Raw genomic sequence first — 144,179 nt, forward strand, 5'->3', positions numbered from 1 at the left:
GAGAAGCTTGACAAAATATATCTACTAATTACCAAGTCTCATGTCGTGCAGAGATTGGAGTAAAAAGTCCCGGCTTAGCCTATCATAGGCCTTGTCAAAATCAACCTTGAGGAAGCATATATCTTGGTGTGTAACCCTAGCATATTCACATCCTTCCTAGATGTTGATGATAGCTTCAAGAAGATGTCTACCTTTGATAAAAACTTTTTGTTCTAGTCATATCCATTTTTCCATTCTATTTTGGAGTCTCAATGCTAAAGCCTTGTGGCTAGAATCTTGTAGCAACAATTTAGCATTATGAGAGGTCTCCAATTACTTAGCTCAGTTTTATCTCCCTCCTTAGGAATGAGTTTAATAACTCCACCATTCAGATGAAACGAAAGCTACTCCAAGGCCATGCTTTTATTCCAAACTTTCAAAAGCTGAGGGCCTATAATTTCCTAGAAGCATTTGTAAAATTCACAAGATAATCCATCCTCACCAAGTGTCTTACCATCTGCCATGGAGTAAACTGCATCCTTAAGTTCCTAGAGTGTTACATCGTTATCACGCTAGACTCTATAAAAAACTAGAACAGTAGGCTTTCTAGCACGGCTGTGCTATCTCCTTGCATCTGTGATATCCTCATTGATCTCAGTTGTTGTGCTTAGTAAGCCTTGGAAATGTTGCCTAATGATGTCTAAGTTTTCTTCATTTGAAAAGGCTACTAGACCATTTTCTTTGCTGAGTAAAGGGATTTCCTCTTGAGCCCTTTTTTTGCTAATAATGAGTTTAAAAGTTTCTTTGGTAGGTCTATCTATCTTTCCTTAGACAAGGTTTGATAAGACTCTCAGTCCCATTAGCAAACCTCTTCTTTGGCAGCACTTCACAACCAGTTCCATCTCCAAGCTTAGGGTACGAAGTTGGAGGTAGCCGTAGGCTGAGCTCCATCAGAGTCTATCTCCATCCTCTCCCTAAATGCAGAGTTTTTCCACTTCGATCAAAGTTAATCAATAGTTGACACAATTCTTGACTTTGAAGCTATTCTCAACTTTCAAAGGTATTCATTTGAAAAACAAGCAGATGTTCTAACCCCAACTCGATTCTTACTTTGATCAAAGTTAATCCAACTTAACCAATGTTAATCCAACTTAATCAACTTAAGCTAAACCAACTTAACCAAAGTTAATCCAACTTAATTAACTTAAGTTAAACCAAACTACCCATTGTCATTGAAGTTATCCATAGATAATTTATTCGATCGAACCAAAGGTAGGTTGGTCAAATTAATCTAACCTAACCAAAATTTAGTCACTAGGTTAGTTAGCTCAAGTCATCCTTATGTCAAAACCACTTCTTTGGTAGGGAATAATTCATATGTTCAAAGTCCAAATGAAACCCAAATTGAACCCAAGATTCACCCATTAAAAGAGCAATATTTTTACATTATTTTGAAATTAGCTTGCTATTTGGACATCACTAGTAAGTCTAATAATTGCACTGATTTTGGGAAATATTTTTTGAATATTTAATCATGAAATAAAAAATTGCATCCTTTACAAACTAAAGACATGTTTCTACAAGTTCAAAAGCTTTACATTCTTTTTCTTTTTTGGGGACAAAAAACTGATATGTATTTATATTAACATAAGATTTGTACAATGAAGCTCCATACAACCTGTATAACACACATGAGTCTCACAAGGAGAGATCTTTTAGACAAAACTCAGTACCAAATTAGGCAACTATTAGTGATAGATTGATCAAGTAAACAACAAAATGACTAGAATTTAGAGACTCTTTTACGTTCATTTTTCAACCTTAATATCTTTACAAGCCCCATCCCACATCCTAGAAATATATTTTAAAAGAATTTGTTGGATACTATCTTAGGAAAAGAGAAAAGAATACAACCATTTGAACAAAATAAAGAAGATCAAATCATGGTTAAGACAGATGAATGGGATGAAAAAGTGACTTTATCACTTCATTTGATTATTTTGATATCCCAAATGTAATCATTCCAAAAAATAGTCACAAACATGATCATTGCACTTTGTAAAATGGAAAAAAACTAGACAATAGGTTCAAAAACTAGTGAATAGGTTCAATGCAAAGAAATATCTAGAATTCTCAAGCTTAAAAATGAAAAAATGAAAATAAAATCAAGATAGAGCCAAGTCCAAATTACCTTGTCAAATTCAAAGGCATAGTAGATTAGGTAGCAGCCTCTATTGATTAAGTAATCAAGAATGAAATATTGATACAAATTGCATTGAATAGTCTAGGCAAAAAATATGGACATTTTGTGTTAATATTTGTCACTCAGGATGCTCCATGAATGTTTGGACAACAAAAATTTCTAGAATCCAAGAACAATAACTTTTTCCTAGAGGAAGAGGATCACAAAGAGAGGAAAAAGGAGAACAAAGTTTGCCTAAACTAGTATAATTTAGAACAACATAATAACCAAGCTAGAGGCAACTATTCTCATTATTCCTAGCAAACATTTTGACGATTATCCAACTTAACCATCTTCATCAAACAATCATCAAGGTTGATCCAAACAAAGAGGGTCAAAGGTGCCTATAGTAGAGGTATCTCTAATGGAGGAGGTATCTCTAATAGATAAGGTTTCTACAAAGAGGGTCAAAGGGTGCCTAAAGTAGAGCTATCTCTAATGGAGGAGGTATCTCTAATATAGGAATTTTCTTTTATACTTCTTGAAAAAGAAAAACAAGACTTCTAACTTTTTCCAACATCACACAGAGAGGAAAATTTAATCATACAAAGAGGGTCAAAGGGTGCTAAAAGTAGAGTTATCTCCAATGGATGAGGTATCTCTAATAGACGATTTTTCTTTAATACTTCTTGAAGCAGAAAAACAAGACGTTTTAACTTTTTCCAACACCACAAAGATGATTATCCAAATTAATCATCTTCATCAAACTATCATCAAGGTTGATCCAAACAAAGAGGGTCACAGGGTGCTAAAAGTAAAGTTATCTCTAATAGATGAGGTTTCTTGGATAGAGGTCTCTAATATAGGAATTTTCTTTAATACTTCTTGAAGAAGAAAAATAAGACGTTCTAACTTTTTCCAACATCACGAAAATTTATGGAATCCAAGAACAATAACTTTTTTCTGGAGGAGGAACATCACAAATAGAGTAAAAAGAGGAATAAATGCTTAAACTAGTATAATTAAGGCCAACATAATAATCAAGCTAGAGGCAACTATTCTCATTATTCCTAACAAACATTTTGACAATTATCCAACTTAATCATCTTCATCTCACTATCATCAAGATTAATCCAAACAAAGAGGGTCAAAGGATGCTAAAAGTAGAGGTATCTTTAATAGATGAGATTTCTTGGATAGAGGTATCTAGTATAGGATTTTTCTTTAATCCTTCTTGAAGAAGAAAAACAAGACGTTCTAACTTTTGCCAACATCACCATTAAAAGCCATGTCTATCCAAATTTACCAATTACATTGCTTGCAAGTTATGTTGTGTATAACTTAGGCTCACTACCTTTGTATCTTTATATGGCTTTATTTGCTCTATTGTCCTTTAGCCATGGCACAACGTGTCTTATGTGATGTGTCCCATTTATCTAACCTTAAAGAGGCATATCCCATGTCTACATACTTTATGCTTGGATGGTGGATATAGGGGATGGTCTTATTTTTCAACCCCTCTATCCCATGTCTACATACTTTATGCTTGGATGGTCTTATTTTTCAACCCCTCTCAAGCTTAAGTCCATTACACAATATAAAGCTAAGAAAAGGAACCTCCTTCCACTTTCTAGACATGATATAGAGTTGAGAGCTAGACAAGGGGAGATTAGATCACTCTAAAGACTGAACTAAAATAATCACTCTAAAGGATAGACTAAAAGCTAAACTAAACCAGAATGAATAAGAAGGGAAGAATGACCTTGAAGTTACTCTAAAGGATTAACTAAAACCATTGGTGGAATAATCACTCTAAAGGCTGAACTAAACTAGAATGAATAAGAAGGGGAAGAATGACCTTGAATTCACAAACAAACTCAAGTAGGCTAACAAAAAAATCTCAAAGATATAAGGATGCTAAAGGGACAAGATGTACTCAGCCCACACACGTTAAAATCCTAAAAATCAATGGTATAAGAAGGGACATATGGAGGTACTTTGGACTTTGGCAACAATTGGAGATTGTCAAAACTAAAACTTAAAATTTAGCTGATCCTGCTATTCAATGACAGGCTGCTTTTCTATTTCTCCTCTTGAGCTACTCATCAGCAAAGAGAATGTGTAACGGCATAACAAGGATATGCTAGATGGCACGATAACTCAAAAGAAAAGAGAGTTTGACTTACAAGCAACCTCCATATTTTGTCAATGCCAACCTAATAAATTATCAAGGAGTGCCACCCCTCCAAGGCTGACAAAATAGAGGGAAAACAATGGAATTGCATACCAAAGGGGAAAGGTTGTTCTCGAAACTCCAATCAAACCAACACACATAACATTCAACAAGACAACAGTGACCTGCACCAAATGTTAAAACTGTTTTAGTGTAAATCCATTTTCAGAAAGAAATTTAAACTTTAATCCCATTCCATGCTCATTTTCTTAATACCTCAATGTCAATTAATCATGCACCTATTTTACATATTAGCATCCCCTTAGGTGAGCACTATGTAACCTCATCATTTATGTTTATGTTCCATCGTCAGAGTCCAGCATAACTACTAAACACACCATACATAAAGTTTCAAAGTAGTTGACTTATAAAGGCATCACTTCTTTTTAAAAATCATTCCTTGAAGCACTATGATCAAAGGCCAAGGAACACCAGCAATTTGGACAATGATCCACTTGCACAACGTGCAAGAGCACACACTTTGTGTCATTAGACCTACTCACTTTTTCAGCAGACAGAAAAACACCCCAGGCGCATTCATTGGCACATGATATACCCATTCCATTGTATCAGAACTCTTGCAATCCCATTTCCTTAGATCAGAACTGAAGGTCAAAGCTTCTCAAGAAAGACCATCTATGCCAAATGCACTGTATAGAGACAGCGGAGTGCATTATCACATGACTACTAACTCCATGACAAGATGAACTGGATCTATCATAAGATCTTTAGGTGCCTTGTTCTCCACGTATATGAGATTACTTACCTCCCTGTTATGAGTACCAAAGATGGAACAGTAAATGTGGGGGCAAACTTTATATAAAAGACAGTTTACAATGGCAAATACACTTGCGCAGTCCCTCCTTTATAATTTCTACATTATGGTGATCCTATATTAAAGAACCCTAATGCCTTTTGGAGCTTTCTCCATCTGAAATTAGCCAGGGGAACCTGGGATATCAGGTTGCACGATCTGAGATATGATAGCTGGCCTCCTATCCATGATAGAGTTGCACAACCACCCACATTTACCCCACAGGGCGGGTGCTTCCACACAGTCCACCAAGCCAGCAAACATGCTTGGTTGAGAAAGAGATTGATGTATCCAAATTTCGCACCTTCGATCGGGCAGGCCTTTCAAGTTGGAATTTAAAGACAATGATATACAAAGCTTCATGGGCATCATGTATCAAATCTCCATTGGAAGATTACTTATGTCTCTTGCATTCAAATAGAGCTTGAACTTTGGTTTGCAACCCATTATTGCTTGTATTCTAATATTTCCTCCAATATCTCCCTGCCCACCCTCAATGTTGTACACTAACTTTAAGGGAGTTTAATGAACTCAAGAAGTCTGCTGCTTTTTCTTTTTGTGCAGAAAAGAGACTTCTATTAAGTATGAAAGAAACTCTGAGAGCAAAGCTGAGTGGAAAAATACATCATGTGAGATTTTTTCTTATTTATCTAGAATTCTAATGTCTTTCTAGTTAATGTGGTCTCATCAAAAGCCTTAGGAGAATTTCTTCACACCTCAACTTTGTTATTGAGACTCTTATGAAACTTGTATCTTTTGAATCACTCTATCTTCCAGTTTGAGTACAACGTCTCTATCATTTGCACTATACTAATTTAAGAGATTCAATCCTTTCTGCAGGGTCCCATGTCTCCCATGCTTGCTCAAGCTCATTCTCAGAAAGAAATTATTTCAAGAAAGATTTTTCAAACTCAGCCCATGTCCTAGGGGTTTTATCATTTTTTCTAAGGCTCATCCACCATTTACAAGCTTAATTGCCAAGAGATAGACTAGCCTTGAAGACTTGGTATCTAGTCGGGTATTTTTCCATCGATGTAGGTCTTGCCATTCTTGGGTTTTGTCCCCCGAATTCCCATTGTCATCAAGCCTGTTTGTTCTCTACACCGATGAGCAAGACACGAGGAGGCGGGGGCTCATCTCTGACTAGTTCCTTGATTCGGATTCTCCTCTAAGCAGATGACGTGGTCTTACTTTTCTCTTCCGTATCTAAGGGTCTCCAATGAAATATAGACATACTCCAGCCATTTTGTGAGACACATGATTTTTTATTTCCATGAAAGAGACTTCTATTAAGTATGAAAAAAACCTGCATCAGCAAGCTCGATGTGGAAATACATCATGCTGGGCATGAGAAAAAACACTCTAGAAGAGTAAAGAAAAACTCACATTATGCTTTCCACATTTCCATTCCGTTCCTAGCTAGCTCCTAGATCTCTTCATATGGTATGAGAGCTAGCTTTCCTCAAGGAATGAGGAGGCCTTGAAGCCCATCTCAGACCTATGGAGAGGTTAGCTCCTTCCATTCTAATTCCTTGAGCTCTTCTCCTCCACCCGAGCCTCACCGTTGAAAATCTTGAAGCAAGGACTTCACCAACATGAAGCTACCTTCTCTCCTCCTCTCCTCCTCTTCTTCCTTTGCTTCTCCACCTTGAGCCCGGACCTATGCCTCTCCATTGACCTGCAAACAGGCCGTACAGCCGTACGGACTGTACAAACTGTTGCGCCGCACAACAAGCCTGCTGCCCGTACACTTCTACAATACTGCCCATACAACCAGCCTCAAAATGTGCGCCATCTTCTGAAGGACAAATTGATGTAATGGGATCATACCTAGGGTACTAAGGTCTAAGGTTGTGAGTGTGTGAACACATGGTGTGCCTGGTGAGGTGTCAGTAGGTGTGATTGATTGAATCTAGGTGTGTGGTGTGTGATTGAGAGATTCATGGAGGTGGTAGCTTGATTATAGGATCTTGGTGGCTTCTGTTGTGACATCACATATGATGTACACTGGATACAACATGGTGCCATGGCCCTCTATTCATGAATACAATGCTTCTTGCCTTTGCTTCTATCTCATGTACTCTCTGCCTCTACCATGATCTCAATTATGCTACAACATGTGGTATCAGAGCCATATGATCCTCCTTGAGCTTCTACCCACATGTGCCACGTGTCATCACCTCCTTCATCTTCTCCATCTTCTTTCATATTTCACTTTCCTTCTCTCAAAAACTTGCAGAGCTTAGTTCTCCCACTACACGCGACCATTGTGGGAATCCTCTCAGCCGTAGACTCCTCTAGTAGGGGCGAACCTATAGCAGCAAGCAATTATCCAGGCATAGACTATATGCGCCGTGCCGCCACTATCTCTGTCCGCCGAACTTTCGTGCAATTCCATTGATAGAGAATACACTTCTCTAATTCCTTCAAGCCACAGTTGGGCGACGGTATAAGACATCTTGGGTGCAAGTCTGAGACCATTTGGTCCATTGACCCAGGAGAATTCTGCAAAAAGCCAATCGCTTTTCATCAGCGTTTCCCGAACGAAATCGCACACCATTTTGCCCATGCTTTGCTAAGTGCCTTCTCTGATGAACCAAACTCCTTCCTGCTGCAAAAGCCCCTTCATTGCTTCAGTTTCCACTTCAAATTTTGGCCTCCACTTCGAAACTGCCAAAATTGGGGGTAACTCAGAAATCTTGGTCAAAGTTTGACTTTTCCAAAAGTCTGTCATTTCAAAACTTTTCTTTTATATGTGTTTCAGTTGCTTGAAGTGATAGATCTTGAATTGACTGAGTATTGACTTCAATATGGACCGCGGAAGTATCATAGTATTTTTCATATAGAAGTGGTTTATAGTCAAAGATTTGACTATCTTTATGAAAACTATGCTTTGCATGATGAATGCTTGCTTCAACAAAGATAAAGCATGTATATTCTATGATGATGATATTGTGATGACATGGATGTTGGCTATGTGCGAGCTTCCATGTATAAGAGTAGACACTACCCTTGTTCCTCTTACAAGTGGTAAGACCCTCTTCATATTCAATCTATTTGAAGGCATATGGGATGCATGTGATCATAAAGTTGAAGTCAACTTGCTTGAGGCTACTCATTTGGTAACATACGTCATAAAGAGAGAAGGTATGAAGAAGAAGGATGTAAGAAAGATCAAAAAGCAAAAGAGGTACACAAAGAACTACACCAAGAACCTCTCCAATGACAATGTACCTCACATTATGGTAGCTTGGAAGAGAAGGAGAAAAAGGACAAGATATGCCATCAAAGGGGGGAATTTTCCCACATCTTCAATTTAGAATTTTTGTGTATGTGGTCAATAAGGGTTCTCTGCCTTGGGATGTCCCCCTCAAATGATTGTTAGTCTTATGTTTTACCTTGCTAGATCTAAGGGTTTTCCCATGCATAGTCATTGTCTATCTCCCAATTGTAAACCAATAGTCCTAGGAGTGAGTCACAGGTTGGGGCCATGTGTGTTGCCACATGATGGAGGGTAAGCCATGAAGCATCCCATGTACTACTGCTAAGGGATGAGGTCATCAATTTGTGGGGGGAAATGAAGGACAAATTGATGTAATGGGATCATACCTAGGGGCCTAAGGTCTAAGGTTGTGAGTGTGTGAACACATGGTGTGCTTGGTTAGGTGTCAGTAGGTGTGATTGAGTGAATCTAGGTGTGTGGTGTGTGATTGAGAGATTCATGGAGGTGGTAGCTTGATTATAGGATCTTGGTGGCTTCTATTGTGACATCACATATGATGTACACTGGATACAACATGGTGCCTATATAATGGCCCTCTATTCATGAATACAATGCTTCTTGCCTTTGCTTCTATCTCATGTACTCTCTGCCTCTACCATGATCTCAATTATGCTACAACATCTTCTGCTCGCCTCTCTACCCACCATTCTGCCCGCCATTCTTCTCTCCAAAAGTGCACCATTCTCTGCTACTCCTACTGCCCACGTAGCGCTGCTACCCACGCTGCTCCAAACAGAGCTCCTACTGCCCACGCTTGCTTCCACTCACTTCAGCTACCCACACAGCTCTAGCTCTAACAATTCCGCCATCAATAGAAGCCAGTCCCATTTGTTGAGCTCTCAGCTAGGGGCATCGCTTCTTCAATTCGACTTGCCCGTACGCAAGGTGAATCTCCACTTTCTACTATTGCATTGGAAGTGAAGATGCTTCCATCATGATATAAGTACTCCGACACTACACTATAGTAACTTCTCCGATTCATGCATTGCTTCAAGCTTGATGTGAGTCCCGGTTACACCTTGACTTCTTCGATCACCTGTCCAAGTGCTCGTGATGCCCGTGGTACACATTGGTTGGCTCCTCGAAGTGCTCGTGACACCTCCGGCCTCTACTTCGACATCGGTGACTCTCCCTTAGCCATTTTGAGAGTCACTATGTGAGTGCTCCATTTAGCTAACCCATGGACTTCACCGACATATTTTTGGGGGCATTCATATCTAGCGCTTCATCGACATCATCATCGACTCGCAGGGATGTGCACACATGTGCATTAGCTACTTATAGGACATCTCTTACTTAGAGATCTATTTTTATTATTCCTACAGCTTGATGTATTTTGGGATCCTCTACCCTGGGTAGTCCCCCTAAAATGATATGTATTGAGTGTTTTGTTTTCATTGAGTCTAAAGGTCCTCTGCCTTGGATAGTCCTCCTAAAAAGATGTAAAGCCACATGCCAATCAGCCCGCACATCAGCATAAAGCTGATTCAGGACAGCCCTCTTATAAGGCTAAGGATGCGGATAAGCAGAGAAAGAAGGGCATTTGTCACTACTACAAGAAGCCAGGTCATTATACTGGAGAATGCAAGAAGTGCATAGCTAAAGAGAAGAAAAGGAATTCAAGTATGGCTGTGTCAAATGCATCAGCTCCTCATTCTCATGATGGGGGAGATGTTACAGCCAACTTTGTGGAAGAGCACTATGCCTTTCTGACTTGCACTTCAGATTTTTCAATGGGTAGTTCAGATGCTACAACCACTAATGATGATGACCCTTATGCTTTTTTTGACTTGCAGCTATGATCCTTCAAAGGATGCATGCTCTCTCAGTGTCAATGAGACACTAAATACTTGGTATTTTGATAGCAGTGCTTCAAAGCACATCACTTCCAAGAAGAGTTTTTTTGGATCTCTGCATCCACCACCTACCAAAAAGAAGGTGACTTGTGAAAATAATTCTTCTTATTCAATGTGTGGAGTGGGAGACATTATTCTCACATCCACTGATGGCACATATTTCTGAATTTCAGATGTACTCTATGTGCCAGGCATAAAGAAAAATTTGCTTTCAGTGTCCTCTCTTAATAGAGTGTATTTGATGATGATAAGTGCGCAGTCAGAGACAAAGAGAATGACTATGCTTTGATGTTGTCTGGCACTTTGTATCGGGGTCTTTTTCAGCTTGATTTATATGAAAAAAGATCCGATCTTGCATTATCAGTGAGCACTCCCACTGCTGCGATGCAGAATACGGAGTTATGGCATGCTAGGTATGGGCACATGAGCTATGGCAGCTTAATGAAACTTCAGAGGCATGATATGGTTGATGCATTGCCTCCTTTAGAGTCACCTCCTCCTCATGCATGTGAGGGTTGCATCCTTGGTAAGATGCATAGATTCCCTTTCAAGAAGGATGGTGCATTGAAAGCTACATGCAAATTACAGCTTATTCACAGTGATGTTTGCAGTCCCATGAGGACACCTGCTTTTGGGGGTTATCTTTATTATGTTGCATTCATAGATGACTTCATCAACTACACTTCGGTCTATGGTCTCAATGCAAAATCAGAAGTGTTTATGCATTTCAAATACTTTGTGGCTATGGTTGAGAATGAGATAGGACTCAAGGTGCAGACACTTTGCACAAATCGAGGGAGGGAGTATATGTCTCATGAGTTTGAGGCATTCTTGAAGGAGAAAGGCATCACGCATCAGCTTACAGTGAGGCTTACACCTCAACAGAATGGCAAAGCTGAGCGGAAGAATCGCACTCTTATGGAGATGGATAGATGCATGCTTACAAGTAAAAAGTTGCCTCACAGGTTTTGGCTTGAAGGCCTCATGTGTGCCAACTATATTTTTAAAAAAAATATAAAGTGATATATTCCATTCAAAACAAATCATACAACAGGTGGGAGAGAAAGTACTCTATCCCTAGCCTGAACAATGTGGCAAAAAAGCCATGGTGGTGGTCTAAAATGCCACGACATCCCAAAAGGGGTCAAATGAAAAAACAAGGAGCAGTCCCATGTCCTCATGAAGGATATAAGTCTCCCACGAGCTGCCGAAGAGGTGCTTGTACACCGCTCCCACTGACTCCTGAGAGTGAAGATAATCTCCGTCCAAATGGAAGCGAGAGTGTCAGCCTCCGTGCATAAATGGCCCCCAAGGACAAAAGAACATCGCGAACACCATATCCGCCATAGGGTAATGCTGGAAATCACCTCCCACGCTGACCCTGCAGCTGAAGTAGGCAGGGAATCCTGAGTTGGTATAGGTACCAAAAGCAAATCCTGTGGCTCCATGATGCTGGCCTCTGTGGGACCCCGTCTCTGGCGACGCTGCATGAAGAAACCGTGGTCTCCTGGCTCTAACTCAAAGAGAGTAAAGGCTCCAGATCCTCTCGCAAACAATGCTTGCTAGATTCCTCTGCAAGCTGACAACGCATACACAAGGTTGTCTACCCATCTGTTGAAGCCAAGTACCCATAAGTATGCCTCTATGTATAGTGAGCCAAAGAAAGTAGGAGACTTTCCTGCCTCTACTGATGCCCCAAAAGTGAGTCCAGTAGCTCAGCAAGAGCTCTGCAGTAAGTCCCTATGCGTGCCAATGTTGGGAGGCAGATGGTAGGTGATGAGAGTCTCTCTGCTGAAGCTTGTAACCTGCCCTCGTCAAGTACTGGAAAAAGGAAAGAGGACGATCGCCTGCCACCAGATTAGGCCATGCCCACTCACCTGGGTCCCAGTCAAGCTCCACAAGAGGTCGACCCTGAAAAATCCAAAGTCTCCATCTAGTATCCTCTGCAATGGTCAACCTAGAAGGATCTGTGGCCCATTCCTTACCCAGGCAACTAATGACCCTGACTCTCTGCCAAAGGAGCTCCTGCCGATCCAGGGGCTGAGTCGGATACAATCTGTGAGAGGAGTCCACCTCAAAATAAATAAACGGTGCCGGTCCTAAACGAACTCCAATGCATAGCCCAGCCTCACTAAAACAACCTGACCAAGTAGAGATGGGGTGAACATAGGCTGGATCTATGAGTATATCCCTCCACTGCTGAGGAATAGCTCTCATGATCAGTAATCTGGTGGCAGCAATCTGTCCAAGTGGCCTGTGTCTATCTCTGATCACCTCCTCTGACATCTCCACACCTCCCCTGAACCAATCTCCAACTATCACAACCCCTTGAGCATGCCATCGGGCCAAGGGAGTCCTAAGTTCTGTACCAGGGGAAGATCCCTGATACCGAACCAGGGGGTTATGGTAAAGTGGCTGTCGGGCAATTTCCTCTCTGGAGGAGGGAATTGCTCTGATGAGGTGCTGTCAAAAATGATCCCAGATCTGAATAAGCTTTTTCACCAATGGTGAGGAAGGCTGAGAATGCTGGTCCGACAGAAAGATCCAACTGACTCTACCTGCCCACTGGCCTGCTGCTCTGGGGGTGCACTGGTGAATCCCATGCAGTAGGAATTGCTTCCACGGCTGATCTCCTGGAGTCAAACCTCTAACAAGAAGTTTGACTAAAAGGGCTCTGCTCTGCATCTCCGGATCAAGAACCCCAAGTCCTCCCTGCGAGGAGGGTAAAGTGATAGTATCCCATGAAACTCTGGCCCTAGTGTCCTAAGAACCATCACCACCACTCCACAGAAAGTTGTGAAGCAATCTCCTCACCTGGCGGATCGAGTCAGCATGAAAGCAACAACATGACGCAACGTACCACATAGTCGCTAGTAGAACCAAGTTGATTACCAGCGTCTTCCGGCCAAAGAAAGTCTAGCCGTACTCCAGTAGGCTAGCTTTCTCCGGATACTCTCAAGAACTGGGGCAAACTGTTGCGTCGGGGACACCTCAATGCCAACTTGGAAGCCTAGATATCTCGTGGAGGTGTCTGTGGGTATCCACACAAAGCCTCTGTCTCCTCCCCATGCTGGGATATCCTGCTGAGCTCCAGTCCAGATGCCTTTTGATTTGTTCCAATTGACAAGTCCCCTTGAGGCTAGGCAGAACTTGTCAATTGAATCCGCAGCAGTAGCAAGACTATATGCATCTCCTCTGACTGTCAGCGCCGTGTCATCAGCAAACTCAGTGTCCAGAAGCTCCTATTCCTATCGGATAGGCAGATGACGGCCCAAAGTGCCATGACTGGTAGCCTGCATAAAGTATCCCATAGCCTCCGCTACGAAAAGGAAAAGGTAAGGTGCAAGCGGGCATCCCTGTCGTACTCATCAGGATAGCTGAAAAGCCGGTCCTCAAAGGCTATGCACAAGAGAAGGGCATAGATTATGAGGAGACGTTTGCTCCTACATCCCGGATAACCACCATACGGTCAGTTATTGCAATGGCTGCAAATTTTGTGTGGAATGTCCATCAATTGGACATAAAAATAGCTTTCCTTAATGGGGACTTGTAGGAAGAGGTTTATGTCAAACAACCTCCTAGATTTAAACTTTTTGGCAATGCACTTCACGTTCGCAAGCTTAACAAAGCTTTATATGGGTTGAAACAAGCCCCACGTGCATGGTATGCCAAGATAGATGCATTCCTGTCAAGTAAGGGATCACACAATAGTCCCACGGAAAGCACCCTTCACATCAAGAAGGATGGGGGGGATATTTTAGTCATCATTCTTTATGTAGATGACATGCTGCTCACAGGGTCAAATGAGGATATAATTGCAGATTTTAAGGCTGAGTTGAAAGCTGAATTTGACATGACAGATTTGGGCATGTTAAATTTTTATTTGGAGATCTAGTTTATACAAGACAAGTGTGGCATCATTATGTCTCAATCTAAGTATGTGTAGAAGCTCTTGGATAGGTTCAACATGCATGATTGTAAGACTATTGCCACTCCCATGGAGCCGGGGCTGAAGCTTACTATGTATGATGCAGGTGAATCAGTGGATGTCACACTTTACAGCCAGGCTGTTGGATGCCTTATCTACTTGTGCAATACACGGCCCGATATTCAGTATGCAGTATCTCAGGTGAGCACATACATGCACAGCCCAAAGACAACACATTGGCAGGCTGTAAAACACATCTTTCGTTATTTTGCAAGGCACAAAGTCTTTTGGCTTGATGTTTCCAAGGGGGGGTGACTTGCAGATGCATGCTTACAGTGATTCAGATTGGGCTGGAGACTATGATACCAGGCAGTCCACTAGTGGCAATTGTTTCTTTTTGGGCAAAGCTTGCAAAAGTAAGGGTGGCATTGCTTGATCTAACGAGCTCTTGCGAGCCCTCCCCCTCCCTCCCGCAACCTCTACCCCCCCCCTAGCTCCCCCCCCGCCTCGCCCCCCCGCCTCGACCGCCCTCACCCCCCCTGCCTTTCCGCCCTCACCCCCTCGCCCTCCGCCTCACCCCCGCTGCTGCCGCCTGCAGCACCCCCTCGCCTCTCCGCTCTCACCCCCCCTCGCCACTCCGCTCTCACCCCCTCGCCTCTCCGTTCTCACCCCCTCGCCTCTCCGCGCTCACCCCCTCGCCCCCCCGCCTCACCCCACTACGCCCTCACCCGCCCCCCCTCGCCCTCACCCCTCGCCTCTCCGCCCTCATCCCCCTCGCCCCTCCGCCCCTCTCCTGTTATGCTCTAGCCGGGATAGCATGACCTCGGATACAAAAGTTGGTCATCTAAGAGAAAATGCCCACCGATCTATCCGAGGTCATGCTATCCCGGCGAGGCCACACACCTGTTTATTGAGGCAGTGGACAGATGGTGGATAAAGCAACAGAAGGATCAAGTTGCTCCAACCACCTGGGAAGGGTTTAAAGCTGAATTCAAGAAACACTTTCTCCCACCTGATGAAGAGTCCTGAGCTTGGGATGCTTATAGAAATCTTCGTCAGAGGAGCTTGTCAGTGGCAGAGTACACTGACAAATTCAGGGAATGTGTCATGAAAATAACAGACCCTCTCCCTATGTCGGTTCAGTTAAAGGACTATATCTATGGACTGAACGACAAGATCAAAATGGAAGTTCGAGCTAAATATGTGACTACACTAGATGAATCTATTGCAGCAGCCCTGAACTATGAGGATGCCAGAGGCAGGTCTGGTGGATTTGTGCAGGCAGGGACTCAGTATGAGTACCCGAAAAAAGGGGGATTTCTGAGGAAATGGGTTTCAAAGACAAGTGTCTCGTAGCCAAGTGGCCAAACCAAGCAAGTGAAGCCGGTTGAGGGACCAGTAAAAACAAGTACCACCGTTGGGGTGAAAAGGAAAATAACTCCAATGGCAGCCTGGGCTTGGTCAAAGTCCTCGTTGACCCCTGAACAAAAAGAGAAAATGCCCACCGATCTATCCGAGGTCATGCTATCCTGGCTAGAGCATAACATCTCTGCCCCCTCGCTGCGCCTCACCCCCCCTTCCTAGCCTATCCGCCTCACCCCCCCGCCCCCTCGCTTCGCCCATCCCCCGCCCCCCCGCTTCGCTCCCCCCCGCCCCCTCGCTACGCCTACCCCCCGCCCTCCCGCCCTTCTGCCCCGCCCCGCCCCCTCCCGCCCCGCCCTTCCGCCCCGCCCCCTCCCGCCCTCCCACCCCGCCCCGCACCCCACCCTCGCTCCCGCCCCCTCATCTCACTCACCCTCCATCCTCACCCCCCGCCACCTCCGCCTTCCGTCCTCCCGCCCTCGTTTCCACCGCCATCCGCCTCTCTCCGCCTCCGCTCTCGCATGCGCCTCCGCTTCCCCACCCGACTCACGTCGCCCCGGTTCGCCTCACCCATCTTCTTTACACCCAGGCTCCACCCCCCGCATCTATCCCCCCCTTTTTTGGGTGGCAGCCTCTTCTTCATCGGAGGTCTTGCAGTTTGTCTTGGCGGTATGGCGGCTCCCTGCCCGGAACCGGAGGCCCAGTCGGACCCCCCCTCTCCAGATGCCTACTGCGTTATCTTAACAGAGCAACAATCGTCTCGGGTTCAGGAGGTTGCCAATGACTTTGCCCTTACCTCTGTCTATGGCAGAGTCATTGGACATTCCCCCTCCAGATCAGCCATCAGGGACTGGCTCCAGTCCACTCTCATGCTAGAGGACGGCCATATTGAGGAGGTGGCCCTTATGGGAAGGGGCATCTTCTGGCTCAAACTCTCCAATGCGAAAGCTGCGAGCAACCTGATTGCTGGTTCCCCCACGTCTGTGGATGGAAAGATCATTATGATAGTCCCTTGGTACCGTGGAGTCAGTGCAGCGGATTTTGATGCTCGGTTCCGCATACCTCGCCATCCAGTGACGCTAGTTTTTCCAGGTCTTGCTGCTAAGCTGCGGCCGATTGTCAAGGACCTGGGCTCCCACTTTGGCTGGGTTATGCATGACACTTTCGCCGATGCGGTGACTACGGCAGGAGCCCCCTGAGTCCGTGTGGCTGTGGCAGACCCTGCGACTCTCCCTGCAGTGATCGAGATCGTGACAGATGCCGGCAGCATCACCCAGAGCATGGTAGTCACCGGACAGCCAGGCCAATGCCTGAGGTGTCACGCCTTTGGGCACTTGGCTGCAGTTTGTCCGCGATTCGCCAGTTCCTCTCGGCCCCCCTCGCCCCCTCCCCCTCCCCCTCCGCCCCCTCCCCCCCCCTCCGGGCAGCCACGCCAGGAGAAGCAGAGGCAGTCAGAGTCCGGTGGCGGTTGGACTGAGGTTAGAAGGAAAAGAGGAAAGAACAACAAGATCTCCGATAAAGGCAAGGAGGCAGAGGTTACCCAACCTGCAGCAGCACCTCAGAGACCTGACAGGCAGCCGCCCCAGGATCCTGGGAGAGCTTCGTCTTCGACGGTAGCCCGCCCTCCACAGCCTCAGGTCCCCCTCTCTTCCGCTCCCCAGCCCCTTTCCACTCAGTCCCAGCCCCTTCCCCAGTCGCACCCCACTCTTCCCGACCCGCAGCTTCAGCACCCGCCTCTTCCTCTTCAGTCTCCTCCTCCTCCTTCTCAGCCCCAGTCCCAGGTGCAGCCCCATCCCCCCCCCCCCGCCTGTCTCAGTTTCCCTGCAGTGTCAGCTGTACCGATGGTTCCTCAGCCGAGGGCAGCCCCCACTCCCCCTCCTCCACCCCCCCGGTTAGTCGCCTCCGTGGATTCTGAGTTGCCTACCCCCCAGCCACCTCCCCCTCCCCCTCCACAGGCAGGACACCCTGAGTCTACACCACCACTGGAGCAGGCTTCCCTGTCCGCTAGCCCTCAGTTGCAGACTCTGGTGGGCCTCAGCTTCAGGAGAGAGAGCTTCCTCGTGACTTTTACAGATCTGGCCCCTGGGACTACTTGGATGTGGCCGACCTTGGGACCTTCCCTGCGTGTCTCGACATCAGTATCTTCCTGCTCCGCAAAGGGGCGGATGGGAAGATCGCAGCCTTGGCCCCGAGGGATAGCCCTAGCTTTGCTTTTACGTTCCTCAGCGACGGCACCGAGACTTGGACAGACGACTCGGTCTGGGAGGCTCTCAGAGAGAGCAGACGCACGCTCAGGTTTGCTCCTGGATAGGCCCATCCGGTGGGCAGCTTCTCAAGACTCAGTGGTCCGAGGGTGACGTGCGCCTGCGGTGGCGTTGCGCCGCCAAACGCTTCAGATTGATTGTGATCCTCAGGCCCCCTCTGTCATGGCCCCTCCCCTAGGATGTCAGAGCCTGGACCCCTCACAAAATCCGAGCCTTTTACGGGATGACTACTTCAGAGATCTCGAGCTGGCTCGAGAAAGCATTTGCTCATGGCACCAAAGGCCTCTCACCTTTGCTAAAGGTGTTGAAGAACAGGCAGGACGACCCCGCCTCCCCCTCCAAACCTTCTCATAAGCGTCAGCGCCTCCACTCCGAAATGTCAGCTTCTTCATCGACATCGGCCACGAGCAGACAGTTATTCGCAGCCTCCCAGTCCTCACCATGAGCCTACACCTTGTCTCCTGGAATGTGAACGGGTTTCATTCTTCTGGCACCCCTGGTCCTAGGAAGCTCATTTTGAGACAGGAACTTCAGCCAGCAGTGATTGGTCGTTTGGATATACTTCTGCTCCAGGAGCACAAGCTTTCTGTGGCTCATTCCCGTAGCTGCGGGAAGATTCTCCCTGGACGTTCTCACACTTATTGGGAGCCCTCGATCGGCGCACAGGGGAGGAGTGGAGGTGTCTGCACTTCCGTGTGCGAGCAGTTAGCCCAGGGAGTTTTTGGTCATGGCACATTGATCCCAGGCCGTGCCCTCTCGGTAGGCCTGGAGTTGGAGGGTTCCAGAATAGGAATCCTCAACATTTATGCTCCCACAGATCTCCGGTGCAGAGCCACCTTCTGGAGGACACTCACAGGGATTCTCCCAGACATGGATTCCTGGATTGTTAGAGGTGACTTCAACAATCTAGAGACCTTGGAGGACCAGCAGGGCAGAGGACCAGAGTTTACAGGCATGTCTCAGGCAGAGCAGTCCGCTTGGGACTCTTTTATCTTCGCGACAGGAGGTAGGGACAGCTGGAGAGACCCGTCCTTCCGTCGTTGGCACGGGAGCTTGGACTTCTCGTGGGGCTTCCGCAGGGAAGGAGGCAGACTTCTGGAGAGGCTGGATAGATTTTATGTCAGTGACTGGGCCATCAGCAGAGGCGGTCAGGCGGGTATAGTTCCAGGGACGACACTTTCCGACCATGCGCCTGTGCTCTTATCATTAGACTCGGCAGTTCAGGCCCTTCCCCCCCGTTCGTGCCGGACTCCCGACTCCATCTTCTCGAGGGAGGACGTGCGCAGCAGTATCGGTAGCCTTTGGGACAGAGATTGGGGCGAGTGCGTGGACCTGGTTAATTCGGTGGCACAGGCTTTGTAGGAGTCCAGCCAGATTTGCTAGCTCGCAGCCCTACAGGTTCGACAGGAGTGGTGGGGCAGAGAGAGAGCTCTTCGGAGGGACCTCGCCTCCATTCAGCGACTCCAGCAGGCAACCCCGGGCTCGGAGGAGTTTCGGATCCAAGCCCTTCGAGCCAAAGCCCTTCTTGAGGAGACTCTCCAGCGCCGTTCAGAGTTTTCCTATCACGCCTCTCTCTCTTTCTGGGCTCGGAACGGCGACCGGATGTGCAGGGAGTTCTTCAAGACGCATGGCCAGAGAGCAGCAGGTGATCAGCTACGGAGTCTTAGGATAGCAGAGGGGCACATCGTTACTGATCCGGGTGAGGTCTTGGGGTTGGCTACCGACTTCTACAGGACTCTTTTCCAGCAGGAGCAGCTTGCTCCTCGCACTCGACGCTCCCGTGAGGAGGTGTGGAGGCACATTCCATCCCTCGTCCAGCCCAGCATGCAGGCGACATTGTTGGCACCATTCACTATGGACGAGATGTTGGAGGCCTTGATGGCCATCGACGGGCAGAAATGCCCTGGCGAGGATGGGCTATCCCGAGCTTTCTTTACCTCCTTCTGGGATCAGATCCATCAGCCCCTCCTAGCAGCTCTTTAGAGGATTTTCAGCAGCGGATATATGCCAGAGAGCCTCTCCTCGGGACTGATTTGCCTCATCCCGAAGGGAGGAGATCGACAGGAGATCCGTCAGTGGCGCCCGATCACCCTCCTCACCACTGCCTACAAAATCCTTGCCAAGATGATCAGCGCCAGAGTTCGGCCTCTACTTCCAGACCTCATTCATGACACTCAGACAGGCTTTGTCCAGGATCGCAGTATCCTGGATAATGTCTTCACCTTCTCAGAGGCGGCAGAGTGGGCTCAACACAGTGGGTCACATTTAGCCATCCTACTTCTCGACTTTGAGAAGGCCTATGATCGAGTGGACTGGTCCTTCCTGGAGGGGACTCTGGAGCGACTAGGTTTCCCAGCAGGATGGATTCAGGGTATTTCAGCGTTATACAGGACAGCTTCTAGCAGGGTCATCATTGGCGGCAGGATGGGAGAGCGTTTTCGCTTGGAGAGATCAGTGCATCAGGGCTGCCCCCTTGCTCCTTACCTGTTTCTCTTCTTCGCCGAGGCTATGAAATATTACCTTCGGGCGAGGTCTACCGGGATCCGGGGTGTTCGCCTTCCCCTCAGGGAGGACACGGAGCTCCAAGACTCGGAGTATGCTGATGACACAGCACTGTATGTCCAGGATGATGAGATGATGCTGGAGAGGGTGAGGATGGCCCTAGAGGTCTTCTGTTCGGCAGCCGGTGCGAAAATCAACTGGAACAAATCAGTTGGTTTTCTCACAAACCCCGGGGCGTGCTCTCAGTGGGGGAGGTTTTTGGGTTTCAGGTGGATCCCGCGGGGACAGACAGCTAGATATCTCGGCTTTCAGGTCGGCCTGGATATCACGCCAGCTCAGCAGTTTCTCCCGGTGCTAGATTCCATTCGACGGAAGCTGGCTTTCTGGAGCACTGCTAAGCTCTCTCTTGCAAGTCGCGCCCTGGTAGTCAACCAGGTCCTCCTAGCCACGGCTTGGTATGTGGCTTCCTGTTGGTGTTTCTCGAGATCCAGCGTGGCATAGCTTAGGAGGTTGGTTCGGAACTTCCTGTGGTCCGGGGGGGATGGTCTCAGAGATACCAGAGCTAGGGTTGCTTGGCAGACAGTCATTCTTCCGCAGGCTGAGGGTGGCCTGGGGGTCATCGATCCAGAGCTTCAGAGTCAGGCCCTGCTGGGCAAGCTAGTTATCCGCGGTTTGACCCCGGGGGGGCAAACGTGGAAGATGTTACTTCAGCAAGGGATCGGTTCTTGTGTCCCACGCCGAGGTGGAGAGTGGCTACCATCCCTCAGGTGGATCTTCACCTCCGCCCCGCTCACTCAGCCCCGCTCCCCACTCGTTCGTAGCCTCCTCCTGGTTTGGAGGCGGCTCCGCCTCAGTCTCATTCAGTCCCCTCCTAGCTGTCAGGAGGAGATCGATCGCCAGCCGCTTATCTGGAATGATCAGGTCAGAGATGCCGAGGGCCTTCAGCTGGGGGAGAGATCACACATCAGGTGGGACAGCTGGATGCGGGGGCCAGCCCGGTCCCTTCGAGTTTGGAGGGACACGTACAGACATTTGGAGACCGCTGATCTTGCAGACGCAACTGGAGGTGCCCGTGGAGCTCCGGCGAGACGTACGGAGATAGACGGAGAGATTCCAGCTGATTGGTTGGTTCCACCCGAGTTTCAGATCCTCATGCCTGGTGATGACCGTTGGCTGGGACAGTTCACCCCCCGTGGCATCCCACTGGTGGTTGCAGGTCGGATGGACGACTCCTCTGTTTCCTTCTTCGCGGTTATGGGGGACGGCCGTCTCAGGATAGAGGATGTGCTCATCGACCCCCTACTCCCATGGCAGAGGGTTCGGGTCGTAGGCCTCGTGGGGAAGGTTTGGCGGACCGATCCTAGCATAGAGCAGGATCAGCTGCAGCTTTGGCGACTCTGGCTCTGGGAGGGGCGGGCCTTGTCAGCTTGATTGGGACCCAGGAGAGTGGAGGTGGCCAGAGATTGTGACAGGTTAGGGGCCGACCTCTTTCTTTGCCTACAGCACGACATTGGGCAGGCGAGTTCTCGGGAGGATGCAAAGCCGCCCTCCCACCCAGCGGCCCAGTTGGTATGCTCAGGGTATTTCCAGATTATTTTTGCAGGCCTTCTGGAAGGCCTTGTGGGAGAGCTGGCGGCCGCGGAAGATCTCCTACTTCCTGTGGCTTCTCGCCCTTAAAGGTCTTCCAGTGGGGAGCTGGCTGCGGCAGATAGGTCAGGACGGACGTTGTCAGATCTGTCATGAGGACGAGGAGTCACCAAAACACTGCCTATGGAGCTGCACTCGTGCCCAAGAAGTGTGGAGGTGGACCTTCGGGATCCTTACTCGCGGAGCACCGAAGCTAGGTTTGATCACTTGGGGCGCGTTCTGCTGGTGCAGCACCGCACCTGGTTTTCATCACTTGTTTGAGGCATGTCAGCAGGACCCCACTTTCCTTATCACACAGGGGACGTGGGGGCCGCTCGAGAGCATTCCGCCGCACCTGGCAGAGGCTGGCACAGGATCTCAGGAGAGGCAGCCAGTCTGGGAGATTATTAGCAGCATCGCAGGATGGCACATTTGGACCTCGCGCTGCGCGCAGATCCTCGGTGGCACCTCCTTATCGACTGCCCAGATTATGACTGACATCTGGAGTGAGACTATACACACCCTCAGAGGCCAGTGGGACCAGATACAGGGAGACTCCCGGGCCGGCCGGGAGAAGCGGAGACGTTTCCTCCGGGTTTGGGACACACAGGGAAAAGCTTGCATTTCTTGGCTGAGCAAGAAGCAATCTACAGTGGCTACTTCCTCATGGGAACTGAGCTGTCGGGTGTCAGGCTCTGGGTCACGGTCATGTCGAGGCCTCGCCCCGTGGATGTCCATGTGATCTGGTTGGAAAAACTCCGTGATAGAGCTCTGAGAGGGATCAGCCAAGGAAGAAGTCTGCTCCTGTCGCTGTGCTCGAAGTATCCTCTTGCGGAGTCTAAGTGTCTCATGAATGAAACCTGCCAAACATCACTGGTCTAGGTAGGAGATGAATCGATCCAAAACCCCATAGCTATCTCTGAAGAGGTAGTAGAAACACCTGCGGATCTCCTAGAAAACAGGACACCTAAAGATGAATTGCTCCTCTGTCTCAACCTCCTGCATGTCACACAAAGTGCATATGCGCCTCTCCCTGGGTAGTCGCTCTTCTCTGCCTCTCTCAATACGAAGTCTATGTGAAGAGACCCAAAACTGCCCAAGAGAGATCCTCAGTAAGTGGGGTAAGTAAATCTGAGTGTACCCTGGTGGGTCAATGAAACCCTCCGCTATGATATGTAAGAAGTGATCTCTATAGAAGCACAACCTCACTGGAAGATCACTCAGGCCCAGCCAGGTCTGGAATGTGTGTAGCTATAATAGATCCTCACGGATAACTTGGTTGACCTCGTGTGATAGGAGGGGAGAAAACGGAGCATCCATGCTGTACTGGAATGGGGGTAGTCTGTCCATGTGGAGCCCCAGTCCCTCGAACCATCTCTCTGTGCATGCATATCAGCACCTCTGGTCTCCTCCTGCTGCAAGTGCCATAGAAGAGGATAGTTCTAGCCAAGGTAGCCTACTATGCCCAGAGGTGTAACCCCCATACTCCCTAACTGGGTACAAATACATGATGACCTGAAATGTAGCATCTAGTTGTAATGGGCGTGACCCAAACTCCGCTCGAATGATCTGGTGAAGAACGGATGACTTACCACGGATCATCCGTGATAACATGAGAACCTGTAGCCGCTCCACCTTGGCCCACTCTGTATTCGACAAGTCTGACCCCAGCATGGACTGCCATACATCCCTGCTGGATGGACCAAGGAGTCAAAAAGCAACCCTGTGATCCATGGATCTTGAAAGTGAGAACGGAAGCACTGCCGCTCTAGTCTAGCCAATGAAACATATCCTTTGCTCAAGCGTGCCTGCATCGCGGGTCTCACAGTGAGAGTCTTTGAGAAAAAGGGGGAGCCCCTCCATTCCATAAGGAATATAACCCTCCTGGCAAAGGCTGTCCTGGAGGACCCCTGTACGCTCACCCAATTGGCCATCAGAGTGTGAATGGTATTAGCCCAAATACTGGCCAAGGTATGAGAAGGATGGACCTGTGATCCATCTAAGGCCTCTATGCATCTGGCCCTCCAAATTTGCCAAGCAATAATACTAGCTAGTATCTCCCAAGTAGAATCCACATTAGCATGAACTGGTTTGTAGCGGGAGATAGGCACATCCTCTAGAGAGTAAGGCTCAACTATGTGTCGTCAACGAATAGAGATGGACCAGGAAGCATCCTGCCACTCATAGAAAATCTGAGGTCCTGACAAAGAGAGCCAAGCTGATGATTGGGATTTGGATAAAGGTGGTTCTATTTGCATTGCTTATGGGATCTCTACTTCAAACCAATTTCTAGTGGTGTTGATGACTTCCAAGCTCATAGAAGACATCACTCTACCAGTCTTAGGATTTCATATGCTTGTACGCAGAGGAGAATCTCACCGAGGCAGCCTTACAGATTTGGGTTTCCCATATGCAGTGTACAGTGTCATCCCCTTCACTTGTGGAGCAACCCTATCTGACATTAGTGACTTCTATCATTCCGTCATGCTAATGCCAGAAAGCAAGAGATACTCAGACAAGAACTTGGCCTTTGCCGTCAGTTGGCAGCCCTTCAAAGGCAAGAGTAGAAATGCCTACATATACTTGGATTTAGGAGTGCCTTGCTGTAGCAAGGGCTCTTCAGCAGTCATTGTTAGATCAGAGAACAGAGTATGCCTTTCATGCATAAGAGTCCTTTGGGACTCTAATGGGTGGTAGAGTCAACAAACACTTTTTCATAGCTCATGGTCCGAGACATAGCAGAGAGCGTGTCACTCAACTTATTGACTCAGATGGGATTTTACAGACCGATGCAGATGCTGTCAAGCGCATAGCCACCGATTTTTATGTCTCACTTCTTGCAGCAGATCCTGACACGATGGTGAGAGATGAGGCCGGGTAGTACATTCCACTATTGGTGAAAGAGGATAGGAGGATCTCGCTAGATGTTCCTTTCACCAATATAAAACTTGAGATTGCTTTACTTGCTCTTCATAAGGGCAAGTGCTTGGGTTCAAATGGGCTTTCCCCAGTATTCTCCATTGTCCATTGGGATGAGATTGGGGATCATATTACCTCAGACTTGTAGGTGGTTTAGGACTCTGGTACTATGCATGGATCACTTACAGAGGGTCTTATCTCTCATTCCAAAAGGGGCTGCAGAAATTTGGTGTTGCAATGGCAACCTCTCACTCTTTTGGGCACCTGGTAAATAGTTCTAGCAAAGGCAATTAGCTTGCAATTGTAGCCCTATCTTCCGGACCTCATCCATGCGCAGGGCTATAGCCAGGAGATCACAGTGGACCATACGTGTTGATAGTCGCCAATGGCGTATCACAAGCTATATGCCACTACATCAACCTCATACATTGACCCCCCGGTCCCAGAGTTGATGCTCCTACTTGTTCCCACTCCGAGAGCCCAGAGAGAACTCACTATGTATCGATGCTATTATGTTCAGGACTTTGGGTTTCCATTTGTACTCACCATGGGTGTTGATGCCCACTTAGTGGCTCCACCCTCAGCTCATTGTATCAGTTTATTTATTAGTCTCATAGATCCTTTGGTCTTTCGAAGACTTTCAATAACATCTCTTTCTTTCTTTTTTTCTCCTTCCATTGTGATTCAAGTTCCAGCTTCATCGTTAAGTTTTCCCTGTTATAACTAAGTTGTCAACCAGTATTCAAAATCGTTTTTGAAGTGCTAAGTGCTCAATTTGCTGCAAATTAAATATTGAAGCTGTGTTTTAGGTTTCAGTGTGACAAGGAGACTTTAGACACTGTTATCATCTAAGTTAAAGATTTCATGGGATGTGGTTTTCCCATGGCTTTACTAGTATTGTATACATCCAATGCAAATGGTAAGTAGTCTGCTGAATTGGTTTCAGATCCTGGAGTCCATTCTCTTCTAGCCAGGTTTACTGAGTGTTGATCACTAATCCTCTGCAGACAAGTCGAGTCATATTTCACAGAAATTGTTTCAATGGGACAATAAAGTTAAGCAGTTTTTCATTGGGTGGAGGCAATTTTCAAATGAAAAAGCAGTTTCGAATTCTTGTCTGAAAGGATCTGTTGAAGTGGATTTACGAGTAACCCACATGGTTGTAATTTTAAATTCTTGTGATTGGAATGTTCTTGTCAACCATTTCCCATATTGTGTTTGTCTTTGAAAGTACTATGTCATTTTTTCCAAAAAGAACAAAACGTAACGGCACTCAGAAGGTCCTCACAAGTTGCTCAGAAGCTTTGTTTGCCAAATCACAATAATCAAGTTTTGTTTCTAGCAGCAAAGTTTGTCTACAAATCTGCATTTGTTCCAATAAGGGCAAAACTTAATAGAGCATTATTTTGAGCATCTTGCATAAATTTATACAATATAGAGCATTGTAATAGTTCTTCAACAAAATATCATCCCACTTTTAAAAACTGTCAAATTCGCAAACCTAATTCCATTCATTTGTTTGAGTATTTCTGTATTTTGCTTATCAAGCACATACAACAGCATAAGATCAAAACAAGAGAAAAATTTGATTGTAGTACTCAAGGAAGAGTAAACTACAGTGAAAATATTGTTGTATTACGTAGAGGAAGAGAACAAACCTCGCTTGAAAAATCCCAAGTCAATCCCCTCGTCCAAACTAAGCATAAAAATACTCCAAGACATCTGGAAACAAAGTCAGCAACAAATCTTGATGAAAACAAATGAATCATCAGACCCAGCGTGCTATGATACCCCTTTCAAGAGGTATGAGTCTCAATGAATCTCTAGGAGACTAAATCCATGCACAATATCATAGAGCTATTGCAATAAAAGCCTCAGAATAACTCCTCGTCAAGGGATATTCTAATTTGGCACAAAACATAAGAGGTGGTTCAGATTTCTCTTTAAAAGATTTCTCTTATGCTATCGAACCCTCAAAATTCTCTACATCATTCACCTCAAGGAGAATAACTTTAAGGAGCTTCATAAGGTGGGTAAACGTTTTGCTCCATGTCCTCCTCACTTTTCTCAAATAGAAAATCCTCATAGGGACCGCATAAGGAAGCCAGCATTTGGGTTTTGAAAAGATTTTAAACGGTTAAATTTCTTGATGCACTTGTGTAACAACTAAAATCTCAAAGAGAGTAATGTGATTGACAAAACTTCAAATAAGATCGTTGCTCACAATGTATTGTTCATGGAGACAGCCCCATATATTTGAGAGAATGTCAAGGACGTGTTCCTCTTCCTCCTCCTTGCTGCAAATAAGATACTAGAGTAAAGCTCACCGGCATTAGAGGCAAATGGTACTACCACAAATGCCACAAAAAATGGTGATATCATCGATGCAGCTGAAAATCCTTCAATACTGTCTATCAAAGGGTCAGAAAAAATAGTTGCCAGAGCTGCTCCGGAAACCAGAAATAAGACCGCCTTTTGATAGAGTTTCAAGGAATCTATCACTGGAGTTTTGATGCCTTCATTTATAAAATCATCACTGACATTATCACCTTCACTTTCCAAAAGATTCAAAGTCTGCATCCAAATGCATGTGAATCACAACTTTATCAGCACTATAGTCAGGTTTCCAAATATTTGTGGTAATTAAAACAAGGTTCAAACAGTGAAAAGCCTGAGTTTGAACAGAACAGACTTCTCACGAGATAGGACCAGATCAAATGCAAGTAGACAAAATTTATATTTTTATCATTGTACAGGGCTTGTAGCTGCATGAATTAAGGGATGCTGGTAAAGATCCAAAGGACTTCTTATAATTGACAGTTTGCTTAACTAACATCCTCAAAGTTCATAATAGATACTCCTAGGCTGTCAAAGTTACCATCTTTGCTTCTTCAAGCTTTGTGCCCCAGAAGTTTGGATCACTCCCTGCAATGGAATTCTTCAGGCGCTGAAATTTCAAAATTTCCTTTTGTCTAGCAACCTGATGAGCCCATTTTTGAATACCCAAGAGAAACTCATTCTCAGTCAGCATGCCATCTGCATCTTTATCAAATTCGTTGAGCCATGTCTCCACTTGTTTTTCAGGAGGAATATACCTGCAAATGCCACAGCTCAAGACAATTTTAATAAAAGTGAATCGCAATCCATGTTTAGATAACTTAAATTGCATATTCAACCCCAAGCCATTAGCATCCCAAAATTTCTAATTGTCAGGGAGGAAAAGCTGAGACAAAAAATTCCAAGGCAATATGGTCCTAATCTCAATGACCTTGTAATATAGAAGTAGCCTTATATTGAGATCCTATAGGGAATATACACTACTAAAGGGAACTTCAAGCAGACACTAGAACACTTGGGACATTTTAATCTTAAGTTAACTTTGGTTGACTTTATGCCTTACTAGAACACTTAGGACCTGCCCAAACTATCCTGCAACTTGTGCAAACTTCTCCAACACTTTTGGACCTGCAACTAACATTACAGCTTCCTGCGCCAGTCTCTGGAGGAAGACCTTAGACCTGTGCAAACTTCTCTAGCACTTTTTGCCACCTGTGGGGTTGACATTGCAACTTCATGTGCTAGTCTCTAGAGGAAGACTTCAGCTTTCAGCCGCGACTATAAATGCCTTCATTCCATGTGTTTTGGTACAGGTGTAGCAGCTCTTTGCATCTTTTCAACCAGGACCAAATCTGTCCATATAGCTGTACGGAATCACTACTAGTTGCAGCCTTCATTTGTGCCATTCTCTAACAAACCCGCTTCAGTCTCTGCTGTCCATACAGCTTGCATGACCCGTTTTGCAAATCACTAGCTTCTACAGTTTGCCAAAACTGGTTTGCAGATATTTCAACCAATTTCACAACATTTGGTTTGGTTTTGGGTTACATTGGTTTTTATTTTCAGTGGCCTTGCCTGGTGCATTTAAAATTTGGGGCTTATCCTACATTCGACCTCTTTTGGCACATTTTCCCTCTTCAAAATTTGGGTCTTTTGCCAAAATTGAAGGCTTTGTCCTTCAATTTCTCACATTCAGCTTTATAGAAATTGGGCTTTTGCAAGAGTTGAAACGCATTAGCTCTTGTGCCTTGGGGACTTCAGATTCAGTACTTTGGAACCAGGTTTGTGCATACATTTGGGAAAAATTTGTGCAAACTTTTGCAGAATTGCAGGTAGATTTTATAGGACAACTTATTGCATTCACTCACTGTTTGAGTAACCCATTTCGCATTCACATTTGTAGGCACTTTCTGTTCTTGTCAAATAAAATTTAAAAAATGCATCACTCAACTTCTCTCAATAGAGTCAGAACTACAGTACTCAGCAAGCACAGCATGATAGCATGGAACGTAGCTTAGAATCTATGAGGAATAAGGCTCATATAGGTTACCCGTCTTCAATGTTTAGAGCTAAAATGAGTCCTCGAAGTTCATCCTCTTCAATCTTGCCATCTTTGTTTTTGTCAAAATACAGAAATATCTCCCGGAGAAGTCTTGGCAATGGCCCAAGCTCAACTTCCTGTGACCACAGAAAGCTAACGATGTTGAAGAAGATTTACAATTAATAAAAGTTTGCAAACTTTGAGACAGTCTGCATAAAATCAGAATACTTAGCTAAGTGTAATTTCAAGAAAATATTGTGCCAATAACTTCACAAACTCATCCACTGTTCAATAGTTTAGTTTACTATAGACTGTCAAATACATTTCAGGCATAGTAAATATTAAGTCTATGTATTAATCCATGTCTTTTCCATTTCAACAAAACATCTTACCCGATTTGCTTTAGATGTTTCTACACTATGCACCTCTACACAATTTCATGTACAATTTTATTGCGATATTAAACCTAGTTTTTTTGGGGGGGGCAAAAAATAGACTTCCATTAAGTATGATTAAAACCCGCAAGAGCAAAGCTCAAGGCGGTAATACATCATGTCGTGCATGAAAAGACTCCTCAAGAAGAGGTGCAAAATAACCAAGGTTGAGGCTGAAAATGCCACCTCAACACTGTGGAAGACTCAGAGAAGGGAGAGCCCCTCCAGTCCCTAAGAAAAGCAGCCCTCCTAGCAGAATCTGCCCAAGAGGATCCCTACATGCTCATCCAGATGCCAATCATTGTATGTATAGTGTCTTTTCATATACTAGCCATAGTGTGAGAGGGGTGAACCTGGCATCCATCCAAAGCCTTTGTGCACCTGGCTCTCCATATATGCCATGCCGAAAGGATCGCTAATATCTTCCAAGAAGAATCCACCGAGGCATGCATAACCCTGAAGGGTGAGGAAGGAACGTCATCCAGAGAACATGGCTCTACCAAGTTTCGTCTACTAGCTATAGCCCATGATTAGTCATGTTCTAAAAGAAGACCTAAGGTCCCGAAAGGGAAAGCCAAGCAACTGAGCCCCAAGTCATGAAGAACGGGAAAGGAGCAAAAGAGCTGAAAATCTTGGCAACTCCCTTCCATATAACCCCTGTATGTCTGCAATCCCATAAACAATGTTGAATAGTCTCCACAACAGCACGGCAATGGGGACAAGTAGGGTCAGCCCCAAACCTAGATCTCCACAGGTTCACTGCAATCCCATCATGAATAGAAAGCTAGAAAAAGAGAGTGATTTTTCTATTCTTGTAGGATTTCTAGAGTCTCCTCCAAAAGTTTTTATGCACATCAATGAAGAGATCTGGAGGGCCTCCAACCTCTACAACTGAGCTGGAATCTCATGGTCCTGCTAACCGTGTAACGAAAGAAGGGGAGGCTCTTCTCTCGGTGCCCTTCGTCAATCCACTCCTACTCTCTAGGGTCCCGCTACAAGCACTTTATGGGGACAACTCCATAAAACTATAATCTCCATGATCCTAGGGAAATGAGAAGAGGATCGAGATCCAGGTACCACTTTATAGGGACACCTCCATAAAACTATATTCTCCATGATCCTAGGGAAATGAGAAGAGGATCGGGATCCAAGTACCACTGAAAGTCAAAATCAATCTCCACATAGCCTACGATTTTGCCTGGCTGAAATACTCTCTCTAGCAAGATATGATATGAAGATCTAGACAGCAAGATATGATATGAAGATCTGGACAGCCTGCCCCCCGAATGCACATAAAACACTAAAGCATCCTCATATACACCTCGAATTTCAATAACCTAAAGTGGAATGCTTGTACAAGAGAATGCGGCCATCCAAGTGGGGCAAGTGATAGGCATGTCATCTGTCTCAACCCAATCCACAGGCAAGGCTGCATTGATTTGCTGAATTCTGCCTGCAATCCCTCTAAGATGACTAACCATCTGAGATTTCCTATCCTATGGAATCTTTTTGAAAGCTTCCAAACACCCATAGTGGAGGTAGGTCCCCTCTCCCAACTAGACCACTGCATGTAGTGAGAGGCACCCAATGGTCTACCATGCTCATCCAATATGTTTCCGTTCCACATGAGTGGCTGCCTATCAATCTCTTCACGAGACGAAGGGGGATCCCTCCGAACAGTACTCCTGAAGCTAGCATGCTTTTAGGATAGCAACCATGAGAGAGGAGGAAAGAGAGCTGAAATGGGCTGAAGTGAAGATCAATCTACTACTATCCATCCAGTCTCCTCTTGAAGTCAGTGTGCATGATTGTATGCTGCGAATAAAAAAATCCTTCCACGGCTCCTGCCCCCTCACCACCATCTTGCAGAGCAAAGGCCCCACACTATAAATCTAGATCAATTATATTAAGAATCCCTTCCAAAGTGGGAAGAATGAGTCTCCCAAGCCAATCTGGTTGTAACATCCTCTAATGCCATCAAGTCCACTCCATATAAAATTCCTTATCGGCCTCTTAAGCTGAGTGATGCAATCCCTTGATTGGCACCAACAAGAACAAATGAACCACGCCATGGCCAAAAGTACCGATTAACCACCACTACTTTGGAGGCAAGGTCAAGCTTGGCAAAACCCTTCCAAAGTGGGAAGAATGAGTCTCCCAAGCCAATCTAGCTGTAACATCCTCTGATGCCATCAAGTCCACTCCATATAGAATTCCTTATCGGCCTCTTAAGCTGAGTGATGCAATCCCTTGATTGGCACCAACAAGAACAAATGAACCACGCCATGGCCAAAAGTACCAATTAACCACCACTACTTTGGAGGCAAGGTCAAGCTTGGCAAAACCCCAAAAAAAACCTTTTTCCTTTTACTCTCCAACACCGGAGCAAACTGTTGTGTCATAGAAATGCCCAAACCAACCTGGCACCCCAAATATATGATAGAAACACCCTATCAATCCAAGTGAATCCTATGTCACTTCCCCAACCTGAAGTATCTTCATCACTGATCCAAAAACCATTGGATTCGTGCCCATCAATATGTGTCCCCGCCGTAACAGTGCAAAATAAATCCAATGCTGTCCTAAAATAAGTGAGTGTTTGTGGCTTCGGCATCCAAAAAAACAGCAGTTCATCTACCAACTCACTATCCAGAAGCTCTACTTCTCATCTCAAGGGAGTCTTAGCCTAAAAATACCAGATCGAGATCTAATATAGACACTCAGAGCTTCAGCCACAAATAAAAACAAAAAGGGAGGAAGGGAACATCCCTGGCGGACTGATCTGGAAATCTGAAAACTCTCCCCTTATCCCACCAATAAGCACCTGGCTGTGGGATGATCTATATAAAGAGGATATCCCTTTGATCCCTGCAGAAAGCCCAAATCTACTCTGTCATAAGCTTTCTCGAAACCTAGGAGTAGAATGGCCAGCCTCTGGCCGCTCTACATGGCCCACTCTAAAGCTTCCAAGAATGAGAAGATATTATAAAAAATACTTCCGCCATGCACAAAACCAATCTGTGTATCATGAATAAGATCAGGAAGTAAGGGCTACAAACACATGCTTATTGCTTTGGCCAAAATTTTGTAACATATGTTCAGTAGTGTGATAGGCCTCCAATGGGATACTAAATTTCTGCACCCCCCTTTGGGATGAGATAAATGAAACCCTTCGTAAGTGAGCCAAGCATCTCACCCAAGTTCCAACGCCCTGCAAGGATGAGGTAATGTGATCCCCATTCATATCCCAAAAAGCAATAAAGAACAAGGGATAAAGTCCATCTGAACCTGGGCATTTGCCCTTGTTAAGGACCAAGAGGGTAGTCTTGAACTCTGCATTGCTGAAGGGTGCATCCAGTTAGACTCGCATATTCAGTTTCATCAACAAGGAAATAATATGTCTAGCATCATCTCTAGTCTGAGTATCAGGATCTGCTGTGAGAAGGGAGCACTATTACACAAAAAGAAAATATACATGCTGAAATTTTGAGCACTAAACGGTTTATCATATCGAGAATGACATATCCTGTGCCCCTAAAGAATCCAAAGGACTAGCATCTAGTCCTCTTGCTAACAAGAACTAATATCTAGTCCTCTTTGAAGCTTAAATCTCATTTTAAAGAAAAAAATTAAGAGAATTGCAATAGCCAAGGTTTTAAAACTAGAAAGAAAGAAAGGAAGAAACATAGTAAGACCCAATGAGCTGAATGGGTGGAGCCTCTAACTGGGCATCACACCCAAGACAAATATAGCATAATCATAGAAACATGAGTACATAAAAATGTCTGAGCCCATGGAGAGGATGGAGAATTGAATGGACGGTTGCATGTCAAAGCAGCTGTGCCTAGGATTGTGAATGAGCGGTTGCTGATGATGATGATGGAGCAACTTATATCCATTACTCTAAAAGACATGCTATCATTACGATCAAATCAATAGATTTACAGACCAAGCTTCTTCGCCACCCCTACAAGTTGAAAGGGAACAAGCTATTGATAGCTGAGGAACTTACATGATCTGAATTGAATAATAAGGCAATAGAGTCAGCCAAGGTCAAAGGTGCTAGAAAAGATGGGAAATGGGCAGTATATCATGAAGGCATAGCACTCATTAGAGAGTTTAAATCTAAACCAAAAGACTCACAGTCTTAAACTGAGGCCAATCATGTCTTTCAGAATATTATGTAGGTACTCTAAATAACTGGAGCTGCTTTTGCACTCTTTGGAAGCTGCCATGCCCCCTCCCTAAGCCGATGTACTAGTTGCTTGGTAATGCTTTGTGACTGTTGTGAGACTTCTTGGTAGTGCTCTTGCAACTGCTTGGAAGTGCTTTGTGATTTCTATAATAGTGCTTTGTGACTATTATATGACTACTTGGTAGTGCTTTGTGTGACTACCAAGCAATCTCATAACAACGACAACTATGTGAGTGATTTGTGACTGCTCTGTGAGTGCCTTGTCAATGCATTGTGCCCATTATGAGACTGGTTGGTAGTGCTTTGTGACTACTTGGTATGTGTGACTGTTATACCTTTTCTGACATCCAAGCTATTACTCCTTTGTGGTCTACTCCCCTCTCATCAGTTCATTGATGACCTAAGGATTAGAGTGATGACGCCCTCGCTATCCACTGTCTTGGGAGGTCTATCTTGTCCAAAGTCCCATCAAGAAATCCCAATCCAACCTATCACATGCTTTCTCAAAATCAAGAAGCGAAACAAATGTCAATATTGTGGCCTCCAAAAAAGTAAAATGTTACCTAAAATGCTCTGGTCCTAAACAAAGACTATTTGGGTGGGCTGAATAACATATGGTAAGAAAAGGACAAAATCTAGGCAGATGGCCTTGGCTAAGATCTTGTAAGAAGATCCAACCAAGATAATGGGCCGCTACTAGGAAATCTAAGACCAGTCTTTACCACCCACTGCCATGAATCAGCAACTCTGAAGTGTCTGGGGCATATCCCCGGTCTCCATGACGTCTTGAAAGGCCGTGAGGATGCTTGAGCTCATAAGCACCCAATGAGACTGAAAAAGAATCAGTGGTAAACCATCCTCTCCTACACACTTGCCTTTTGACAAAGCTATAATCGCTTCTTGAGCTCATCGGTAGTGAGAGGGCTCATAAGACCAATACTCATCTCCTCCATGAGCACTCTCCTTGTACTCCTCCAAACCTCTTCCCTGGCTACCAAGTATTCGTGAGGTCCTGGAAGTACTGCCAAGCAGCGACCTATAAAAGTCTGTGGCCACATGTCCCAAATCGGATGGGCTAGCTGCAATGGTGGCATCAAGCCTCCTCAATCTCCTCATGACCTTCCTCGAATGTTTGGGGCATGTAGTCTCAAAGAAATATCAAGTAACTCGTCTCCACAATCTGAGTCCAGAATACATCGCTAGCATAGTCATCCTTCCTCAGTTGTATGCCCACTCATCCACATAGAACTAGCCTAGTCTCAAAACCAAGGGCATGCACCTGTTTGTCTCATTTACAGAAGAGGAGAGGGTGCGGCCAAACTCAGGTATATGTCAGGGATTATGTCCTCTTACATTGAAAAATGGGCTCCTCCCAACCACGCTCTTCTCCTCTAAGAATCTATGCCTCTCATCCTCCCCTTCACAGTCTAGAGTCAACAAATGACATTGTAACCCAAAGACCTCCGCCTGGCACAAGTATGGCCCAATTTTGAATGTCATTGTATCCCAAGCTCCACAAGGTGTATTCAAACAACTCCTTGTTGTGCTTCTTCTCCATTGCGGGAGCCCAGAAGGTCCTACTCTATCCTCAAAGAATGCTCACATATTTCTCTCTATGAAATTCTTGAAGATGGTGCTCTTGCAGGAATAAGATATCAATGTCTCTGCCCATCAAAGCTTTGTGTGGCTCCTGTCTCATGATTCTCCTACCCTAGTGAAAAATGAGCACCGCCTAGTCCTCGACATTACAAGAAACAATCCTCATGGACCAGGACTAAGTCTAACAGATCTCCATGGCTTAGGGGCCACTTCCTGCACCCGCTCTCAACAGCCATAAGTAACCCCAGTATAAGCCTTTGTCGGTGTCAATTTTGATCTTGTGGTATGAAAAAATACTTCGATCTCGATGGCCTGCTAGGACTTGTTGATGGATCAAAGTCTCCTAGTGCTATCTAATTTTCTTCAATCTCGTAGAAGGCAGTTCATTATCGGGATCCTTTACAAGAGACGACTATGCTCTTTGTTCCACTTCATTGCAGCTCAGCCATTGATGTGGCTCATCCATGTTGATATATCTCTTTGGTGGCCTGCTAGAAACAAATATTTCCTTCATTGAAGGCATAAGAGATGTCTCTGCTCTTTGTTCGACTTCATTCCATGTCAACCATTGCTGCAAATCAGCACATGTTGATATCTTTCTAGTGGCTTACTAGGGACAAAATTTGACATGGATTTCTTTGTTATTGGCCCTTTTTTCTTTATTTTCCCAGTAGCTCAAAAAAAAGAGTCAAAGGCAAATGGAGAATAGCCGTCTTGTTTTCCCATAGAAATGGACATGATATTTTCATTGTCAAATGAAAAAAATGTCAAAGGCAAATGGAGAATAGCCGTCTTGTTTTCCCATAGAAATGGACATGATATTTTCATTGTCAAATGAAAAATTGGTAAGATAACCTTTTCTTCATATTTTTAAGAAGGCAAGAAATTACATTATTATGCGATTTTGTGGGATAGTCTTGAAGAGCAGATGAATAGTCTTTTTTTCCCCCAAAAAGGAGACTTCTATTAAGTATGAACGAAACTCCAAGAGCGAATCTCAAGGGAGAGGGAGAAGTACATCATGCGATGCATGAAATAACAAAATAAAACCAAGCCTATGTAGTAAAAGAGCTGGAAAATAACCAAGGTTGAGGCTGATATTGCCACCCCAACCCCGTGGGAGTTTTTGAAAAGAAAGGGGGGCGGCACAATTCCTTAAGAAAACATTCCTCCTAGTAGAGGCTGATTGTGAAGGTCCCTGCATAGGTCCCCTAAATGGTTATCAAAGTACGTACCACGTGGGAGTTTTCAAGAAGAAAGGGGAGCCGCCCACTTCCTTAAGAAAACATTCCTCCTAGTAGAGGCTGCTCGTGAAGGTCCCTACATAGTCCGCCAAATGGCTATCAAAGTATGTATCGTGTCTGTCTAGATACTAGCCAAAGGTTGAGGTGGGTGGATCTAGGAACCATCCAAAACCTCTATACATCTGAATCTCCAAATATGCCATGCTACTATGCTCGCCAAATTCTCCCACGAAGTATCCACAGAAGCATACGCAGGTCTGTACAGAGAGCCATAAACATTGTCCAAAGAACATGACTTAACCACATGTCGTCGAATCGAAAGAGCCAAAGAAGAGTCATGTCTCTCGTAAAATACCTGAGGCACCGAAAGAGAGCCATGCTAACGAGCCCCAGGTCATAAACAAAGGAGATCGCATAAGTTGCTCAAAATTCTAGCGATTCCCTTCCAAATGATCCTTGCATGTTTGCAGTCCCATTGGCAATGCTGAATAGACTCATCAACAGAAAAGGCAACGAGCAGATCTGGAATATGCAACAAACCTTGACCTCCACATGTTCACTGCAATCCCTCCACAAATTCATGGAAATCCCTCCATAAATAGAGAGCCAAAATAAAAGTGTGATTTTCTATTCCTGAGGGATTTCTAGAGCCTCTTTCAAAAGGATTTCTGCAGATTAGCGAAATCTGAAAACTTGCACAATGAGGAGCTCTAGTGGGCTTCCAGCTTTTGAGACTGAGTTGAACCTCCTAGCATTACTGACCGTGTATCGAAAGAAGGGGAGGCTCTCCTCTTGGTGCCGTGCATCAATCCATTCCCATTCCCCACGATCCCACTACAAAAACTTTATGGGCACCCCTCCATGAAGCTAAAGTAAGTACCATCCCGACTCCAAAAAACACTGTTTCACACGACCTACGACCCTGATAGGCTGAAATACAATAGCAAAAGAGTATCATCTGTCGATCTAGAAAGCCTACTCCCAAAGTGAACATCAAAGCCCAAGGCATGCCCATATGATCCTTGTAGTCCCACAAGTTGAAGGGGGACCCCTGATCTCGAAAAGGCTCCTAGCCATGCGTCATTAGAGTGAGATTTGTCACCTGAAAGAACCCAATCCAAGGGTATGGCTGCATCAGTCTACTGGATTCTCCTTGCACTCCCTCTTAGTTACTAACTAGGCTCTGCGATCATCCGGATGAATAGGATTCCGGAATTCTCATATAGCCAAGTGATATTGTTGCTTTGTATCCTCATAGGTTTATATTCTTTATGGTACTTTATACTTATTCTTGGGATTTTCTTTTGAGTAACTACGCATTTCATTTAAGAGGGCATTGGAGCATATAACAATTGGATAAAACTTGCAGGCCAGACCACAATTTGGGCTAGCCTTTATCTATGGTGGATGAATACTTTATACAGATGCACTTTGAATAGGCCAAAAAAAAAAGAAAGCATGAAGCAGGCGTAGCCGGCAAAAAGGGGCAGAATGATACTTTGGAGACAAATCAGAAACGGACAGTCTATGAGACTAAAGAGTCCACTTTAACTGTTTTTTGCATTTATAACCATTGGTTCCATGTGGTCAGCACATCAAAACTTTGGAAGATTAGACTATGGAAAATATTTTTCCTAACTGACACACAAATATGTATAGAGAGGAGCTTGCGAGAAGTTAGAGGATATACACGTGAGTCACTAATTAGGAGTTTGAAGGTTGTTTGCCACATGAGAAGCATGCATAAGGCCTCACTAGAGGATTATATTGTGGTTTGGTTATTTTGCATCAACTTAGAGAGATTGTGGTAGTGGTGAATAAAAGATGAAGCTACGATTGCATGCAGGTTAGACAAAGAGACATGCCTCTACGTCCAGTCTTGTTTTTGCTCTTGTAAACTGCATAGTCAAAACTAGATAAGGGACAAGCCTGAAACATGTTAATTCTTCAAATCAAAATAATATATGTACACCGCCTTTCTGCACTTCTCTTCCAATCCTAACGCAGCTCTTCTTTTCTTAATATAACTTAATAGACTCGATGATTCAATACCCAAAAAAAAAAAAATGCATAGCAAACAAACATGGCATTACAAGTCTTGATTATGGTAGTTTGGCTGACGAATCCAAAGAAAAGATCTAAAATAAAGAGTGACAAGGAGATTATGAAAGAGCAGGAAGGTACTGGAAAACATCAAGATGAAGAACCTTTTGTATGACTGTGTATGTCTATACTGTTTCTATTTTTTTTCCAACAAATACCTTTTTTTGAAGTGCAGATGAAATCATAGAACTTGATGAGAAAGATGATATGCCCTGCAAAGCAGAGGACCTCAATAGCTGAACTCGAGCTTCTTCAATCTTCTTTTTCTGTAACCATGGCGATGCTATCTACCAAAAAAGGAAAAAAAGTTAGTTCATAGATGCCATCAGATCAGGCTTTAAGTGTGTGTCTAATTAGCATTCTATTTACTACAAGGTTACGGAAACACAGGGCAAGGAGTGGCAATGCTTGAAATCCATTCCAAAGTTAAGATTCTTGAGGTTCCATTATCAGCATGTTTACATTCCACACTGAAAAATCCATACGTCGAAGACAAATATGCAATGACATTAGATCTAGCCAATAACTTGTTTGTATCAGTGCAGCTTTCCATTAGGATTGGTTTTGTGCCCCAGTTTCCCTATGTTTGCCTTGAGAAGTATTTTCTGCTGGAATGGCCTCCTAAAAATTTCCCGTATGTACTTTTTCAGTCCTTTAATGGTAGCATGTACTTTTTAAGTCCTTTAATGGTCATGATGACAGTCTTCCCACACATTTTCCAAGAAGCTTTGTTGCCTTACTTGGTATGCACAGTAAGCAAGTAGACCATTTAAAGCAACAATGCAGCCTGCAAGCGCTGACACAGGGCCCTCTTCTGGATGCCCATCTAAAAGAGGCACTTGTGCACACACATATGGAATTGCCGAGATCATCATTATATATGCCCCCCATCTGCAAAATGTCAATGCGTTTGATTAGCTTCATCAACCAGTTATCTTCCTGTTCTAAGTTACAAAACAAGAAAAATATATGCTTAAGGAAAGGGGAAGTGGAGCCAATTCTAGAGCAAAACATTAAGCCAAAGGCCCTAAACAGAAACAGAAAGTAACTCCCTCATCAATTAATCACTATAAAATACCTTATTTACAAGAGACGGCATTTATCTCAATCACATTATAGAATTGACATGCAGATGACTCTTTAACTGTTTACACTACTGAACACTGCAAAGCTGTGGCAAATAAAGAATTGCACAGAAGAATCTATGAGGAGAACACAACTTTAGGAGTGAGGTACTATCATCAACTCTGTACAAAACAACTATGAGCACTGACACATACATGTGTTCTTCCTATCAAAAAAGTCTGAAGAAAAAATCATGCGCTTCATTGGAAAACAGCGAGGTCTGTGTATGCGTATGTGTATGTGTCTGTGTGTGGATTTACCAAAAAAAAAAAAGTATGTGTCTGTGTGTGTGCACATGTTCATGCGCAGGGGTGCGTGTAGGTGTGTGTTTCTAGTTGGGTGCATGCTTGCGTGAAAAGGGGAGGGAGACTAGAGTCACAAATGGCAGAGGAGGCAATGTAAGGGTAGGGGAGAGGGAAACACCAGGAAGGGGAAGGTAAAAACTGAAGCAGGGCCAGAGAGAGTTAGGGGGAAGCAGCATTCAGAGAAGGGTAAGAATGGGAGAGCACCCGAAGAGAAGGGCAGAGAAAAGCTCAGCAGAGGAGCTGGATAACATGGTAGGGAATGGAAAGGGGGCTCAAGAGCTGTTAAGGAGAAGCAGCCCATGAGGGAGGGAAGGCCAGGGAAGGCAGTAAAGGTCATGACAGGAGGCAATGAGGTGGGGTTGGAAAGGCAGCCATGTGAGGAGCAGGGGGACATGAGCGCAACAGCCACACGAGGCAGAGGGAGGGAGTGGCAGGGAACTAAAAGCTCACAGCAAAAGACAGTCAAGTGGCAACCTCAAAATTATACAGTTGTATTTGTACAGCGGTGAATATCTAGGAAAGAGTTGTCCTCCCAACACAAAAGCATACTAGGCACACATCGTTTTTTTCTCATGCCTGTGAGGGAGAGGGTGCCTACATCACTGTCATAGTATTATTTTGAGTGGCTCCACCACCATTTTCACTGTTCATGTGTGATCTCACCAAGAAGAAACATCAGCTGATAGCAACATACGAGCATAATGAAGCCAGACACTCAATTAGAATGGCATCTCTTCAAGTACTCACTGTGAGGAAACATTGACAAGCATAACAAAGATAGACACTCAAGTAGAATGGCATCTCTTCATCTACGTACTGTGAGACAACACATAAAGAGAATGAACTTGATGAAATCGTTAGAAAATAGTCAGACTAAGTGACAAGGTAGCTAGAAAGTACTTACTGAGAAATTCTTACTGAAAACACCCCAAAATAAAGAAAATAGCTGTGCATTGTATCTGAAAGAAAGGCTCCATATTACACTGCCTCTATAATACAAAAGGAATTAAGAGAAGCACCTTGTTTGCTCATCTACAGTAACTCCCGTATTGAAGAGATCATATCCACGAGTTAATGTCAGATCTTTTGCTGTTCCACCTGGCCCTGACAAATCACAACGACCTGCAACAAGGGATCCTGCCCATGCCACTGTCAATAACATACTGGTAGATCCTGCAAGCACTCCCACACCTACTAGAACCTCTTGCTGTGCCTGCAGAAATTACACATACATATGAACGTTAATGCATTTGAAAGCATCATCAGTAATTGCTGTGATCCTAGTGGATATCACATGGAGAGGGAAAGAGCTCTGTTTTATAGTATGTGACACCATTCAACAATGAAGGAGGGACATATAAGTTCACTACATTTTGTATGGTTGAAGGATGAGGTAATGATGCAGATCCTGATGCTTTCTACATAACAGATACAAAGGCAAACCCGAACCTCCCAAAATCAAAATTTGAAAGAAAGCATTTTGTTCAATTTGCTAGGCTCCCATCTTGCAACAAAAATCTTTAGTGCAAAAATCATATGATAATCACAAGGCACCCTTAGAAGTAAGGAATGCTGATCCATGGAATGAAAAGATGTACAACAAAAACGTTCAGGGAGTCCACGACCTTTGCCAAAGCTTCAAAAGTCATCAAGCCAAGAAGCTCCTTCTACTCACGATAAATACAAATCACAATTTATCTGGGCCTGATGAGGACTGCTCTAAAGTATACGACATGGAAGCATAACGTGTTCTTTTATTCTTTTTTTTTTGCAAAGAAAGGAACCTTCTATTAATGCTTGAAAAACCTTCATACAAAACAGCAGCCCCGAAGGTGCTGAGTATGGAAAAAACCGGGAAAAGGCTGAAAGAAAACTGGCCTATTCCAGAGCAACCCAGCTCACTGCCTAGGGCATCTCTAGTACTGGGGCTAACAGCCAGGTGGGGGAACTATACAACCAGCAAATCCCTCGCGGAGTGAAAATGGAAAAAACGCCTCCAAGCCAAGCCTTGCAGAAACGAGCATGCCTCGCTAGAGCCTAAGGTCCCACACTCCCAGGTGGAGCAGAGGGTGTAGATGATATCCTGCCAGATGGCGACCAAGGTAGCCGAGGGTGGAACCAGATGCTCACCCATCACTAGACTGCAGCAAGCAACCCAAATGTTCCATGCAGTGATACTGGCTACTACCTCCCAAACGCTATCCTCCGGAGGGGAAGGAGGAGCGAGGCTATCGGGGGGGACTGCCTCTATGTACAAAAAGGGAAAGCCTCTAGAATTGCTCCTGAACCGACTAGTCTGCGATAATAATGCATAAAAACTTGCTATTGCTCCATTACTAGCAAGGATGCAAATATGGTAACTATCAGCCCCTTAAACTGTGACAATGTGGTTGGTCTACTATGAGATCTGCTAACCAAGTTGCTGCCCCAATTTTAGAAACGTACCTTGAAGCATGGATGAGAACGTCTCAAGGAACTGTGCCTGCATATCCAAAGATGTAGGAAATATGGGTGAAGTAAAACATATGTGCCACTATGGGTTTACCCAATGTGTAAGGGGCTTGTTCAAGCTGATGAGCAGACTCAGATGGTGGATCACTACCACATAATGACTCCTCAAAACTAGGTACACGTTGCCATGGTGAACTGTCCCAGGAAAGTAGAAGTCTGAATGTGGCTGACCATTGTGCAATGAAGGAAAACAAATTCAATGAGATGTACCAATGAGGAAAATCTGCTATAATAAGCACCTGATATTGCGTGAAAAGACACCAAAAATGTCGATGGAAAGGCTTAAGAGAAAGGTCAATGAAGAAGCTTCACAATGATGCCCAAACGGGGCTCAAAACAGCCTTGTAAGAGCTTGCAAAGGCCTTCAAAAATGGGTTGTAAAGACCTGAAACTCTTTTTGTTTAAGGGGGGACACCTTACACTTAGGACTCTTAACCTAAGACCAATAATTAAGACAATTAGGACTTTTCCACCCAACCCAAGTTAAATGTACCTAACCCTAGCTACCCTAAGCTTAACTGCACCTACCCCAGCTAATGAAGATGCAAGACATGGAATGGAAAGCAAGACTAGGAAAGCATAATGGAAATGAAATAATGCGAGAAAGAAATATACAACTAAGCAAAGTACTTGCATGATCAAGAAAGGCATGAGGCTTGATAAAATGACAATGAAAGTACAATGCCTTTATAGGATAGACACACACACTCTAAGTGTCAAATGTATATGGGATAAGTCCCATTGTGACACATGACACTCTAGGATATAAAGTAGTACATTACTACTCTAGAACACACTAAAAGTCACTCAAATTGACTCCATTTCCTAACACCCCCCCATGGAGGAAAGGTGAGGGACTACTAGAATGGAACCAAGAACAAACCATGACAATGATGGTCATCAAAACTGTGCATGCCAGTCTAGAAGTAGACATGGCTCCCACACAATCTCAGAGGCAAGTGAGCATTTTTTTTTTTCAAAAAGTAGTGCTAGTTATATTACTTGAAAGCGAGAGTACAAGAAGGCCTGAAGGCCAGCGGGTTGTAATCACAAAACGGATTCAGCCCGAGAAGTCAAAATGCTAAATACAAGCCTCTTAGGGCATAATCATCGGAGAGTGGACAAACAGCCACAGTGGAGGGGCGTAATGCCACTGAAGACTCTGAGTGGAGTGCTGGAAGAATAATTCCCGGTGGTCCCAGTCGCGAAGGAAACGTCGTCTCTTTTCCTTCCCTGCCCGGGACTCTCCCTGAATCTGATCCCACTGACCCTTGAGCGTGTGAATGATCGTGCTCCAGATATCTGCTAGGGTCTGGGTAGTAGAAGTAGTCTGAGCTCCTACAGTCTGCGCGCATCTAGAAGTCCAGATATGCCAGCCTGTGATGCTCCCTATGATCTCCCAAACTGGGTGCCGAGGCATCGCTCCTGCATTTGTCTCTGTCAGATGCCATGGGAAGCTGTCCATGTATGCCCAAGTGGCCTGCGTGATGAAAAAGATGGGATCCTGTCTAGAGAACTCATAGGCCAAGTGATGTCCCGGCTCAATGCTGCACCAACAAACGGCTCCCCAAGTGATCGGTCCTAGCTCGGTTATAGCCCTAGCTAAGATCCCCATGATTCCCTTCCAAACCGTCTGCACATGCGTGCAGCTCCAAGGCAATGCTTCAGGGACTCCTCCTCCTGAAAACACATCTGGCAATGCCCCTCCTGCCCCATCTGTCTCAGCCAGCTGCCAACTAGAAGCCCCTTGTGTTGTGCCACCATCCAAAGGAAGTAGGAGATCTTCCTCGGACGCCAGCTAGCCCAAAGAGTCTTCCAGAAAGTGTGAAGAAAGACCAAGGATATCCCCTGGGCATACCACCTATGTGCCTGTGTGGGTAGCCCACGCTGGAGAGCCCCAAGAGCACGCCGACCCGTGCGTGCACTGTAAGAAAAGAAGGGGGTAGGATTCTCTGAGGTCTCTGATGGTGGCCAACGCCACTCCCCTGGGTCCCACTCCACCTCTGACAAGGAACGGCCCTCCCATATCCAGAGTCTCCAATCCTGGTCCTGCATAATCAGGGGGTCTACATGCCAAGTCTTCCCTTGCAGCCCTACAATGCGAAGGCGCTGCCAGGGAAGCTGGGGGTCGATCACGGCCTCTCTACTCTGTAGGCGACTGTCATCAGTGATGGAGAAGAAGTGTACCGAAGAGTCCGAGAAGAGGCCTGCCACCACCAAAGGGATGCCTCGTGGAGTGAACTGTCCTAGCCACCTCTCATCTCCCGGGAAGAGCTGTCCGGTGCCTACGGGAATCCTCCAACATGCAGGGATGGTAGCATCAATCTCCGCTCGCCGAGCCTGGATCCCACGTGCCATACCTACTACTGCTGCCAGCTCGCCTGGGCTCATCTGATTGTAGACATCCCTCCAAACCCGGAACGAGCGCGCGGGCCCACACGCCCAGAGCGCCCAAGGGATATGGGATCTCTCTCCAAGCTGACGACCTGTATCATCTGTCACCTAGCTGCTCTAGATCAAGGGCTATCTGTCTGTCTCCTCTCGGCAGCTAGGGGGAACCTGGGAAAGGCTGTGTCGCAACTTCCTCCAGACCGAAATAAGGCTACGGAGGAAGGGGGAACGGGGCTGAGTCAAAGGAGCTGAAGTGAAGATCCATCGGATAGAAGGCTTCCAAACACCCCCTCTCTAGGGAGTACACCCACTGAGACCATGCTGTAGCAAGAGCTTCCACGTCTATCCTCCTGGGGCCAGACCGCGGATGACTAGCTTGCCAAGAAGTGCCTGACTCTGCAGCTCTGGATCTATGATGCCGAGGCCGCCCTCTGCCTGGGGGAGAATGACCGTCTGCCAGGCGACCCTAGCTCTGGTGGTGCCGGAACCGTCTGAACCAGACCATAGGAAGTTCCGCACCAGTCTCCTCAGCTGGGCTACACAAGACCTCAAGAAACACCAGCAAGAGGCCACATACCAAGCAGTGGCAAGAAGGACCTGGTTGACCACAAGGGCCCTGCCTGCCAAGGAAAGCCGAGCCGTGCTCCAGAAAGCAAGCTTCCGTCGTATGGAGGCTAGGACCGACAAGAACTGCTGAGCCGGTGTGATGTCCAGGCCTACCTGGAATCCCAAGTAACGTGTCGTCTATCCTCTAGGGATCCAGCGAAACCCCAGGAAAATACCCCACTGTGAGCTGGCTCCCGGATCCGTAAGAAAACCAACTGACTTATGCCAGTTGATTTTCGCCCAAGCCGCAAGGCAAAAAATCTCTAGGGACAGTCTCACTCGCTCCAGTGACTCGACATCATCCTGCACATATAAGGCTGTGTCGTCTGCATACTTGGAGTCCAGCAGCTTGGCATACTCTCGAATAGGGAGACGCATCCCGCGAAGACAGTGGTACGAGCTCGAAGGAAGTGTGTCATGGCCACCGCAAAAAATAGGAAGAGGTAAGGCGCTAATGGACAGCCCTGATGCACCAAGCGCTCGAGTGTGAATCTCTCCCCCATCCTGCCGCTAATGATAACCCGACTGGAGGCCGATCTGTAAAGGCTAGCAATACCTCTGATCCACTCGTCCGGGAAACCGAACCGAGCGAGTGTACCTTCCAAAAAGGACCAGTCTACCCTGTCCTACGCCTTCTCAAAGTCGAGAAGGAGTATGGCAAGGTGCTGGCCACTGTGCTGGGTCCATTCCGTCGCCTCTGAGAAAGTGAAGATGTTGTCCAAGATGCTGTGATCTTGGACAAAACCAGTCTGGGTGTCATGAATCAAGTCGTGTAGCAGGGGGCGGATAACTGATGATCATCTTGGCGAGGATTTTGTAGGCGGTCGGGAGGAGGGTGATTGGGCGCCCCTGTCTGATCTCCTGGCGGTCCCCCCCTTTGGGAATGAGGCAAATCAGGCCTGTCGCAAGGCTCTCTGGCATCTGCCCACTGGAGAAGACGTGCTGGAAGGCTGCGAGCAAGGGCCGGTGGATCTGCTCCCAAAAGGTGGTGAAGAAAGCTCTAGAGAGGCCATCCTCACCTGGGCATTTCTGCCCATCAATAGCACTCACCGCATCCTGCATCTCCGCAACAATGAAAGGTGTGAGAAGGGTGTTGCTCATGCTGGGCTGCACGAGTCTCGGTGTAGATCTACACACCTCCTCCCTGCAAATGCGGCCACGAGGGTCTGGGGGCTCCTGCTGGAATAATGATCTGTAGAAGTCTGTCGCCAAGTCCCGGACCTCATCTGGATCTGTCCTGACACTACCATCCTGTGCCCTAAGAGAACGGAGCTGTTCCCCTGCTGACCTCTGTCCATGAGTCCTAAAGAACTCTCTGCACATCCTGTCGCCTTTCCTAGCCCAGAAGGACTTGGAAGCATGAAATGAAAACTCGGAGCGACGCTGGGTGATCTCCTCTAGCATGGCTCGGCGGGCCCGAACCTCCTGCTGTCTGAGCTCCTCAGAGCCTGGAGAAGACTGCTGCATCCTCTGAATCGAGGCGAGATCACGTCTGAGACCCCTCTCCCGCGCCCAACACCGCTGTCTGGACCTGGATCGCCTCCTATTGGCAAATGCGGCTAGACTCAGCAAGTGCCTGAGCTACCTATGCTGCCATATCCCTGGTAGGGTCCCACTCCTGCTCCCAAAGGTCCACTATCCTGCTGTGAACTGCTGCTCTGGTGTAGATGGAATTTGGGATCCGGCAAGAACGTGGAGGTGAGGACTGAGAGGCCGAGTCCAGGACTAGGATACTGGGACATGGTCTGAAAGTGTCGTCCCTGGAACCACTCCTGACTCTCCTCCTCTGCCAAGCGCCAATCACTAAGATAGAAACGGTCCAACTGCTCCAGGAGTCTGCCTCCCTCCCTCCTGTAACCCCAAGAGAAGTCCAGACTCCCACGCCATCTGCGAAAGAAAGGCTCCCTCCAACTGTCCCGACCTCCCACTGCAAAGAGGAAGGAGTCCCAATCTGCCTGCTCTGCCTGAGCTATACCGAGGAACTCTGGGCCCCTTCCCTGCTGATCCTCTAAGGTCTCAAGGTTGTTGAAGTCCCCTCCTACAATCCAAGAGTCCCCATCTCTGGCAACAGGTCTGTCAAGGATCTCCAAAAAACGGATCTACGTCTAAGATCAGTCGGGGCGTAGATATTGAGGATGCCGATGTGGGATCCCTCAATATGTAGGCCCACCCAAAGCGCACGTCCTGGGATCAAAGTGCCAAAACCAAACACATGCTGAACTAGAGAAGCGTCGATGGAGGTACAGACACCCCCGCTTCTCCCCTGCTCGCCAATCAAAGGTTCCCAGTAGGTGTGGGAGCGTCCTGAGAGGACCTTCCCACAAATACTGGTCTGTGAAGCCGAAAGCTTGTGTTCCTGTAGTAGGAGCACATCTACCTTTCCCACTAAAGCTGGCTGGAGCTCCTGTCTGAGCACCATCTTCCTGGGGCCACAGGTGCCTGATGAGTGGAACCTGTTAACGTTCCAAGAGATAATGCGTAAACTCATGAGGAGGGAAGGTGGGCCACAAACAGCTGTCTGCTTGCGGTCGAAGTCGAAGTGGTCGGAGGATGTCCTGTGTGGAGACGAAGGCGCTTCTGTGAAGGTTTCGAAGGAGAGGTCGGATCATCGGACCCATCCTCTAAAACCTTCAGCAGAGGGGAAAGGCCCTTCGTCCCGTGATGGTAAGCTCTCTCTAACCAGCTCGACGCCTCTGCCAAGGAAATGCTGTAGAAGCCCGCATCCTCTGAAGTCCTCCAGGGGCGAAGCCCTTCCGCGTAGGCCCACTCCAGCAGTGGTCTAATAATGACCACGAGTCGGAAACGTTTGGCGCTGTGGTGCCAATGCAGACGAACATCACCCTCCTGCCACTGCTGCTGAAGAAGCTCCGCTGCTCTGCTACCAATCCAGTCCTGCACCTGCTCCTGGGTCTGGTCTCGTATCGTCTCCCAAACATTTTCATTCGTCCATTGCTCATTCCCTTCACTGGAGATAGTGAAGGAATAGCTAGGACCATCGTGCGGAGCCAAAATGGACACCTTACCCTACGCCCCCTTGCGGAGGAAAAAGATGCTGATGTCTAGGCATGCGGGAAAGGAGCCAATACCCGCTGCATCCAAGTAGTCCCAAGGACCTGCTCGGTAAAACTCCAATGGAAGAGCTCTAGGAGCAGCCCTTGGGCTTGGGGATGAAGATGAGGAGTTTGAACCGGAGGGAGGGGTGCGGGCCACCTGTGGGGAAGGGCCTATCCCCGCCGTCGGGCCCGGAGGGATAGACGAGGGTGAGGTCTGTGCTGGCTTCGGGGCTGCAGGTGGCGCAGGTGGAGGGGGGGATTCCTTCTGTATCATGCTCGAGGAAGAGAGTGGTGCGGAAACCACTGGTGCGGGGGGGGATCCTGGAGGGGGTGGGGGTCGGAGAATCGAGGAGGAGGGGGGAGGGGGGGGAGGGCGGGATGAGGGATGAGGGGGAGGCTGGCTGACCTTCTCCTTTCCCTTCTCCTTCCCCTTACCGGGCTGCTGATGAGTAGGGATCATCTGAGGGGGCTCTTGCTGTGGCTGGGAAGGTTTTTTGGGGCCTGCTTTGTTGCCCTTCCGTTTTCGTTTGACTTCCGTCCAGCCTTCCCCTTCAGGAGGGGATGTCGCTGACTGGAGCGGAGTATCCTGAGTTGCCTGAACGAGGGTCTTCTGAGGTTCTGTACCAGTGAAGCGAGGACATGAGCGAGCCTGGTGCCCGAAGCCGTGGCATCTCAGACACTGGTTTGAGCGACCAGTGACCAGAATGCGCTATGTCACCACCTGTGTCTGTCTCTATCTCGAACTCCGAGGGGATGCTCTGTGGATCAAGGACTGCCACTTTGACACGTGGCACCCCTTGGGCTACCGCCACATCAATGTAGGTGTCCTGCATAGGCCAACCAAAGTGCGCCCCCAAGTCCTTGATGATCGGGCGAAGCTCGGTTGCGAGACCTGGGAAGATAAGGGTAACTGGGTGTCGAGGAATACGAAAGCGGGCATCGAAGTCCGCTACACTGAATCCCCTGTACCAAGGGACCATGAGGATGATCTTCCCACACACAGAAGTAGGGGATCGCCTGACCATGTCGCTCGCAGCCTGTGCTGAGGAGAGCTTAAGCCAGAAAATGCCACGTCCCATGAGTGCAACCTCCTCAATGTGACTGTCCTCGAGGTAGAGGGTGGACTGCAACCAGTCCCTGATGTCTGCTCGTGAAGGGGAGTAGCCAATGACCCTCCCATAAATTGATGTCTGGGAGAAGTCCGTGGCGGCCTGCTTCACCAAGGAGACCTGGTGCTCTGTCAATGTGACGTGATAGGCTGATGGAGGGGGGGGGTCTGTCTGGGCCACCGATTCCGGGCACGTAGCCGCCATATCGCTTGACTAACTGCGAACTCCCGAGGTGGGGAAGGGGAAGGAAAAGGAAGGGGAGAGAAATGGGGAAGCGGGGGAAAAAGGAGGAGAAAGAGAGGGGGAGGTGAGGTGAGCGGAGCGGAGCGAGGCGGGGGGGTGAGGTGAGGTGGGCAGAGCGGAGCGGTGCGAGGCGGGGTGAGGTGAGGTGAGTGGAGCGGAGGGAGGCAGGGTGAGGTGGGTGGAGTGGAGATGGGGTGACGTGAGGTGAGTGGAGAGGGGGTGAGGTGAGCGGAGGTACTTTAAGGGCATTCTCAAAGCGAGAAATCCCTTCCATACTTGTCATCAGGACAGCCATTTTGTCCTCGTCATCCGGGCAACACTTCAAATTGAAGAGTTGTTGAACTAAAGATTGAATTTTTGCTATATGCACACTCAAAGTATCAGACTCTTCCATTTTCAACTTATAAAATTGCATTTTCAGAAATACCTTGGAGTTGGTGATCTTATTACCAAGTATATTCTTAAGGCGTGCCCAAATCTCCTTTGCCTTGTGGACTTGAAGTCGATGTGATGAATCAATAAATCATCTAAGCAAAGCCCGATGATTGCGATGGCCCTCGAATTGTGTTGCTTCCAAATCTTTCGTGTTTGAAGCTCCGTTGATGCCTCAAGTGCTTCATCATCTTCGATGGCATCCCAAACATTCTCCTTCATGATGAGAAGTTGCACTTTTGTTTGCCATGAGGGAAATCCATCCCCCTTGAATTTTTCCACAAGGAGAGAGTTGGTGGAAAGCGAACCCATAAAGTTGGCAACTAGGAGAGAGAAGAGTGATGGATAGAATCAAGGGCACAAGCGAGCTGAGGGAGAAATTGAGGGTTGGAGAAGAAATGGGAGAAATGGCGGGCAAAAGGGAAAAAAATTGACGGGCACAATGGAGATGTAGGAGAGGAGGAAATGGTGGGCTGAATACGGGCACCAGCTTGTGGGCACCAGCTCCAAGAGAATGTCAGGCAGAAGGAGCAAATGGCAAGCTAGGGCAGAGGTCAACGATGAAGAGGATGGACAGCTCCACGTTGAGCTCGCTGCATCATGCTTGGGCTGTCAAATCATTGAGCTCTAGAACAAAATTCGCACGCAGAAACAAATTTCGTCACTTCTTGCAAGGGCTATAACTTTTCATAGAAAACTCAGATTGCAATTATGTAAAAACGAAATTTGTAGTACTCAAGGTCCTCTACAACTTTGCTGAAGACAGAAAGCTGTGTTCTGCTTCTAGATCCGGATAGAAGCATCACATCGTCCGCAGGTCATAGAAAGATGTAGCTGAAGAAAGGAGAAGAGAGGTAACAGATCATGGCGTGGAGAAGAGAGCTCTAGATAAAATTGGAGAAGCCATTCCTCCAAGGGGAATGAGGGAGAGAGGCTTCAATGTCCTCAATCTCTTACCTCAACCTCTTGGAAGATAGTCTAGCTCTGATACCATATGAAGATGCAAGACATGGAATGGAATGGAAAGGAAAAGCAAGACTAGGAGAGCATAATGGAAATGAAATAATGCGAGAAAGAAATATACAACCAAGCAAAGTACTTACATGATCAAGAAAGGCATGAGGCTTGATAAAATGACAATGAAAGTACAATGCCTTTATAGGATAGGCACACACACTCTAAGTGTTAAATGTATATGGGACAAGTCTCATTGTGACACATGGCACTCTAGGATATAAAGTAGTACAGTACTACTCTAGAACACACTAAAAGTCACTCAAATTAACTCCATTTCCTAACAGCTAACCCAAGCTAGCTTAACCCAAAGACTAATTATAGGTGACCTAAACTAACTAGTTAGGATTAATCTAAAATTTTAGGTACCATTGATGCGACAAGAATGGGGAGAACGGCGGGCTTGGTGAGAGCGGAAATGAGTCGTCAACGCTCCCACTTAAGATCACGCACATACATACTTTATGCCAAAGTCGTCGCCAGTAGCCAGGATAAAGTTCAATGGAATGGTTGCAAGAAATCCTTGTTCGAGAAGTACAATTTAAATACTGGGATAAGTGGTGGTACATCGATGGTGACGAGGCAAAAGGGACAAGGCATTCCAACTTCGCACGTAGAGCAATAGCTACTAGAACAGATCAAAAATTGGGATGGAAGTGCAAGCTATTAGAATCACAAAGCAATGAGGTATCACACAGCCATCCCATATCTAGTTGTGTGATAGGTAGACGTAAATGCACATCGAGCAACAACTGCAAGTAGGCGTGGACGTGGACGTGGACACGCTAATTTCAATCCCACGACACATCTTTTGCACGATGCTCCATCATTAGTAGCTTTGAACCCTTTGTCCCAAGGATTAAATCCTATCCGGCTAAACATGGTGTGGAATTTCTTTGGGTCTAGCCATGGCAAGGGGGAACATGATAAATGTGGTGTTGTTAATTAAGTTCTTATAGAAACCAATTAATATGCCCTAAGAAAAGTTGCAGAATGCCCATGATGCTGTAATATAGCTTGTGGGTAACCTCTCTACAGGGGTGCAATCAACATATATAAACAAAGGCTCGACAACAGTTTAGTGCATAGAGTGTTCCATGAAGTGAAAGTGGACGAATTGCAAAGGAGAAACATACAGGATTGTGAGACCATCAAAGAAACACACGGTTTGCACAGCATATGAGGCTTCTCAAACAACCACCTTTCACTTAAAACGAGAAAGCTTTCTTGTTTTTGCAGTGTGTGCATCACAAGGGACCATGACAATTGTGAGGACATTGCAATTGTGAAGTGATGGCAATTATGTTGTCATGTATTCCCTCTATGTAGGGATGGCTTAAGAGAGAGAAAAATAAGACACCACACATCTAGGTCCATTCTTTTCTCCCCACAGTTTGCATTATTTGCTTTTGATTCAATATGAGAGAGAGAGAGAGAGAGAGAGAGAGAGAGAGAGAATGACGGAGGACGCTGTGGATCGAATCTAAATGACATAGGGCATAGTTTCTCTGCGTTTGACGTTGGTGAACCATAGCTACACGACAACACTCATTTGCTATTGGACCTCTCCTTTAGCTACGCCAAGGAAGGCCTGCCTTTATCTATGTTTGGTCACTATGACATTCAAGATGAATTGTGAAAGGGGGAGAGAAAGGAAGCCAAAGTGCCAAAAGTGTGCCTCTTATACCAATGTAGAAAAGGGTTCGGGGCAGATTTAGAGAAGGGTGTAGAACTAGTAGAAGGGAAGAGAGAGGAAGGAGAAAGAGGGAAGAGAGAAAAAGGAAAGGGGTAGGAGAGAGAGGGAGTAGGAGATATGGTATGATATGATTGTATTAAAGTCTTCCCCTTCAGGATCTATGGGATTGGTGATCTCTATCAACAAATAGTGATCTTTTTACATCCAGTGAAAGAAAATAATATAGACTTGCTATTGTAGCTAGTACTTGTTGAGCTAGCTTGTGTGCTAGTCCATGTACCCTGTTGTGGTGTTCCAAAACTCCTTTTAGATAGCTTCATAGCTTTGTATCTTTGTAGAGAGAGAGAGAGGAAGAGATGGGAGTAAGGGGGCAGAGGGAGAGAGTGTGGAGGAGCATATGAGGAGGAAAGAGGACAGTAGGATAAGATAAGATGTCACATCAAAAGGTGAGTACATGAGTGGTGGATTTGGACTTATATAGTCCCCTCACCAATCCCCCCTAGCTATCACTAGAGTACTCCTACATTAGTCCCTTTTTCCCCTTCATTACACTCCCTTTGCATGGGAAATGTCCCGGGTTGGTACACAAGCAAAAAGGACAAAGCTAAGTCTAAGTGTCACAAAGTCTGGCTGAAGCTTGAATTCAATGCCTAAAAGCTAGATGCTACATGGCACACACAGATATAAAAGTTTACAATCAAGAAAATTGTTGTAGAGTTAAAGGCAAAGAGGAAATGTCATCAGCTGCAATAGAGATCCAGGAACTCTCAGAATAAGAGTAGAAAAATAGTATGCCATCTTTGCTGTTGCCCTTTCTCTGTGAAGCATTGTTGCTTTCCACATGATCCTTGGGACACAGTTTAGTTAAAGTACGAGCTCGCCGCTCACCATATCTAGGATCTCATTTATTTGAAGTCAGGTGCAGCAACCAAACAAGGGAAATGTAGCACCTAACTTTCAGGCAAGACCAGAAAATTCACCAAAGCTTTTAGATATGGCCCACCAGTCATACATACAAAGAGGAAATCCTCCTCCTTGTTCAAAAATCTTTACTGGAAGTAATCCGAGATGCATTTTATACAATTATAACCAACATATTAGGCAGACAAAGAATTAAATGTACTCCTCTGAACAAAGGTGGTGTGCATTAGGAGACCTCTTCTATAGTGCTACCAGACCCTGATGCAAATATGAGGGCTGCATCTGGAAGAGCTCCAAGTATTGGAAGAAGAAGCCCACCTATCAGACCTGGGTTCAACACCTGTAAAAAATACTATAAAATCAAAGACATTTCTTCAATTGCTTCTACTAGAAGAGACGTGCCACACCCGATATCCTGTTATCTTTGCTTGAGATGCTTTCAATTACTGGCACTATGTGAAGGCTGATGACAGAAATCAGCAAATAACTTGTAATGTGATGCAAGACTGAAGGTCATAGAGAGAAACTGTGCACACCATTACCATTCTTATCCATGCAAAGACCAAGAAATCACTAACGACATCAAATTTACAAACTTTGATTCAGAGTTCAATCTTCCATACCTCAAGTAGAAGCTCACTTCCCTCTGAGATTAGCTTGGCTGCCATCAGAAGAAGGTAGCCGTAAACAAACATTAGGAACAGATTTCCTGTGAGAGTGTTGGAGCATGGGAAAATTCCATAGCTTTCTTTGCATATAGCTACATTTTCAGAAATAGTGACGATCACCATATTCTCTGACGGAACCAAATCTAGGATTGGGGAGCTCCATGTATCTACAGCCATGGCTGTATGAGAATCACCAGTTCTTGGTACTGCTAGTACTGGAGGGTGGTTTGGCACCTCATTGGTGAAGCCATTAAGTCTGTTGTCAGCTACTTCCATATTGAAAAGATCCAAAGTCATAGAGGGTCTTGGTATCTCTTCTGCCAATGCTGGATCTCCCTTCAAAGACAATGCCGCAGAGTGCAAGAAAAACAAATAACCAAGGAGAATGCAAAAATTTGAAAGTCTTTGAGACACAGACTGACACCATCCTCGTGAAAAAATGCTTTTCAACAGTCGCTGAAAGCCCTGTGCTGTTCCAAGCTTTATGCAAGATAGCTTCAGAGTCAAGTTAGATCTAAACCACATGCCCTCTTTGATATTTCCGCCCTTCCAACTGCCTTGGTTTGCCTTATACAATCTTATCTCCAAGTAAGGAAAGAAAAGGCACAGGCCCCTCTGTCTTTCCTGCTTTTGTTCATGTTCCTGGATTTTCAATAAATGAGAAACCGATAATAGCATCCAAAGACATCTATAGATCTGCACATTATCTTTCAAAGTTATGATGTTTTTCTATGAAACACAAATTAGAAAATAAAAAAGTGCATCATGAAGATTATAAAATTGTGAAGTCTGAAATGCGAAAACAAGTGAAAAAGTTTGCTCCCCAACTTCTGCAGACCATATAATAACAAAGCTAGTATTTCATCTTGAACTAAAACTCAAGTGCAAAGGAATCAACCATTGAGCATTCCCAGTCCCATAAGAAACCATCCTCTCCTCCATGCAAGGATTTCCATGGAGGCACATATCTGAAATTACCCTTCAGAGATTCATTGCAATCATGTTATCAGAGGGGATCAAATGCAATGTGACGACAACATGTCATGGCTGTTGTTGCATAAAGCACAACACACTTTGGAGCAAGTGATCTGGAGGACATCCTTTCTTTTCCATGGTAGGGTATGAGGTGGCATAAGAACTAGCTCAATAATGTTATATGCACACCTGCATGCCCTTTTGAAGCACCTCCTCTTGCTGTAGGATTAAGTTTGTAAAAAGTTCTCTCCAGGCTGATGAGGGTGATACCTATGACTCACCATGTCATACTTGATCTGCTGAATATTAAGGAATGTCATACTCACCAATCTTTATAGTGCATCTGGGATGCTCACAAAGGCTTTATATCACAACACAAGCATTGTTGCAGCAATTTGTGTGATAGTAGACCCTGCACATGGAGCTCATGGAACACATTTAAAGAAAGATCTAAAGCACCGAAGAATGTTGCATTTCCTTTGGGATTTTAGAAATGTGTACCTTTATAAGACTTTAATATAGCATTGTTGCAGCAATTTGTGTGATAGTATAATGGAATACATTTAAAGAAAGATCTAAAGCACCGAAGAATGTTGCATTCCCTTTAGGATTTTATAAATGTGTACCTTTATAAGACTTTTATATATCCAACCTTACAAATTGAGAATTTTGGAAAGTGAAGATAACAAAAAAAAAAAAAAGAGAGAAAGAAAGAAAGTCTATTAACGTCCACTGGAGACCAAAAGGTCTATGGGACAGCAAGAAACCCTCTAGTACATCTGCTTTAGGGAGGGCACATGGCAGCTCCCAAGGAGTGCAAAAAGCCACCCCCATTATTTAGAATACCTACATGATAGTCTGGAAGAGTAAATAGCCATACATTAGTTTAAGACTGAGAGTCTTTTGGTTTTGATTTGAACTCTCTGATTAGTGCTACGCCTTCATGGTAAACTGCCCATTTTCCATCCTTTCTGGCAGCCCTGACTTTAGCTAATTCAGTTTCCTTAATCTTAAGTTGAGCTTGTATAAGCTCCTCTGCTATCCATACTTTGGTGCCCTTCAACTTGTAAGATTGTCGAAGAAGCTTAATCTGCATATCTTTTGACTTCAGTGTTAGGGTAGCATGACCTTTATAGTGCAAAATAGAAGCTGGCTTGGAGTCGTCATCATCCTATTCATCACCATCCACCCATTCAATGTTGGGCAAGCTTGCTTTGATCTTTGTCAAGATTTCACTATATGTGTCCTCCTCTTTGTACCAATCTTCTGAGAGTCCCCCTATTCTAATCTTCAGCGCATTACCACATCTAGCTTCGTGTTCTTTAATCTCTGCTTGAATATCTGACTTACATGCTTTGGTGTCCACTTCCACAATCACTTCCTTCTTAGCAGCTTGTACTTCAGTGTGAACAAGATCTTTGACTGTAGAGACTAGCTGCGGGGTAGGGGGGGAATCCTTACAAGATTTTACAGCCTCATCAATTACTGCCTGCTTACCAGGCCCTTCTAGAATGTGAAGTCGAGCCTTTAGTTCTGCCAGTTCCAATCGTAGCTCTCTCATTGCCTGCTGCAGATAAAAGATCTGATCCTGTTGCCCAAGGATGGGTCGCTTTGAGCCTTCTTGTTGGTAATTCCATGCATATGGAGAGGGTGTCATGGCTGCAACTGTAGAGTACCGAGTCTTGATGGATGTTGAAGGAGTTGAGGGAGTTGAGGGGGACTTGGAGGAGAGGGTAGGCCAGTAGTCCATAGTTGGCTGTCTGTTTGAACCCCCTAGCTTAACCTAATCCCGGGTTGGGTTGGGGGTTTAGCCCAACTCGGGGTTAGGGTTAGTTAGCTGCTTCTAACGGGTATAGAGGGAGAGGTACGAATGGAGAGGTACTGACGAATGGAGAGGTACGAAGGGAGAGGTACGAATGGAGAGGGTTAGGGTTAGTTAGCTGCTTCTAACGGGTACGGAGAGAGAGAGAGATTAACGTCCACGGGAGGCCTCGCGGGCCTATGGGACCAAGTGCAAAGTACACCAAAAGGGAAAAACTCATACAAGCCACAAAGGGCTGGAGCAAAGAGCGTGCTAAGGCCCTTGCTGAGTACTATGCTGAAATAAAGAGAGCTCGGTAGCTCAAGCAAAATCAAGTACAAAACATATCATATCATGTGCTATCTGGAGCAAGCTGAGAGCTGGAGCTGGAACTTAGAATCTGAAACCCGGCATTGTGGTGGCTTGTCTATGAGCGGTGAAAATGTCTCGGATCTGTGTCTATCTGGCTGTCTCATGCTGTGGTGGTGGAGGGGGGTGTGGTCTCCTTGATCTTTGAACCCGTTGAGCTATGTTAAGAGTGACCCTCATCTCGGGTGGTCCCCTTTGAAGAGAGAGAAGGAAGCAGGAAAGGTTTATAAACATTTACCAAAGGTCGAAAAAGTCAATGAGACAAAAAAACTGAAAACATCACGAGGGTACACCCTAGTTGGGGGAACTAGAGATGTCTAGACATCCACCTCTAATAGGCAGCTCATGAATCTAGGAAAAAAAGAAAAAAATCCATATGTTGAGAAGTTCTTCCTGCCATATCATGTGTCATGTGTCAATCCTCAATAGCTTGATCTCCTCGTGTGGATGCAACAAGAAAAGAAAGAACGAAAGATGTACTAAAGTCCGCAGGAGGCCTCACGGGCCTATGGGACAAAGTACGGCAAATGGAAAGAAACTCATACAAGCCACAAAGAGCTGAAGCAAAGGGCGCACTAGAGCCCCACTAAAAGTTTTGGTGTCTCTCGAACATATCCAAGGGGATAAAGCACAATACCCTTTGCAGCAAGTTGTATGGATGCATCCTTTCTTTTCCATGATAGGGTATGAGGTGGCATAAGAACTAGCTCAATGGTGTCATATGCACACTTGCATGCCCTTGTAAAGCAACCCCCCTTGCTGTAAAATTAAGTTTGTAAAAGTTCACTTATCAATTAGATGAGGGTGACAACTATCACTCACTATGTCATGCTCGATTTGTTGAATATTAAGGAATTGCATACTTTATAGTACATCTGGGATGCTCACAAAAGCTCTACATCACAGCACAAGCATTGTTGCCACAATTTGTGTGATGCTATATCCTGCCTATGGAGCTAATGGAACACATTTGAAGTAATATATAAAGAACCAAAGAAAGCTGCATTCCCTTTAGGATTTTATCAATGCATACCTTTATAAGACTTGAATATATCCAATCTTACAAAGATAGAATTTTGAAGATTGAAGATAAAAAAGAAAGGACAAAGAAAGAGAGAAAATAAAGAAAGAAAGGTTCATAAACGCTTGCAGGCCAAAAAAGCCTATGAGACCCAAAATTGGAACTAGAGGTGTCTAGGCATCCACCTCTAATAGGCAAATGATGAATCTAGGAAAAACAAGGAAAATTTCCATGTGTCGTGAGTTCTTCCTGACATATCATGTGTCATGTGTCATGTGTCAATCCACAATTGCTTGAGCTTCTTGTGTGGGTGCACAAGGGCCCCACTAGGACTTTTGGTGTCTCTGGAACCCCATGGGGAGTCCCTGTGGGTGCAACGACCTCTCCACTGAGAGTCTCGTGTCTCTCGAATGTATCCAAGATTTGCTATTGGCATCTGCAACCCCTCATTGAGAGGTGTACTCATGGGCGACATTGACATTGAGATACAACGATGATGGTGCCATGGATGAGGTGGGTTCTCGCATGCCTTGTATCCAACCTCTTGCTGACCTACATATTCAAAATCAAAATTGCAATCCGGGTGCCCCCAATTCACTTCTCCTCCTTTGAAGAAGTCTGTGACCTGCTCTTGTTAGGGACCTTGTCCCATAGCGAGCCTCATGACTCTAGGTATAAGTTGAGTGACCTCATGTACAAAAAGTCTGGCACATCTTTGATCGGGTAGTCAATGTCATATTTGTGTAACCATGAGTGAAAGATAGTGGTATCACCCTTTAATTTTGCTAAGGCATCATATCAAAACCTACTCTCATGTGCGAAGTAGCATGAGCTGCTGCTCCTCCCCGTGAGCTACTGCCCCCCCTCTCCCTCTCTCAGCCAGCCCCCTCTCCCTCTCCCTCTCCCTCACTGCCCCCCCTCTCCCCCCTTCACTGCTCCTCCTCTCCCTCCCCTCTCGCCAGCCCCCTCTCCCTCCTCCCTCACCCTCCCTCTCCCCTTCCTCCTCCCCGCCCTCCCTCTCTCCCCCCCGCTGCCCCCTACCTTTCCCTCCTTGCTGCCCCTACCTCTCCCCCACCCGTCAGCCCCCCCGCCCCCCTTCTCCTCCCCCGCCCCCTCCCCCGTCATCCCTCTCCCCCCCCCCACTGCCCCCTTCTCCTCCACCCTCCCTCTCCCCCGCCAGCCCCCCCGGCCCCCGCCCCCCTCCCTCGCCCTCCCTCTCCCCCCCCGCTGCTCTCCCCCTCCCCCATCCTTTCCTCTCCCCCGCCCTCCCTTTCCCTCCCTCCTAATCCGCCCTCCTTTCCTCTCCCCCTCCCCCTCCTTCCTCTCCCCCGCCCTCCCTTTCCCTCCCTCCTATCCCCCCCCCCCAAAAAAAAAAAAAAGGAGAGTTTATTTTTTTTAATAAAAAAAACCTTCTCCCTCTCCCTCCCCGCCCCCTTCCTTCCTAACTCAGCTCCCCACGCCTCCCCCTCAGCCTACCTCCGTCTCCCCCTTCAGTCTATCCTCTCCTTCCCTTCCCCTCTCTCCTACCCTCTCTTTCTCCTTCCTGCGCCCGCGTTCAGGGCGTCCTGGGCGGTAGTTTCACGGACAGAGCTTTTTTAGTGTTGGAATCGGCCTTTTCACATCGATTGGCGAATGGATCCCCATTCAGCCAATCTCCGTCCACCTCCACCGGCCGCGAGAACCATCATTTTTTCAGAAGATGAGTTGCAGCAGCTCAAGAAAGATGTGGAATTAGAGGGCTCCACATCACTTTTCGCCCGCATCTTTGGGTCACACCCTTCTAGATCACAGGCTAGAGATTGGATGCTGGCGGCGTTACCAGGAGACCTTGCCCCACACCTTAGGGATATTCGACTTTTGGGACGTGGATTCTTCCAAGTGGTTTTCGACTCCCACGAGTCCACAACCCTTGCTCTCAAAGCTAATCCCCTGGTTTTGGGTTCGAGGAGGATCTTTCTTTTACCCTACACCTTGGGCTTCGATCCGGTCGAGGAGGACAGGCAGGTCACATCATTGTTCATTAGATTTCCTGGTCTTCCTCAGGTCTACCATTGACTGCTTGCCACTATCGGAGCCACATTCGGAGTGGTCACTGAGATCCCCTCTCTTCCTGGCATGCCTTCTTCCTCGACAGAGGTAGTCAGTGCAGACGGGGTGCCTCGTGTTAGGGTCATTGTCTCTGACCCTAACATCTCAGATGACCACATTATGCTTCAGCGTCCAGATGGCTCTCTCTTTCGACAGAGAGTCGAGATTTCAGGTAGACAGGACCAGTGCAGGATTTGCAGGACCCTTGGGCACTTTGCTAGAGACTGTCCAAGGAAGAGAAAAAGACCCAAGAGGTCTCTTGGTGCGGCTCCTTCACGTACTACCACGACTGCACCTCCCCAGCACCCTGTACCACGCACTCTAGGACCACCAAGAGCAACAGGGTGCCCTGCTTCGCGCACCCCAGGACCACCAGGGGCAGCAAGGTGCCCAATGCCTGCAGCACACCTAGTACCACGATGGAGAGCTATCAGAGCGGCTCCCTTACCTCAGGAGGAGACTTTTGATCTTGTTCAGACAAACGTTTTCCAGACTCCAGAGGTGGATCTTGCTGCAGCCCCAGATCAGCTACCTAAGTCTGGCACTGATTGCTCTAAGCTGGATATCAGCAATCTGGTGCTATTGATATCCTTTTTATCCAGGAACACAAGCCGGATGCCAGTGATTGCTCTATGTCTAGCAAACTGCTTTCAGGACATACCTTCTGGTCGCCTGCTATGGGCACAAGGGGAGGTACTTGCATTTCGGTCTCTCTTTCTATTCTCCCCTTGGTTGTTGGTCATGGTATTATCTCCCCTTCTAGAGCTCAATGGATCATTATTTTGATTGGAGGGCGTAAGATTGGTCTTCTCAATCTTTATGCTCCCAACAACAGAGGAGAGCGGATCTCCTTTTGGAAGGAGTTACTCTCTTGGGCCCCCATTGCAGATTCTTGGATCATTGGTGGCGACTTCAACATGGTTGAGTTGCCTTCAGACAAAAAGGGAGGCAGACAGGGTGGAATTCATTCTTTGGAGAGGGCAGCCTGGGATGCCTTCCTCTTCACACCCTAGATCATTTTCCAGTGGTGTTGCAGATTCTTGAGCCTCATCGGAGAGGACGCTCTGCCAGTGTCAGGATTCCGGATGCTTTTTATGCAGAGGAGAGCCTCACGGAGGATATTTTACAGATTTGGGTTTCCACATACAGGGTGGAGCTGTCCACCCATCTCAGGTAGCTGTAACCTTATCCGGAATTAGTGACTATTATCATACAGTCGCTGATTCTAGGAGACGTGAGATTCCCAGATGTGAGATTGGTATACGCCAACAGTTAGCGTCCCTTCAGAGGGAAGAGCAGAAGAGGCCCACACATGCTTGGATTCAGGACCGCCTTGCTGCAACAAGGGCTCATTTGCAGACATTGTTGGATCAGAGAGCAGAATATGCCTTTCATGCACGGGAATCCTTTTGGATTCAGATGGGTGGCAGGGTCAACAAACACTTTTTCTCTACTCATGGGCCCAGACATAGTAGAGATAGTGTTTCGCAGCTTGTTGACTCGAACGGGGTGTTACAGTTAGATCCTGATGCTGTCATGCGTGTAGCTTCGACTTTTTTGCATCCCTTCTTACTGCAGATCCAGGCACACAGGCCATTGATGATGCCAGAGAGGTTATTTGGTAGTGTATCCCTGTATTGGTGAAGGATGAGATGTATGTTGCTCTGGATGCACCTTTCACCAATGCAGAATTCAAGACTGCATTACTTGCCCTTCACAAGGGCAAGTGCCCAGGTTCAGATGGCCTTACCCCCTCCTTTTTTATTACTTTTTGGGAGCAGATTGGTGATCACATTACATCAGCCCTGCATGGCGTGTGGGACTCTGGTGAGATGCCGGACTCACTTACAGATGGTCTCATTCATCTCATCCCAAAGGGGGGTAATAGGAATCTTGTGTCTCAATGGAGACCCATCACTCTATTGGGCACTTTTTACAAGATTCTGGCGAAAGCCATCAGTCTGCAGCTACAGGTTTTTCTTCCAGATTTGATTCAGGACACGCAGACAGGGTTTGTGCATGGTAGAAGTATTTTTGATAATATTTTCTCATTTTGGGAGGCCTCAGAATGGGCCATGCAGAGCCGCCAGAGATTGGCCATTCTACTCTTGGACTTTGAAAAAGCTTACGACAGAGTAGACTGGAATTTTTTAGAGGGTACTCTATCTCGCTTTGGTTTTTCAGATGCATGGATTAGAGGAGTATCCTCTCTCTACAGATCAGCCCATAGCTAGTTGCTCATTGGGGGGGTAAGAGGGCACAGGTTTCAGATTTCCAGATCAGTCCGCCAGGGATGTCAGTCCGCCAGGGATGTCCTCTTGCCCCGTTTCTTTTTCTGTTTGTGGCGGAAGCTATGAGTATCTACATTAGATCTCAAGCTAATATTTATGGCTTGAGGCTTCCTATCCGGCGGGAAGAAGAGCTCCTGGATAGTGAGTTGGCAGATGACACGGCTGTTTTTTTGGATGCCTCCCCCAGGACACTCACTTCCTTCCGGACAGCCTTGGATTTGTTTTGCACGGCTGCAGGTGCACACATTAATTGGCATAAATCCAGTGGTTTTTGGATTTGTGAGGATGACACCCCAGATTGGGGTAATGATATTGGCTTCACTTGGGTACAGAGGGGCGTCTCCGTTAGATATTTGGGCTGCCAGGTTGGGGTGGGCATCTCTCCTTCACAACAGTTTGCTCCGGTGTTGGAAAGCATCAGAAGAAAGCTCCTTTTCTGGAGCTCAGCCAAACTTGACTTGGCCTCTAGGGTGGTGGTGGTTAACTAGGTTCTTCTAGCCACAGCATGGTTTGTATGCTCTTGTTGGTGCCACTCTAGGGATTATATCACTCAGCTTAGGAGGCCTGTACGAAACTTTTTATGGAGTGGTCTAGATGGCACAACTGATGTTATAGCCAGGGTGGCTTGGGAGACCTTGATTCTTCCTACAAGAGAAGGGGGTTTAAATATCATCGACCCAGATCTACAGTGCAGAGCTTTACAAGTTCGTTGTGAGAGGGGTTATGCCAGGGCAAGAGCCTTGGAAGGATTTTTTTATCAGATGCATACAGTCTTGCACGCCCACTTCAGGAGAGGATTGGACACACAGTACTAGATGGGTTTTCACCACAGCCCACCTCAGGTCTCCCTCTTCCCCTCTTATGGTTGCTATCCTGAAAGCATGGGCCAGCTTCAGGAGAACTCTTCGCAGGATTCCCCCATCCACCAATGAAGAGATTGAAAGGCAGCCTATCATGTGGAATGACAGGATTTTGGATGAGCTTGGCAGACCACTTGGAGCTTCTCCTTACATGCAGTGGCCAAGATGGGAGAGGGGCCCTGCATCTACAGTGGGAGCATGGAAAGCCTTCAGGAAGCTTCCTGCAGACCGGCAGGCCCAGATGGTTCTTAATCTCAGAGGAAGTGCAGGGAGAGTCCAACAGATTGATGCAGCCTTGCCCTTGGATTGGGTGGACACAGATTGGGAGTTCCTTTACAGGTGATTGCTTTTCTTGACACACATGAGGATGCCTTAGTTTTTGTTGTTTCTTCGGGGGGCAGGCTGTCCAGATCCACAGACGATATCTTGCTGGAGGTACCGTTTCAGCTAGTCAGGATAGTGGGCTTCATGGAGCATGGCTCTCTTTCACAGTGATACTTGGATCCTGACCCGCTTCTCCTCGCCCTTGGCTCATGGAGGCTATGGCTCTATGGAGGTGTCCCAATTAAGTTTTTGCAGTGGGACCCTGGGGAAATGGAATGGATAGATGAAGGGCACCGAGAGAAGGGCATCCCCTTCTTTCGTTACACGGTCAGTAATGCCAGGAAATTCTAGCTCAGCTGTAGGGGTTGGAGGCCCACCAGAGCTCATCATTGGGAGAACTTTCAGAATCCTGCTGACTTGCACAAATTTTTTTGGCAGAGACTCTGGAAATCCCACCGGAACAGAAAAATCAGTCTCTTCTTTTGGCTTTCTATTCATGGTGGGATAGCAGTAAACCATTGGAGATCCAGGTTCGGAGCTCTGACCCTTCTTGCCCTCGCTGCCTTTCTGCTTTGGAGACAATACAGCACTGCCTTTGGGATTGCAGACAGGCGAGAATCATATGGAAGGGGATTGCAAGACTTTTCAGCACTTTTGTTCGCCTACCTTTCTATATGACCTAGGGATCAGTAGCTTGGCTTACTCTTTCAGGGCCCCAGGTATTTTTTGAGAGACTTGATTCCTCTTGGGCTCTTCACATCCGACGAAACCTTGTGGAGTCGTGCTCTCTAGAGGATGTTCCGGCCACTCCTTTCAGGGCTGCTCACTCCTCGGTCGACTCTCCATGGGAGATCCTAGCTAGCATTGCAGCATGGCACATTTGGAGAGCCAGATGCACTGAGGCTTTGGAGGGTTCTCAGGTTCACCCTTCTCAGATCTTGGCCAGTATTTGGACAGATACGATACACACTCTGATGGCCATTTGGGCGACCATGCAGGGATCATCTCGAGCAGCCTCCTCCAGGAGAGTTACTTTTCTCAGAGATTGGAGAGACTCTCCCTTCTTTGCTGAGACTTCTACAGGGTTGAGATGGCATTTTCAGCCTCAGTCTTGGTTTCTTTCTACCTCATTCCTATGAGGTGTTTTTTATTACATGCTTAGCATGGTGTATTTCCGCACAGAGCTTGCTCTAACGGGTTTCTTTCTTACTTAATAGAAGTCTCTTTTTTGGGGAAAGAAAAAAAAGACCTATTCTCTCCTTTGAGACTCTTACAGGGTTGAGGTGACACTTTCAGCCTCAGCCTTGGTTGTTTTCCACCTCATTTTGAGGGGGTTTATTTATCCTCATGGTTTCATGATGTATTCCGCTTTGAGCTTGCTCTCGCGGGTTTTTTCTTTTACTTAATAGAAGTCTCTTTCTTGAAAAAAAAAAAAAAACCTACTCTCTCTCTCTACCTCACATGTATTACAAAGAGAGTAGAGTTGCAGGTCTCTATGGTATTATGTCACCTACAATCTCACTTGTGACTTGGAATATGTGGGACAAGGTCCTTATCTAACGCATGGTGAGAGAGGTGAATATATAGATTGTTTCCTAAACAAGGTCATTTTGGTTGCAAGTGGCTACAGGTGGGATGCCAAGTTTCTGTGGATGTAAACCTGCCTTAGGTAGTCTCGAATGACCATATGGACCTCCTACTTATTAGATGCAGCAACGGGGCATCAAATCAGTAGAGCTGTGGGGATAGCTGATCCATTAACATGCCTTGACGATTGGAACCATCTTGAGACCCATGTGTATACTAGTCAATTCCTTCACATGCAACTTGCATAGATGATGAGAGAGTTATCAAGGTAGTATTTATTTGCCCATGTCCATCATGCCCTTCTGCTTGACTCGGTCTAAGCATATCCTGATCTAGACAGACTCCCTCAAGAGGGGGTTTTACTCTATGGACTTGCCAACATATTGTCGTGTAGAGTGCATCTCTTCTTCCAAATCATGCTAGAGAGCATCTCGAAGGTGTGGTCAATTGTAAACGACCCGGTACCCTACCAGAGGAGCTGCTTCTAGAAACCTGGTGGGAGGTGTCTTCAAGCAGAAGATTGAGGTTTCAAGTTTACCAAGGCAATGCCTACGTTGCAAGTAGATGAGCCACCTAGTCGAGGCATACCCACACCTCGCAAGCCGTCCCTCCTCTCGTCCCTAGGGCCCTTCTAACCATCAACATGGGGGCAAGACCTGCCCCCAAGCTAGTCAAGTGCCATAGCCTAAGTGAAGGGGATTTCCACCCTTTATGCAAGCAATTCCAGCCAAGTCCTCAAGGGGCATTAACAAGGAAGGCCTTGCCCCTCTGCCGTTCAGTGCAACAGAGTTACCCGCTAGCCCCTTTCCTATTTCTTTTCATGGTAGAGGCACTGGAACAGGCCTGCAGTACACTAAAGGGTAGTAAACTGTAACTAACTTAGCATCCACTCTATTCACACCCACATTGGATCATTTCCAGCCACTTCCATAAAGTAAACATCACTTAGAACAGCTGAAAGGAAGGCTAGAGTGCCCCTGCTCAAAAAACCACATGCAAGAGATGCAGGCAGATTGGCCCCAAATGCTTTGGTGCCCCTTTTGGTATTTATTTGTTCCTCTGACAATGGAAAAATGCTTTTACAACAAGGGTCCGCTCCCTTGCACTCTGCTTCACTAGCAAATCCATTGTCTAAGCCAATTCCTGGCTTCAAACTGCATCCAATCCCTAGTGCACACTAGAACCCATCTGCCAAGGCAAGGCTTAGGCATTTTCCCTCTATTTGTGTCCACAGCAAAGCTGTCCAGGCATTCCACAAGGCATCCATCTGGCTACACAAGCTTTGGCAGTCCCACAAGCCAATGTCCAGCCTCTCAAGGTGACATTGCCATAACACAGAGATCAAAGCACACAAGTGACCTCAAAATAGGAGGAAAATCAACACACTGCTCCTCTAGCACCAATCTAGGCACACCCTGTATGACTGGGTGTCTATCCACAGCTTGAACGGCCTAGGGGGAACTTCCAACAACAAAAGAGCAACAACAAGCTTCCAAAAATTACAAAATGAAAATCAAATGAGGGAAGAATGACCATACCCACTGTCCTTGGAAGAGGGGCGACCTCTACCCTCACACCTATCCCCTGTCCAGGCCCCCAACGGTGCACAACGCCCCTCAATCACGAGCAAATGAAGAAGGATTCACCTCCAAAGGGCGGCAAATGAAAGCCAAGGCTAGTAGAAGAAAGCCAAGCCATGGGCAGCTAGGAGAGGGAAACATACAAAGCTTTGGAACTAGAGAGAGAGAGAGAGCAGGCACATCACGGGCTGGAGAGGAGAAGCGTTCAGCCAGCAATGAGTGTCGGAATGCGTGCCTGTTTAAGGGGAGGGGTTCCTATCCTTCCAGAGGTGTTACTGGAGGCCAAAGGCCACTGGCGTGAGAAGCATGAGTGTTGCAATGCTCTAATGCAATGGATCGCACAGAGTGCACCGTGCAGTGGTGTGCGAGTGTCGTATGCTATACTGCAGTGAACAATGACGTACAAGTGCACTATGCTAAATGACAATCACCGGCGAACTCCACAACATAAGCAGAATAAGAAAATCTCGTCCTATACTGGTGAACAATCCCCATATTGGGAAGAGACAAGAGAGATGAGAAAGTGACCAAGTTGGCCAAAGTGGGGTTCACCTAATCTCTAGTTGGGGAGTGATCCTTGCGAAAGGATCTAAGGTTGGGCGGTGTCCTTGTGGTGCTTGCAAGTAGCTCGTAGTGGATTGCATAGTTTCCATAGGTTAGCCTACTTTGTCTGCTTCCTTCCTGGATGTGTCTGAGAATTGCAATTTCATTTTTTGGTTTTGCATCAAGGATGTGGAATTTGAGTTTGATTGTGCTGCTACTTCACAGCAGGAGTAGACTTGTGCATGCTCCTTCTAGCATGTGAAATCATGAGTAGTTTTCAAGGATTATCACGCTGTCATTTTTTGTTTTGCTTTGTTAGGGCAGAAGCTTGTTGGTTGAGGGTAGACAGATACAAGCTCAGTTCATGACCCCTGATGACAGTCAGGCTCTGTGATGACGATGCCATCGTTACTTCTCCTATGTAACAGCCCCCCAGCCGCCATCATTCACCCGCTCCGTAAATAGAAAAGTCGACAATGTATGGTGACGGTGATTCTATCTGAATTGTTCCCTGGCTGCTTCTTTTTCCTCTGTTCTTGTCAAAAAAGGTTGTAAGCTAAGATACAAAGGAAATAGAGCCACTGAAAAGAAGATATAGCATAGAGCTTATACACAACCATTAAGGTCGGATCCAAAAATGTTCTGGAAAGAGGGTACATATTGAGAATGTTTGCTCGCATGGAACCAAAACTGAAAATACTTACTTTTGTATCTGGTAAGTAAAATGAAATATAAGAAATGTAATGAAGCAGACACTAAGTTGTGCTGCTCCTCATCATCACCACTCTCCATTGTGTCCAAGATACTCTGTAGATGCTCGTGTTTGTCTTTGTAGCAGAAATATACTTGCTTGTACTGTAAGTCTTGGCATGAAGAGTATTGCCCTCCATCCTTGGAACAGCTGTGCCATTTCTAGCACAGTGCGTTTGCCTTTCAGATCTGTCACCTATCGCAGATGGTTCTCATGCAGATGGAAAATGTGGTCACGTGTTTACTGAAATTTCGGAATGTCAACCTATAGTGCACCCCGTGCTGTTCCAAACTCACCTTGTTCTCCTGCATGAGAGCTTTTTTAGACCCAATTGGTTTTGTATGCTACTCGTTGAGCCTTTTTATTTGCTGCAGTAAATCTTGTGGACTGCAGCTTGCTGCTCATCTTGCTGTAAACTGTCCATGGCCTCTTGAAGGGATTCTTTACATTTAATCCATGCACCTTCTATACCATCCTTTTTTTTTGCGTTTTTGTCTTTTGTTCTGTAAGCTCCCGCACATGTGTTTGCACCAGTTGGAACTTGGTACCTAATTGGACAAAACTGTCATCCCATCAATCAATGTACTAGGTGCAACGCTTGTTTTGCCCAAGCAAAGGCAACGGAGAAGCGCACCCAATCAAAGAGATTGCCAATCTTGAGCAAGAGAGTCGAGGTAAATGCAAGAGGAATCCAGATGTGGAAAGGTGAAGTAAGTTGCAAGTGCCTGCTGATGTAAGGGGTATGTAAACATCTTGTCGAGATCTCATCCTCCACATCAGCCCAAGTGCACTGTGTCTGCATGAAGGCAGTAGTCAGTGTGCTCCTCTACCTGACAAATGGGACACAATGGGGAATCAAGTCTCAAACCCCAAAAAGGTGATAGGATGTCATTCCAGTGCATAGGAGCGTAATCTTGCTTTTTATGGTAGTGTGCCACCATAAAAATTCATTTCAGACTTTTTGTGTTAATGTTTCAAAACAAAGCATGGATCTCTGATTAGTAAGTGGAATCGTAACTTGGGGTGCTGTCCCATTTTTAGCACCTACATTTGGCTGGCCAATAGACAAACCAGCCACTGCATCTCCTTCTAGGGTGACCTGTGTGTCTATATCCTTCACCTAATTTGGAGCTGTAGAATGTGTCACAGTTTGAGATGCTGCCCACGTGTCAAATTGTCTGATATCAAGATTCAGGACCATGTTCATCATGGGAGGGTCCTGAAATGTATCTGCACCATATTCCTCGCCATAGTGTGTGTCAGTCATGCCTCAGACATGTACCATCTCCATTCTTGGAAGAGCCACTACACTGGAAACCCCTGAAGCAGACTTTGGGAGGTCCACCTACGTAAAATGTAAAGGACTTGCCTAATGTGTGGTAGCTGCCCATGCTCCCTCTACCATGATAGGAATTGCACCTGGTGCCTCTGCAATGGTGGTGACTGCAGTGATGGCCCCTAGAGATTGTGATAGGAAAGATGTGCAACCTGTGGAGAGGAACGATGAGGAGGCATATAGGTGACAATGGTGAGCAGAGGAATGGGGACGAGAAGGGGAGATTATGTAACTCCATGAAGAGGCTGTGAGGCGGTGAACATGGAGACGGAATGTGAAGAAGGGGGAGGATGCAACAAAATAACAGAGATCGCTGCAAGAGGGGGTGGGGACAAATGCAAGAGGGAGGCAAAGGGTGGGATGCCATAATGGATGGAGGAGAAACTTGCCACTGATGGGGAAGGTATGTACACTTTGGTCCATAGGAGCAGAGATGAAGGCCCTTGCACTGCTAGATGGTTCTATGAAAAATGTCATAAGGACAACTGAGTAAAATCATAAGGAGTCACCGTGAACAATGCCTCTAGAGCTGAGGGGAATCGGTTATTAAGGTAGTAACGGCCAGGAGCAAAGGAATCCTCCAAAATAAGTATCTGATCTGAAATCTCGCCCATGATTAATCTTGTACAATCATGCCCATAGTGCTGCCACTTGCAGTCATGAAGGAAGCTAGTGAGTTGGGCTGATTGGAGATAAGGGGGTCTCACAAGGAGTGTCGAAGATGAAGGTAGGTGGATACCAGTGCAGGGATGACCTTTTGACGGGAGCCAAAGAGCGTAAAAGTGTCTGAAAAAACTGCGTGCCCTGACCTTTCCAAGCGATTGGTATTAGATATCACACTCAAATACAAGGCATTTCAAACTCCAAACACAAAAATCTCCCCAACCAACTCTAAAATGCAGTGGGGAAAAATATAGTTGGTTCTTCAATACGTGGCTAATTTAGATGGCAATAAATTCCAAGCAGCCTATACAGGTTTCATGTTGAGACATGAATTTGCGAGCATCAGCAGAATCTTGTGGATGTAAAACTGCCTCCCAGTGTAAATCAAAACTCCATGGCCTCCCAACAGATGTGATTCTCAGCACATTGAATTCATTTCGAGAGAACTCTCAGCAAAGCAAGGATACCCAATGAATACGCCCTCAAACAGTAGGGCAAATAAACAAGCTATTTTGCCAGTATCCTATCCCTTGCATAGATGGAAGTCCTTGACAGTGTGAAAACGAATTGTAATATATCAAGCAACTCCTATGACAAAATGTAAGCAGCTCAAAGTTCCCAAAAAATTTGGTCTTTTTTTAGTGTCACTATCCAATTCGAAAATGCCAGCAGAATGCAGTCACCTAAATGACATGGTCAGTGTGAAGGATCGGCCAAGGTATTCATACAGGTCACATCCATCCAACGTACTAAGAATACTAGACTTTTAATTGTCTCTTTACTATATCATCCAGAAACACATGAGGCATATATAATCCCTCCATGGATAAAATGTGACAACAAACCATATATCACAGGTTGATGATATCATGTGATAAGTAGATTTTGCCATATTTTTTTCACAAAATTTATATAAAGAATACAAGAAATTAGCTGCAAACAGCATCATCTCTCTCACCATCAGTAGAATACTCGTGGGACTAACCTATCAAGTCCAAATTTTTGGATGCAGGAACATCAAAATCGACATTTAACTTGATGCATTGAAACTTGACCACAAGAGACATGATAACAATACTCAAATTTCTGAGAAATTTGCAAAGCATCCTAATGGCAGAAACATTTAACATCCATCACCTTAAAAGGCGTTCTGGAGTGAACAAATGAGCTACCCCAGCCATAGTGTCCATAATGTGTCTTTTGTGATGACCTGGAAAAACCGCCAAATTTCTGTTAGTATGGCTTTTAAAGGAAATTTTAATTTAGCCCGCAAAGATTTAAGAGGGAAGTCCTAGAAAGATAATCAGAAACCTTGTTTTCAGACATTAAGTGGCACCGAGCATTAAAAAAAATCCTACTAGAAAAAAATGAGTCCACTTTGAAGGCATGTTTGTGGTTTTATTGTCCACCAGTTTGTAGCACCTAACACACAAATTCAACCACAACATAGATAGATGTCCTCCTCATACACTTGCAGGATGCGATCAAACAGGGCTTAGCTGTTGTCAGTTAATTGAATATAAATCAGTACTTTGAGAAATCCAAACTCTGCTTCTGAGAGATGTCTACTTTGAGAAGAGCCTTTGCAGCTTGCAGCATGGTTTTAGCGCCATTAGAACATGCTAAAGTGTTGACAATGACGGTCTAAGGTGAGGGACTATGGAATGGAAACAAGAACAGAACATGACAATGACGGTCATCAAACTGTGCACCCTATGTAACTCAGAGGCTAAAGTCTGAGCGTGTTCAAAGGTTGATCCAAGCACTCTAATGGCTTGAGATTCAACATGCTCAGAGGCTCACGTTATAGCATGGTTACATGACCAGCTCATAGGTCTAGGAATACACCAACATCCTGGAACTCGGCCAGGCCTGATAACGAGACCTATCAAAGCCAATACATGGCTCCCACAATACATTCCCCTCTAAACCTATCAAAGCCAATACATGGCTCCCACAGTACATCCCTCCTTGGCTTCATAACAGGACATGTTAGGAAGCCACATACCAAAATAGAAAAACCAATACATCTTTTTAGGAAGACTATCCAAGGCAAAGGACCTTTAAACTCAATGAAAACCAAGTACCTCAGGCACCGATCGAATAAGCAATGTTAAAGAAGTCACTTGTTGATGTAGAGTGGTTAACGCAAGAATCTATGGCACAAGAAGCCGCTCCACGGCGTGAGGTCGATGCCTTGCCAGGTTTGCCAGAACCACATCGAAACCTTCAAAGCAAGTAAAGCAAGAGGAAAGTACAATGACAAATGTAGAAGCCCGACACATCTTTCTAGAAATACACTACTAGAATCTCACTGAACTTAACACAAGCATTTGAATGACGAGCACAGACAAGGCAGCAATAGAAGCAACAGCTAGCAACCAAGTCAATGGCCGACAGCCATACAGGCGCAGTGAAGACAGCACCTAATAGCAGCAGCACTCAGGACTCAGGATGCTAGAGACCTCAGGGCCCTGACTTGCACATCACCGAGTGGCAGCACCAATCAAGACTCAAGATGCCAGAGACCACAAGGACCTAGCTTGCCCTTGGAGTAAGGTTCATTATTTTAGCTCGATGTAATGCACTAATCAGAGAGATCACTATAGTGGAGTGTGTCGGAGTAGTCACGTGAAGGAGTCACCGCAATGTCATGTCAAGAGCTCATAGCTACGTGGGCAGCAGAGCTACGTGGAGCAGAATGGCGGGCAGAATACGCGCACCAACTTGCGGGCAGCAACTCCAAGAGAATGTTGGACAGAAGGAGCAAATGGCGGGATGGAGAAGAGGTCAATGATGAAGAGGATGAATAGCTCCACGTTGAGCTGGCTGCGTCATGCTTGGGCTGTCAAATCATTGAGCTCCAGAACAAAATTCATGCGCAGAAACAAATTTCGTCACTTCTTGCAAGGGCTGTAAGTTTTCACAAAAAACTCGGATTGCAATGATGTAAAAATGAAATTTGTAGTACTTAAAGATCCTCTACAACTTTGCTGAAGACACAAAGCCGTGATTCTAGATCCGGATAAAAGCGTCATGTCGTCTGCAGGTCACAGAAAGATGTAGCTGAAGGAAGGAGAAGAGAGGTGGCAGGTCATGGCGTGAAGAAGAGAGCTTAAGGAAGGAGAGGAGAGAGCAGCCTTCCAAGGAGGAGGAGGTAGAGTAGCTTCATTGGCCTCCCTCGTCTCAACCTCTTGGAAGGGAAAGGGAAAGGGAAGGAGAGAGCAAGGCTAGGAACATGGCTCTGATACCACATGAAGAAATCTAGTAGCTAGCTAGGAACGAAATGGAAATGTGGAAAGCATAATGAAAAGAAAAATGGTAAGGAAAATGAAAGAACAAGTGCTAGGCAATGATAACCAAAATACTCACATGATATAAAGCTTGATGTTGACTGATGTCATACACAATAGACAAGTACAATACTATATAGTGTGACACTAGACTCTAGAAAGCCATAGTGTATATGGGATAACTCCCAATATGACACATGGCATATCTAGGACTCACTAGACTATAAAACACACCTAGAACACTCATTTTAGACTCACTTTGGCTTCATATTCCAACAGAGAGCCCAATCCATATGTAGTGGCTGCTAGAGAAAAGGGGAGCACAGTACCAGCATCATCTATAACATCAACAACCGAGGTGATGCCTTTAAACGAGACAAAGTAGGAACGTCGACGTTCCTATAAAGCCAAGGAAGGCTGAAAGACACACACACATATTGTGAGTATAGAGTGAGTGAGAGAGAGCAAGAGAGAGTGTGAGAGCTGGAAGCTTGGAAGCTGAAAGCTTAGTTGCAATAGAAGAGAGTGAGAGTACAACACACTGAAGGAAAAGATAAGGTTTTGTCCTAGTGACAAAACCTTAGTAGTCACTAACCATAGTTAGTGAACTAACTGCGGTTAGGCGGAAAAAGCTCTTAAAGAGGGAAAAGTGCCCCTAACTAGCTTATTATATTACATTGGTCACTGCTGAATTATATCTATAATTCTAACACCCCCCTGCAGTGCCAATGTCATGTACAAGGCTGATCAATCACCAAACGGATATAAGTTCAGGGCACTGCGAAATGCCTCAAACTTTTCACGTGGTAGTGCTTTGGTGAAAATATCTGCAACGTTGTCATGTGTGGACACAAAGATCATACTGATCTCTCCTGCATGCAACTTCTCTCTGACGTAGTGATAGTGAACCTCGATGTGTTTCGTGCGAGCATGAAACACTAGATTCTTTGCCACTGCAATGGCACTCTGACTATCAGTGAGAATTGGAGAGGGACCCTCCAAAGACAGATGAAGATCAGCAAATAGACGTCGCAGCCAGACACATTCAACTGTTGCTGTGAAAGCTGCCCTGTACTCAGCTTCACATGATGAGGTAGCCACTGTAGATTGTTTCTTGCTCAGCCATGAAATACAAGATTTACCCAAAAAGAAACAATTGCCACTAGTGGACTCCCTAGTGTCATAATCACCAGCCCAATCTGAATCACTGTAGCATGCATCTGCAAGTCACCCCCCCGGGAAATAGTAAGCCAAAAGACTTTGTGCCCTGCAAATAACGGAAGATGCGCTTAACTGCCTGCCAATGCATAGTTTTTGGGCTGTGCATGTACCTGCTCACCTGAGATACTGCAAACTGAATATCAGGTCTAGTGTTGCAGAGATATATGAGGCATCCAACAGCCTGACTGTAAAGTGTGGCATCAACTGATTCTCCTGCATCATGCATTGTGAGTTTCAGCCCCGGTTCCATAGGAGTGGATATGGGCTTACACTCTTGCATGTTAAATCTGTCCAAGAGTTTCTGAACATACTTGGACTGAGACATAACAGTGCCACGTCTCTCATGAGAGAACTGGATCCCCAAATAAAAGTGAAGCAGCCCCAAATCTGACATGTCAAAGTTGGTCTGCAAATCAGCTTTGAAATCTGCAATTTTTTCTTCATTGGACCCTGTGAGCAGTAAGTCATCGACATAAAGAAGGATGACTAAGATTTCACCCCCATCCATCTTGATGTAGAGGGTGCTCTCAGTAGGACTATTGTGCAGCCCCTTGCTGGTCAAGAAGGCATGTATCTTGGTATACCATGCACGAGGGGCCTGTTTCAGCCCATATAAAGCTTTATTGAGCTTGCATACTTGAAGTGCATTTGCTGTAATTTCAAAGCCCGGAGGTGGTTTGACATACACCTCTTCCAGCAAGTCCCCATTTAAGAAGGCTGTTTTGAACATTCCACTCGAAATGTGCAGCCATTGCAATTACTGATCGGATGGTGGTCATCCGGGATGTAGGAGCGAATGTCTCCTCATAATCTATGCCCTTTTTCTGAGCATAGCCCTTAGCAACCAGCCTGGCCTTATATCTGTCAATGGAGCCATCTGGCTTCCGTTTGACTTTAAATACCCATCGTGTGCCAATGGCATGTTTACCCTGTGGCAAGTCCACAACATCCCAAGTCTGATTTTTTGCAATGGAATGCAACTCATCGTGCATGGCATTCATCCAATGCACATTATCCTTTGCCTCTTCAAATGTGGCAGGCTCCTCCTCATCAAGGAGAGTACCTGCATATGCTGATTCCACTGAATTAGCACCTTCCATGTGCCTTGCTTCACTGCGAGTCCTGCCAGGTAACGGAGCATCAAGTTTACTCTCCCTGAGAGTCTGTAACAGCCAGTTTGGGACTGTTTTTGCTACATGTATGTCTGCAATTTCTTGCTGCACCACCTATTCCACTGCCTGTGGAGGGGGCAAGACATCCGGTGGCGGAACTGAAGCATCAGGAGGTTGCTGTAAATTCTGATTTGGATCAGAAAAATCAGCAGGGGAACCCAAAGCAATGGGTAGCAATCCCTCAAAGACATCCTCTGAAGACGAAGGCATTTGAAATTCAGCCTGAGTGTGAGCTGAATTTTCAGAAAATATCACATCTCTACTTACTATGATTTTGCATGTAGCAGGATTGTAGAGACGATACCCCTTGCTTTCTGCACTGTATCCAACAAATATGCATTTGATGGCTTTATCTGACAATTTGTGCCTAAATTCAACTGGCACATGTGCATAGGCAAGGCATCCAAAGACTCGGAAGTGATCCACTGAAGGCTTCCTGTCATTCCAGACCTCAAAAGGAGTTTTTGTTTTTAAAGCCTTAGTGGGAGCCCTGTTCAAAATGTAATTGGCACACATCAAACCCTCTAGCCAGAATTTATGAGGCATGTGTTTGCTTTTCAGCATACATCTGTCCATCTCCATGAGGGTTCTATTTTTCCTCTCAGCTTTGCCATTTTGCTGAGGGGTCAGCCTGACTTTGAGCTGATGCACAATACCCTTGCCCTTGAGAAAAGCATCAAATTCTGCAGATAGGTATTCTCCACCTCTATCCGTGCGTAATGTCTGTATCCTGAGTCCGGTTTCATTTTCAACCATGGCTGAAAAGTGTTTAAACACCGTGAACACTTCAGATTTCTTTTTCAGCCCATAAACCCAGGTAAAATTGGAGTAGTCATCAATAAATGTAACAAAGTAGAGATGACCATGCAAAGACGGAGTCCTCATGGGACCACAGACATCACTGTGTATAAGCTGCAATTTGCGAACAGCTTTAACTGAACCATCCTTCTTGAAGGGGAATCTATGCATCTTACCTAAAATGCACCCTTCACAGGCATGTAGAGGAGGTATCTCAAGAGGTGGCAATGCATCAACCATTGAAAATTTCTGAAGTGTCATCAAGTTGTTGTAATGCATGTGGCCATATTTGGCATGCCATAATTTTGCATTTTGCATGGCAGCTGTAGGGGTAGAAACTGCCAGAGCATGGGCTGCTCTTTTCTCAAAAATATCAAGGTGAAAAAGTCCACGCAGCAGAGTACCAGATAACCTTAAGGCATAGTTAGCTTCCCTGTCTCGGACAGCACATTTGTCATCCTCAAAGATGACCTGAAATCCCCCTCTGTTAAGAGTGGACACTGAAAGGAGATTTTTGGTTATGTCAGGCACATATAAGACATCTGAAAGTCTGAAAATTGAGCCATCAATGGCAGTGAGCTCAACCTCTCCTGTGCCACGTACTGAATATGATGAGTTGTTGGCACAAGTGACTTTCTTACCAACGGGAGGTGGATGCAAGGAAGTAAAAAGACATTTCTTAGAAGTGATGTGCTTGGATGCACCGCTGTCAAAATACCAAGTGTTCAGTGTTTCATTGACACTGAAAGCAGATGCATCCGTAGAAGAGTCATAACTGCAAGTCAAAAATGTATATGTATCATCACTGCAAGTGGCTGTACTATCCCAAGCATCTAGAACAGCCAGCCTAGAATCTGAAATGCAAGATAAAAAGGCATAATCCTGTCCAACAAAGTTGGCTGCAGCATCCCCACTGTCAGATGCATGAGGAGCTGAATCTGAAACATCCATACCTGAGCTGTTTTTCTTTTCTTTTGCAAGCCTTTTCTTGCATTCTGCTATGTGATGACCTGGCTTTTTGCAGTAATGACAAAAACCCTTCTTTTTGGGCTTACTTGCATCATTTTTAGCCTTTTGTGAACGCTGTCCTGATCCACTGGAAGGCTGATTTGCTGATGTCTTTGCCTGTTCCTTTGTTTTTGATTGAAATTTTGAGAGCATGGCTTGTTCACCTGCACGTGAAGCCAAATTTTTCCTAGTCTGCTCTTCCTGAAGCAGAAGTCCTATCAACTCATGAAAAGTGAGGGGATTTGCACCCCCCCTCAATGATAAGTTCAGCTAAGTGTGAAAGCTGAGATAAGACTCAGGAAGAGAATTCAGAGTGGTTGTAATCATCTCTGAATCAGGAATAATTTCATCTATGTTTAACAATTGCTCTCTGAGATCCTGTAGCTTTGTGAGGTGGACTGACATGGAGTCACCCTCCTCCATATGTGTATTGCTCAACTCTCTTTTTAAGAAAGATACCCTGGCATCATTCCGTGCTGCATACATGCTTTCCAAGATATCCCACGCTGCCCTGGAAGTCTTACACGACCGGATATGCAGAATGATAGATCTTTTCACTGAAAGAGAGATGCATGACAAAGCTAAGGCATCCCGTGAATCCCATCTCTTCTGCTCTGGAGTATTGACTGTAGCTGCACCAACAACTTGTCCTGCAGCTGCACCCTGTGCATGACCTCTTCCACCTCCTTGCTGAGGAGGGGTAGTAGGTGCAGTATCTGCTGGTCGGATCTCATCCCCATTGACATAATCCCATAGATTTCGAGAAATCAGAATATTACGTACCATGAAACTCCAGAGGGAGTAGTTGGTACCATCCAACTTGTCTTCTTGTGAAAGACCACCAAACGGAAACTCATTCTGACTTTGATGGGCCATTTTTGAGAAAAAGATTGAAGCAGATACAGAGCTGAATTCCCTTACTGGGAATGGAATGCACAACTTCCAAAAAACACAGCCAAGCACGGGCTGTAAATGCAACTTAGATTTCTGTACTTGCACTTTCAGAAATCTGTCCAAGCATCAAAACTCTCCAAAATCTGCCAAAAGTGCTTCAAACACTCCAAGAAAGGCAGTATGTACTGAATACTCCAAAAAATGCTCTCTCAACACAAAAGCCCCAATTTGTGGCTTGAAATTGCAGCCAGAAAGGGGCAAAATTACTAAAAGCCCCAAATCTGTAATTTTTGAACAAAAGCCCCAAATTTCAGACTAGATCTGCAGATCTGTCTGTAAAAGCCCCAAATTTTAAACAAAATCTGCAATTTTGCTCCAGATGTAGCTCCAAAACTGCACAATGATTGCAATGTCTGCAATATACAAAATGCCCCAAATGTACTCCCAAACAACTGAACCAAACTATGGTTTTCTGCAAGATGTGCCTGCCAAAGAACACCTGTGGCTGAAGGCAACCTGTGTAAATCTGCAAATACAGATCTGAAAGTACAAAAATGCACGCAAATCTAGGAAGGGTACAGGTGGTACAGTACAGTACGGATTGTACGGTACAGTATGTACGGGCTGTACGGCAAGTACGAAACTGTCAGCGTAGGTACGGAATCCAACTGTACGGCCAAATTGTACGGATGCTCCTGCGCAGGTACGGTGACCTGTACGGCAATGTACGGTTGCTGTACGGAATATGTACGGACGATGTACGGCGCTGCAACGGAATACATACGGACGATGTACGCTGCAACGGAATATGTACGGACGATGTACGGCGCTGCAACGGACCTGTACGGAAATCTTTACGAGAGCTGTACAGAGGCAGTATGTCGAATTCCGTACAGTCGTACGGACTGTACGGACGAGTTGGAGCAAGCTGAAACGTGAAGCAAAGGGGTGGTGCTTGAAGGGAGCAGGGAGCCCGAAGCTCTTGAACCCGCTCTGATACCAAATGTGAGTATAGAGTGAGTGAGAGAGAGCAAGAGAGAGTGTGAGAGCTGGAAGCTTGGAAGCTGAAAGCTTAGTTGCAATAGAAGAGAGTGAGAGTACAACACACTGAAGGAAAAGATAAGGTTTTGTCCTAGTGACAAAACCTTAGTAGTCACTAACCATAGTTAGTGAACTAACTGCGGTTAGGGGGAAAAAACTCTTAAAGAGGGAAAAGTGCCCCTAACTAGCTTATTATATTACATTGGTCACTGCTGAATTATATCTATAATTCTAACACATATGTATATAAGTATACATATGTACACACACACATACACACTTTTTTTCCAGGTAAGAAGAACCATTTCATTAAGAAAATTGTACATTAATAGCTATCCAAAACAGAGCAACTACTACTCAAAGACTAGAAACACTAATAGAAAACTTTCAACTAGGCTAGAGGAAGGTCTCCAAGGAAATGTGCATCTTGGAGAAACCTAAGCAAGGATGAACAAAAGAAACGAAATACATCAAGAGAACAATGCCCATACAGTCTATCAATCAGAATCAAGTTCACAAAGACACTTTTTTTGTAAAAGAACCTTTCATTAAAAAGGAAGCATATTCATAGCTGTCCCAAAGTGAAATAGCTACTACTTATAAACTAGCAGAAAGTGACAAAAAAAAGGGAAGGAAAAAGTAAAAAACAGAAAAACGTTCACACACACACATACACGTGTGTGTGTGTGTGTGTGTGTGATGTAATCCCAATTCCTGTATTTATCTCTGGGGTATTTCCGCTAGAAGATGCACCATTCCAAGTGCAGGGGGGTGGAATTCTTCGAGCAGAAATAACTTTTCTTGGGCTCTGCCAGCCATCAGTTGAAAGTTGCTTTCCTTTTGTCAAAGATTGAGTAGCAGGAGAAGAATGTGAAGTGAGATTCGCATTGGTAGCTACTGGATCTTTGCCTTTATCCTGACTCCTGGAATGCTGTCTACTGCTTTTATTTTTGTTGGCAACTGGAGTAGGAGCATCTTTAGTAGGCATGTGGACTGGAAAGGTGGCATGAGGCATTTTATGTTGATTCATTGGACACTGTGAAGCCATGTGTCCAAACTTTTTGCATTCAAAATAGGCCCCTGCAAATAATCCCCATTTGAGTTTATAATATGCACTTCCCATGTTCACATTATTCACCGTGACTGAATAAGAGTCCGGTGTGGGATTATCAGTATCCCATAGAATGCAAAATCTGTTTGAGTTGCCATTTGGCCGTGGTGGGCAGACCACTTTACCTAAAGATGCTGCAATTTTAGGCAAAAGTGAGGCCATACATTGGGGGAAATCAACAACTTCAACCCAGACTGGGCATCTGTGTCGGATTAGAGCCTGAAAGTCCCTTGTGGGAGACCATGGCAAGACATGCACCATCTGCTGCCCAAAAAAAAGAGGTGAATGCTCCAAAAGCATTTGTCTGTGGATCTCATCCACCATGATAACCTCAAAAAAGCCCCTGGCTGCATAGTGTACTTTACGAACAAAAGAGCCAGCCAATGTGTGTGTCAGCCAGTTGCCTATCTCTGCAACAGGTGGCATCCGGCCTGGAAAGAATAATATGACTGCATTCTTGGCATAATCTCTGACTGGATCCACAATTTCATCAACCTCAACCATGAGGCCAACTGAAGGAACCGAGTCTTTCCACTCTTTTCTCGTATCTGCAAATCCTTCATGCATTACATCATATACCAGTTGAGCCTCAAGCGTGTCATGCATCGGGTCATGCTGACCCTCAACCTGCTTTTGCTTCTTGCAGGGAGCCGAGCGCTCCTTTTGAAATGTTTTTTCATATGAATACTCTGCCATGACTTTGTGAAATCAGAAAAATGCCGGACACATGGAAGAGAGGTCTTGTTAAACTCCTTCCTAAAAAACAAATTTGTGAGTCTTTGGCAGACTGGAGACCTATTACTCTTATGCCAGTAATTTACAAAGTCACTACTAAAATGATTGTTGATCGGCTAAAGGGGTTTTTACATGATGGGTTGCATCCTGCGCAATATGGCTTTGTCCCGCGTAGGCATATCACAGATAACATTGCTAATGCCTACATTGGAATTGAATATGCCAAATACACACAACAGGATGTTTTGTTATTTCAAGTTGATATTGCCAAAGCTTTTGATACAGTTCAGTGGGATTTCATTTCATCGACTATGCAAGCTTTGGGTTTTGGCACAAAAATGCAGCAACTCATCAATTGGCTATATCAAGATAGTGAAGCTGCCTGCATACTTTCAGGAGATATTTCTCCATCCTGGACTCTTGCTTGCTCTGTCAGACAAGGATGTCCATTGAGTGCTTTACTTTTTGCCATAGCCACTCATCCACTGCTTCAATATCTGGATCATCTCTTGGACATTGACCAGCTGCACGGTTTGGAGATTCTTGGCAGTCGCAGCATGATTGCCCAGGCATATGCTGATGATTCATTTTTTACTCCAAAAAATACTCGGGCTGATCTGTCCACGATTATGCATGCTCTTTCTACATATGGATTGGCTGCTGGCCTTCGGGTAAATTTTCAGAAATCAAAATTGCTGCCTTTACATGCACAGGAATGGCACAACCTTCTATGGCCTGGGGAAATTGTCCCCGCCTCTCAATTCATTCGACATCTTGGTTATCCTCTAGGCTGGGGACTCACCCGCTCACAACAAACTGATTGGGTGCTAGTAAAGTTAAGGGCAAAACTTGAATATTGGAAGCTTGCAACTTGGCCATTACATGTTCGTCTGCGAATTACACAATCCATTTTGATAGCATACATACAATTTTATCTGCCTCTCACTATGTTCACTAAGGCAGATCTGGTTTCATTTATGTCAGCTATCATGGAAATTTTCTCGCGTTCAAAACATGGCAAGAAAAGTCTCAGATTACTCTCCATGCATCATCTCTGTTCTCCAAAGATGCACGGGGGTCTGAACATTCTCAATATTCAAATGCATTTACTTGCTCACAGAGGGAAAATGATGATGCAGTTTATACAAGGAGATCAGCCTTGGGCTTTCATGATCCGCTCTCTCTTATTACATCTTCATACATCTGCTTTTGGAAATTGGCAGCCTACTCAGTGGGATTTCTTATTTGGCTCTATCCAAGGCAAGATCAGAGGATGCCCTTTTGTCTTTTCTCTGCTTCTTGATTGGAAACACATTCTATCCCACTTGGAATGGCAAGGCAGGGACTCTCTCTCGGGCAACTCATTGAGGGTAGAGAATCTCTTTTGGTCTAAAGTTTTCCACCCACCTTTGGCCATACAAGAACCTCGACGTTCTTATTTTCTCTCCTTCAAAGGCATTTCATCTGTGGTGGATGTACTTCAGGATGATGGCACAATTCTATCTTTTTCTATGGCTGCTCGCAAATATGGCTTGGGAGCTCATTATCGTCCTTTATGGCATAAAATTTCAGCAATGCTCCAACCGTACTTGCCGGTACCTCATTTGGAACTTCAGCATCGGCTTGAGGATTGGATTTTACGCTCTCCTTCCTCATACGCCCGTCCTTTGAAGCTCTCACATATCACAGTGTCATCACTGTATAAAGTGTTATTACCTCCACCTTGGATTTCCAACAGAGCAAATACTGTTTGGCATATGGATCGTCCAATGAAGTGGTGGAGAAAAAGGCTGCGTCTCCTTTGGCATTACAAAGTCCCTCTTCGACAACAGCTTTTCCTATGGCGAGTTCTCCTTGGCATTTTTCCATCTGGATAGTTACTCGCACACAGACATATTGCTTCAGCTGTTTGTCACAGATGCCAGCACTCTACTGAATCAGTGTATCACATCTTTTGGTCCTGTCCAAATACTTCTGATCTCATTGCTCTCATCAGACAGAGGCTTCGACAGCGATTTCTTACTGTTACTTTTGGCAGATTTTTTTGATTGTTTGGCTTTCATCCACAGAGACAGGGTTTTGATTTATTTTTTGTATGAGTGCGATATTGGACCCTATGGACTTTATGGATGGATAGAAATCATAGAGTCTTTGGTGATCCACTATTTTCATCCTTCCTTTTTTTCAAACGATCTCTGCAACAATCATTCTATGATTGTTTTCAGACTCATTTGATTGATCAGGATGTGTATACAGCTTATACTGAGATCTTTAGTTGAGTAGTAGTTACTTCGTTTTTTGAAGTAACTATGAATGTAATTATTCTACAGAAATAAAAGATTTCTTCCCACAAAAAAAGTGTGTGAGAGCGTAGAAGGTGGACAGAATCTCCTATTTCTTATCTCTCAGATTTCCAGCACACACGTTCTACAGGTTTCTCTGGATGTATGGCAAACTATCAGCTTCTTTGTCACAGTATTCTCTTTTCTTCCACTGGATTAGATACTGGGCCTTATGGACCCTCTGGCTGTAGTGCAATCAAGCATATCTGAATTCTCCCCTTTAGCATCCTTATGAGTTCTTCCGAGCCTCATTGCGGCAGTCTTTATATGATGCCTTACATGAGGAAAATTTGGATGTTTCTTGTATTCAACTTTTCTTTTACTGCTTCTGATGGATAGGGCTTTGGCTCTCTTTTGAGCACTGCCCGGATGTAAATGAATGTTTCATAATATAAGTATCTTGGTTTCACAAAAAAAAAAAGAGTGTGTGTGTGTGTGGTGAGAGAGAGAGGTCGAGAGAGAGAGGGTCTCTGCTGTTTAGCCTCGCCAGGATCCCGTACAGCTTCCCCTCCTGTCCGTACACATGTACGATCGCCGTACGTTTACCGTGCGGCTGTACGAACAGGTCTAGCTCACCCCTACGCAGCTCCGAGCAGTCTCGTACCTGTTTGCATCGCCATCACTGTACTTTTTCTGAAGCCCCTTTCGTACGTCCGTACAACCCTGTCCTTTTTCGTACAGTCTAGTCTCCCCGTGCCCCGTCAGCATCTCCGTCCAGTTATGCTTCTTCCGTACAGTCTCCCCGTGCCCTGTCAGCATCTCCGTACGGTTCAGTTTCTTCCGTACAGCCTCCTCCGTATATCTGTACAGTCCGTACAGTCCCGTCTTGCCCGTACAATCCTGCACTTTTTCCGTACTGTTTACTCCGTACAAACCCTGCCGTACAGTTCTGGTTTCTTTTCTGCCACTTCATCAATCCTGCCCTGCTTACCTCCATGGAGGACCATCTTAAAAGTTATTCCCGGAAGGACTTGTCCCGGGACTCTAAAAGACAACAAGTCGATTTCTCTACCTCAGCCTCTGTAGATGCTCATTATGTTTTCGACATGCTCAAGGATGAATTTCACCACAGCCGGAAGGAGTGGGCCAAACCTCCCCCGGCACTTAAGTATAAGCTGAAGCTGCCCTCATTGGTCACTCCTCTCCAGAAGTTCTCTCAGCAAGCAGTTATCATTTTCTTCCCTGGGAAGTTACCTTCAGCAAATGATGTAGCTCAGTGGGTTCAGGCTTTGTTGGGAGGTTGCTTTGTTGAAGGAGTATACTTTGCCTCTCGAGGTTTTTATGAAGTGCACTTTTTGGATGCCTCATATCGTCAGCAGATATTGGAGATGTCCCCTCTATTCTATGGCAGACAAATGGTGCATGTCATGCCATGGTCGCCAAATAAGGATTATCACGGTCTCATTCAACATCACTGCCCTGTATGGGTTGAGGCAGTGGATTTTCCGGATTATATGAGGGCTGAGTTACCAAGTCTGGCAGCTACTTTGGGGCAAGTTGTATGCCCACCCCATCCTTCGGGTAATCGAAATTGGTTTTGTGTTCTTTGGGATACAGATCACCCAACCCCTCCTTCCATTGCGGTAGAGGTGGAGGATGTTCCCTTGGGCGAAAAATATTTTGACTTGAAATGGGGAGTATTTGCAGGTGCTTATTTCACATGTCATAAGTTTGGCCACCTAGCTTCACAGTGTCCTGCAGTCCTGCATCAGCTCCCACCTACAGCTATTGCTCTAGAAAATACTTCCCCTCCAACTTATGGTTCGGGGCCTAAGGCTATGCCTAGCAAGTTGGGTGATGTGGCATCTAAATCTGTCCCTCCCAAAAAAAATGTGGTCCAGGTTTCAGCCAAGCAAAAGGATAAGGGAAAGGGCAAAATTTCAGAATCTAATGCCTCTCCCCAAGGTGCCTGGCAGCAACCCAAAAAGGTATTTGCGCTCAAGCCACGACCGTTACAATCTCGGCATTGGGATGCCTCTACTTCCACCCCTGGTCAGGCCTCTACCCCTGCTGATAGCCTGACTTCTCGACTGTGGGTTGATGTGCTCAAGAGGGGTATCCCTGTATGTGACAATGATGAGGACTATAGAGCTAATGATCCAGGAGGCCAAGTGGACGTCGATGTCATGGCTGAGGCCTGACAGCTTATACCTTTACTATGTTTTTTGGTTCGGCTGTACATATCTTCTATGTCTACTTCAATTACTTGCATTACATATCTTGCATTACATACAATGTTCAAGGTCTTTGCAATGTCAAAGGAGACTTTTTTGGCACTATGTACGTAGAATGCACCCTGATGTAATTTCTTTACAAGAACACAACCAACACTTCTTGGCTGGCCAACAAGGCCACTTTGCTGGTTATGACATCTTTTATGCTGGTACAATGCACTTTTCGGGGGTATGCATGCTGGTGAAACATGATATGCAGCCCACGGTTGCTCACAATGACCCCCAGGGTCAATGGATGGTGATCAGATGCATCTGTCATGCTGATCTTTATGAAATAGCATCTGTTGATGCCTCTCAAACTTCTGCGACAAGAGCTCAAATGTGGGCCTCCCTCAAACAATATCCATGGCTGTCTAATGCCTTTTTGTGTGGAGACTTTAATAACTCGCCTGCCATCCAAGACAACACCACTCATCGTTCTCACATGATCCCCACTGAGCTTCGACATTGGGAGGATATGCTTTCTTTCTTGCATGCACAAGATTTATGGCTCTCAACAAGGGATAGAGATATGGGTTATACATACCGTCACAATGCCTTTACTCATTACTGGGCTCGACTTGACAGATGGTATTTGTTGCATGCTCAGCAGTATGCTAGTTTCACATGTGCACTATGGGTTGACCATTCCCTCTTGCTATCTGATCACTTTCCAGTATGTTTGACATTATCTATATCACGTTTGACACATGATATGCCTTTTTTTGGTCGTCGCCTACTCCATGTTAATAGTGCTTATTTGCTTCATCAACAATTTCAGAACATGGTGAGAGTGGCTGTCCGCCCCCTCCTGTTACATGCTCGAGAGGACATGGATTTCGCTTGGATCAGTCTTGCCCATCGCTTGCAGGCTGTTATTCAAGCTCAATCTCACAAGCAACAAATGGATGTAATCAGCTCTTATAGGCAGCTCACCTCCTCTGAACAGGATTCTTGCGCTTATGCGGTTCATATCATCCATCAAAATGATCTTCGCAAATTAAAGAAGTGGCAAATTTGAGCTCGCATGAAACCCCTTTTGGATAAGGGCTGCTCCTCCAAAGCCTTCTTTAAAAGCCTGCATGCGGATAGGTGAAAGGAGGATATTTGCAGGATCAGGCAAGATGATGGCACCTGGACCACCTCCAAATCAGAATTGGAATCGCAATGCTTTAGTCATTTCCAGCATCTCTTTTCTCCTCAGCCTGATCATTCGATGCAAGTGAATGCAGCTAGGTCTCAATTTCTTATTCATGTTCAGCCTATATTGTCTCGGGAACATGTCAAGCACTCTCTCTTGTTATTCTCTACTTCGATCACGGGAGTAGCACCATGAATCACCTCCCAGCCATATCTCGCTAAGGCTAACGAGCAGACAGAGATCTTCGTTCTAAAATCCACGTGAATAATTTCCTTCTCTTCTCTCTCTAGCCTCAACAAGCCCCAATTCCCTAGATAGATCTAGATGCCACATGTTGCCCATATAGGGCCTTCCTAATGCAACATTTCACCCCTCTCTTGGGATGCATTAAATCCCTTTCCCCTAGGCACAATCTTTGCACTAGGCCCTTGGCCTTAGATCTACCTAGTCTGGTGCTATCAGCCCTCACCTAGGACCTTGACATTAAATCCCTCCCGATCATTTACATGAAGCGCAAACACATATATTACAGAGATAGATCCTTTAAGGGAAATGTCGACTGATTCTTCCGAGGTCATGCTACCTCGGCTAGAGCATAACATTCCTTCCCTCTTCAGACATTAGCGTCCTCGATGATAAAATCTAGGAACACTCTCCGCAACTGATATACGGATTCCCAGGTAGCTTGGGATAGAGGCTGACCATGCCATGCAACCAACACCGTGGGTATCTTCCGATTTCGTATTTGCATTGTTCCTCGGTCCAGGATTCTTGTTGGTTTGCGCCTTGCAATATCCTCTATCTCCTGAAACAAAACCACACCTTCGATTAGTGAGTCACCTGTATGTAAAAATTTCTTTAAGCGCGAAACATGAAAAACCGGATGCACCTTACACCCCTGTGGTAATTCTAATTTATAGGCTACACTGCTTATTCTCTTTAGAATTAACCACGGCCCACAGTATCGAGGTGATAACTTGGCACACTCTCCTGAAGTCAACGACTTCGAGTGCGAAGGAACTCTGAGAAAAACTTTTTCTCCTTCCTTAAATACTCTTATAGACCGGTTTTCATCCGCATACACCTTGGCTCTATCCATAGCCTGGCGGATATTAGCTCTCGCAAGTGCTAGCATCTCCCGCATCTGAACTACAAAGTTCGCGGCACTAGGCACTTTCTGAGGTAGTCCAACTATAGTTGGATTGGCTGGTCTATAACCATAGTTCAGCTCAAACGGACTGAACCCGGTAGAGGAATGTTTTCTATCATTGTAGATAAACTCCAACAATGGCAACCACTTGTCCCACGTATGTTGCCTCAATAACACATATGCTCTCAGCATATCCTCTAAAGTTTGGTTGACTCTCTCCGTCTGACCATCCGTCTCAAGATGATCCCCACTACTCATTCCCAACTCAGTCCTTAGTGTCTCAAATACCGCTGTCCAAAAATGACCGGTAAATCTGACATCTCTGTCTGACACTATGGATCTAGGCAATCCATGCAGACGAAATATATGTCTAATGAACAAATCCGCCACTTGCGGGGCACTAACAGACTCTCTAGTTGGAACGAAGTGAGCCATCTTGGTTAGACGATCAACCACCACAAGGATAGAATCATATCCTCCTTGTGTCGTAGGCAGCCCTACAATAAAGTCCATGGAAATGCTCTCCCACTTAGTGGTATTTCCAAGGGCTGTAAAAGTCCGGGTGGCTTCACCCACTCGGCCTTGCTTACCTGACACGAAAAACACCGCGTCACATATTCATGAATATGCTTTTTCATCTTTGGCCAAAAGAAATCTCGTTTCACGAGATCATATGTCTTCTCGACTCCTGGATGTCCCGCACACGGGCTATCATGGCATTGTCGAATGACTCTCTGCCTGAGATCATTCTGACTAGGTGCTACAACCTTGCCATTTCTAACTAGCATACCATCCCTTATGGTATATCTTGCATAAGTTTGGCCTTTTCTGGATGCCAGGTCATCCTTTTCACTTTCCCCAGGTTTTAATACATGAGCTTTAGGCCATAAGCTTTGGACAAACTCGTCTACTTTTTGAGTTTCTCTTATCTCGGTCATTAGAGCACTCTCTAATACCGTGAAACTCAAGTTGTGCATAATGTGAGACAACGCATCAGCAACCTTGTTATCTTTTCCTCTTCGGTACCGAATCGTTAGATTAAACTCCTGCATGAGCTCTACCCACCTAGTTTGGCGGCCCCTCAAGTCAGGCTGTTTACAAAAATGTTTCAGAGTATCATGATCCACATCCACATAAAACTCTGAACCATACAAGTAATGCCTCCATGTTTTCAAAGCATGGATAACAGCATACAACTCCAATTCATGAGTTGGCCAATTCCTTTGAGAAGGAGAAAGCTTCTTGCTTTCAAAGGCTACTGGCCTTCCCTCTTGAAGGAGGATTGCTCCTACCGCAATGCCACTTGCATCGGTTTCCAGGAACAACGGTTTCTGGGGATCAACTATTTTTAACACCGGTCCTGTGACCACAGCTTGTTTTATGGTGTTAAAACTTTCTTGTTGATTCTGTCTCCAAATAAAAGGTACTTTATCTGAGGTCAGATCAGTCAATGGTGATACTATTCCGGAATATCCTTTGATATGCCTTTTATAAAACTGGACAAATCCCAAGAATGATCGCAAAGAATGATCGCAATGCGGTCAGACTCTGAGGGATTGGCCAAGTTAGTATCGCAGCCACTTTCTTCGGATCCATTTCTACCCTCTGTGGAGTAATTATGAACCCTAAATATTCAAGCCTAACCATACACAGTATAGTTTTATTTTTATTTACATAAATACTGGCTTTCCTCAAAGTACTGAACACTACTCTTAAGTGTTCATGAAGCTCAGTAATACTTTTACTGAATATCAGGATATCGTCAATTAAAAGTACTACGAACTTTCCGATATACGGACGTAGTAAATCGTTCATAAGCATGACAAAGGTCGCTGGAGCATTGGTAAGTCTGAAGGGCATTACCAAAAACTCATAATGACCAAACCTGCTTCTGAAAGTAGTTTTATGAACATCCTCGGCTCTAATCCGGATTTGATGGCAGCCACACTTAAGATCAATCTTACTGAAGATCACGGCTCCATGTAATGCATCTAGCAAATCATCAATCCGAGCCATCGGATACCTGTGCTTAACAGTGATATTATTCAATGCTCTGTAATCTATACAGAGGCGAAACGTATCATCCTTTTTCTTCTTTAATATCACTAGTGAAGCAAAAGGTGAGAAACTTAGTTGAATCTGCCCCAACTTGAGGTATTCTTCCAGTTGTCTACGCACCTCCGCCTCTTCAGTAAAACTCATTCTATAGGGAGGTCTATTTATAGGTTCTGCCCCCGGGATCAGTTCAATCTTATGTTGAACTTTCCGCTCTGGAGGTAACCCATAAGGTAGTTCATCCCTAAAACATTCAGAGAACTCCTCTGTTATAAGATTAGCTACCTTGGCCATCTCACCACTTTGCGTAACATCAGTGCTAGCCGAAGAATCGTCAACCGGCTCTACCGATGCTGTGCAAAGGAATAAAAACTCTACTTGAGCTTTTCGGATTTCCATCATGGAAACCAACGGTCCCTGAGGTATATCTTTTTCACCTCGCAAGACATAAAGCACATCATTCATCTTGAATTGATATACGTGCTTTTTCCAATCAATGGCTGGATTCTTCTTAGAATGCCACGCCATACCCAGGGCTATATCTGCATGAGCAAGCTTGGTCATTTCAAAATCAAGCTTCTCAGCATAGTCCTGAATCCGAAGCTCCAACTGGGTAACCCTTTGGTCCCATACTTCAGTTGAACTTCCATGTGCCATCCTGACTGTATACGCATAGTCAGATGGACTTGTCTTTAATTTCAGCCTCTTCACGAGCTTGGAGTCAATCACATTGTGAGTTGATGCCGAGTCAAACAACACAATGACATCAAAATTGGCCACTTGCCCTTTCATTTTAATTAACTCCGTATCATTAAAGGCCGTATACCCCGTTGCTGCGGGCTTAGATAGGATGTTATCAGGTGCACTCGTCACTAACTTAGCAACAGACACACATAACAAACAAGGTACTAACCTCTGAGAAGATCCCGCTAGCTGAATCTGCATCTCTTCCGCTCTGGGACTTCCCTCCATCTCCACGTCGCACTCTGAGATCACCATCTCAGCCATCCGATGATCTTTGTTACATGGACATTCCTTCCAGTGATGAGGTTGAAGGCAACCAAAGCATAAGCCTTCTCTCCTCGCTTTTTCCCTTTGTTCTGGGTTCAAGGGAGACTTAGACCAAGCCCGCCGGGCTGCCATTGGGGTTACTTTCCTTTTCACTCCAATGGTGGTACTTGGTTTAGGAGTTTTAGCCGGTCTCGCCTGCTTGGCTTGACCACTCGGCTGCGAACCACTCCCTCTACTAGCCCACTTCTTCTTAAACCCAGATTTCTTCGGATACCCATACTGGGTTCCGACCTGTGCAAACCCACTTGGTTTGCTGCCCTTGGCATCCTCATAGTTCAGGGCTATAGCTATTGCATCATCTAACGTGTTCGCGTACTTAGCCCGAACTGCCATTTTTATTCGATCATTCAATCCAAATATGAAATCTTTCACTTGGATTGATTGAGGCAAGGGTTCGTCAACCTTCATTACACTCTCTCGAAACTTATTAGTGTATTCTGCCACTGATAAATTTCTCTAACGAAGGTTCCTATATTGATCCCAAGCTCGGGATGCTTCGTCAGGAGGTAAGAAGTGTTTCCTGAACTCTCTTTTAAACCCCTCCCAGGTAGTGGATGCTATCCAGTTTGAGGATGATGAGACGGAGTCTCTTGATGCTTCCCCTTCTACTGCTCATAGTTCAGATGGCTTGCCACATGTTGAGGATGGCTCTCCCTCAAATGTTTCAGATTTGCAGCCAATTAATGAGAATGGACCGCCTCATGTTTGGAGGCATTATCAACATCGTGGGGCCACTAAAGATGTTGATGCAGCCCCAAGTGGTACAGAAGAGAAATCTATTCCACATTGGGCAAGGTTGACCATTCAAGATGCTAAGGATCAGCCTACTTTGGGGAAAACCAGGGCCAGCACTCAGAAAAATCAGAAAAAGGTCAATTTTGCTTTGATGACCTCAGTGATGGAAGCTGAAAATGAGCCTCAGAGCTTCAAAAATGTTCAGCATAATCCGGCATGGCAGAAAGCTATGGAAGCTGAGATTAAATCCATTGAAAAGAATGCCACATGGGACTTGGTTGATGCGCCCATTGGAAAAAATGTAGTTGGCACGAAATGAATTTATAAGGTGAAATACCATTCAGATGGCACAGTTGAGAACTACAAAGCCCGTTTGGTTGCCAAGGGCTATAAACAAGAGGGGTGGATAGATTATGACGAGACTTTTGCTCCAGTGGCCAAGATGACCGCCATTCGTTCTGTCATCTCTCTCGCTGCGTTTTATGGTTGGTCAGTGTACCAGATGGATGTCAAGACCACTTTCCTCAATGGAGATCTTAAAGAGGAGGTCTATGTACATCAGCCCCAAGGTTTTGAGGTGAAGGGACAAGAGCACAAGGTATGCAAGCTCAAGAAGGCTCTATATGGGCTGAAGCAAGCACCTCGTGCGTGGTATTAGAAGATACATCAGTTTTTGTTGTCCCTGGGCTTCGTACACACTCATACAGAGCCAAATCTGTATGTTTTGCAGCAAAGGTCTGAATTGGTCATGTTGGTACTATATGTGGATGGCATCATACTCACTGGCAGTGATTTGCAGCAAATTACAGTAGTGCAGTCCGCTTGATGTCACAACTTTGACACGACAGATTTGGGCCTATTTCATTATTGTCTTGGCATTGAGTTTTGGCAAACCCATGATGGGATTTCTATGTCACAAACAAAGTATTCGAAGGGGTTGTTGCAGAAATTTATGATGAAGAACTGTAAGCCTGTGGCTACTCGATTGGAAAAGGGACTCAAGCTGAGTAAGCATAATGCTGCTGAAAAGTTTGATGGCACTTTGTACAGGCAATTGGTTGGCAGTTTGATATATCTATGCTCCACAAGGCCTGATATTGCCTACGCCACAGGGCTTTTGAGCCACTTCATGCATTGTCCCACGATCACACATTGGAATGCAGCAAAGAGGGTTCTCAGATATATCCATGGCACTCTCTCTCTTGGCTTGCATTATGCTTCAGATTGTGATCTAAAGCTGAGTGGTTTCACCGACTCAAATTAGTCAGGGGACATTGATGACAGACGGTCCACCACTAGCTATTGCTTCTCATTGGGTTCAGCCTGTATCTCATGGCTCAGTAAGAAGCAAGAGCGAGTCTCTCTTTCCTCCAGTGAAGCAGAGTACAAAGCTGCAAATTCAGCCACTACGGAGTTAATGTGGTTAAGGAAGCTTTTGCATGACTTGCATCATGCACAGGATGGCGAAGCAAACTCTATCTTTTGTGACAGCCAGAGTTGCATTGCCATAGCCAACAATCTTGTCTTTCATGCTCGCATGAAACACATTAAAAATCATTATCATTATGTACAAGATTGTATTTCTGATGGCTTCACTGATCTCATCTATTGTCCATCTGAGGACAATGTGACAAATATCTTCACCAAAGCCCTGTCAATAGATCTTTTCTTACGACATTGACATGGCTTGGGGATCAGAGACATTCTCACAATGTCAAGGGGGGTTGTGAAGTGATTCACAATGACATTGTTTTCATATACTCCCATAGGTTGCATATCCATCTGGATGAATTTGTGCAACCATGGTACTTTAGGTACTGCAAGGTACACCTGAGACGTTTCCAGGGTACTTTCAGCCATATCTTTGAGGGGGGATTTGTAAGACATTACAAAGATATGGTGTTGTAGGCATAAAGTCAACCCTATGGTTGACCAGTAGTACTTAGGTACTATATATACCAAGTACTTGTATTGTTTCATTTTGAACATTTCTATTGGAGCTTTCTTGTGTGTGCACTCTTGCTCACTTGTGTTCACAACCTGTCTCCACTTTGTTCCTACATCTTCCTCATTCTTGAAGAAAACAATAATGTCATCGAAGAATGTGCCCACAAAAGACCTATGACTCTAAAAATTCTGTCCATCATTCAGTTGAAGGTGGCGGGAGCATTAGTTAACCCAAATGGCATGACAAGGTACTCATAAAGCACAAAAGTGGTCATAAAAGCCGTCTTATGCACATCTTTTGGTCGAATGCGGATCTGATGATACCTGCTCTTCAAATCAATGCGGCTGAAAATACAAGACCCCTCAAGTGTATCTAGAATATCATCAGTCCGGGAATGGGAAACCTGTTCTTCACTGTGATTTTGTTAAGTGCTCGGTAGTCGATGCACATCCGCCAAGATCCATCCTTCTTCTGCACCAACAAAATGGAAGAACAGTACGGGGGAAAACTGGGCCGAATGAGCCCTTTTTGGAGCAATTCATTTACCTGGCTCAAAATTTCTTCTCATTGGGCTGCGGTTACCCTGTACGGGGGTATATTTGGAGGGCTACTACCTGGCATAATGTTGATAGCATGGTCCTCAGGCCTCTTGGGCAGGAGTTCCCTTGGTAAAGAGTCTGCTCTTTTATGTTTCTCTTGAGACCTTTCGATTGCTGTCTGGACTTGGCTGTAAGCTGTCTGGAGGTCTCTCACAAACTGATCAGCTGTCCTTGGTCCTCAGGATAGGTGGCAAAATCACCTTCCCATCTTGTGAATCCCACTGGATAGGTGATTGAGCCATTTTCTTACAACTCATCTGAGATCTGCAAAGTTGCAAGGGAGCTGGTTTGCTTGAGATTGTTGTTGAAGATGTGTCATCCAACGCTCTAGGCACAATTGGTTTAATAGCTCCTATCCCCACATTCACCCTGACTGCAATGTCTTGATTCTGGATTGTCAGTCTATCAGTTCCCCAGTCATGGAGAACTGATGCTTCCCGTAACCAAGAACGTCCCAATAAGATTTGATAGGATTTTTTTGGGAGATCCAAGATTGTGAATTGAAGGGAAAAGCGGACTCCTGCGATCTTTGTGGACACGCCATTTACTATCCCCAAGGGTTTAGCCCGTGAATCATTGACAAGGCGTATGTTAAAATTAGCCTTTTGCATTGGTGGGAGACCCCATTCTTCGTAGAGCTCCTTGGATAGGACATTTACACCTGCTCCACCATCCACTATAGCTTGGACTTCATTGTATGCCTTGTGGATCAAAGGCACAGTAATGTTGTGTATGTCATCTCTCTCACTCATCCGCACAGGGATATCTTCAATGTCGTTCATAGGTGGAGGGGGGTTTGCAAGTTCAACCCATCCTTTGAAACTCTCACACACACACTGTGTATGCAACTAATGCACGCTGCCTTCACTTTTCAAAGAGAAAATTTACCTCAACAAGAGGTGTCTTGCATTCACAATCTATGCCAGTACTGGCTGTCAGCTCAAGGCATAAACTTAAAGCTGTGTGCCTCTTTTCTGGCTACTGCAAATGGCTTCAAAAAGCATCTGTTTTTCCCTCTTTTCACTGCTCAAAGGCATGCATACTCTTTTTCTGCAAATCTCTAATTTCTCTGCTTTTCTGCTGCTTTTCTGACAGTAAAAGTCTGACAGGTAGGTGAAATCTGCTAGCAGAAACAGTCTCTACAACTGTTTTTTTTTTTTAAAGAATAGTAACCAGATGAAATAACTGACTGGTTACTCTAACCAGACTAACTGGCTCTAGTCTGGTTAGTCTGCAACTAGACTAACTGGACTGGTCACAGTCTAGTTACACCAACAAAACTGGTCTGGTTAGGCCAGATTAACTGGACCAAGGTTGAACTAACTGGATACTGGTTCAACTAACCAGAGTTAACTAGCTGTAGTTAACTTAACCACACGTCAACCAACCAAGATTTACTGTACCAGGGTTAACTTAACCACTGGCCTGCCACGCTGACTGCCACGTGTTTGCTCTCTGCACATGCTTGTGCCATGGCAGCATCCACTCAGGCCTGCAATTGTCTACCACATCAGCATGACACGTCACTACCACGTGTCAGGTGGCCAGGTCAGGGCCATGTTAGCCACCTGCATGCACTGCCACGTCACCACCGCATGTGTGGACGCCATGTCAACTGGACCTGCTGGCTGCCACGTCAACTGTCTGTCAGGCCTGCCACGTCAGCTCTGCAAACTTGCCCAAACCTTGGCAAAGATTTCCGTTGAGAGCATCGTTGCACACACGCATCACGGGGGAATAAAACCCGATGAAGGCTTTTCCCATCATGAATCTTTCGTCGAGCGTCTCCGTTGATATCTCCGTCCAACGATGGACCTTGTGAGTCTTCTGTCAGGATCTCTGTCGGATGACGAACACGGGCTTGCGTTGCCTCACCATGAGCGTTTAAGTGTAGGCTTTGCTCAACGAGATGATTTCATCGCTAGCTCGTCACCTAGCGCAGGATTTATGCATGAAAATCGCCCAAACACTAGAGCTCCCCGTCGCCTGTCATCGCCTCATTTCGTCACAGCCTCTATCTTCTTCCTTCAGCTGGCATATCACCCAAGGACTAGCATAAGGAGAACAGACTATGAAGCTTCTTGTACGCCAATCTTATGCGCAGGCTCAAATATCGTGCGCCATCATCACGCATCGGAATACTAATTCCTTGGATCGTCACTGTCTAAAAAGACACTATAGCTGTGCTTTGATATCAATGTAATCGCTAGCTCTCTCATGGATCCTCACGCTCATAATTTATTGTAGAACTACTCGCAAAGGACAGCCAAAACACTTCTCTTTAGCACTCCCTCTCTCAACAGAGACACTAGGGCCCAAGACAATCGTCGGGCTGGACTCCCCCGAAGGTTTTTATTTCTTAAAGAGAGAATCTATTACAAGAGTTCAGCGTAGAGCTGTCTGATACAAAATCCAACATGAATCCATATTACAAGAGCTTCAAGCTCATTTCAAATTGGCAACATGCCACTTGTCTAAAATCTAGACTAAGTCCTATTACATGCCACTAAGGGCCACTCTGGAGTCTTCAAAGCACTTGGTCACGCGAATCGCCTCCTAGATGCTTGTTAGGCTCCCGTAGCGCTTAGGAAAAATAACTCTTCCTAGTACCTGCAACAATTAATTAAAGCGTACCACCATGGAACCCATTAATTGTTAGCGCTTTGCATGCAAATAACACACTGTGGACTAATTCTAGTCACGGTGGGCGTCCCCACTGAACACATGTGCACACATAACAAATATAAAAAATATATATTTATTCTCTGGTTGACCGAAGTCAACGCTCTTGATCATAATTAAGGAGCTTTGACCAAGGGTCGAGGCACCTTAATTATAGCCAAGTCTCTCCAACCGAAGTTGGCACAACTCTCCAACCGAAGTTGGCACATCTTGGTTAACCGTGGTTAACCCTCTTGGTGCATGCCAAGTCTCGTTGACCGAAGTCAACACTCTCTGACCGTAGTCAGCTCTGTAGTTCTCTGGTTAACCGTAGTTAATCCTCTTGGTAATAAACTAAGTCTCCTTGACCGAGGTCAATTTTACTTGACCAGAGTCAAGTATCTTTGACTGTAGTCAATTCTTTGACCATTAAAAGAACTCTTTGATCATAATTAACACATATAAAACTCTTTAATTATGATCAAATAAATGGTCAACTGTACTTTGACTTAGGATATTTACATTGTGGTAAAATCCCCTCGGCTTCTATTCAGTTGACCTCAACTGAAAAGCTTTCTTGTAAACATCCAAAAGCTGTGGATGATCGGATAACATGTCTTCGTCCATCCACTTGGCATCTAATGCCGTATAATTCTTGAATTTTACAAGATACCTGTAAAACTCCTTGCCCTGAGGGCCTTTGCGTACAGTATGGTACACAATTTGCTCTGGCTGAAGGACTTCCTCCAGCTCATCCACTTCTGGTGGATCCTCTGATACTGGTTCTGTAGGCTCTGGCCCCTGGAATTTCTTTAGAAAACTCACATGGAATGCATTGTGAATCCTCCAATGCTCTGGCAATGCTAACCTGTATGCAACCTTATTTATTCTTTCTGTAACCCTAAAAGGGCCATAGTATCTGGGAGCCTTTAAACTTGCGGAGCCTAGCTTTTTCAAACTTCAAAAGTACCCAATCCCCTTCCTTGAGATCTAACTGTCTCCTATGCTTATCTGCAGCTCTTTTATGTTTCTCTTGAGACCTTTCGATTGCTGTCCGGACTTGGCTGTAAGCTGTCTGGAGGTCTCTCACAAACTAATCAGCTGCAAATATTTCATCCTTGGTCCTCAGGATAGGTGGCAAAATCACCTTCCCATCTTGTGAATCCCACTGGATAGGTGATTGAGCCATTTTCTTACAACTCGTCTGAGATCTGCAAATTTCTCTCACACACACTGTGTATGCAACTGATGCACGCTGCCTTCGCTTTTCAAAGAGAAGATTTACCTCAACAAGAGGTGTCTTGCATTCACAATCTATGCCAGTAACAGAATCACTGCAACCGGCCTTCAGGATCTCCAAAGGCAACAACCAGCAAATACCCAATTTACAGCCACTTACCTTTCCACAACAAACAAAATCAACTTAGAACAGAACACTCGAGAGCTAAATCGCCCCCATCTTGCACCAGAGACCAAATTGGCCCTAAACTTAGCGCCCCTTTCCGTATTTCTTTTATTTTTTATTCAAAAGGCATGCAAATACAAGAATCGCACCGCAGTGCTTCAGTCCACAGATAGCCAACTGAATAATCTAATCACGGGCACTTCGTCCTGCTCTACTGTTGACGAGTATTTAGGCACCTAGGCTAAGTCAAAATCATGTGGTAGTTGGAAGGTCACAAGTCATATACATGAGTGGCAGTTACAAAGAACCATAGTGGGAAAAGGATGTAGCTTTTGCTTCTATTCCAATGTTGGATGCTGTTCTTTGATGAGAAACTATATTTGGATAACTCTTTGTCTTCCGACTGTGATCCGACCATGATCCGACTGTGTATGCTTGTGCTTGCTTCATGTTAATGGTTGGAAAGGTGAAGTTCTAAAATGTTCAGGGCTGAATGTACCCTGAACACATTTGGCGATCCTGCGATGAGTTCAAGCATTCAGCACTCCGAGAGAGAGAGACCAGCCTATTTTGGAAAACGGTACAGCCACTATGGGATGTGATTTGGATGAGGCACGCCAAAACGCTTGTCAATTTCCAGAAAGCTTCTTCAAGAGAGGCAAAGGTTCAATGAAGACTCAAGGGTAGTTCTCTCTTGTTCCATGCATCTCGTTTCCGGCAAGGCACTGATCTGATTATGCCAAAGAGTGTGACGGCAAGCTCAAGATCATGCCAAAGGGTGTGACGGCAAGCAAGAGACGGAATTTAGACTCTGTAATCCATATCCAGCATCAGGTTTTAAAGAAGTGTTAGTAATTGCAATCGCCAGGGATCCGAGTGTAATGAGCCGGTTGAATCTCCCACTTCGGAAGGACAACCTGAACACAGTGGGTTCGGAATCTTTGAGGAAGTTGCTTTAAAAACAGATCTGGCTACTCCTCATTGCAACGGAATAGATTCGGACATTCTCGTAGCAATGAATGCAAAATCTGGAGCTCATTCTTGCTTTGACAGGAAGAGAAGAGAAGAGAAGCAGTCGAGGGGAAGGGATCTCTGAGAGACGGTGCAGATATGCGGCAGATTGAGGCCTCCGGTTGACTCCACAAGAAATTTTGCTGCCTTTGCATGTCGAATACATGCTTCCCTCCTTCGTAACTACTACCAAAGACCGTGCGGAAATGATACCAGCTGTTAACACTATAAAGTCTCCGGTGGCGTCCATTGCTATCCGTTATGTAGTGCAGAACTTCCTTTCCCACCTGTCAAACAGAGCGTTTGTTGAGCCTAGCATTGTGGGTGCAACAACTTTGGGCAGCTTCAAGAGATTGCGCTCTTGCTCATACTGACGATGGTGTTGTTTTTTGAATCTGCAAACGATGGCGCTAAGTAATGGAAGTCCAATATGTACTTTGGATCTCAAGATTGGGTAAGGCATGAACCGATTGATTGTGAGCACAAAAGTGCAAGGAGTTGACGCTCACAAGTGAACAAAGCGTCAAAAAGATGCATGAAGGTTGCAACGCCCAGCGTTGATGCATACGGCTCGCTGAGCAAAGAACAAAAGTAACCCGGGGCAGAAGATGCAGCAGAGCAGGAAATTTGCTGGAGCGATGTATCTAAGCAAGCATATCGATGCAAGCAGAGCAGGGAATTTGCTAAATTGATGCTTCTAGGGGGGTTGGGGGTTTAAGAACGGCTGTTGCACCGGACGGGCTTTCTCTTCTGAAGGAACGTTACAGTGCTTTAAGAAGAAAAGGGGGAGCTATTGGTATACTCGAAGCCTGCGTGGTTGGGATTCCACACAGAAACATCAACGCCCAAAGTCAAGTTCACAGAAGCAGTGATCTTGGAAAGGTGAAGGCGAGGATGAGAATGACGATGCCCAGAAGTACTACGAGTCTCACTACTATGCCACAAGAGATGAACGCAAACTTGTGGCTTTTGTAGAAGGGAACATCCTCTTTTACTTCAGCTCCGAATACTGAGAACATAGGAGGCTTAATGCACTTCTTGTGGCCATCTGTGGAGCTTTGGTCACTTTTCATGTGTAAGATGTTCAAAGGGTCTTACTGTTGATTCAGACGGAAGGTATGGGAATGAAAACCTTGCTCAGGCGGACGAGTACATACTTGAAGCAGAATTGCAAGCTGCTATCAGTTCTGAGAACTACACAAAAGCTGCCAGACTGAGAGATGAACTCCAAACTTTACAAGAGGATAATAGGGCTAGAGTGATTGCCTAACGCAAAAAATTATAAAGCATTTGAACTAGGGGATTTGAATCTCATGCATAGAATATGGGAGCAGGTCTAATTTGGCCTGTAGTTGTCGGAAGATAATCCAACCACAGTCCAACCATGTAGTCCGACCTACTTCAGCCCAACCTGCTTTAGTCCAACCTACTTCAGTCCGATCTGCTACAGTCCAATTCACTCGGTCCCAACCAGGTCCGAAATGTGTGTAGCTGTAATAGATATTTGCGGATAACCTGGTTGACCTCGTGTGATAGGAGTGGAGAAAACGGAGCACCCATGATGTACTGGAAGAGAGGTACTCTATCCATGTGGAGCCCCAATCGCTCAAACCACCTCTCTACGCGTGCATACTAGCACCTCTGGTCCCCTCCTGCTGCCAGTGCCATAGAAGAGGACAGAGCTATCCATGGTAGCCTGCTACGCCCAAAGGTGTAATCCCCATAATCCCTGACTCGTCGGTATAGATACGTGATGGGGGTTTCCGTTTTTCGAGCAAAAACCCCCGAGCGACGAGCAGACAAAGGTGGGAGGGATCAAAATATATAGGCTCAATACCATTTTTCTCTGATTTTTGACTCGTTCTTCATAATCTGACATGACAACATGATTCTACATGGTATAAGCTTTCAGCATATGATTTCAAATTTCAAAATGGCAAAGATTTGCTTGGCGGATTGAATTCCAACTTGTATGCAGTTGTTGGAAGACAGTCTGACACATTTTCAACTGCAAAATTCTCAAATCTGACTCATCTAAAGCATCAATTGGAGGTACATTTGACTCTTTTCTGGTTTATATCAACAAGTTTCATATTCATGGCAAAGTCCAAGAAGAAAAGTTCGAGTAAGCAATGTACTTTATGTGGAATTGCTAATCATGGTCCAAAAGATTGTTATCCATATTTTTGTACTCATTGCAAAAAACTCAGTCATCGGAGTAAATATTGTCCATCACTTTTGGATGACAAGTTCTATGATATCTTTCCGGCAATATGTGAAGAAAAATCTGATCGAAAGGTCAAGAAGATATTGGGTAAACTTGGCAAATATTATAATCTGCTTGATTGGAGGTCTAATCAATATATCAATGACATCCTAGAGCTTCAACACAGAGTTCAGATTTTGCAGTCTGAATATGGGCATGAAGAGGACAATGATTCCAATCCCGACTCATATTTCAAAGATGATGGTAAGATTTGCAATGATAATTCGGTGATTTCTGTTCATAATCAAATAGATGCAAATGTTTCAGATCAAAACCAATCGGACATTCAGTTCAAGCAGTCAAGTCAGACAGGAGTCCAACTACAGTTAGACTGGAGTGAGACAGCAAGCAGCGGACATTCAGTTCAAGCAGTCAGACTGAAGTCAGACAAGAGTCCAACTACAGTTAGACTGGAGTGAGACAGCAAGCAGCCCAAACAATAGACAGTAAGTCTGACCAATTGGAAAGAAGTTCTTCAAAGTTTGAAAGCATGGTAGATGTGTATGAAGACTATCCAATGCCTATAAGCTCAAGATCTTTTCATCGACAAATAAAGCAAGAAGAACTTGGATCAACAAATGATGATTAAGAGAATTGCTTTTCGACCGAAGATGATCAAAATTCAGAAGAGACATATGACGAGTGTGCATGCTATGCCTTTGCACCATCTTTTGCCATTGATGTGATGTGGAAGCAAGAGAAGATCAATCCGGATGCAATCTTTGATGAGCCTGACTATAGGAATCCATACAACAAGCAAGGTTTGGGGTACATCTCTAATCTAATTCAAGTCAATGAAAGTATGTCAAAGCAATAAAGCTGATGTTGTTTCTGCTAATTATTCACTTCAATATGCAAAGAATGCAAATTTCATGTACGATGATGATGATGAAGAGGTTGAGCAGTATGCAGAAAGCTCAAGTGTTTTTTCTCTTTTGTATGGACCAATGGATCCAATACAATCGGAGACAAAAATGAATCATAATATGGATGCCAAGGATGATGATGATATTTCAGCTCATAATGTTTCTGATGTTGATATGCAAGTTGATAAATATGTATGTGAGGAAGATGGTATTATTGAGCAGTTCCTATTGTCCATCAAGGATGAGAATGCTATGTTGGATAACCAATTTGTTCAAATGAGTAATGCAAATGGTCTGACATCAGTCCTACACAATCAAGAAGCTATTCTAGATAATCAAGCATCTATTTCCAATGTTTGCAAATGCATGAAAGCTGAAAATGCTGATGAGGATACAAGCATTGATGAAAGGGCTACAGAAATGGTCCAGATTCAATATAATGAAGAAGAGAAGAACAAACAAAAGAAGTCAGAGGCTGAAGACCAATTGTTTGATGATGAAGAGAATGAAGTATTGAAGTTTCTTCTTGCTTTTGGGCATAATCAGATTACTGATCAATTTCCATAAAATGGTGAGGGCTTTAACGGTCCAATTGTCTCAGAAAAGTCAAATGAAATGCAACCAACAATGTTGACAGAAATTCAGATTTCAAATGGCAAAATGCAAATGAATTCAGCTCAGTTATTGGGTAAAGCAAATGATGCAGACAATGTTTCTGAGGAAACATACTTTGAGGTGGTTTTACAAACAAAAATTCCAGATTTGATAAATGACACATCCGAGATATTTTTTGATACTTGTATTAAGTTTGAGGATGATTATATTGATGCAAAGAATCATGCTATGCAATCAGATTTTAGTTTATATTCAGGTCCCCTTGTTGGCAAAGATCCAGTTGGTTGGGAGGACTTGAGTGCAAAAGCACAAACTGTAAATTCAGAAATAAATGCAAACAAAGATGATGCTAATGTTTATGCTGATGATTATGCTGATATTTATACAATGCAAAGGATGAAAAATGAGGGTAAATGGAAGAGCTTAACCCAGAGCCAGAAGAGCCCAAAATGGAGCCGAAACAGCCCAGAGGAGTCCCCTAATCACCTCTACTTCATACCAAAAATATGCAGACACTTAGCAAGTGTTCAAGGTAAAAAAATACAGCAAATGAATGCTTGGGAAAAGGAAAAATAGCAAACAGAAATTCCGACATGTTTTAGGCAGTCTGATGAAGGTCGGATGCATTTTGAAGGTTGGAAACAGTCCAAAAGATGGATTTTCAGTATCATCTCAGTAAAAAGAAGTTCTGAAAGTATCAAGGTATTTGTGGTGATCTTTTATTCAGCAAAAGATGATCAAACAGTTGGCATTATGTGGACAAAAATCTGACAGTCCAACCGCAACCCAATGATAGTCTGACTATCTATTCTCTTATTTCTGATGCATTTTTCAAAATCCGACTGGATAGCATATTCCTGAATTATATCAGCTTTATGGTCATGTTTTTGGATACTGTAATTGGAAAGATTTTGACAATCAGATTGGAGTCCGACAGTAGTCTGATGACAATCCAACTATGGCAGAATCTAGTAAAAAATCAGAATTCAGCCAAGGGATCAAAGCTCATTCAGAATTTAGTATTCCAATGGTTTGATCAAAGACAAATGCAAATAGTTCAAAGACAAATGAAGGATTTCTTTGAGGACTTGACACCGACACATGTTGCCAATGTTGGAGTTTCATCGACCTATTCCTTTTTGCTTGATCAGAGCAATCAGTCCATTCCGTGCCCGTGGAATGTGAACATGTTGATTCATGCATGGTTCTATTTATTCATTTTGTATGAACTAGCATGGATGGCATTATATTTCATGGGTTCCCAACCCTGGCATGTAGCCATGAAATGGTACAATTGTAATCAATAAAACCTACACCATGGAGGTTAGGAAGGGTTCGAGTCTTCGTCTTTTTGTTCCAAAAAGGACTATCCACCGAGAGTGCCAGGTGTTGAGGGGTATTTAGGCACCTAGGCTAAGTCGAAGTCATGTGGTAGTTGGAAGGTCACAAGTCATATACATGAGTGGCAGTTACAAAGAACCATAGTGGGCAATTATAACTCCTTTTGGGATCTTCTTTGTAACAATTCTTGATATGTAACAGTCAGACTGCTGTCTGACTATATTCAGCCTGCATATTTCCTTTTGGCAAGCTAAAGGCTGGTCATATGCTGATCTAGAGGATAATGGTCCATGTTCTTGAAGGAAAAGGATGTAGCCTTTGCTTCTATTCCAATGTTGAATGTTGTTCTTTGATGAGAAACTATATTTGCATTGCTCTTTGTGATCCGACTATGTATGCTTGTGCTTGCTTCATGTTAATGGTTGGAAAGGTGAAGTTCTAAAATGTTCAGGACTGAATGTACCTTGAACATCTGCAATCACACAAAAGGCATCCTAGTCCAGTGCAGCATTCCATGGCAGCCCTTCTTTCGAATTCGGCTAAGGGTTCTAACCTAGCAGCTCTGATAACCACTAGGGGAGTCCTGGTAGGAGAGAAATCAGTCCTATCTATCTGGGTAGCTCTGAGTACCCGTCAAGGCAGTCCTAGCAAGAAAGAAGCCAACAAAAAAACCACACATGGCTGTTCTTGGCATACAAAAAGGCCAATTGTGCAAAGCAAAAGGATCTGAAGGTTCTGAAGCAGTAGGAAAGCTCCCAAAAAGCAATCAACCGAAAGGGAAGCTCGGGAAACCTTGGGAAAAAATAGCAAGCAGGGAAAAACGAAATTCCCTGGCATGATCTCTGGCACCCTAGCAGATGAAAATCAGCAAAGACGACCTTGGAAAACCAGCTGAAGAAGAATCGCCAACTCTAGAAGCCTCCTGGTGAAATTCGCAATTCCTGGAAGCACCTGGCTGGCCTTACAGATGAAGAAAACATGGAAGCGGAGTGCGGAAGACCACCGGAGCAACCCAGATCAGGAGAAATCTGAAAGCGATTTGCCAGAAGAGCTTTCTAACAAATTGTGAATTTCTGGAACAGGCTAGGGAGCTCCTGCAAACTGGGAAATTGCCTGGAACCAGCCTGTTGGCACCCAAAACACTGAATCATCCAATGTGGAAGCGGAAAGAAGCCTAGAAAAGTGTGCAATCATCAACTGCCTGTCCTGGAAGGCACTCTGGTAAATTGCGATTTCAGCAATCAGCCCTAAACATGCTGCTAGTGGATTGCGATTTCTTGTAGCAGCACCTAGAAAAGGCGATTTTGCTGTCCTGAACCAAGGCAGGATTCCTAGGTGATGGCAAATCTCACAAACAGGCTCCCGAAAGTGTGTGGATAGCTGGGAAGCAAGAAGCCCTGCAGATAACAGGCACTGGGATTTTATCCCTCTCTAACCCTCAGATCCTTTGCCTTGGCCCATGGAATTAATTGCACTGAAGTGTCCTTTATAGATTTAATCAGTTTGAGACCAGGTTAGTCACTGTAAATTCCTAAAAATTAGAAATTCATGTCCTCGTGACAAGAGGCTTCAAATTGGGCTATGCATAGTGGCCAGAAACTAGCCATTCTACTGTGGATTTTGAAAAGCTTATGACAGGGTAGATTGGGATTTCTTAGAGGGCACTCTTCATCATTTTGAATCCTTAGAGGGCATCATATATATATATATAGTGCCAAATGATATTGCTCCCCTTTGAGCACATTGTCACATAGATGTTGATTATGCATGGATAGCTTTAGTTACCCATATGCAACATGACTATGGCAAGGATTTTATCCATAATCTCATAGAGGATGTTGGTAAAGCTAAAAGCACAGGTCAAGGATCGAAAGAAATTGGTCATTTCCGGGTAGTATCTCAAGATAAGACTGCTTGCCTATGTCAACCTAAACACCCTTCAATGCAATGAGTACAAAAAGATGGAAGAAACAACGGCTAGGTAGAGGGCTTTCATTGATAAGGTCTGCTCCTCAAAATATTTCCTTAGGGGCTTGCATTATAATAGGCAATCTGCAAATATTTGCCGCGTTAAAAATTTGGATGGTACCTGGACCACTTCCAGAGCACAACTTGCTAAGGCATGTGGAAGTCACTTTGCAAAACATTTGGGCAAGCTGATTCAAGATCACATGTTGTGATGTTGGCTCGGTAGGTGCTTCTTCAACATGTCACTCGAGCATGTGGAACATTGAAAATTCCGGGTTAGGATGGTCTAACGGTGGAGTTTGTTCTACGGTTTGGGTGGTCATTTCACCGCATTACTATATAAGGTGAATCCCTACTCAGTAAGGTTTTATTCCCCGCAAACATATTACAGACATTATTGCCAAATTCCAATGCCTAAGCAAAATGTTCTCTTATACAGGTGAATATTGTTATGGTCCAATGGGATTTCATCTCACAGACTATGCAATCTCTAGGATTTTGGGGGGAAATGCAGCATGTTATTTATTGGTTATATTAGCAAAGCTGCTAGCATTTTGGCAGGTGATGTTACAAATCAATAGACTCTTTTTTGTTCGGTACGGCACGGCTATCCTCTCAGTGCTTTGTTTTATGCCATAGCTACTCAACCTATTCTTCAATACATGGATCATTTAGTAGCTATAGGTGCTTTGCATGATCTGGAGATACATGTCAGCAGGCTGTTGATTGCGCAGTCATATGCTGATGACGCCACCTTGTTGCTCAAGAACACAGAAAGGAATCTTTCATGCCTCATGCGTGCTTTATCTTTATATGGTCTGGCTGCTGGTCTGCAAGTAAATTTTCAGAAATCCAAACTTCTTCCTCTCCATGGGAAAGCTTGGCGTCATATCTTATGGCCAAGGGACATAGTTTTCCCCACGCAGCTCGTAGGTCATCGTGGTTACCCCAAGGGACATAGTTTTCCCCATGCAGCTCGTATGTCATCTTGGTTACCCTTGGGGTGGAAAGGCACTTGTCATCAGCACACGGACTAGGTGCTTGACATGCTTAAGAAGAAATTGGAAAACTGGAATACATCAATTGATTCCTGTTACATATATCCAATTTTGATTGCCCTTGATTATGTTCGCGAAGCAGGACATCTCTTGTTTTATGTCTCATATCGTGGAGCTTTTCTGGCGGTCACGGTATCAATGCAAAGCCCTTAGGTTGCTTTCAGTGGATCACCTTTGCTCACCTAAAACGCATGGGGGACTGAATATCCTCAACATTCACATGAATATTCTATCTCACAAGGAAAAAATGATGTTGTAGTTCATGCAGGGTGATCGGCCATGGATGTATATATATATGATGTGATATTTGATTTTACACTTGTCTTCTGCTGCCTTTGGTCACTGGCAGCCTACCCAATGGAACTTTCTTCTGGGTCACATTAATGGCAAAGTAAAGGGATGCCCTTTTGTCACTCGCATGCTTTCTAATTGGAAGCACATACTCTCCGACCTTAAATGGAATGGCAACGATACTCTTGCGGGATTTTGTGTGTCGAGAGCCTTCATTGATCAAAGGTGTCCTACCCTCCGTTGGCTTTGTAGGAACCTTGTCGCTCTGTCCAAAGGGATTTGCATTGTAGATGATGTGCTTGATGCGGTTAAATCGGTGATTTCTTTTCCTGCAGCAATCCGACAGTATGCGTTGGACAGCATTATAGGCCTTTATGGTATTTATTGTCACAAATGCTCCATGGCTTTCTGCCAGTACCTCATCATGAGATTCTTTACCGCTTCAAGGATTGCATTCTCCAATCGGATGATCATGTTCGCCGTGCACTACCGTTAGCTGAAATCATGGTTGCATATTTGTATAAGGTGTTGCTACCTCCTGGGTTTCTCTTCATCGCATCTGGTCTATGACACGCGCCTCTCGGTGGCCGCGGAAAACATTGCAGCACATTTGGGCTTCAAAGCTCTCTCTTTGGCGAATTTTTTCTTATGGCGAGTTTTGTTTCGGGTTCTTCCATTTGGACAGATCTTGGCTCGTCCTCACATTGCTCCTGCCAGAGGTAAACAATGTGTGTCCTTGCGGGAGTTTATGCCTCATCTATTCTAGCATTGCCTTGAATCTCAAGATTTCTTGCTTTTATTACAGAACAACTTTTAGGCCCAACAAGCCCGCTACACACAGCATATTCCTTGGCTGTTCAAGTCTCAGCTCTGAAGAGCCAAAGCAGCCTGAAGTAAGAAAAGTATAATAAAAAGATCAACGGTTACTACAAGAAATGAAACCTGAGGAAATTAATGCCAGGAAATGTGAGCAGCCTAGAAGAGTAATGCCAGGAACACCACGCAGCATTCGCAGAGAGAAGCAAGTTGTGTCTTCGCAATAGAGCATCATGGCAACAGCCTGACCAGCCCAAGAACCACATTCATAATTTTTGTCATATTCATCTGTTTCTTGCTTCAGTCTTTGGATCTTTAATGTTTCTTTTCTCCTCCTCACAAACACATTTGTCATGATGGGCCACAAAATGGACCTCCAAGACAGACCGTTCCTAAGAACTATCCCCTCTGTGGATATCCTCATGGTCCCGTCTCAAGCCCTGCCATCATGTCTCTGGAATGGCTACTTCTATCTCCTTAATCCGGTGCCCTACTCCTCTCATATGCGCCATTCCTAAAATGCTCTGTAATAGCATTCAATTTGCAAAGCTGACAGCAACTACAAACATCTCTGCGAAGAAGTGAGGAACTCCGAAATTCCACAGACTTCACCCTTCCAATTATTACAAATTTCATGTTACGAAGGTTTTACTGGTATTAGCTTGCCTCTTTAATTAATTTCTCAGTTCTGCATTTCCAATGAGCTTTAATTAATTTCTCAGATCTGCATTTCCAATGAGCCCAAAGCGCATCTTCTCTCTCCAAGCAGCAGCCATGTAAGCATCAATTTGAATGTTGCCCACCCTCATTCTCTCGCACGGAAAACTTTTACACAAAGAGCATGCTAAATTGACCTTAACAGTCGGGGGCGCTCCATTCAAGCTCATAGCAATAAAATATGAAGCACACCTTGTCGTAGAGTGCCCTCGTCGGCTGACGGAGTTGTCCTTCGCAAAAAACGACAGCGCGCATGGCACGCTGATATTGAACAACTGGCATTTCCTAACCGCGAAGCAGGTATTACATCGAGCGAGTGATGGTGGGGAGCGGGTGATTTGGTCCATGACTGTGGTACGGACGTTAGTGATCTCTATTGGCCATTCGCCTTCAGGATATTCGGAAGCATGCAAGCTAGATGTGATGCCTGCTGAAGTTGCGGGAATACCGCTGAGCGTCTTGCATCACTTCTCCATGAGATCGGGCGCACTCTCGAGCTCTACCACAAATCGATGCTTCCAATGAGTGTACCAGCTATCCAAATGCTACTAATGGTCTAGAAAAGCTCGTGTCGTCCCACAAATCTATAGTTTCCGATGCATCGGCAGCTCACGTGCTGCAACCTCACGAGAACTGAGCGCCCAAATGCTACTAACGGTCTCGAAAAGCTCGTGCCGTACCACAATCTAAATCCACAAATCTATGCTTCCCGATGCATCGGCAAATTCACGTGCTGCGACTCTTACGAGATCTTAGCTCCATCTTCATGCAGTAGCTGCTGAATTCTATAGAGAAGCTCACGTCGCACCACATATCCATTGAGGACTCAGGAGCCCAGACTTTGCTATAATTGTCACCAGAGCCAGAGGCTGTTTTTTTATACTTCATGTGAGCCTGGCGGTGATTGGATTGCTTGTTACACGTGAAATAATTACCCGTAAAATTCGTTTTTCACTCCGACAGCCAGTGTTACATCGACGATTGGGACACTAGCAATGATTTTGTTTTCGTACACGTTTATGTGTCGAAAGCGTGAGCACCTTCGAAGTTCGTGAACTGTCTTTGCGGAGGAGAAGAGATGCTTCACAAAGTTCACATGCTTTTGCAGTCGGGCACGTGTGAAGAGACTTGCCTATAGAAGTTGGAGACACATGATCCTACAAACACGTGGCAGCAAACTATTGGATACCATGCCTCTGTGTTCATGTTCCGCCTCGCTCCGTTCCCCTTGCTTGGCATGTCACAAGCGACACATCGGCATGTGTCTATTGGACTTCCATCAAATAGGAGCCATGTGCCCAGGGCAAGAAAGCCTAGAGCACTGTCGGTTTGGAGGTGTGGACATTTATTACATGCATTCTGGAATGGAGTTAGGCTACTGAAAACAAAGGTGGATGAAATTAGATTGGTTGAATCAAAGGCAGGCCGTTGAAATCAAAGGGCCCTGCGACTTTTGCTCAGGTGGGTTTTCGTGTGGATTTCGAAAGGGGCCCAAAACCACTTCCATTGTTCCATTCCTGCTCAGAGGCGTGGATTTCAAACAAATCTCATGGTGGAGCGTGCGGAAAGTTAGAGCTATGCGTGGATTTCAAACAAATCTCATGTCGAACATGCATAAAGTTAGAGCTATCATCCCCTCCTACTCTCTGCGTAATTCAACTGTTTTCTCTATCCCATATCTATCTACTTGCTCTAGGAGCATATGGCCAGGCAACACCTCCAACAATCAGAGGTGTGCCGTTGATTACAGAGGTGGCATCTCCAAACATAGTTGCATTTGGCTACGCTCTCAGGGTTCTAAGACCACATCCCCTCTTCTTAGTCCTTTTCAAGTGATGATTTGCACAATGAAAATCAAAATGACATTTCCTAATGTCTGAGTTGGTATGCTTTCAACAAGACAAAAGCCTAGCAAGACTTGAAATAGCCAAAAATATGTTGCACGCAACCACAATTACTCAAAAGAACTCGGAAAATGCTTGTCTCTATTATCATGCCTGGAGTCTTCACTTTGGATGCAAGTATAGCTGCCCGTTTTCTCCATCACTTTTCCCACAACGTACTTGGGAACCATGCAAATTGTTGTGATTCTCAGTCCAGAAGGCTATTTCACTCAATGAGGAATGGTTTTTAGCACATGGGAGGAAATCGACTGAGAGCTAGAAAAGGTGGTTCCACCCTATTCCATGCTATCCAAATTGTAGTTCTATCCTAAACACATCCCACCATGTGCTCAAAATGAAAAAAACCAGGAAGAAACTTGAATCGGTTAGGTACAAAAGGGCACATAGCATCATCCTGTGTGTTTGGGAAATGGGAAGACATCATCTTATCCTTTCCCAATGTTTGCTTGCCGAGGCTTTCTTATAAAGCTCTTGAGCTTGATAACACTTCCTTTGTTAGATAGAAAACCCAACACCACCCTCATAGACTTACTTATATAGCACATTTCCTTGTGGAGTAATTTCCCACTCCATCATACCATATGTTGACATGTCAATCTGGATTTATTGAGGAGGAAATAGGCACACGATCTATACATGATCTGTGTGTAAGCATCGATGCCACCTAAACATCATGTGGAAAGAAAAGACATGTCCATATGCCAAGGCAAAATGCAAAAGTGCACGTGTTAACCCTCAAGTTAGCAGGTGACTCAAGTTATTTTGCCTGGGCTTGTTTGGACCAAGCTAGCTCAAATCGAGACCATTGATGTAAGAGGCAAAAGGATGGCCAACACCAATGTGCAAGCAGTGCACCTCCAAACTTCACGGAGAGGCAAGGAGTCAAGAGCAACTGCGGGCCAATCAATAGGAGCAATCTAACAGATTGATGATGATGAGTTAGGAAAGTTCTTAGTTCAACCGCCTCAATCCAGGTAGAGTGTCTAAGTATATAGGCAAGTTATAATGGGCTTTTTGACCAGAACTAGTCTTGTCTTATTATGTAGAGCTAGGAAGGTTAAGTCTGAGTTGATGCTGCTCATAGACTCCTAAGTCTAAGTTGAGGCAAGTAGGAGTGAGTGCGGGGGTCTAGTATTATGGTTCTATAGCTACAAGATGGTTGTATTGACAAGGGACTTCTTGGATTATATACAACTACATTTGCATAATTAAATTCTCTCTCTATCTTCTACTCGTATTCCACTTAAGTGAACTGTCACCTGTCTCCATACAGTTTGCTCACACAACACAAACCCTGTCTCCTAGTATTCCATCTTGACATTTGCTTCTGCACCGCAAGTGCAGTAGGAGGCCCAGCAAAGCAACCTTAGGACTGCAAGAGTGAGCATCTTCCTGTTGAGCTAAGCATAGACCTGCATCGAGTTGTGCACATGGATCTCAGTCAACCTGGGGTGAGAGAAAAAGACCATCAACATTTGGAAATCCTGCTGGGGATAGACAAGCTAAAAGGTTGAGTGGGGAATTGAGTAGATTGGGTATAGGAGTCTATCAAACCAAGTGTATAGATCATAAAATAACAGTATATACTAACTTGAGCAAAGCTATAGCAACTGGTTGGTTTAACAGATTACTTGAAAAGATTTGGTCCAAGGATTTCAAAGTTTTGCAAACATGTTTGATGACTAGTGTCAGGACTAGCAATTATTCTCGAGCAGCCCTTTGCATCATTCAAGCATTCGACAATTTTTGAAACATGCTTGATGAGGAGAAAAGGATATGCAGCCAAGAGAGAAGACCACCTGCAAGGACGGAGGCACAGAGGTTGGCAGAATTTGGTTGACCAAGACGTTGCAATGAATTTGGATGACCAAGAGGCTGCAATGAATTCCAAGCCAGTACAAGATGACATTGGAACCATGGCAGCATAGCATAGGGCCACCTATAGAGGAGAGCTGGAGGTAGAAGAAGACATGGTCACGTGCATAGAGAGATGGCTTTTGACTATCATACCAACACCAAGAGTGAACCAGTTTCAAATTTGCGTCCAAGATGGCTTGAGGCTTTCAACATGGAATCGACTTTTAGGTTCTAGCAAGAAGATTCCAAGCAATCATCTGCAAAAAGTCTAGATTTTGAGGAAGCCAACAAGTATGCCTATGGACCAAGCCATGAGCGTAGATCCCCAAGTTGAAGATACGAATATGGTACAAAGGCAAGACATGTCTCAACTAGGAACGTCAAAAAAGGTTGTGCATGAATCGCAAACGAAACGACAAAGAAGGTTTGTCTATGAATCAAGATGCAGCAAGAGAGCAGTCATGATCTCAATCAGGCTTGACCAAGAATCCAATCATGGACAGAACCGAGCTAGTAGGAACTTGCACCATAGAATGACGTCTTGGTCAGAGGACACCTAGTCCTATTGCACCATCAAGTCATCGGCACAGTCGATTTAGCAAAAGCTTGCATAACAGCACAGTGTTGGGACAAAGGACATCTGGTCTTATTGCGCCATCGTCAAGAAACATGATATTGAGTCTTGTACCACTATCAAGAAACAAGACACCTAGTCTTGTGCATGGCCACCAAGCAATAAAACCCTAAGTCCTATACCACAAGCTGGATGTGGCCACATGTGACATCAAAGACCAAGCCCGGCGGTTCCAAAGGTTCTAGTGGTCAGAAGACATCATCACAAGCATGTCCATATGAGGAGCAACCCCACAGTCTTGAGTTGTAACAATGAAGGTAAAGCCATTAATGCTTGTTAAGGTGAAATTCTAGGATTTCAAGGGGACTAAAGAAGATAACCCATATAGCTATTTGTAGAGTTTTTTGCAAGTTTTTCCCATTAATGGTGTTGTGACCAAAGAAGAGTACATGAATTATTTTCCTTGCACATTGACCAAGACAACACAATGCTAGTTTAACTAGTTCCCAATTGGTTACTTCAAATATTGGTAGTAGATGTCCGAGGCTTTTCTTAAGCGGTTCAGGTAGGAAATCAATAAAGAAGATGTCTGCACCAAGCTTAGTGACTTGAATCAAAGGGATAATAAGTCCATTCAAGATTTTGTCCTGAGGATGCGAGCCAAATGGCAAGTCACTTTATGCATGGTTGATTACAAGTTGCACTCAAATTGATCTAAGTGCAACCTGTAATCGCCAATCTGACAAAAACATACAAGAGTTCAAGCTGTTGCATTGGAGAAGAGTGGACCTACCAACAAGAAGAAGTGCAAGAAAAAGGTTGAAGGATGCTTTCACAAAACTAAAGAAGTTGAAGTTGACATTGAAAAAGGCCTTGAAAGACATGGGTTTCTAAGAGAAACCAACCCAAACAAAAAAGATGCAACAAACTTCTAGGAAGGACATGAATGCAAAACCAAGTATTGTGAAACCTGCACCAAATTTGGTCATGATGAGTCTAACTATTGGTATGCAAATAAGAGGACTCCAGATGTGAACCAAATGGAAATTGAGCAAAAACATGGATGTCCACATAAAGTTTAAACCCGAGCAAGGCAAGGGTAAAGGTAAGAATGGTAAAGACAAGAACCAAGCTCCTTCACAAATTCAGAGTTGTTTTTGCAATGGTAATCACACCAAGGTTGAGTGTCCATTGCAGCAAGAGCATTAACATGGATAGACGAGGAGTGGATCTTGGATGCCAAGTCATATTAGCAAAACTCCCAAACTCGATGGATGCTAATGCAAAAACCAAGTCACAAGGCCCTGTGGATAGTTAAAAGGATCCACCCCCTTCGTCGGGAGATGTCAATTGGAAAGCACATAAACAATTTGCATTTTGGATGTCCCAAGAATCGAATCGCAAAGCACTAGTATAGATTTGGCACTTGATTTGAGAGTGGCACCACCAGTTGACAACTCAATTGAAGCTTCCAAAGTAAGCCTCAAGGTGAATCGAGTATTGATGGAGACCCGAGTCCATAAATGAAAAAATCATGGGAGATATTCTGAAATATGAAGGTCAGCCTGATAGTAGCTAAATTATTGAAGATTGCTCTATATTGCAGAGAGTTCTTCCCACATTAGCTTCAAGTGGAGGAGAAGTAGGTCAGAGAGTGGCTTCCATCATCACCATTCCAGTCATTGACATCTAATAGTGGATGAATAAGTTTACTAATCAATGTGAGGATTAAGAAGAATGCGTGAAGTGTGATTGTAGATGGTGATTCTAGAGTGAATATTATCTCAGAAGCTATTGTAAAGAGATTCAAGCTCAAAAGTCTAAAGCCTTCCCCATTCCAAGTTTATATTGTGGAACATGAACCATTATGCATTATTTCTAACGTTGTTATTACCATTGATAGGGTGCATTATATTATTAGTCTACTCATTATTCCAATGGAAGAAAATTCCTATCCAATTCTCCTCGGGAGACCTTGCCTAAAAGGTACTAAGGTATTTGCATGACTAGGGTTTTGAGTTGATCACCATCAAGACTAGAGCAACATAAGTTTAATCTAAGAAAAGTTTCAAAAAGTTATAGAGCAAAGGATTTGGAAGTCTCGGGAACTTCAGATCCTCCTAGTTGGAGAGCTCAACCTAACAAAAGATCAAAGCTATAAGATGGCAGAACAATATAATCTTTATCCAAATAATTTCACTGAAGATGTGCTTCCTGAAAGAGAGCTAGTCGAGCCAAAGCTGACAGTCGCTTGGCTTGGTTCAGAACAATTGATTTTGAATCCAACACAAGAGCTCAATTTGAGAACCTAGTAAGAGGAACCAAAATCTGTGGTAATCAGTGCCCATGTGGTTGATGGACAACTTCAACTAGTTGAGGACTTGTTTATACAGTAAAAAGATGAATTTGCTTGGAATTATTCTCACTTGGAAGGGGTTTCTCTAAAGATCTGTCAACACAATCCCACTTGTTCTAAATGCAAAGCCCAGAATGAATCCTAATTATGTTAAGCAAGTCAAAGCTAAGTTGGATAAGCTCATACAAACAAGATTCATATGTGCAATTGATAGATACCAGCATCACATGATATTAAAGGGGTTACTACTGAATTGTCGGATGCCCATTTGTTTGCTGTTGATTTCATAAAAACCAAGTATGATGACATGCTACACACCTATCTCAGGAGTGCAAGCAGTTGGCCTTGAAGGCTTGGACGTTACACCTTAATTTGTGGACAATTCTATCACTAGGGTGCTGATGGTATCCTATGTAGATGGGTTTTGTATTGCTAGAGTGCTAATGGTATCCTACATAGATGGGTTTTTCCACATGAGTGATCTGTAGTACTTAGTGAGGTGCCACACAGGCTCTGCTGCAGGTCACTTTGGTGGCAATCTTACTGATCATAATCTTTTGCAAGCTGGTTTGTGGTGGAGTACTATGTTCAAGGATGCCCATACTCACAGTGTTTAGTGTGATGTTTGTCAATGCACGTGCCATTTTATTCCTCAAGATCATATGCTTTACAACCAAGTGAACTATGGGAGGCAATTCAGGAATAGGGGCTTGATTTCATGGGTCCGTTCAAGAATATGGCTTCATAGAACAGATACATACTTGCAACCCAGTTTCTTGAAAATATTATTTGCAAATATGGATGCCCAATTGAGTTTGTTAGTGATCAAGGGACTCATTTTATGAAAAGTATTTGAATTACTAAGAAAGGGTTTAGGGTCATATAGGGTTGCTACAACATACTACCCAATTGTAATGGACCGGCCAAGTCAACCAATAAAACTCCTAAATTAGCGTAGTAGATAGGAGGGATTGGGATACAAAACTTTGTTGTGTTAGGGGCTTATCAGATAGCTTACAAAGTCACAACCAATTTAACACTATTTTATATGGCTTTTGGATTAGATGCTATTGTTCTAGTGGACTTTCTATTCCTGAGTCTGTGCATTGCTGCTGATCATCACCTTGGTGCTGCTGGTGTACAATGTGAAGATTAGACCATTGAAACCCAATCTCAAATTTGGTTAGAATGGGCCATATAGGTTGATTGATGTTCATGACAATGGTACAATTCAATCAGTTGCTTTTGGATTAGATGCTATTGTTCTAGTGGACTTTCTATTCCTGAGTCTACATTGCTGCTGATCATCACCTTGGTGCTGCTGGTGTACAATGTGAAGATTAGACCATTGAAACCCAATCTCAAATTTGGTTAGAATGGGCCATATAGGTTGATTGATGTTCATGACAATGGCATAATTCAATCAGTTGATTTGCAAGGCTAGGTGATTCTTGATCAGTGGAAGCCTAGCTAAGCCATGTACAAAACTACTACAGTGAGCAGGTCACAAGTGCTTATATGGATGGCACATGGCAATGAGTGACTTAAACTCATCGTAAGTAGGGCCAATCATGAGAGCAACCACAAGTTTGTTCCAACTAAGGTGTCATATGGGACACTATAATTGGTGGCACATCTTGTTCAATGAGCCCTTTCTACATGCAATAGCAAGGGCTATGAGGATTCAAACTCATATTTCCTAAGCTCCTTGCTTCTCCACACTTGTTTTCACACTTTCAAAAATCACCATACCATACTCTTGCTATCACCCCTATCTTCACTTCTAGCATGGCTTTGACTCCTCATGGATGTGGGGTGAGCCCAACTAAGAGGCAAAAACTGTCATTGCAACTATCTAGCCCTACCAAATTGAGTAGCCTTCTACTATACTAAAGATGCTAAATAGGAACGCCTTGCACGCTATGGCAAATCTATCATGGCATGATTTGTGGAGCTTAGAGGTAGCCAAGGAACTACTTCAAACTTATGAAGCACATAACCACAACATCAACATCCACAATAGGCGAGTACATTTGGACACATGGCTCTATGCTGAAGTGTTTTAACTCACTCCAATGCCGATCGTGTTGTTGAAACGTACCCTAGTGTTGAGTGCGACACACTATAACAACATGTTTGCGGCAAAGACCTTCCATCAATCATAGGGATACTTGATAGGCAAGGTCCTCAATGTCAAATGAAGCCCTTCTTTAGATTTCTAACGAAACACATTGGCTTGAAGAAGAGCCCCGGTTAGATTTCGAGAACGTATGTAGCGAAGTCCCTTAATCCCCCCCTGCTTTTTGCTGTATGAAGACAAGATATAGATAGGTTGGATCAAACTGCTCACCAAGAAGTTCAACTCACTGCTTGAGAGTGTGTGCCTAAGGAGCCAAGCTCACTGCAAGCTCGAGCCACACTTATGCATGATCTAACACAGGTTGGGGTTGAGAGATGTAAAATGGCCAAAGGTGCCTCACTTGGAAGGTCAAACTCTATAATTTTTATTAACCAATGTACTGAGATCAATTGTTCACATTATAGGTGTCATTGAGTTAAGGTGCAAAACAAGATCCTGTCGCATAGGACACAAAGGAAACTGAGCTGACAAGGCAGCAACGGCCTAAAAATTATACACAAAGGATCCCATAGTACATAACAAATTTTAGTGCCATTCTCCAATTCATGCACAAGAGATTCCCCAGTTGCCGCCTCATCCATGACATGTGGTTTCAAGTGAGGGTATTCACCCTTTTTTTTACTTTGAAGATATTGAAATTCCAAACACAATCACTACCAATTGGTAGCAGCTAAGAGAGACAGGGCTTGAGGTAGCACAAATAGTTCAACATATTTCTACCAATTGGATCTCTCCAAAGGTTCTACTCTATGAGCAACAAGAACATAACTATTACTCCAAGAAACTTATAGATTTTAATGATGAGCTTCTCAAGCTTCTAAAGGAGTGGGAAAGGAGAGCAGATGAGAAACTTGCTCACATGTAGATGGTACACATGAAGCTCTTAATTGACCATGCGGCCTTGCTCCATTAGTACAACAAAGCAATGGATTCTCTACGCACTACCCACAAGACCAATGCCTCTCAAAGGTAGCTCATGGTGCACTAGGAGGAGAGACTAAAGTCCATCAATAACGTAAAGGCATGTAGAGCAAAAATGAGAATGAGATACTTTAACAGCAGGTGGCAACTCTCCAAAAGATATAGGCATTAATTCAAGAGATTGATCAGCCCACGGAGCACCCAGGTATCCTCCCAAGTGAAAGGATGATGTGGATGCCACACAACAGGGTGGTTCAGCTCGAATGGCAAAGCATATGAATCAATCTAGTGCAGCCACAACAGCCCCCATGACAAGAGCATATAACTTGGTGGGAGAAGCAGAACGTTCAAGAAGAGTGGGAGATGATATTGAAGAGCAGACCACAACCCATATTCTCCCTTCTATTGGATCTCGAGCTCCAATCACATATAGGTCCAAATTACATGAGGGTAACTCATTTTGATAAGGGCACATAGACTGAACGAGCCTTCTTGGATAAAGGCTTCAACCCAAAAAAGTAAGTGTCGGCTTATGAGTGGGCTACCACCTCATTCAACATGGCAAGTTTTTGGGCAAAGTCACTAAGAGATGGACATTTTTGAAGCTGAGCGCCCACTACATAATAAATATGATGCCTCCAATAATGGAGCAATTACTTGATATTTTGCACAACGATTACACTTGTAGAGCAATTACTTGGTACCACCTTGACTGAGGTAGGTACCTATTGTGAGCATATTATGACCATGTGTCAACCCTCCTATGAGAATTGGATGATGCCACCCAACAATGTGATTTATAGATACACAAGAATTGGCTCTGTAGTGAGGGATTGTATAGATGCTTGGTAGAGCCAAGCCAGTAGACATATGGGGCATTTATCCTTGGCCGCTAGAGTCTATGACCGGTGGGCACTAGAGCAACAAACCATTGTTTATAGAAGCATTCACCCCGGGCTTGCACAACCTCCTTTATTCAATAAGTCTAAGTCTCAAGGATAGGTTGTGCTCATCAACACATTGGAGGCCATGCATAGGTCTTCTTTTGCACCAACTCTGAAGATACAAGCCCTGGGTGTTGGTGTAGCAGCAACAGCCTCATCGCAAACGACATAGATGTAGTTTTGGCAGGTGATGTTCCACCAGCGTGCCTCCCTGGTTTGTACAAAGACTAGAATTAGTACAAGAAGAGTTGCAAGGTCATAGATCAAACTAAGACAATGGGAGTGTTAAGACTTGGGTTTACAAGGGACCAAGATAGCATGAATCGAGACCCTATGGGTAAGAGGCAAAATAATTTAGCCAACACCAATGGGCAAGTGGTGCACCTCCAGACTTCATGAAGATGCAAGGAGGTAGGAGCAAGTGTAGGCCAACCAACAAGAGAAGTCTAGTAGAGATTGATGAGGATGAGTTAGGAAGGTGGCTAGCTCGACCACCTCTATCTAGGCAGAGTATCTAAGTACATAGGCATAGAGTGTGAGTTGTAATAGTAATTTTGACTTGAACTAGTCTTGTCTTGTTGTGTAGAGTCCAGTTAGGTCGAGTCTAAGACGTTGTTGCTCATAGAGTCCTGAGACTAAGGCAAGGCAAGCAAGAGTGAGTGCGTGGGTATAGTGTTTTGGTTCTACACCTAAAAGCTGGTTGTATTGATTGAGGACTAATGGAACACCGTTTGAATAATTAAATTGCCTCTATGTCTTCTACTCGTATTCCACTTAAGTAAACTATCACCAGTTTCCATATGGTTTGCTCACACAAAAAAAAAACCTCATCTGTTTTAGTATTTCACGTTGACATCTATTTCTACACTCTGAGTGGAGTAGGAAGCCCAAAAAAAGCAACCTTAGGACTGCGAGAGCGAGCATGTTCCACTTGAGCTGAGCACACACCTGCATCGAGTTGGGCATAGGGATCCTACTCAATCAGAGTGAGGAAAAGACCGTTGATAGCATGCAAAGCTTGTAGTCAATGGCAAGATACAATGCACATGCTGAAAGCATCCAAATGCATGGAAAATCCTTTTGAATAGTACAAGTGGCAAGCATCATCAACAAATAATCTTAAAGGATTACAACAACAACCTTTGCAACCTTATGCAAGGTAATAATAGAAAGAATTAATCTACATCAAAGTGTTCTAGAGAACGTAGTCAAAACACAATTAGCACATGCAATAAGACAAAAAGTGGCAATAGATCCAAAGGGGCAACATACAAGGACATAGCATCTAATCAGACAAATTGTTGCAATACATGCTAACAAAGGCAACTTGACAATAAAAATAAAGTTGACAAGTACCCAAGCCTACATTAGGGGGTAACAATAGCAAAGTAGTAACACAACACAAGCAACAATAATCGACAACAAACAAAAGAGCACCATTCAACAAAGTGCAATAGTCAACAAAGTAGCATCAACCTACCACAAACCTACGTGTAATCAAAAAGAATTTTTGTCTGAATTCATGTGCATCATTATTTTGAGAGGAAATATAACTTGTGTAATATCAAAAAAATGTGGAAAGACCATAGCTTTTTTAGAGTTCTCAACAAGAATAAAAAGGTGTCCATCAATTCTATGAATATATTTTTTAGTAAGCATGATGCAAAATTTTGTGTGTCTACATCACTCTTATTGAAATACCACGATGGTTGAAAAATATTTTACAAGGCACAAGATTATCTAGAGGTAAGATACAATGTGGAGGAAGGATGTAACATTTTTGGGGAGATCACGTGGTGGAAGCATGCCAAACATTCGAAATAATGAGGTGAGACACTCGTAAAATTTTTATGTATCATTGGAAATATATTCACTTTAATGAGAAAGAGGAGAATGTCTTTTATACTCATTATAGGAAAATTTTAATTGCTCTATAGGTTACCCTATACAACACACTAAACAAAGCAAACATAGAAAAAAGTCACAAGCAAGGGCATTTGAGAAATTTGAACCAAAAGAGAGGGTACACAAGTACAAGATTAAAGATGCACATGAGTGTCTAGGATTGCTATGATGCGATCTGAATGTAAAGATATTCTAGGATCATGCTTGCAAAGTAGTGCCACCTAATGACCTTTTTGTATTGTATTGATGTGTGGATGATATATTGAGTGGATTATTACGATGCTAGATTCCATCATGGTGTGTGTATGTTGAGTGCATGCTCCTTTATTTAAGTAACTATATGGGATATGTTGCTTGTATATAGTAATAAAAAATGTAGAGATGTTTCTAGAAGCTAGAGATAAGAGCAAAAGTTTTAATGATTCAAATATCCGTATAACTCATAGGTATGTGCTTCAACCAACATGGAAGGGATTGCTTGGTCTATTCTTAGAGGAATGTATACAAAAGCACAATTTCATTTGGACACTGGGAAACTAGCTACACAATAAGGATACCAGGGTGAAGAACATACCATAAAATTGTTGCACCATTTTGAGCTCATTATAATTTTGGTAAACAACTCAAGTACAACATCTTAAAAAATTTTGCAGCACCTCACCAATCATCATGAAGGGATCCAATTTACAATGTTTTTCTTAGTGTTGCTCTTTCTCCTTGGTTATAATGATGTCTTTTACATGCTAGTGTTCAAAGTGGAGAGCCCATGTGATGAGCCTCAATATGTCCTTCTATGAAATCCCTTATGGCTACCTTTACCCTTTGGTTACTAAAGCAATTGTAGAGGATCAATGATGAGGCCATTGTGGCATGTGGCAAGTGGCTATGGCTATTGCACCCTTGTGGCATTGTGGCATTGTGGCATGTGGCAAGTGGCTATGGCTATTGCACCCTTGTGAGCGCTAATATGCACACACACACACACATGCGCGCGCGCTGCACACACACACACACACTTTCTATCCTTACCCCCTGTCCTTATTTTCATCTATTTACACCTTCAATCCCCCTTCTCTCCCTATATCTTCTCTCTCTAGCTTCCTTAATCAAACCCACTTATGTAAACCGCTCCCTAACTAACCCTTATCTAAACATTAACCACTTGGCCCCACTTTCTCTTCCTTTCTAGATGCATAGAAACTGCTATGGATTCCTTGCCCACGGCCCCAACTTTGCCCCCCACTCTGAAATTGTGTCTCATGACATTTGCGCTTCTACCACCTTCTGCATATGCTCACAAGATGCCCTTCCTAGACCACTCATCTTCCTTCTCCTTACCTTCCCTTCACACCCTCTGACTAGTGGCAAACCGACCTCCCTTCACTCTATATAATACTGATCACCCGCTGTGCCTACCATCCTCTGAGCTTCATCACCATTGATTCACTCCTGCACTACTGGGCATCCATATTGCACCCCCTTGCCAACTTCCTCCACACCCCACCTCGACTCATTTCTCCCCTTCCTGCACGGCTCACTCTCTCCTACTCCTTGACTACCTATGATCTCTTTCCGTCTTGCTCCCTTCTCTACCTCACTCATTATGATAAATTCCATGGCCACCCACGGTCCAATACCACGCACATGAGGGTGATGTTGCCCACTACTTATTGCTATGCTTGCTACCACCTAACCATCGCCCATACGATCCACAATGCTTCCATCTACCCCTCTCTGGCCTTCTCACTCTAGCAGTGCCTAATCCAATCGAATTTGTTGATTCGTTATACTTCCCTCATCCACGAGCTCAGGTTCTATTGGCCTTTTCTCATTTCCATCCTCCACATCCTCTTTCTTCCTTTACATGTGGCATTTTTTCCTTTTCTCCATTTATTTACTATTTTTTGGTTTAAACTCTTCGTATTAAGCTCCTCTTTCTCCCTGCATGAATTCTTTTCCTAACTACTTTAACTAATACCCCTCTCCCTAATCTATACCTCTATTACTATCTATTTGTTTTTAATCCTTAATCCAGTGTATTGTTACATTTTCTTTTCAATTTCCTAACCTACCCTTCGGCCTCATAACTTTATGACTCTCTACTATTCTTTTAAAGTGATCTTGTTTAGTATTCCTTTAATTAACTACCCCTTTAATTTTCACATTTAAATTCCTCCCCTCTCTTAATCTCTTACCTTTCTTTAATAATCATCAAATTATCTCTTTCCTATGTTCCCCTTTCATAATTATTTAGCCTTTTATCCATTTCTCTCCCCCTCGACCTTTATTTCTACCTACTTCCAACCGTCCTTAACCCTTTGTTTATTTTTACTGCTATCTATTTCTTTTTATCAACCTCTCTAATGTGACTTGTCCCCCTTTTGCCTCTTTTCAACATATTACTAACCCTTAATTATTAAAAATTTCATTATATTATAAGAATCTCTTTCACCTATAATTTTATAGGTTACCTTTATCTAACCTACTCATATGTTTTCATAAAGCTGGATAGGTTTTGTGTGGCTAAGTGTTAATTTTTATTGTGACCTCGATAATAAGGGAGAGGTGTTTATGACACCTATCTTCCCAACTTAAATTTAAGCTGGTTCTCACCTGTCTTTCTTGTTAAATGGTGGCAGATATGCAAACTCCCCTCTTCAATAAAAGTGACACTTGCTAAGACTTATCCAAGCTCTACTTTTTTGAAATTCATGCAAAATCATTTTTGCAAAAATACCCACTACTTTGTTAACTTTTTTAGAATTATTACTAGGGGTTCACCTACTTGTTCAAAAAAAAAATTTAATGCAATAAGTTTCTCTTTCTAGTCCATTGTCTAGCTTCATTCTTTTGTCATTTCACTATGTGTTGTCAAGTCCACACACACACTCACATTTTCTCTACTCTCTCTCTCTCTCTCTCTCTCTCTCTCACACACACACACACACACACACACACACACACACAAGCACATGCGTGCACACACACACACACACACACACACACACACACAAATCTCTCTCTCTCTCTCTCTCTCTCTCTCTCTCTCTCTCTCTCTCTCTCTCTTCCAATTTCCTTGTCACACTCATACTTATGTGTCACAATAAATTTCTCTCGCTGGTATGATTTAATCTAATTTTCCCTTGTATTACTTTTGCCTTCCTCTAGACCTAATCTCTTTTGTATTGAAGTAGGTATTGTATTGAACTTCCCTTGTATATTTATTTTCTCTCTTTTGTCATACATAAGTGTATTAGCTCTTATATAATAGCTGCCTCGCTTACTTTTTCATTTATGAGTTTGAAATTAGTATTTGCTCTTTGGACACTCATAATATTTTAAACATTTGATTTAGAGTGCTCTAGTATATGCTTGATAATAATTAATGGACTTCTAGATAAAATGAGGACTAATTTTATGATTACTAGGCATAGTAAAATGTGGGGTTGGATGGAATGGCAGTGGAGCCTTACTTATTTTGGAGGTAGCTTTGATTGGAAGGTTATCGTCCTCCTCACCTTGTATATCCTTGGCGACTTGGTGCTCTTGATAGCCTGCCGATATTCCTTGGCGGTGTTTCTATTTGCTTTAGGTCTCAATAGCTCTCCATTATGGCTTTTTATCATAGTGGTGCTGCCTTCTCGCGTTACTTGTGCTCTAGTTCTTTGCCTTGCTGCTTTCGTCTTGCTCGGCAACCTTCTTTGGTCACCATATTCTACCTCGACTTGAACAAGCCTATGAGCGGACCACCCTTCTCATACAGCTTGCTACCTACGGTAGGTCATTATGGTCGATTGTCTCTCCAACGTTTGGAATGAACATATGGCATGAAAGCTAGCTATACACAGTGAGCTAGTGCGACTATGGTTTCTTGGTACCTCTTTGGTATTGCTCGACTATCGGTTTCTACCACTGAACTACCTTGCTTGTTATTGCAGTGTGTGCACCGTTTACTTCTCCTATTATCTACTAGCCTGCTCGTCGCTTTCATTCATGTACTTCCCACCGTTGATTTACACTCAGTCCCATTGCCTCCTCTTAACTCTTACTCGTGCCTGTAGCTCTTGTTAGTGGGTGGCTGAAGCTTGTGACACAACTGTCGATGTAGCTACCATACGCATTGCTTGGTCCTCTTTGTGTTGTTGGCTCCTATGCTAGCATTGGATGCAAAAAAGGCTAAAGCATATGAGTAATCTTTTCGCACAGAGGACGATAATGCATGCCTAAACCATATTGTCTTACAACCAAAGGAAAAGATATCATGGTACTATCATCATGAATCACATTAGTCATAGAACAAATCCCTTTGAAACTAGTAAAGTGGGAATGTGGGAATGTCTGGGTTCTTGCAAAGACAATGGAGGATCAAAGGCCTTCGACCAATGTAAACTTTTAGCCCTTAAAAAATTGACCTGCAAGGAGTCTCGATCATGCCATTCCAAGTGGGAAAGGATATGCTTCCAAGCAAATAACATTTTGGAGACCAAAGGGCAGCCTTTGATCCTGCCATCAATACAGGCAAGAAGAAAATCCCGCTCAGTTGGCTACTAATAACCAAAACTAGAGGCGTTGATTTGCAAAAGAAAATAACACATCATGGCAACCCAAGGCTGATATACTTGCATATATTGCAGCATCATTTTCCCCTTATGAGCAAGGATGTGTACGTGAATGTTGAGAATATTTAAACCCCCATGCATCTTTGGCGAGTAGAGACATTTCACACTGAAAGCAATCTCAAATTTTCGGCCATGTTTGGATTGCCAAAAAGTTTCCATAATGGTTGACGTAAAGTGTGTAAGATCTCCCTTACCTACACCCAGTAAATAACATGCTGCATTTTTGTGACAAAACCCAAAGCATGCATGGTCCATGAGATTAAATACCATTGATTTGAGTCAAAGGCCTTGGCAATGTCAACTTGCAAAAAAAGCACATCTTGCTCCGTGTATTTTGCATATTCTATCCCAACATAGGCATTTGCAATATTATTAGTGATATGCTTGCGAGGAACAAACCCATATTGAGCATGATGGAGGCCATCATGCAAGAATCTTTGATGTGATCAACCACGATTTTGGTTATGATCTTATAAATAGCTGGCATAAGAGTGATACGTCTCCAATTAGACAATGATTCACATATTTGCTTCTTTGGAAGAAACTTGACAAGGTCTTTCTTCCATGAATCTGGCATTTGTTAGTTTTGCCAAGCACCATTCATATGCAGTAAAGTAGACTTGAGGATATCCCCATATGCAAGGAAAATTTCAACAATGAGACCATCCCATCCTGGAGATTTCCATCTCCCACTGGATTTTATTGCTTCAGATAGCTCCCTTTCAATATAAAAGGTTCCTCTAGCTCCAAAGCTCGTGCATGAGAAACAATGGGAAAGACATGCTGCAAAAGCTGTTGTCATGAACACAAACCTTCTTGCGAAGGGAGTTTTGCAAGCCCAAACTTTCGAGCAAAGTAAGTGACTGAAGCTATAGCAAGTTGTGATCAAGAGAAATTCCAACAACCACCAAGCATAAGGACTCAACAAATGATTGCAAATTGCCTCTTGTAATGTAGGCCTTTGAAAAATTGTTTTGAAGAACAAACTTTATGTGAAAAATCCATTTGCCTTGATCGTGTCTCCCATTTAGTAATTTTTCTATGATTATTGCATTGCAAATAGTGTTTAGCCTGGCATAAAGACATGTTTCCTTCCAAAGAAAAAGGCAAAAAATGACTAATCTTAGTCAATGTTTGGCAAGTGTTTTTGGCTTGAGCAACAGTGTCCCTCAAACTTTTCATGTAGTTCTTGCCAAAATCACAAATGACTACTTGAATTCTAGGGACAAAAGCATCTCATGCATAAAGGCCAACATATGAGTATTACGAAAGGTGTTATGTCCCTGTTGTGGGGCATTATTAAAATCTCCACAAATGAAGGCATGATGTCTCTAGGGACACCATTTGCATAGCGTCCCATATTAAACCTCTATTGCACGAGGATTAAGGTGCATACACAAAGGCAAATTCAATTATCTCTCCTTGGATAAGACACTGTACAACAATCCATTTGCCTTTGTTATCATTAAGAGCAACAACTGGTGGCTGAAGATCTTCACCAAAAGGATTAGACCCGAGAAAGAGTGCTCTCATACCCAGCAAAATGACCTTGGCATCCCACAAACACATGTTGATAATGTTCTTGCAAAGCCACTATATTTGGCTGCAATTGATTTAGATACACCCATACAAGGTTCTATACATAAACCCTGGACATTAAGTGTCAAGAATTTGATTTGTGATAGCATATTTATAGTTTATGTACATGTCATATCATCCAAAAATAAGAAAGTCAGGCTTGCATAGCCTCCTTCCGATTTGAGATGAGATCTTGACAAGGAGGTGTAGCCTGATGGAGCTAGGCATCAAACCAACAACTTCTTCTTTTGGAAACAAAGTACGGCTTGCTCTGTCACATAGTAGCCCATGTAATGCCAATTCCATATTTTTTTGCTGGAGTCTAACCATTTGAAAACGAGGCATTCCAAGCCCTAGGAGGTAGATGTGTCCTAGCTGAGACCATCCATATGGTAGTCTACAAGGATTCATTGGTATTTTAATCCTTGAGCTTGAGATGAGGTGCATAAGGCAAAACTCTAGATGCATTTCCACTTGAATTAAGTTGTGACTTTCCCTTGTCTTGTGCTGTAGGAGGTGTTTTAACATCTTTATATTTGGACATCGAAGGGTCAGGGGCATCCTTGTTCTGCACTAGAGGAGGCATGGTATCTGGTGGCATTTTGTGCAATACCAATGGACACTGTGAAGCCATATGTCCAAACTTTTGAAAGTACACTTCTCATGCTTTTCAAAAAAATTGTGAGATGTGTGGCATGGAGAGAACCACTCTGAAAAATCATGTTCAAAATGGTGTTGCTAAGAAGATGAATCGCACCATACAAGAAAGGAATCATAGCATGCTTTCTAATGCAGGCATTCCACATGGATTTGGGGCTGATGTTGTTAAGACAGTGTTTCATTTGATCAATAGATCACCTAATAAACCATTAAATGGAAAGGCCCTTGAAGAGGTGTGGTCAAGAAATCCACCTTCTTATGAGTATCTACGCATGTTTGGCTGTGAGGCCTATGTGCATATACCTAACGAGAAAAGTAGCAAGCTTTGTACAAAATCAAGGAAATGCATTTTTCTTGGGATGGCGATTCAAGAGTAATGGGATAGCGAGTATGGGATCCAGAGGCCAGGAAGACTGCATCCATGACATTATCTTTAATGTGGAAAAGATGCATAAATAACTAGTGAGGACTGTTGAGATATGAAAAGTGGTTTTTCAAGAGGATGGATAGCCACCATATGAGCCACATGATGACATGCTCCACATGATGCAGGGCATGGACAGCCAAAAAACAAGTGTTGAGATGGACTACAAGAGTCTCACGTCCTTGAGAGAGATTTACTCCACCGTCTCTTGATTATGTCATGTTGATAAATTGTGGTGAGCCTTTGTGTTATATAGACACTATGCCTAGAGATGACTGGCATAAGTAGGAGAAGGCTATGAACTCAGAGGTGGACACTTTGATGAAAAATGCAACTTGGGAGTTGGTTCTATTGCCTAAATATAAAAATGCATTACCATGCATATGGGTATATAAGTTGAAGATGTCTCCAACATGTTCATTGCTTAAGTATAAGGCAAGGTTGGTAGCCAAGGGCTTTAAGAAAGAGAAGGGCATTGACTTTGATGATATTTTTGTGCCAGTGGTGAAAATGACTACCCTTAGTATAGTGCTTGCATTGATTGCCAAAGAGGACATGGAAATTGTATATATGGATGCTAAGACATCTTTTCTACATGGGGATCTTCATGAGGAAATTTCTATGTAGCAGCCAGAGGGGTTTGTTGTACAAGGCGGATGGTATGTAAGCTTCAAAAAAGTCTTTATGGACTGAAGCAGGCTCCAAGGGAGTGGTACCATATGTTGATGCATTTATGCAGTCCCAAGTATATACACAGATGAGACAGATCATTTTGATTCTTTAAGTGAATGACATGCTTATAGCTAGGAAATCTACCATGGATGTGGATGCTTTGAAGAAACGGTTGCATGAGCCCTTTGACATGAAGGATTTGGGAGATGCAAGATATATTCTCAGCATGAGAATTGCTAGGGACAGAAGCAAGAAACTTCCCTATCTATCTCAGAAGGAGTACATTCTCAAGATACTTGAGCATTTCCATATGGAGAGGGGAAAGTCCATAAGTTCCCCATCGCCTCCATATGTGAAACTCATCCAAGAGGACAATTCCAAGACAGATGAGGAGAGGGATGAAATGGAAAAGATACCATATTCATATGCATGTGGTTGCTTGATATATGCTATGGTAGCTATACGCCCAGACATTGCTTTTGCAGTAGGAGTGGTTAGTAGGTATATCGCAAATCCTGGCAAGAAGCATTGGGGGGCAGTGAAGTGTATCGTGAGATACTTGAATGGTATAAGGGATATGTGTATTTGTTTTGGGAGGAAGGATACATTTGTTGTCCTTGGTTATGTGGATGGAGACTTTGCATAGACTCCAGGAAGTCTACGACAAGATATGTTTTCATATTCATTGGAGGTGCAGTTTCATGGAGACCCATGGTGCTCTAAGACCTCTCCATCCTTTTGAGGCAATAAGGCCCCTTCGAGCTCTAAGAAATCTTCTCCTTTTCAAGGCAATAAGACCCAATCAGGCACTAAGACGTCTTGGGCATTTTGAGGCACTAATACCTCATATGGCCATAAGCCCTTTTGGCATCCTATGCATGCCAATGGTCCACACTATTGTGTGCAATGGCTTCCTAAGCCCTCATTTGAGGCTCTTCATGAGTCTTCCTTACCTAATAGGGAACCTTATTTGGATTCGGATCTTATGTCTATCTCTAGCCATGAGAAATCCTTTTGCAACAATCCACATTCCCATCCCTCCTACCCTGAGTACCTTGAAGCATCGTAGGGTTGTCAATGCGACTCGTCAAGATGGTCTCCTACCCAAAGGAAGGGGATAACATCATGGGTTTAAGCAAGGCAGCTCCTCGAGCGAAAGTCACCAAGATGGTCACATGTCTTGTGAAAGGGTATAAGAGCATCAATTCTCCTTTGGAATCATCCACTTTATCATCTAGAGGTAGTGCACTAGCTTGAAGGATGTGATCCATTATTAGGTGCATAAGGAGAGTTGCACATCATGTTCCCATAGGGAGCCGCATGTATGAGGGAGGTGTGGGCAGTAATGGCCCCAAAGTGATTTGAGAATCCGTATACATTCCCTGTGAGGAGGATGGTGCTTGCATGAGCAAAGGCACAATGGATTCAATAGATGCCTGAGACATCCCCTTGATGAGGATGATGGTGCTTGCATTGGCAAGCTTGAGTAGAAATGGCACCATGGCTTAAGTAGAAATGGAGTGGGCGGGAGGGACCTGAAAAAGAAAGGAGTTAGTAGTGTTAGAATTATAGATATAATTCAGCAGTGACCAATGTAATATAATAAGCTAGTTAGGGGCACTTTTCCCTCTTTAAGAGGTTTTTCCTCCTAACCGCAGTTAGTTCACTAACTATGGTTAGTGACTACTAAGGTTTTGTCACTAGGACAAAACCTTATCTTTCTTTCAGTGTGTTGTACTCTTACTCTCTTCTATTGCAACTAAGCTTTCAGCTTCCAAGCTTCCAGCTCTCACACTCTCTCTTGCTCTCTCACTCACTCTCTACTCACATTTGGTATCAGAGCAGGTTCAAGAGCTTCGGGCTCCCTGCTCCCTTCAAGTTCTAGCCCTTTGCCTCAAGCTTCAGCCAGCTTCAACTCGTCCGTATAGTCCGTACGACTGTACGTAATCCCGACGTACTGCATCCGTACAACCTCCATACTACCTCCGTACAAGTCGCGTGCAGTCGCCGTACAGCTTCCATACCATCTCTGTACAACTCGCATACAGTCACCGTACAGCTCGTACAGATTCGTCGTACAGCTTCCGTATAGCTTATGTACAGCGTCGTACAGATCGCCGTACCTGTGCTGCAACTTCCGTACAGATTCATCGTACAAATTGCTTTCGTACCTGCACTATCATTTTTGTACCTGCCGTACAGTCCATACGTACTGTACCATACAGTCGGTACGTACCGTACCGTACAGTTCGTACTTACCGTACCAACTGTACTTTCCATAGATCTGTGTGCAGTCCTTCAGTACCACACGTGTGGCAACAATCTATTCATCTATACAATCTGTACTTGCAGATCTGTATTTGCATATTTACATGGGTTTGCTTCAGCCACAGGTGTTCTTTGGCAGGCACATCTTGCAGAAAACCATAGTTTGGTTCAGTTGTCTGGGAGTACATTTGGGGCATTTTGTATATTGCAGACATTGCAATCATTGTGCAGTTTCGGAGCTACATCTGGAGCAAAATTGCAGATTTTGTTTAAATTTTGGGGCTTTTACAGACAGATCTACAAATCTAGTCTGAAATTTGGGGCTTTTGTTCAAAAATTGCATATTTGGGGCTTTTAGTAATTTTGACCCTTTCTGGTTGCAATTTCAAGCCACAAATTGGGGCTTTTGTGTTGGGAGAGCATTTTTTGGAGTATTCAGTTCATACTGGCTTTCTTGGAGTGTTTGAAGCACTTTTGGCAGATTTTGGAGAGTTTTTGATGCTTGGACAGATTTCTGACAGTGCAAGTACAGAAATCTAAGTTGCATTTACAGCCCGTGTTTGGTTGTGTTTGTTGGGAGTTGTGCATTTCATTCCCAGTAAGGGAATTCAGCTTTGTATCTGTTTCAATCTTTTTTCTCAGATATGGCCCATCAAAGTCAGAATGAGTTCCAGTTCGGTGGTCTTTCACAAGAAGACAAGTTGGATGGTACCAACTACTCCCTCTGGAGTTTCATGGTACGTAATATTCTGATTTCTCAAAATTTATGGGATTATGTCAATGGGGATGAGATCCAACCAGCAGATATTGCACCTGCTACCCCTCCTCAGCAAGGAGGTGGAAGAGGTCCTGCACAGGGTGCATCTGCAGGACAAGTTGTTGGTGCAGCTACAGTCAATACTCTAGAGCATAAGAGATGGGATTCACGGGATGCCTTAGCTTTGTCATGCATCTCTCTTTCAGTGAAAAGATCTATCATTCTGCACATCCGGTTGTGTAAGACCTTCAGGGCAGTGTGGGATATCTTGGAAAGCATGTATGCAGCACGGAATGATGCAAGGGTATCTTTCTTGAAAAGAGAGTTAAGCAATACAGATATGGAGGAGGGTGACTCCATGTCAGTCCACCTCACAAAGCTACAGGATCTCAGAGAGCAATTGTTAAACATAGATGAAATTATTCCTGATTCAGAGATGATTACAACCACTCTGAATTCTCTTCCTGAGTCTTATCTCAGCTTTCACACTTCGCTGAACTTATCATTGAGGGGGGGTGCAAATCCTCTCACTTTTCATGAGTTGATAGGAGTTCTGCTTCAGGAAGAGCAGACCAGGAAAAATTTGGCTTCACGTGCAGGTGAACAAGCCATGCTCTCAAAATTTAAATAAAAAACAAAGGGACAGGCAAAGACATCAGTAAATCAGCCTTCTAGTGGGTTAGGACAGCCTTCACAAAAGGCTAAAAATGATGCAAGTAAGCCCAAAAAGAAGGGTTTTTGTCACTACTGCAAAAAGCAAGGTCATCACATAGCAGAATGCTGGAAAAGGCTTGCAAAAGAAAAGAAAAACAGCTCAGGTATGGCTGTTTCAGATTCAGCCCCTCATGCATCTGATAGTGGGGATGCTACAGCCAACTTTGTTGGTCAGGATTATGCCTTTTTATCTTGCATTTCAGATTCTAGGTTGGCTGTTCCAGATGCTCGGGATAGTACAGCCTCTTGCAATGATGATACATATGCATTTTTGACTTGCAGCTTTGACTCTTCTACAGATGCATCTGCTTTCAGTATTAATGAAACACTGAACACATGGTATTTTGACAGCGGTGCATCCAAGCACATCACTTCTAGGAAGTGTCTTTTTACTTCCTTGCATCCACCTCCCGTTGGTAAGAAAGTCACTTGTGCCAACAACTCATCATATTCAGTACGTGGCACAGGAGAGGTTGAGCTCACTGCCATTGATGGCTCAATTTTCAGACTTTCAGATGTCTTATATGTGCCTGGCATAACCACAAATCTCCTTTCAGTGTCCACTCTTAACAGAGGGGGATTTCAGGTCATCTTTAAGGATGACAAATGTGCTATCCGAGACAGGGAAGCTGACTATGCCTTAAGGTTATCTGGTACTCTGCTGCGTGGGCTTTTTCAGCTTGATATTTTTGAGAAAAGAGCAGCCCATGCTCTGGCAGTTTCTATCCCTACAGCTGCCATGCAAAATGCAGAATTATGGCATGCCAGATATGGCCACATGCATTACAACAGCTTGATGACACTTCAAAAGTTTTCAATGGTTGATGCATTGCCACCTCTTGAAATACCTCCTCCACATGCCTGTGAAGGGTGCATTTTAGGTAAGATGCATAGATTCCCCTTCAAGAAGGATGGTTCAGTTAAAGCTGTTCGCAAATTGCAGCTTATACACAATGATGTCTGTGGTCCCATGAGGACTCCCTCGTTGGGTGGTCATCTCTACTTGCCTCATAAATTCTGGCTAGAGGGTTTGATGTGTGCCAATTACATTTTGAACAGGGCTCCCACTAAGGCTTTAAAAACAAAAACTCCTTTTGAGGTCTGGAATGACAGGAAGCCTTCAATGGATCACTTTCGAGTCTTTGGATGCCTTGCCTATGCACATGTGCCAGTTGAATTTAGGCACAAATTGTCAGATAAAGCCATCAAATGCATATTTTTTGGATACAGTGCAGAAAGCAAGGGGTACCGTCTCTACAATCCTGCTACATGCAAAATCATAGTAAGTAGAGATGTGATATTTTCTGAAAATTCAGCTCACTCTCAGGCTGAATTTCAAATGCCTTCGTCTTCAGAGGATGTCTTTGAGGGGTTGCTACCCATTGCTTTGGGTTCCCCTGCTGATTTTTCTGATCCAAATCAGAATTTACAGCAACCTCCAGATGCTTCGATTCTGCCACAAAATGTCTTGCCCCCTCCACAGGCAGTGGAACAGTGGTGCAGCAAGAAATTGCAGACATACATGCAGCAAAAACAGTCCCAAACTGGCTATTACAGACTCTCAAGGAGAGTAAACTTGATGCTCCGTTATCTGGCAGGACTCGCAGTGCAGCAAGGCACATGGAAGGTGCTAATTAGGTGGAATCAGCATATGCACGTACTCTCCTTGATGAGGAGGAGCCTGCCACATTTGAAGAGGCAAAGGATAATGTGCATTGGATGAATGCCATGCACGATGAGTTGTAGTCCATTGCAAAAAATCAGACTTGGGACGTTGTGGACTTGCCACAGGGTAAACATGCCATTGGCACACGATGGGTATTCAAAGTCAAACAGAAGCCAGATGGATCCATTGATAGATATAAGGCTAGGCTGGTTGCTAAGGGCTATGCTCAGAAAAAGGGCATAGATTATGAGGAGACATTCGCTCCTACATCCCGGATGACCACCATCCGATCAGTAATTGCAATGGCTGCACATTTTGAGTGGAATGTTCATCAGTTGGACATAAAAACAGCCTTCTTAAATGGGGACTTGCTGGAAGAGGTGTATGTCAAACCACCTCTAGGCTTTGAAATTACAGCAAATGCACTTCAAGTATGCAAGCTCAACAAAGCTTTATATGGGCTGAAACAGGCCCCTCGTGCATGGTATGCCAAGATACATGCCTTTTTGACCAGCAAGGGGTTGCACAATAGTCCTACTGAGAGCACCCTCTACATCAAGATGGATGGGGGGGAAATATTAGTCATCCTTCTTTATGTCGATGACTTACTGCTCATAGGGTCCAATGAAGGAAAAATTGCAGATTTCAAAGCTGATTTGCAGACCAACTTTGACATGTCAGATTTGGGGCTGCTTCACTTTTATTTGGGGATCCAGTTCTCTCATGAGAGACGTGGCACTATTATGTCTCAGTCCAAGTATGTTCAGAAACTCTTGGATAGATTTAACATGCAAGAGTGTAAGCCCATAGCCACTCCTATGGAGCCGGGGCTGAAACTCACAATGCATGATGCAAGAGAATCAGTTGATGCCACACTTTACAGTCAGGCTGTTGGATGCCTCATATATCTCTGCAACACTAGACCTGATATTCAGTTTGCGGTATCTCAGGTGAGCAGGTACATGCACAGCCCAAAAACTATGCATTGGCAGGCAGTTAAGCGCATCTTCCGTTATTTGCAGGGCACAAAGTCTTTTGGCTTGCTATTTCCCAGGGGGGGTGACTTGCAGATGCTTGCCTACAGTGATTCAGATTGGGCTGGTGATTATGACACTAGGCAGTCCACTAGTGGCAATTGTTTCTTTTTGGGTAAATCTTGCATTTCATGGCTGAGCAAGAAACAATCTACAGTGGCTACCTCATCATGTGAAGCTGAGTACAGGGCAACTTTCACAGCAACATTTGAATGTGTCTAGCTGCGACGTCTATTTGCTGATCTTCAACTGTCTTTGGAGGGTCCCTCTCCAATTCTCACTGATAGTCAGAGTGCCATTGCAGTGGCAAAGAATCTAGTGTTTCATGCTCGCACGAAACACATCGAGGTTCACTATCACTACGTCAGAGAGAAGTTGCATGCAGGAGAGATCAGTATGATCTTTGTGTCCACACATGACAACGTTGCAGATATTTTCACCAAAGCACTACCACGTGAAAAAGTTGAGGCATTTCGCAGTGCCCTGAACTTATATCCGTTTGGTGATTGATCAGCCTTGTACATGACATTGGCACTGCAAGGGGGTATTAGAATTATAGATATAATTCAGCAGTGACCAATGTAATATAATAAGCTAGTTAGGGGCACTTTTCCCTCTTTAAGAGGTTTTTTCCCCTAACCGCAGTTAGTTCACTAACTATGGTTAGTGACTACTAAGGTTTTGTCACTAGGACAAAACCTTATTTTTCTTTCATTGTGTTGTACTCTTACTCTCTTCTATTGCAACTAAGCTTTCAGCTTCCAAGCTTCCAGCTCTCACACTCTCTCTTGCTCTCTCACTCACTCTCTACTCACAAGTAGTAGTATTTTTATTAACATTTGAAATGAAAATATCAACTGAACCAACAATTATTACTTATCTTTTAGAACTTGCATGTTGCTCACTCTTTGTAGTTGATTGGATGAAGAGGGTCCAACCCTCAAAATGAGAGTAACTTTATCATGATCCTTGGAGCGGATTGCCGAAGGGTCAATGATGTCTTTCTTGTGTAGAGCCTTGTCCCAAAGAGCTCATAGACGATCTTTGTGAGCATCCTCACTCTGCATACCATGTGAAGCTATAGGGACTAAAGATCTCAAGTACACAATAAGAAGCGACAAGGTACACAAGTATTAGAGTGCAATACAAATGTTGTATTAATTGAGTACAAAGTGTTAAGTTCCACAAGTGTGTTGAAGGAAATGGAGTTGATGACGAGTCTTGGTGCTTGGATCCAAGAGTGCTCTTATAGTGAGGACCTCTTTGTGTGGATCCAAGTACATGCAACATTGACAGTACGTTGCCCAAGTGTTACCTTGGGAAGAAGTACAAAGATGATGCTCTCTCTCTCTCTCTCTCTCTCTCTCTATGGCACAAGGAGGAGGAGGAAGAAGCCTTGTTGTTGATGATTTCCCTCTCTCTCTCTCTCTCTCTCTCTCTCTCTCTCTCTCTCTCTCCCTCTCTCACTTTGTCTCTGTCTCTGTCTGTCTGTCTTTCTCTCTCTCTGGCACAAGGAGGAGGAGAAGGAAGAAGAGGAGGAGGAAGCTTTGATCTTGATGTTGAAGGATATGTGCACCTGTCTCTCTCTCTCTCTCTCTATCTCTCTCTCTGTCTCTCTCTCTCTTTGAGTAGGAGGAGGAGAAGGAGTAACTTGTGTCTTGATGATGAATATGCAGTGCTTGCTCTCTCACTCACTCTCTCTCTCTCTCTCTGTGGAGGAGGAGAAGAGTAAGAGGAGGAGGTCAAGATCATGGTAATGGAGGTCATGGTGGAGAGGCTCGTGGAGAAGAATACACCACCAATGAGGAGCACCTTGCTCTCTCTCTCTCTCTCTCTCTCTCTCTCTCTCTCTCTCTCTCTCGTGCAAGAGGAGGAGGAGTAGTAAGATGAGGAGGAGACTTGGTGTAGATGATGAGGGACATGGTGGAGAGCTTGGAGGACGTTCTTGGATGTTAAGGGGTGTGAGGGGGAGGCCTCCTTATGTAGAAGTTAAGCCCAAAGGCCACCCCTTGAAGATGGAGAGCCAAGGGAGGGGGGAATGAAAAGCCATGGGTCGTGAGACCCTTGGATGACCACCTATGACTCTTGGATGACCCCAAAAATGTGGGGGACTCTTGGGAGCCCCCAAACTCAAATTTGACCCTTAGAGAGCATATTTGGATGTTGAAAAGCTAGTTTAGTGACATGAAAGGTCACTCCCCACTAGCCACCCTACTAACTCACTTGTAGAGCTCATTCGGCACTTGCATTTGGTTCCACTTCACTCCACTTAAGTGGAGTTGACTTTCATTTATGGCTCATTTGAGCTCCCAAATTCATGCCCCATGTTGCACATTGTGATACTCATCCACCGGCATATTGCCCCAGACTACTGCACCCCATGTGCAAACTCCCGCATGATGAGGAGTGCTTTTAAGTCTAGATAAGTAGCTCACGTAGCTCATGTATCTTGACATGGGGTACAAATTGGTGTTTACAAAAGCTATTTCCCCTTTATGTGTGTGTCGCTCTGTGGAAATGAGTGCTTCGTGCCATCGAGATGCAATCATTTCCATAGAGCCACATACAAATAAAGGGGGAATAGCTTTTGTAAGTATGAATTTGTACCCCACACATGCACAAACATTGGGAAGTACAAGGCACATGGTTTTTTCAAATTGATCGGCCTCTTTGCAGTCTTCTCATCTTCATCGTGCCTTGCTACTCTATCTGTACATCTATGGATAGCCCCCTAGCAATTGCACTTGTTGATAGGGCCCATGGAAATTAAGCTTGCTTTGATGCCAGTATTACATACTCAGCACAGAGAGAGATCACTCATAGGCCGATCACTATGTCTATGTGTGTCTCCATATGCCTCTTGGCAAACTCACCTTTACCTTAATCAAGTGGCCTTTTAAATTAGCCCATTTTCACATGCTTTGACAACTGATCAGACTCCCTTGAACCCTACGCACATGCATATACATGTACACGGTCCTCTCTCTGCTTGTCTCCCAATGGACGTTACCACAAGCAACGTCACAGTTTTGATACTTAAAGTGTATTTACCTCACTTTTGAGGTAGTTTCTCTTTTGGAGAGAGCTCACGGACTTTCTCTACAATAGAGCTTTGGCTATGGTAGCCCTACTCTTCTGCAAAGAGTTCCACTACTGCTCCCTTTGGAGCCATTCATAGCAGAAGTCTCTCCTTCTTCACTTGTGTCATCTCTCGCTCTTGTACACTCATGCACGATCTTGCACCCGGCTCCCAGTCTCCCATTACAAAAAAATTGGACTCAAAATGGGCCTTGTAAGGGAGCCCTTGGGCTAGTGACATGGAAGAATAAGGTGAATAAAACCCAATAGAATATTGGCTAGTGGAGGGCAATAGAATATTGGAAGTAGCCTGACTTCTCTATTTCTTTATTCAATGGCCCAAACAATGAGGTGGAGCATCCCCTTGCTGCCTCAACTCTCCCATCACGTTTTTTAACTATAACCAAACTGAGAAACCTAGTTTCTCAACTCATCTCCATTATAGTCAATTTGGCTAGCTCCACTTCCCCCACCTAGTCCCTCTCCCTCTTAATCTCCCTTCACTCCCCTCACTCTCACCCTCTTCCTCATCCCCCTACTCCCCTAAACTCCCCCTACCTTGGAACTTGCTAAAGCCTCCCCAAATTTGGTGTCATGAAATAATTAAAGGAAATAAACAGAGCTAGCAAATGCCACATAGCAATCCATTTGGTCCTAGTGTGCACTATATTACCGATTGTTGGCTTACTTACAAGCTTTGAATGGCTTAAGATAGATTTGACTACAATAATAATGATGGCAATAGCTAATCCAAACTAGCCTCCAAGCCTTTTTATTTGATTTGTTTGAAACTTCCCGTAACGCCCGCCTCTAGTGTTTGTACTTCCAGAACCACTTCTAACGTTTTATCTCAGTTTTCATGCTAGGTCATTTTTGGAACCTCTTCTGATAGTTTCTCCCAGATTTCCTACCAGGTCATTTGGTCCATTTGCTCCTCGTCGTTTTGCTCTTCAAATGCTTGAATCGTTTATAGCTTCTTCAATGCCATCGTACGAACTTCTACACTGTTGTTATTTGTACAAATAAATTTATTCATATGAATACTATGTTATTCATACGAATAAAATAGGAAAAAACGGTTTATGCGTTTTAAATCGCAAAAAAATGCAAATTTGAGCATTTTTTTCGAGTTTAAAAAAAAAACGAGAGAATAAACGAGGAAATGCAAAACACTGATACAGTGTATCTAGACACTAATTGCAATTCAAAAGAGGATTTCAGCTATCAAATCAACCAAGCAGATCAAGACCCTTGATACATCGACAGCGGTGCATAATGTCATATTACTAATCATCAGGAATGGTTCACAGAGATGAAACCATTAGAAGGTCAAAAGAATGTCATCTACACAGTAGATAATACACTGAATCCAATTCAACGGATGGGCATTATCCCTACGAACAATTTCATTGGTACAAAAGGATTGGTGAAAGATATACTCTATGTTTCCAAGCCCAGCAAGAACCTCTTGTCAGTAGATCAAATGATAGAACACAACTATCGAGTCATCTTCAATGGAGATGAATGCACTATTAGAGACAAATCGAGAGGATTCCAGCTACTAGGAAAAGGAGTCAAGGAAGGACGCTTGTACAGAATATGTTAGATGCCACTATCTGCAAAATGGCACAAGAGTATTGGGTAGAAGCAATAGCCACTACAAACCACATGCTTAATCAGCTTCCTACCAAACTAATTCGGGGTATGACACCTTATCAAGCATTCACTGGACACAAGCCATGCATTGGGCATCTCTGCATATTTGGTTGCATAGCATATGCCCACATACATGATGACCATCGCAGGAAATTGGATGCGAAGTCACACAAATGCATCATGGTTGGCTACAGTGAAGAAAGAAAAGCATCCAAATTGTATGATCCCATCAACCGCAAAGTCATTATCTCTAGATATGTAACCGTCGATGAGGAATCATAATAAAAAACCTTAAATACACTGGCGATAGATGCACCGATTTCACAGTCATCTATAGAAGAGTAGAAAAGGTTGATGAAGACGACCAAGAATTGCCAGAATCACCCTGAGATGAACCATAGCAACTCAGATGGTCTACTAGGGAAAGTAGACCACCAGCGAGTTTGACATATTCTTAGAAAGGCAAAGCAATTTAGGTTGAAACCACCAACTATGCTCTTATGAGTGCCATCAGGGCTACAAAAGAGCCAATGTACTTTGAAGATGCAGTAGACAAGCCAGAATGGCAAACTACTATGAATGAAGAAATAGATGCTTTGTACAAGAACAATACTTGGGAATTATGCAACCTTCCACTAGGAAAGAAGGCTATGATAGGAAACAAATGGGTATACAAAGTGAAGTACAATGCAGATGGAAGCATTCAAAGATACAAAGACAGACTAGTTGCAAAAGGATTTGCATAGCAATATGGTCAGGATTATGATGAGACTTATTCTCTAAAAGCAAAGATGGGACTCCATACAGTTCTTGATATCACTAGCGACACTCATCAAGTGGAATGTGTACCACCTTGATGTCAAGAATGCATTTCTGAATGGTTACCTAGACGAGGAAGTCTACATGCAACAACTAGCAGGTTATGTTGAACCAGGAAAGGAGAATCAGGTTTGCCATCTCAAGAAGAGTCTCTACGGCTTAAAGCAAGCACCCAGAAGTTGGTACAGGAGGATTGACAAGTATTTTGCTGATCTGGAATACATGAAATCCAATGTTGATCAGAATCTTTACTACAAAGTTCAAGAGGAAGACATTACTATTGCACTTTTGTACATAGATGATCTGAGTGTGACTGGAAGCAAGAATAGCTTCATAAAAAAGATAAAATAAGACTAATTTGCAGAGTTGGACATGAAAGATCTTGGACTCATGCACTATTGTTTTGGTATTGAATTCTAGAGAGATTCAGACAGTACCTTTATGAGTCAGCTCAAATATGTTGATAGTCTCCTGAAGAAGTTTCATATGGCAGATTGCAAGATTGTAGCCACTCTCATGGAACAGAGTTTGAAACTTACAAAAGATTTAGAAAAGCCTACAGTCAATGACAGGTACTATAGGCAACTCATCAGATCTCTTATATATTTGACTATCACACGGCCAGATATTTGTTATGCTATAAGTTCACTAGCACAGTTTATGGCAAATCCAAAATAGTCTCACTGGAATGCAGCCAAAAGAGTCTTGAGATACATAAGAGGTACAAGACAATTTGGAATAGAATACATAGGAAGTCATCCAAGGTTGCATGGATGCTATGATAGTGACTATGCCGGAGATCATGAGACCAGGAGATCCACACAGGGATATGCATTGTTCCTTGGTCAAGGTGCTATATCATGGTTGTCAAACAAACAGCCAACTGTTTCTTGTTTTCGACTGAAGTAGAATATAGAGCACTCACTG

At 44.4% G+C, this 144,179-nt stretch overlaps 1 protein-coding gene across 1 annotated transcript; it reads right to left on the minus strand.

The window, feature by feature from the left end:
• Positions 1-1,542: 1,542 nt before the first annotated feature.
• On the minus strand, positions 1,543-111,683 carry LOC147903798 (sodium/calcium exchanger NCL1-like). Its single transcript, XM_087372295.1, has 13 exons — positions 110,899-111,683; positions 72,302-72,374; positions 54,931-55,671; positions 54,543-54,647; positions 41,351-41,544; positions 39,642-39,792; positions 39,060-39,188; positions 29,336-29,463; positions 27,827-28,043; positions 27,173-27,522; positions 26,607-26,670; positions 4,449-4,519; positions 1,543-1,657 (listed from the first exon to the last, which is right to left on the minus strand). The coding sequence occupies exons 1-13, from the start codon at positions 111,051-111,053 to the stop codon at positions 1,543-1,545; spliced, it is 2,493 nt and encodes an 830-aa protein (XP_087228421.1). The 5' UTR covers positions 111,054-111,683.
• Positions 111,684-144,179: the final 32,496 nt, after the last annotated feature.

Source organism: Dipteris shenzhenensis, chromosome 3 (assembly GCF_047967505.1).
Source record: "Dipteris shenzhenensis isolate YYH24624 ecotype China chromosome 3, Dip_SZ_1.0, whole genome shotgun sequence".
NCBI lineage: Eukaryota > Viridiplantae > Streptophyta > Polypodiopsida > Gleicheniales > Dipteridaceae > Dipteris > Dipteris shenzhenensis.

Coding starts and splice junctions, on each gene's coding strand:
- LOC147903798 (XM_087372295.1), bottom strand. CDS start 111,053: ATGGACCAAATCACCCGCTCCCCACCATCACTCGCTCGATGTAATACC. Junction 54,648..54,930: donor GAAGTGAGCTTCTACTTGAG/GTATGGAAGATT, acceptor TATTTTTTACAG/GTGTTGAACCCAGGTCTGAT. Junction 26,671..27,172: donor GTCTCCATGAACAATACATT/GTGAGCAACGAT, acceptor CTTTGTTTCCAG/ATGTCTTGGAGTATTTTTAT.